At 36.6% G+C, this 140173-nt stretch overlaps 2 protein-coding genes across 3 annotated transcripts; one reads left to right on the plus strand and one right to left on the minus strand.

The window, feature by feature from the left end:
- Positions 1-41800: 41800 nt before the first annotated feature.
- LOC127960091 (gamma-aminobutyric acid receptor subunit beta-3-like) lies at positions 41801-110911 on the minus strand. 2 transcript variants are annotated; one of them, XM_052559640.1, is made up of 11 exons: positions 110428-110911; positions 91791-91838; positions 87318-87409; positions 87118-87185; positions 66244-66464; positions 63693-63775; positions 61086-61223; positions 54772-54924; positions 46484-46728; positions 45631-45711; positions 41801-43878 (listed from the first exon to the last, which is right to left on the minus strand). In XM_052559640.1, exons 1-11 carry the CDS (start codon positions 110520-110522, stop codon positions 43531-43533), a joined length of 1572 nt encoding a protein of 523 aa, XP_052415600.1. In that variant the 5' UTR covers positions 110523-110911; the 3' UTR covers positions 41801-43530. The 2 variants fall into 2 exon arrangements, with proteins under 2 accessions (XP_052415600.1, XP_052415601.1); XM_052559641.1 differs by lacking the exons at positions 91791-91838; positions 110428-110911 and adding an exon at positions 87502-88105.
- On the plus strand, positions 92721-120276 carry LOC127960092 (gamma-aminobutyric acid receptor subunit alpha-5-like). Its single transcript, XM_052559642.1, has 10 exons — positions 92721-93797; positions 94340-94424; positions 94623-94747; positions 95903-95970; positions 96243-96463; positions 102179-102261; positions 108872-109015; positions 111769-111921; positions 114547-114758; positions 118278-120276. Exons 2-10 carry the CDS (start codon positions 94342-94344, stop codon positions 118569-118571), a joined length of 1383 nt encoding a protein of 460 aa, XP_052415602.1. The 5' UTR covers positions 92721-93797; positions 94340-94341; the 3' UTR covers positions 118572-120276.
- Positions 120277-140173: the final 19897 nt, after the last annotated feature.

Raw genomic sequence — 140173 nt, forward strand, 5'->3', positions numbered from 1 at the left:
ATGCATTACAAAAAATGTATCTTGCTCAGTATTTTTGTTTCGTTTTCCAGTACTGAACACCCTAAAAATAAGATACATTTGTATTTGTGTACATTTGTACATTACATATCTTGCATCCAGTGGGGACATAATAACTGAATATAATGATTTATTGAATGTTATGATTCAATATAACGTTGCGTTACGTTGCATTGCATTGTGTAAACATAAATCCATATCTGCATTTGTGATCATAGAAACGACAAACAACAAGCTCTACTACACTGCTTAAAGCTCACGTTTGGAATCTCAATGGCAAATTCTTTTTCTATGAAAACTTACTTACGGGTTGTGAGTCAGGAGTGCCAGACTGTCCTTGCAAAGTTGGAATTACCCCACTTTATAGAAACAGCCTTTGTGTGTAGACAGTAGGCCACTTTCCCAGGTCCAGGAAACAGTCCTCTGTAAAATGTGCTGCACACATCCGAATATTTAGTTTGAACTGTTCTGGATTAGTGTTGTAAATACAGCTTGAACACTGATTTCTAGTTGTGTCCTCTTCTGGCAGGCCAAATAAAGTGGTTTCTCTTTCACATCAAAACACACAGATTCCTCACAATTTTTTTTTTAATTTGCGGTGAACTATTTCTTTAACTACAAACAATTTTAAATTCAGTCATAAAAGCTGCTGCACTATCCCTTGACCTATGGCCTTTGTGCTCTCTGTCATTAGATGTCTCTGATTTGCACTTTTCTGACTGTTCACTTTTCTCTCCTCATCTGTTCACTAGGATTTAACCATATGGTTATGTGTCAACATGACTACTACAATCTCTGACGTTCAGAACAGTGCATGGTGAATTGATTTTCTTCTTTTCCTTTTCTTTGGTAAGGAAGGCTCTTCGGAAATGAGAATGACATAAGCCCCGTACATGACATGTGCCACCCACTGGAAGGTGTTGTGTGGACACAGTGAGTGAATGTAGTGTCTATTTTAATCCAAACAGTGGGCGATCTTCATATTATTAACTGCTATAGTGGCTTCCCATCTGGTCATATGTTCTAAGCATGGAACACATTGATGTGGTTAACATGCTCAATGGCTACTGACAGATGGGTACTCAGCATTCTGCGAGTCATTTAGTAGCCATGCATTCTTTATAAAAGCAAATTGAGAATGGCTAATAGGCATGACTAGTTTTGGGAAAAAAACAACCCAGAATGTTTGACGTACAGCTAATGGAAATATATATATACATAATTTAATTCAGTGTTATTTTAGTATAATTATTATTTTAAGATTTATTTTATTTTTTATTATGATACGACAGTGTTCAGACAGGAAGTGAAGTTGGAGAGAGAGGGGGACAGGATTGGGAAAGAGTCGAAAATACTCCAATAAGCTTAGTCTTATTTATGATTTGAAAAATGTGTGAGTGAACATGCACCAGCATAACTGCCAATGTAGAACATTATACGGTAGCATCACCACCACCTCAAGAAAGTATGCACATGTGTAGACGGTAGACAGGCAGCTCACTGTTTTGGAGCAGAGCCACTGTTATATTAGAAACCAGACTGCCACAGTACAAACTACAGAATCTCAGGTAGAGTGTGAAGTGTGAGGAAGAGTCCACTGTTGCACCCTGACATATGCGAAACCACCCACGTCGACACATCTGAGCTTGCTGTCACAAAGATATGCACTCAGAGTCTGAGAGACAGAGGGGCAGAGAAAGAAGGAAATAAATAACAGGTCACAGTTTCACATTGCTTGCATGAGTAAAGCAGTTGCTGGGTCCTACCAGAAGCATAAAAAAATGACTGTGATTTTAACGGTTTTAACTTGTTAAATGGTTAACAGTAATTTCCTGTAAACTTTACAGAGAAAAAACATAAACTTAAGTTCCCAGAATTCTCTGCGTTGCATTTCAAATTTTGTTTGAATTTGATATTTTTTCTTTGAAATAACTATGTTTCAACGGAAGTTCTAAGCGGCCATGCATTATAATTTTTTTTTCCTTTTTGTTTTCTCGTTATAACGACTTAATTTTCTCGTTATCTCGACATAACAAAAGTCGTTTTCTCGATTACAACATTATAGAACAAAACTGAATTAGCCTGAAAATAGCCTATGGATTTAACATATACATCACATTTCTCACCAATATGATTAACAATAAAGATTAGTAATAAGGAAAAGAAGCACATCAGCCTACATCGTTAAATCCCGTCCTACTGTAGATAAACAGAATACAGTGATGTCAACCTTGGTTTTGATAAGCAGTTATTTTATGACACAGAACGCGTTGGTGAAACTCATGCATCTAGCAGGAACTTAATACACAAAATATTCATATTGATTCAAGCATTTAACATTTATGAATTAATTAAATGTCAGTAATGAAGACTGCACAAATTATAGCGATCACGAGGAAGGTCCGTGTACAGTAAAGTGGATAGTGTACAACACCCCATCAGTTATATTCAGGTCTATAGTGCCACCTGCTGGCGCAGTTTTGTAACTTCTTAGAGAAAATTAAGTCGTTATAACGAGAAAACGAACTTCGTTATGTCGAGAAAACGAACTTCGTTATGTCGAGAAAACGAGAAAATGAAGTCGTTATAACGAGAAAACGAACTTCGTTATGTCGAGATAACGAGAAAATTAAGTCGTTATAACGAGAAAACAAGAAGAAAAAATATTATAATGCATGGCCGCTTAGAACATCCGTATGTTTCTTAGGGTTGTATGTTACATAATGTTGTTAAATTAATGTTTATTGCATATTTCAGTTAAATGAGTCTAACCATGATGGTATTTAGTGTATGTGTGAATGACACTCTGCACCTTCTATGTATCTTATTATTTAAAAGCTGCTTGTGATGTGCTGTGTTTCATCACGTGACTTTCTCATCGGAACCTGTTGGTGGTTACCCTTTGGTGGTTACTAGTTTAATCCAAAGGTACAAAATAGATTTCAGTACTTCAATAAATTGGTATATTAAAATTATATCATTACGGTTAAATTATGGTATTAAACTGCAAATTTAAGGTAAAACCGTTAAACTAAAAACAGTGTTACCATATTTTTTACGGTATAATTCTGGCAACCACAGCTGCCTTTTTTTTGCCGTATATTTTACGGAATATTTTTTACAGTGTAGATACCATGTAGGAAATGTATGGAGCTAATATTATGACAAAATGATTTGAATTTGAATTGTGTAAATTTGAATTATTTGCAAGTGTAATCTAACAAAATTGAATTTTAGGTGGTTGTCTTATATAAATTGTCTTTATCATAATACACATGCATTTAAAAAATCATTATAATTATTTTATATTGGAAATCATTACAATAATTTCCAATATAAGCTTTTATGAAGTAACAAAAACTACTCACCCCTTATTAGAAAAAAATGACAAGTCTGTTAGGCTTGAAGACCTAAAAGAACTCTTTTAAAATTACTAAAATTACTGAGTTCACCTTTAAGAAAACAGAAGATAAACATGAGAGAGAGAGAGAGAAAGAAACCCAATCTTAGACCCCCAGAAACTGAGGAGAGTGGGCTTCAGCAGAAGATTGCATGTGAGTGGGAATCTGAGACACAGTACACCATTCAGGCTATACATTTATTTATTTATTTTTACCAGTATGTCTATTCACTGGGAATTGAACCCACAACCTTTTGCGCTGCAAATGCAGTCCTCTAGCCCTGAGCCACAGGAACTTAGCAAACAAGTTATCAAACATATTGTGAGTTTGTGACCGTGATTTATTTAACATATATTCTTATGTTATCTTTGCAGTAATAACGAGTTATAATACATTTATTACAGTTAAATGTAACCTACATATGTGCTTAAAGTACATATTAGGCCTGACAGCAGAAAAGTTTGGGGTTTTCACAGCTTTTGACCAATGAGTTTCTATAACTTGCAGCCATTCGTGACTATCTAAAAAATTATTTTACAGAGATTGCCCTTGCAAAGAGCAGTTTCTCGCTGATGAAATATCATCTGTACTTACTTTCTCAGATGTTATTACATAACTTATCTGGGCCCGAAATAACCATTTAAAAATTTTATAACACTTCCAAGCTTTCCATGACAGTGAATAATAATAATAATAATATTATTATCATTTAAATAAATAACAATAAAATAAAATAAATGCACAGTTTATGTCAAAATTAAGCTTAAGTCAGTAGTAGTTTAATTTCAGCTAAAGTATTCCCCCCACTGATGTCCCAATTAGTTACTGTAAATAATGTAAAAGCTGGACTTAAAACCAACAGCAACTATTAGGACATAATGAATAGGACACTACATATAATTCAAAGCATTAAGTGGTGTATTCAGCTGTCTTTGAGATCACAATGCCTCCACTTCAGATTAGATTGTAATATGGGAAAGGACAGCCTTACTGATGGAATTTCAGAGTCCATTAAAGTAGAACTGATGGGAGGAACGAACCAGACATTAAACGATCCGAATCCAGAATGGAGAGACCGTATCAGCCACATCTGTTAAAGAGTATTATTAGATTAGAACAATATGGTGGAAGAGGCATACCGGCAAAGAGCAGATCAATCAATACAGGTGATTTTTTTCCCCAAGCAAGTGCTCGGACATGCGGTAATACATCTGCTCTCTCTTTTCCAGTTTTCTTTCTCAGCTTCCATTCCTCTACTTGGTCTCTCAGACTGATCCATCTGTGAGAGCCTCTCAGCCAACCTCTGCACTTTCTCCAAGTGAGCAGGGCTGGATTTTATATAGAGAGAAACATGAGAAGCTATCCATGTTATCATTGCTACTGTCAGGGTAATCTAGACTGAAAAAAAAAAATATATATTTTCTCCAAGTTGCATAAACTGCCAATATTTAATTGTTGGCAGATGTATAGTAAAAAAAAAAAAAAAAGTAACAAAACATTTTTTTTTTTTTTAACCAACAGTTCCCAATTTGTTTGTTTGTTTATTTATGTTTTTTATTTTTTCAGAGTTTCTTATGTTCTCGAAGGCTACATTCATTTGGAATAAATAAAGAAATTAGACTTAATAATGGCAAAATAAAAGCACACATCAAATTGTGTACACTCTTCTGTGTTTAATTTAAAAAGGCTATTCAGTTCAACTTAAATATTTTTGCCCTTCCAACATTTTGTGAATGTGATTTTTTTTTACAGTGCATTGTTTTTAAAATAGCCCAGTATTTTTCCGGTGTGAAAATCAGCTAAATTCACAAGAAATTGATAATTTGAATCAATCTGTTTATGGTAACCCTTGAGAAGTCTTTCGAATCGAGTATACCATAAATAAAACCCTAAAACAACATTAAATGGCAAGTTTAGGAGCTGATTTATGGGAATGAAGAAGTAGGAAGCGAGAGGGGGGAGCTACAGAAAGAAAGTGAGAGGAGGTGGGTAGTAATTTGATTTTTATACCGACTAGATAAAGCCATTGTCTCCCGGCAGAGGTCAACAGCTGCAAAACTGCCCTCCATGGCCTTGTGCTTCTAACCCCTGTAAAGCAAGAGTAATGCTGAAGCTGGAAAGTTAAATTGGTATTTTATGAGAAAGCACATCGGATGATCACTTTAGTTACCAAACAGTTTATAAAGTAACCACTGGTCCACTTAATTAAAGAACTATCAGCCCACTTATATTTAGAAGAGTTGCAAAATTATCATAGGCTCTGGCTCGGAAACTGAAGTGCATTTTTCCAGGCCGTTCCAGAAAGTAGCAGTGGATGATACATCAGCATCAACCGAGAGAGAGAGAGAGAGAGAGGAGGAAGGAACAGCAAAAAAAAATGAGCAGGGAGTGTGTTTGTGTACTCTGCAGGGTGCGCTGGAGATTGTAGTGTGTTTAGGTGACATTTAGATGGTGTTGTGTATCACAGTCACGACGGTGGTACCAGGAGTCTAACAGTCTCTTCATCACTTCTGTGCACGGTAGTGTGGCTCAACATCGCTGAGATACAATCTTGTTTCTTTAATCCATTACAGGCTCACATTACCCACACAACACAAATACATCTCAGTTTGCCATGGCCTGCTGCTTGGATATAAAAGTGGCTCATTTGATCAGCTCATTATTTTCTCCTAAGACCCCCCTAGCTCACATTCTTCAGCTTCCCGTGAGCCTACTTACCCAAAACTCACACCGCGCTCTGAGGGACAATTATGCACTGAAGATATCTGTAGTTTGTTGCTTAAAATAAATAAATAAATAAAAATTAAACCTTGGATTATATACTACTTCATTAAAAAAAAAAGTCAATACGTGTTTATAAAGGTTAAAGGTGAAGTGTGTATTTTTTGCACCTCATGTAGCACCAATTGGAATTGCAAAAATAATGGCCTACAGCAGTGTTGTTTCTCATTAACTAAAGCTAAAACTATTAAAAAGGGAAGAACTAGAAACTTAGAAATGTTTCCATGAGAATTAACTGAAATAAAATGAGTAAGTACTTACAAACAAAAAAGTACTAAAACTAATATATATATATATATATATATATATATATATATATATATATATATATATATATATATATATATATATATATATATATATATATATATTAGGGGTGTAACGATACGCGTATTCGTATTGAACCGTTCGGTACGAGGCTTTCGGTTCGGTACGCGGTACGCATTATGTACCGAACGGTTCGTTGGACTAATTAATTAAATTTGGAAAATAAAAAAGGTGTGTGAAATATAATGTTATGCGTTCAACAAGGTAGCCCAATAACCCAAACGACGTAACAGGCAATGCCCCTGACACCCCCGAAGAAAAAAAAACACCAACTTATATGTTTATGTTAGGCTACTCAGCAGGCGCTCGCTCACTCAGTACGCGCTGAAGGCTCGGTACGGAGTCCCGCACGTCACCTGTAGGAGAGAAAAAACATCAATCCGTGGCGACGGTTTTGCAATCCGTCCCCTCAGTTTATAAACCGTGCTCATGAATTAATAAACTGTTCACTCGGTTTAACAAATCGTACCCAGGATTAACAAACCGTGCCCACGAATTCCCAGTCCGTGCGTTTAGATTGTGTAAACCGTACCCTCGGTTTTTGAATCCGTACCCACGAATTCATAATCCGTGCGCACGCTTTCGCAATCCGTTCCCTCGGATTTGAAAACTGACACGCATTTTACACTTAACAGTGAAACATGCATCTAACTCCGGCAGGTGGGGTGAGGTGGGTGGAGCTTAGTATAATAAAATCACAAAAATAAGTCTTCATGTTAAGAAAGAATTGTACACAAGCATTTCCAAAACTGTCCAAAGGTTATTTAAAAATAAAGCAATTCACAAATTATTTTATGACAAATATTTTTACTGTCTTGTACTCATTTATTTAGCCTACAAATTAAAATTATAAAAAATAACTTTATTTTTATTTGTATCATTATTATATATTATTAAACAGGTTATGCATAAGAATCTTTTATCCAAAATAACTTACAAAAGAGGAAAAAATTACTCCAGAGTCAGTCACAATGCCAGGTTTATTGCACAATAATAATCAAGTGCTATTATAGATTATCAGCAATTGAACAAGATTTTAATGCGCATCTTTCTTATTAAATCTTTGTATTCCACCTCGTACTACACTTGATAGAGAATCACTTAAGACACTTTGCTGTAAACCTATTCCACATAATAATATTCAATAAAACTGTATGTTAACACGTAGGAGTTTGCTGCATGAATCCGTGAGTACGGTTTACAAATCCGAGGGAACGGATTGCGAAAGCGTGCGCACGGATTATGAATTCGTGGGTACGGATTCAAAAACCGAGGGTACGGTTTACAAAATCTAAGTGCACGGATTGGAAATTCGTGGGCACGGTTTGTTAATCCGTGGGCACGATTTGTTAAATCGAGTGAACAGTTTATGAATTCGTGAGTACGGTTTATAAACTGAGGGGACGGATTGCAAAACCGTCGCCACGGATTGCTTTTTTTTCTCCTACAGGTGACGTCCCGGGCTCCGTATACAGACATCACCGCAGCGAATGGTGCATTTACGTTATAGCCGCGGATATGAGACCTTACTCTGTAGTGGAAAACGCAGGTTTTAAGAACATGCTTAATGTAATTGAGCCCCATTACAATATTCCTTCACGAGCCCATTTCAGACAGACCGTAATTCCTGCTTTGTTCCAAAAAACATAAGCCCAAATAGAGAACCAATTGAGTAAAAACACACTCAATATAAAGAGTTATAGAGTTCCATATAAAAAGAGTTACATCTTTGTATTTGTTCATAACCACTACAACAATATTACATTTAATTTTTTTTAAAAAATTTATAAGGAACTATTTTTGTTTTATACAGTATGCTGCTAAGAAAACACCATAGAAGATGGGTAAAGAATAGCTCCATCATTGTTCAATGTAAAAAAAACACATACTTTGTTAGTTTTAATAAATAAAACATTTTAAAAAAAATCAAGGAAATTTATCTGCCAATTTTTTCTTTTTGCTGTATCTAAAACGTACCGAACCGTACCGAACCGAACCGTGACATCAGTGTATTGAACCGAACCGAACCGTGAATTTTGTGAACCGTTACACCCCTAATATATATATATATATATATATATATATATATATATATATATATATATATATATATATATATATATATATATATATATATATATATTAGTTTTATTAAATTCCAAACTGAATATTTAAAAATAGCTAATTCAAAATCTGAATTAATACTATAGTATATAATACCTTAAAATAAATAAAATAGCTAATTTCAACAAAGAAATAATAATAATGACAATGAAATATGACACCTCTACATTAATAACACCAGGTTTGGCTGGAAGGATCATTAATGCAAACATTACTTAATTTTTGCATTTTCTTTTCACCAGTGCTATTTTAGTATCATTAATATATAATCATAATTTTTGTTAAATGTTATTTTTATATATTATGTTTTCATTTTAAATTTCATTTCATAAATTTTTTTTTTTACAAAACATTTGTTCAAAACAGCGTTTTAGTAATTGTGTTTTTAGTTATTAGTTAATATTTGAACTTGAACTAAAGTATAGACGACCTGAACCTGTTCCTTCATCTCATCTCCTTGTTGTTTTCCTTCCTGTTGTTAAATGCTGGCTCCTGTTCCTGTTTTAGACATAAAGTGATAACATGAAGGGTGTACATGAGTGCTGAACTGAGAGTTTGGACACTGATGTGCTTCTCTTGATGGATGGCTAAATCAAAAACAGTCTACTCCCAAAACGAGGAAGTGAGGAGCAAAGGCAATGATACAATATTGCTATATATTCTTCAAGGGATGGATTAGTCCATAATATGACATATAATTTGATATTATAATATGATTTTATAAGTGGCTAATTGTATAGTGGCACAATCTCCCTAGCAATAATCTTTTTGTAATTACATTTTTTCTCTTGCATTTATCTCACTCTAAGGTCTCATGGATGTTTTCTCTCATTACAATTAAAGCATTAACTTAATGCCGTGGAGGATTTTGTTTTTGTTTAATTAACCAAGCCACCTTTGTTCTTGCTGGAAGCAAAGAGAAAATGCATATCAAACAATAAATCACGATACAACGAATGCATGTTACAGAAGCGGATGTGGGTTGACGGTTTTGCGCCCCTCATTAAAATTGCTGTACTTGTAAATTATTCATACACTCCTGTTTTGTTATAACTGTTGATCCATAGCAATTGAAAATCACCAACCAGTCGGTGGATTCGCGCATGATCTGTTTATTAAAAAGGAGTTTGCTCGCCTTGTGTTTCTGAAGGTATAATACAATTCCGGAGTTCCCGAAGCAGAAAACTCAAATAAATCAAATTCATTAACTCTGTAATTGATTTCATTATTTTTCATGCTCATAACAGAGAGTTTTTTCTTTGTTTTTTTTTTTGGGAGCATGAGGCAAAGGTTGAGTGCATAAACAGTTTGGCCAGGGGGAAAGTTGCTCTTTAATTCCATCACAGAAGATCTGTGAGCCGTTGACAACCCCTTCATCAGATTAGCAATAGTACTGCACTGGATTAAAGAGTCAAAATGGAGAAAGAGAGACTGTCTATACTGACCTTTATCTGAACATTTGTAGCAGTGTGTATTGAGTGTACGTTTGTTTCCTGTTTCTGTAAATTCAGATTCTGGTCATTTGGGGAAGTGTGACCCCAAATTCACTGAACTTATTTGATTAAAACATGGTTAAGCCACTAATTATATATTGCATTATTAATATTGTGAAAAATTATTACAATATAAAACAGATGTGTACTATTTTATTACGTTGTAAAATGCTATTTATTCCTGTAATTGCAAAGCTGAATTTCCAGGCTTCATTATCTAAAGTCTTCAATGTCACATGGTCCTTTCAGAAATCATTCAGATATGCCGATTTGATGCTCAAGAAACGGCTGTGCTGCTTAATATTTTTGTGGAACCGATGATCATTTGGTGATCATGTGGGATTTTGACAGACAATTTGAGGGTTCTTGGTATTGAAGATTGGTTTTAAACTAAGAAAAGGATTAGAGCAGAGGCCTTTTGTTGATGTTTAATAACAGCCCTGGAGCACAATATCAAAAAGTGCAATCTGCAATAGCTGCAACTGCCTGGGCAGCAATGGTAATTCAATAACAAATGCTTTTGTTGATTTTGTCTGAATCCATTGAAAACAAGGCTTTGCTGTCATACTGCTTTACTGACTCCAGGCTGCAACTCTAAACACCGGCCTGGTGAGCGTGACTGTATCAGATAATAGTATCCACCAAGAATGGATTACACGACATAAAAGGTTTCCTTAACCGTATAAAGGGAGCATGCAATTAAATTTTATTTCAACTAGTAGTCCTGCACATCGTAATGGAGCTTTCAGTTCCCTGATATATCTTGAATGCTTCGGTTTGCATGCTGCAGAATCAACAAAAGTGGCTTCTAACAAAATATGTGTTATTCTTGCTTTAGGTGCTTCAATGCATGAACCACAGCAGAAATCCAAGGAGATCTAAAAAGTTGCTGACATAGGAAATATACTCTTAACTGCATATAGTGTACACAGAACAATGTAACCATATTCAGATTCTGCGCTGGCTCTCCAGAGCATTTATTTACCTCAGAAGCGTTGAAAAGCATGTCATTACCATATATTTGCCAGAGAGAAAAACACTAATTTAAAGTGATAGAGATGAAAATTCTGTCATCATTCACTCACCCTCAAGTTGTTTCAAATATGTATGGTTTTCTCTGTTCTGTTGAGCACAAAAGAAGATATTTTGAACTGGCAACCAGACAGTTGACGGTAGCCATTGACTTCCATTGTATAGGAGAAAAAAATACAGCGGAAGTCAATAGCTACAGGGTTGGAACAAGACAGAATTTCTATTTTCGGGTAAAGTTTACTAAATTAAAATTATTGATTTGATTAAAGAGCACAAGGAAAACAAGCAAATTAGGTAACCCAAATTAATCCGTGCAATCAGCAAGATTTTCACTGAATTTAAAAGACACCCCTGACTAATTATCTGAGCTAGGTATTAATATATACCAATTAATTAAAACAGATCAAAAAGCTCTGCAGGGAAAAAGCTTTACAATGACCTAAATGAAAACACTGAAATGAGTAGGAAGGAGTGCTGCAGAAATGAATATACATATATGATGAAAAGTAATCAACTGAACTTCTTTTCCAACAGCTGCTGATTGATTATTGATAGGGATCAACCAGAGAGGCTGCAGTGACTGAGATGTTGTTCTACCTATTGAGGGATGTTTGCTGTGATGAATTATGGGTAATATTTAGGAACACCCTTACTTTTTCACAAGTTAGGGTGTCCCTATTTCTTTCTACTCTTTTTACACTTTCTCTCTGTCTTTATACTCCTGCGCTGAATGATAAATGGTCACTTCCATGCTCCCACCTTGCATTCAGTCATGCCATTATTGATCTTTTAAAGAGCCAGTCAAATACACCATTGATAAGCTGGCTGGACTTTAAATAATGGTTCTCTTAAACTTTATATATTTTTTTGTAAGTTTTGCTTTGGACAAGTCTTCATTCTTCTGATCAAATCTACCACAGCTGAGGTAATGCCCAAATTCTGCTATTTTGTTGATTACATATAACAAGTACACAGGATTCCACTGAAACCTCAAATGTATTTATGTGCTGCATTTTCTGAAACATAAATCTTTACCTGCGCTGAGAGGATATAATGAGGATGCTCACACCTCCTACACATTAAATACTGTATATCAGGGGCGGACTGGGACCAAAAAGTGGCCCTGGGCTTTTTGGCCCACAGCAGCCCACCACATCATAAAGCATCCACCCATGTTTTAATGTAATTTATTAATTTAATATTTAAGTAAACAGTTTGGTTATTTTAACCAATAGGGCAACTGATCCTCCATTGAATAAAAAAAAACCTTGTGTGCAGCAGCTGTTCATTTAGCAAATCCTAGTGAGCATACATGCTCATCATGACACAAACATTCTCCTAAAACTCACACTTTGCATTCAGTTAACAGATCCATACGAATCATGCATGAAATAGAAGTTTATAAACTCAAACGACAGCTTTATGTGATTTACAGATGAACTTGAAGTCTTTATTCATTCGAGATGTTCAATAATAGATCATCTTTAACTCGGTAATACAAGTTTATGATCCGATTCATGAACAGATGATTCTTTTGAGTCAATCTTTTAAAATGATAATTTCTTTTGTTGAACGCAACCAGTGTGGAAACCAATGGTTCCCAAATTAGATGGACGGAAAAGTCCCGGTGCTCCAGATGGCCAGTTCGCCCCCGCTGTAAATACCAAATTTACATTCTGCCAATAAAGGTTTACTTGTTTTAATTTTCTTCAGTAAGTAGATTCAAATATACCTTTTACATGTTATTTATTTGTAAAAGTAACTTGTTATATTGTTGTGTAAACCTAACAAGTAACATGTTACTAACAGGACAAGCTCAAATCAGTGACATTTCTTGTTTTGCATTTTTTGTTGGGCTTTTTGCTAATATTGTGTGTGTTAAGTGGCTCAAAGGCATACACTGTAAGCACACTTACACAAATAAACCTACATATGAAAAACCAAGCAGGAAAGTATTGATTTCTCGCCACAGTGCCAAAGCAGCAACATGAGACTCGAGGGATAGATCCTAGGAATCCCCCAGTTTCACAGCACATACCCTTAAAGTAGTGATCGATCATCGATCTGCACATACCAATGCTTCCTCACCTAAGGTTTGACCATCATGCCTTTCACAAATGCCAAGTTCTCTCAGTCGGGACTTTAATAGGGGTTCCCTCATGACCCAGTTCAACATCCAGAAGAATGTTCAGAGGAATATGTCTCAACCTGACTTACTTTTGATGATGAGTTCCTCTTAATGTAACACTATATACTTTTAAAAATATTTATTTTATAATTTTTTTGTATTATTAAATAACATCTGAGCTGTTTATGCCTGTGTTTTGTCGTTAACCCCTGCACTTTCATGGCATTCTCAGCATCTCTGTTTTGCACACTTTTTTTTATCTCACATTTTGTCAATTACTTGTTTTGTTTTATTTTTGTACGGTCCATTATTATATCATCCATTTTTATTTTTATTTTTTGTCTCTGAGACCAATGAAGCAGTTAGTGGTAATTTACTTTGAAATATCTGTTACGGTCCAGAACATACCCTGGGTAGATATCTGTCCAAAAATACTTCAGTAATAAGATGCTGAGGTCTGAGCTAGGATATTGGTCTATTCTAGACTCAAAAACGTTCAGTCCATCACGCACCATCATGTAGAGGCTGATTCAAGGCAAGATTGGGCCTGAAACCAAACGCAGTGTTTTTCCTTCATTTCTTTGAATAGAGAAGCTGCATCAAAAGCACATTGGAGTAAAAAATCTATTCCCTGTGTCACAAAGAGAGACTTTAATGAGTTGGCCAATTGCTTGTTCTCTCTCTCTCTCTCTCTCACTCATTCACTCGCACACACATCCATTCTTGAACTGAGATAAACTGTGTCAATCTGGCACGAGAAATCACAGGGAATTTATTCTATGATGATTTTTGAAGCTGTGCATCTCTATTTCATATGCATGCCATGGATTCATTTCTGAATACCAGTGGCAGCTCTCTTAAAACTCAGAACACCATAAACCTATTCCAAAACCCAGCGACCATTCTGTCATGGAACCTCACAAGTGACCAATTTTTGTGCGGTCTATTTTTAGCAGCATCACCATGCATCACATAGCACTCTGAAATGGGAAACATGATTTACAATGAATGCAAAAACTATTTGATGTTAGCATGTAACTAATCAGGTCTTAATGAGATCATAATAGTTTAATGATAACATAATACACTGTAAAAAAGAATTTGTTGAGTCAACTAAAAATATTTTGTTACCCCGCTGCCTAAAATTTTTGTTATCTTGACAAAAAATTTCTTGTTGAAACAACTTCAAATTAGAGTGGAGTTAGTCCAGGTAACAAATTTCTTTAAGTTGACTTGACTATTATTTTCTAGTCCAGTCAACTAAATCATGTTGTCTCAACAGGGATTTTTTTTTTTTTTTTTTTTACTTCGATCAATAATCATAAACAAATGTTATCCCACTGCCTTAAATGTTTAAATAAAGATGACAAAACACTTTTTTATGTAATTTATTTAATGATAGAGACAACACTTTCATTCACATTTAAATTGAACAAGCAATTTGCTGTCAACACATCAACCTGATAATTGATAAACAAAACAAAAAATGCAAAATACAAACACACGTCTAAAGATCTGAACCGACACTTGAAAGTGTGATGCATAATAAATAACATTGGCATGGGATTGAGAAACAAATAGTTGCATTTCAATTCATCAGATCAAAACCACAGGGATTGTTTTTAATTTCATAACTCAGTATGAAAATCAGAAGGTTGAACTCTGCATATTAACCCTGCACAAGTTCACATGCACTCCCCCCACCATAATGCAAGTCATGGTCAAAATGAGAAACCAAGATATATGTATATAACATCACAATTAGTTACAAAGAATGAATGTAATGTACTTCTGTATAATAAGATATAAATGGAATGAATGCACATGGAAGCACAAATATCTAAAGTCAGATTCTAAATTTCATAGCACAACATGACCAGACAGAGGTGTTAATATCAGAAGGATCTTGAAAGTTTCCAAACTCGTCCCCCATCATAATGCTACATACTGAAAATGTGTACATACTGTTTAAGAAAATGAGAGGGGAAACAACATTTGTTTACATGAGAACATGCATATTCCAAGTCATGACATGATAAACTTTAATGTACATTCCAAAATGTAGTGAAAGGCACAAAAGAACCTAAATTTCCTTAAAAAAAAAAAACAAAAAAAACTACTTTTTAAGAAAGAGTGCTGTGGAGCCGATGGACACATCATGAACACTGAAAAGTGAAAGTGACATGAAATACATTTGTGCTCTTCATTTAACCCATCCAAAGTGCACACACACAGCAGTGAACACACACCGTGAACACACACCCAGAGCAGTGGGCAGCCATTTATGCTGCAGTACCCGGGGAGAAGTTGTGCCTTGCTCAAGGACACCTTATTTGTGGTGTTGAGGGTGGAGAGAGCGCTGGACATTCACTCCCCCACACCTACAGTTCCTGCCGCGGTAGCGAGCACATGGTTGGAGCAGCTGATCTTCAAAAGTTTTTGCAGAGCCTCGATGGTGTATTTAATGCGCTGGAGGTGGTGGATGTTCACTGCATACAGACCCATTAGGAGTCCAAATACCTTGGGGACATGGGAGATGTCAGTGATGACAGGATGTCCAAATGAGACCAATGTTGGTTATTCCTTGGGAAGCACATCACGTTGCTGTTCTTCAGTTACAATCAGAATGCCCTCTTCAATTTCTTTCTCAACATCCTTAATGTCACTGGATGGCTGGGAAAAGAAAAAAATATTACATTACTTAATACATTTATAACAAATGAACACACATATGTACATACACTATTAAAGTTGTGTGTTCTGTTAAAAGCACAGCTACCAATAAATGCAAATTGTAATTCACCTTCAAGTGTAAGATATTTTGAAACATTTAACCAAAAATGAAAGTCAACTGTAAATGCTGCTCCTCAACGGTTTCATTTAGAAACATTCAAAATAACTTCCTGTATTAAACTGTTAAAAGCCTGTACAAATTTCTTTGTTCTGCTGAACACAAAGAGTTTAAAATCCCATGGGAAGATAAGTGTAAAATACACCCCCAGAACCAACTATGCTGAAAATGGGGGGAAATTATTTTATTCACTGGTATTCTACATGATTTCTGAATGACATAAAATGTGACAAACCAATACAACATTCAGGTTTTTTTCTTAATCCAATTCTAAGTGTCTAATCTGTCACACAATTTATACAATGATCAGAAAATATATTGGTGTAAATAGGTATTCCTTTTAAATAATAGTCTGTTGCACTGCATGTTCAGAGTAAAGCATGACTCTTAAAGGGTTGGTTAACCCATGTATGTTTTACTCACCCTCATGGCATCGTAAGTGTGTATGACTTTCTTCTTTCAGACAAATCCAGTCGGATTATATAAAAAAATATTTATGGCAATTGTTGAGTGTTTTTTCAACAGTCCAAAAGTAGTCAAATAATGTGCATCAATTCATAATAAAAAGTACCTCACATGGCTCTGAGAGGTGAATAAGGTCCTCCTGTAGCGAATTCATGTGTTTTTGTAAAAAAATATACATATTTAAAATGTTATTCAAAACATATTTAAACACTTTTCTCTCACTTTCGTGAGAGCCATTCCGAAAATGGAAAAAACATCTGTCTACTGCCATTAAATAACTTTAAAGTGCCAGGACAATTTTTAATTTAACTCAGATCAGATTCGTCTGAAAGAAGAAAATCATATACAAATAGGGTGCCTTGAGAATGAGTAAAACATGGAATAATTTTAATTTTTTGGTGAAATAATCCTTTAAGCAAAGTTGCTAATGGCCAATATGCTAGCACTGAACTTTTTTCAGGATTCAAAACAGTATTCAGCAAAATAATAAAGAATGGCTATGTCCATAAACAGGGTTTCTGGTGGTTTTATGAAGATCAATTCAACACTTTATTCACGGAATAAAACTGAAGGGAAAATAATGTCAAATTATGTTCTCTAAAATTTGAAGCTGTTTTCCAATGCAAATATCTACATTTTCGTAAAGGGTTCACCCAAAAAAGAAAAAGAAAGGAAGTTGTCATTTACTAAACCTCAAGTTGTTTTGAACCTGAATTAGTTTATTTCTGTTAGTCCCAGTCCCAGTTTCTTCTTCTTCTATTACCTGGACTACATCACTGCAGACTGATGGTGCTCAGATTGGTCATCCACAAGCGTAATCCCAGCAGTCATGTCCTTGATGAATTCCTGCACAGAGCCTGTGTGCTTTAATAAAAACAAAGGGATGCATTAAACAGGGCCTTACAATCGTAAAGCATATAGACTCCAATAGATGTGCATTTATAAATAAATACATTTACTTACAACTTTGTCCAAGCTCTACAGTGTGAATGCCATTTCCATTATGTCTGCAAAGCATTTTGATGGATAACTGCAAAAGGACTCGCTGTGGTCCATCCACAGGATTATTGAATTCTGCGCTGAATCTTCAGTCATTCAAAAATATCATAAACATGAAAAATACAAAAACATGTTAAAACACTGTAAAATAATAAACATACATATATAAATAAATATTTACAGAGAAAGTCAAATGTATTGACAAGTTTGTTTTAAATGCCAAAGACAAACTATACCATCCAGATGATGCTTTTAAATGACAAAACACAGAATTATAACACAATAAAAGGAAATTTAACACATTTGTGTCGATCGTTATTGTATCTCTATTTATACAAGATATATGCTATTATTACTTTTATTCTAAAATATATAGATTTGAACGTATGCAATTTACTTATGACCGTATATTCACCATAGACTGTATAAAAACAGATATTCACGCAGCATTACACTGGGTTCTAGGTTCTAGTGAGGAACTTGAATGACTAACGTTACTTCAGAAAACTGAAAGAAGAGTTTGTAACGCTACCTTCAGAACTTCATCTGAACCGTAGACTGTAAAAAAATCATCAGAACTAAGCTTATGTCAGCGATATCAAATGTTACGTGCTCCAGAAGAACTCTGAGGGAGGTGCTCATCTATGCTGCTCATTCGTTTCCCTTATAACATGCAGAAAAGACACCGTTCGAGTAGTAATCTTCTTCTTTTCCCCTAATTTTTCATCGATGTATATTCTGACAGATGTCTTACGCTGTCAGGTTTAGAGCAGTTCCTTTTTTTTTTTATTCCCGCCGATGTGATCCGTTGAGCTCTCGCGCTCTGTTTGAACGGTCTCTAACGCAGCCCTGGGCTCAAATAATACATACAAACTGTATTTTTATCGTTCTCCACATAAGTTCAGCTCCGTTGTCCCACATGGGAGAATATCTGTTTTGATATTTATAAGGAAAATACTGTGGAACCACCTGTATTTTGAGGCTTCAGAGTGCCGCGAAAGGAACATTTACATATAGTAACTTAAGTTACATACAGAATATACGACTCTTTAAACCATACTTACTCTTCTGAGACAACAAATGTAATTTTACACATTAAGCCAGTGAATACGAATATTTTACTTACCAAAGTTGTATTCTAGTAAAATGTCCAAACTTTGAGGAGAAACTGACTAGAATGGCTGACGACCTTCTTCTGTCTTCAACAGCCTTCAGGAGAATGACGAGATCTCGCGATAAGTGATGTTGTGAACATGATATTGCTATTGAATTGAGTCAACAATTTTTTTTAAGTTATGAGGACAAATAACCTAGTTCAGTCAACTTTCAAACTAGTTGAGACACTGAAAACTTAAAATTTTTAGTTGAATGAACAAATTCAGTAACTGCAAGTTGTGTCAACATAAAAAAATTCATTGAAACAACTAAACTGCTAAATAATTTTTTACAGTGTACCTTACATTTATTTATGTTTTTAAAAATATGCTTAAGCTTAATATATCTGAAGCTTAAGCTACATTTATTTAATGAAAAAAAGAAACAAACATTATATACAATTTTAACAGTAATATTGTTTAATATTATTACAGTTTTAAGTAACTGTATCCTATTTTAATATATGTTAAAATATAATTAATTCCATGAATGGTATGCTGAATTTTGAGCAGCTATTACTCCAGTCTTCAGTGTCACATGATCCTTCAGAAATCCTTCTAAAATACCGATTTAGCGCTCAAGAAACATTTCTTCTTATTATCAATGTTGAAATCAGTCGTGCTGCTTAATATTCATTCTTTGATGAATAGAACATTATAAATATCTTCACTGTCAATTTTGATCAGTTTAATTCATCCTTGCTAAAAAAAAAGTATATGTAGAATCATCTACACCAAAGAAAGATAGGAATGTAGCATTGTTTCATGGTACACAATTGGCTGCTTATTGGCTGTTCGCAGTTATAATGAGGATGGATGGCAGTGCTGAGAGAAGCATTTTGTTCTTACTCAGTGCCTGTAACTAATGATTAAAAAATACCTTTGCTGATCTTAGGTCAGTAGATGGATGCTACAGGGTGACAAAGGCAATAAATCAGAGTCCGTCATGTATTTATCAGATTAATGGTCCATTTGATTCCTCCATCTGTAAAAACGGAGGGCTTGTTTGACTTTTAACCCTGTAACACTATTTTACCCTACATAAATACACTGGTGGCCAAAAGTTTGGAATAATATTGATTTTTGAATGTTTTTGGAAGAAGTCTCTAATGCTCACTAAAACTGCATTTACAGTATTTAATGAAAAATAGAGTAGAAACAAATATATACATATATAACTGTTTTATATTTGAATATACTATCAGATCCTTTGGAAAATGCTGACTGTGTTAATTCTTTCATTGTTGTGTTTTTCATGGAGCAGCCTATGAAGCACAGCTGAATGGACAGGGATGTGCATTACAAACAAGACTTTCTGCCTTCAGGCTCTGGGACCAAAAATCCTCTGATACAGTACATCAGTAGACAGCTTGCAATCAGAAAATCTATTGCTTCTCTATAATATGCACAAGTCATATAACTTGGGGATAAAGAGGATGGTTGTGTGTGAATGAGCAGTGGACACCAGTGAACGTTTTAACTCTGTTGACATTCCCAGCCTGTGAAGGGAATGAACGAATGAATGTTTCAGCCTTGGGGGATGCAGCTTTATTCAGGGAGTCCTTCATCTGAAGAGTGTGAGTCACAGAGCCACCACAAGTGCACACTCGAACACACACACACACACACACACAGAGTGACGGTGACCTAAAATATCAGCTTACATCTAGACTTTCTGAACAAGATTGATGTGGTAGTTACAGTCCTGGAATGTTTTGACTAGGTCTGGGATTTCTTTATCTGGCCCTGTACATCCAAAGATACATACTGTACCAGAGCAGCCAGCCACAATTTATTTTAAGGGCCATTTCTAGCTATTAACAAACCATTAACATTTACTCGTTTTCTCAATAAACTCTTAATTTGCTGCTTATTAATAGTTAGCATGTAGTTTAGGCATTGAGTAGAATTAGGGATGTAGAATATTGGTCATGCATAATATGTGCTTTATAAATACTAAGAAACAGCCAATAGGTTAATAATAGGTGTGCTAATAAGCAACTAGTTAACAACTAAAGTGTTACCGGACATATAATTTGTATTTTATACTGAAAAGATTAACCCGTTTAATCCCAAATTTTCCCTGACATGAAAATATCCAAATGACGTGTCATTAGTAACCCTAAAAAAAAAAAAAAAAACATTTTTCTCCTAGAAAGCATCAAAAGTCAGATTTTAATTGGTTTCAATATGTGTAGACGTAAATGAGATAACTGTTAAGCCTCCAAAGCAAACTTCTGAGGAATAACAATTTCCTCTGAGGTGATACCATGGTACGTTGATAACTTTTTTGTTAGTGGTTACAACAGATTGAATCTGTCTGAGCAGAGAAGACCGTCAGAACTCCCTCAATCATGTACCTCTGAACCTGTTATTCTTATACTTCTCCAACAAATCTCCTCCCGCTTTGCCTGGAAATACTTGCTGACATTCATGCTAAAATGTACAGAACACTGTTGAAGGCAGAACATACACAGCATTTGCCTCTCTCCAGTTTGAAAGTACTTTGAGTTGGCATGTGTTACGGTATAATGCTCTTGTCGTTGTTGTTTAGTGTGATTTGAATTGGACACTCAAGGTCTGTGTATAGTGTGGCGATGCACAGAAACACAATGACTGGTCATGTATAAGCATTCCCTATTATAAAGAGGGGTTTCTGGGACTCATGCCAGGCTTTCCTGGACAATAATACTATGATAAAACCCAACATTTGGAGATATTGGAGTCTACCCGTCATTATAAGAGAGGTCAGATGAATGTGGTTGGAATGGAGCTGGAAGTTTCAACATTATTTTTGCACTTTATTCATTGCTTGAAGTTGTATATGTGTTTATTGCTTCAGTATATACAGTGTGATATATACATATATATATATATATATATATATATATATATATATATATATATATATTTTTTTTTTATGTAAACACACTCAACGGCCACTTTATTAGGAACACCTGTTCAATTGCTTGGTAACACAAATTGCTAATCAGCCAATCACATGGCAGCAACTCAATGCATTTAGGTATCTAGATGTGGTGAAGACGACTTGCTAAAGTTCATACCGTGCATCAGAATGGGGAAGAAATGGGATTTAAGTGACTTTGAACGTGGTCTGGTTGTTGGTGTAACGATCGGGACACAGGAGACGAAAGATCCAAGAGCAGTGTGTATTTATTGGGTAATCCAAAATCAGAATCCAAACAAGCAGGGGGTCATAACCAAAAATCAGGCCAGAAGCAAACAGAAACAAGAAACACAAGGAACGCAAGGAAACCAGGTAATGGAAAATAAGGACTCCATCACACATAGAGAAAACAGACAGGTTTAAATAGACAGGATAATGACAATCAAAGTGAAGACAGCTGAGTGCAATTTACAGGTGTGCCATTACCGTGACAAGGCTTTGTGGGAAATGTAGTGCCTGCGGTGAGGTGCCTATGGGGAAGTGAGACCACTCGTGGACACCCAGGGAAACACAGACCAGACACCATGACAGTTGGTGCCAGACGGGCTGGTCTGACTATTTCAAAAACTGCAGATCAACTGGGATTTTCATGCGCAACCATCTCTAGGGTTTACAGAGAATGGTCCAAAAAGAGAAAATATCCAGTGAGCGGCAGTTGTGAGTGTTGATGTCAGAGGAGAATGGGCAGACTGGTTAGAGATGATAGAAAGGCAACAGTAACTCAAATAACCACTCGTTACTACCAAGGTATGCTGAATGCACAACATGTTGAACCTTGAAGCTGATAGGCTACAGAAGCAGAAGACCACACTGGATGCTGCTCCTGTCAGCTAAGAACAGGAAACACAGGCTACAAATCTACCTTCTGATGGCTACTTCCAGCAGGATAATGTACTATGTCACAAAGCTCAAATCATCACAGACTGGTTTCTTGAACATGATAATGAGTTCACTTTACTCAAATGGCCTCCATAGTCACCAGATCTCAATCCAATAGAGCACCTTTGGGATGTGGTTGAACGGGAGATTCGCATCATGGATGTGCAGCCGACAAATCTACAGTAACTGCATGATGTTATCATGTCAAAATGGACCAAAATCTCGGAGGAAGGTTTCCAACACCTTGTTGAATCTATGCCACAAATAATTAAGGCAGTTCTGAAGGCAAAAGGGGGTGTATATATATATATATATATATATATATATATATATATATATATATATATATATATATATATATATATATATTGTTAATAAATTAACTAATTTCAGGGTTTTAATTAGGTGACAGCTGTAATATAAAGTGAACAAAGTCTCCATTATTCGTATTTATAGTGTCAATGATGCATTTACTTTGTTGCATACAATTCACAATATATATTTGAAGGGTATGTATTTCCATAAATGCAGAATATCAGAGATATAATGGGTGTGCATAAAATACAAACTATTAATACATCATGTAAATTTTTTATATGAAAAATAACCATCTTGTAATGTTGACTGACGGATCAGTTTGTTTGGCAAAAAATGTTTAATTGACAGTTCAATATTCATGCTATTTGGGCATACAAACAGTTCTTGAATCTGCCTGTGTCGGTTGTTATCCTGCAGAACTTTCCTCCAGGCCACAGAGATGAGAACTGTAATCAAGGAGACTGACACCCTGAATGATGGCGCAGGTCTTGCTGTAATAGCTGCCGTAGTAGATACTCCCTCTACCCTCTGCTCTGAAAACATTGCGGTACAATGGTAAAAGTTCATTCATTTACTCTTAAATTTGCTCATGCAGCACTCAGGCCACATTGCATTAGAAACTGCAGTGTTATATACTTCCCATTTCCATAATACAGTTGTCTTGATCTCTAGACTTTGTATTGAACAGAAAATAAAAATATTCATACAAGATTTAATATAACAAAAGCTTAAAGGAATATTCTTGTTTTAATATCAACTCAGTTGACCATATTTGTAGTATAATACTGATTGCAACAAAAAATAACATCAACTCATTCATCTTTCATATATATATATATATATATATGTATGTAGTTTCCAAGGCAAAATGTCTCATTTTCCTTTAGTTTAAGCTGCACTAAAATAACTAAACCTAAAACTTCACAAAAAGTTTAAAAATATATAGATATATTTTAAATGTCCTGTTCTTCGTGATCCCATGTTTTAAACTTTAGTTAGTGTGTAATGTTGTTGTTAGAGTATAAATAATATCTGTAAAATTCTAAAGCTCAAAGTTCAATGCCAAGCGAGATATTTGATTTAACAGAATATCGCCTACAAAAAAACGACCCGTTTGGACTACATCCCTCTAGTTCCTGCAGGAATGACGTCACTAAAACAGTTTTTTGACTAACCTCCGCCCACATCAATTCACAAACAAGGGGGCATGGTCTTGTTGCACTCCGACCGAGAAGAGAAAGAGCTGCGTTTGTTTGTCACCATGTCGTCTAAACGCTGTTATTTTCATCTCTGAGTCTAATCATCTTTGTTTGGGCCTCCCAGGGACGCTGTACTTGGAGATTAATGGTTACAATTAATGTTTAACTCGGTTCTGGAAAATTATAATCCACATGTAAAACTATGTGCAGCACATTTTGCTGAGGACAGCTCGCTGAGGACAGCTTTCTCAATCTCAATCAGTTTAATGCCGGATTCGCACAAAGATTATTCTTGAAAGATGGAGCAGTTCCCTCTTTGTCTGGAGAAGGCGTTGTTTATGGACCACAACCGTTAAGTGTATTTTATTATTTAAATTGGTGCGTTTAACAGTTTCTGTAACTTATTACACAAAGGGCAATGCTGTTTAGCTTTCAGCTCATGCTCCTGCCCACTTGCTTCTCAAAAATAGTCCAATTGCGTTACCAGGAGGGCCGCGTGCTCTAAGCTGCTGTCGAATCACAACACAGGAACCGCTGGCCCAATCAGAACTCGTTACGTATTTCTGAAGGAGGGACTTTATAGAACAAGGAAGTCATCAGCCCGAAAACAGCAGTATACAGATAGGTGACTTGTGTGAAAAATACTGTTTTTTTTTTTTACACGCGAAACATGAACACATGTTTTATTGCACACTGTAAACACAATCAAAGCTTCAAAAAAAAGAGCGAAAAACGGGACCTTTAAAAACTTAAAACTGGAAAAAGACTTCACAATAAAATTAAAACTTTGAAATCAAAAAAAAAAAAAAGTGTATATGTATATATATATATATATATATATATATATATATAAAATTCAAAGTAAAGTTTAAAATAAAACTGAAAGAGACAATAGCAAATTGATATTTTTGGTAATCGTTAACGCACATATGCTGAACTTCATTTGCACTGAACTACTAATAATTTCTTAAAGGGAAAACCTTATTTGCAGTATCACATGTGAGCCCAGTCTCATGAAAATGTGTATAAACAGTACGCCAAATAAAAACAGAAAATCATGGTATTGAGATGCAAAAATTTACTTTGGCATGCATATAATACACAGTTTTCGCATGCAAATGATACTAAATTTGTTGCCGTGCATATGATATGCTGTTTTCGTGTACATCTGATATGCATCTTCCCCAAAACCCTAATCCTATCCACTGCATATCATATGCACACAAGAGTCAAATTTTGCATCAAACATAAACTTGTGCTATTGATATGCACTTTCATGAGATCGGGTTGCACATGTACAATACTGTAGATGTTTTTACTGTAAACCCTAATGTTAACTCTAAAATCTCAAATAAAATATCACTCAAAAAGTCATACTTAAAAGTTTGATTATAAGAACATTACTGTAAATGTGTTTTACTATGGGATAAGTTGAAATCATTTGCTATGATAAACAACAGCATGCCATACCATACATTCTGTCTAAAAGTGATTAAATTGTATTTAACCCAGAATGTTGCTTCCTGAAACTTGTCTCATCCCCAATTGGAAAGACACTGGTGGCAGAGAAGTGAACTGCCTTATTAGAGGGTTGGCTCTGTTGCACATCTGTTAATAAAAAGCTTGTTAGGAGCGTTTGATTGCTGCATATCAGCAATGTGGTCATTGATGGGCCCTACGACTGACAGAACTGATTTCCTGCCTTGCTTGGCTCTGATTAATTGTGCTGTCTTTTGTATGTGGGTGTGGAGGTCAGTCGTGGGAGATGGCAAATGAGAATTTACTCCACACACTCTTATTTGTTATTGGAGAAGACTAATCACATGCACTTCACCTCCTGCTACCACTTCTGAATAGAGCCCCCACACACAGAGACAATAAAGAGATCTGAGCACTCCTGCTTTTGCACATTCGCTTTTTTCTCCCTGTGTATCTTTCTTTTTAATACATAATAATGAACACTCTAGTGGGTGTAGGGAATAGGTGATGTCTTCAGAATTTTTTTAATTCGACAAAAATGTTCACAAATTGTAAAAAATGTATACTTCTTTAGATCAATTTAAAGTGTAACTTGAGATTTGGATTTCGTCAGAACGACATAAAGAAATAGTTCACCCCAAAAATTTTGCAGCACATCACTTTCTCACCAATGGATCCTCACCAGTGAATGGATGCCTTCAGAATGAAAGTCCAAACAGCTGATAAAAAGCATCACAATAATCTACAAGCAATCCACATGACTTCAGTCTATTAATTAACATATGCGAAGTGAAAAGCTTTGTTTTTAATAAACAAATCCATCATTAAAATATGAGCTATAATAAGGCTATAACATAAGTCCTCTATCCATAATATTGCTTTATCAAGTACTTTCTCAGATGTTTGGTCTGTCATTCTGACGGCACCCATTCACTGCAGAGGATCCATTGGCGAGCATGTGATGTAATGCAACATTTCACCAAATCTCCTCTGATGAAGAAACAATCTCATCTACATCTTGAATTAACTGAAGTGAGTATATTTTAAATTGGGGATTTATTTTTGTGAATTACTCCTTTGCATATTAATTCAGTGTAATATAATATATTCAACAAGGATAGTTTGTATTTTATGTAGATATGTATTTTATATGTTGTTACATATATTACAAACATTCATAGTATATGAATTTTACATGATATATATATACAATATATATATTTACACACACGCGTGCACACACGTTTGTTTTTGTGAAAAGTGGGGACATCCCATAAGCGTAATGTAGAATAGTGTAGTAACTGTATATTCTATCGCCCTTCACCAACCCTGCCCCTAACCCTAACCCTCACAGGAAACTTTGTGCATTTTTACTTTCTCAAAAAAAACCTCATTCTGTATGATTTATAAGCGTTTTGAAAAATGGGGACATGGGTTATGTCCTCATAAGTCACCCTCTCCTTGTAATACCTGTGTCATACCCATGTCATTATACAAAGTTGTGTCCTGATATGTCACAAAAACATGCCCACACACACACACACACACACACACACACATATTAAAAATCTAAACCAAAATTATGTAAATGTGAACTCTGTGTGCATGCTATCCAGATATGCAAGAAACGTGTGTATTAATGATTCTATCATTAACACTGAGTGAGGGTGTGCAGGAGGATAATGGATACAGAGGAATTCCTCAGACTGTTACTTCCAAATATAGCACATGAATGCGCAATGATATCCCTGAAGGAAAGCTAGAGGAGGAAAAACACCCACCAGTCAGACTGAGAAATAAAAAGAGATATAGCTTTATTTATATAAATACATACTGTATATCTTTTTTTTTGGTCATGCCATACAGGGATATGTACCATGGCAAATACCAGCAAGCTTTAAGAATACCCCACAGGACCAGCCTGAATTGTATAGTGCAGTTTAGCTTGTGTGGGTTGTGCATTCATAACCTGACTCATCATGACTGGGCGTTTTACAATCAGGCGTCAGATGCAATCAAAGCTTCTGAGACACCGAAGGCTTTGGCATTGAAGGCAAGCTGTGACATATACATGAACACCTACAGTAATAGATTAGCCAAAAATGTTCTATTGTTTACTTATACAGTCATACCTGACAAAGACCTAAGTCATGAGACCACTGCAGGTGCAAAGCTCACTTCCCTCTGTTTCATCATACACACTTCTATATGCATGATCAGCAAGTTCAAAGATGCTTGTCATTGGTTAGTGCCCGACGGCATGTTATTTATTTATTTTTTTTAAGTGCACTTAGTTACTTACAATGCCTCTTCTCAGACTGAGGGAAACTTTAAAAAGCACACGCAAGCCAACATTCCATGGCATTTTAAGTACTTATAAGCACAAGAGTTTACGAGAAATATTCAGACCCGTGCACGATCATTAGCCACTCCACTTCTCATTTCTCTATCTTTCTTCATTTCTGACAGGGGATATAAGCATGTTGCACTTTTCTCTCTTTCAGTGTGTATACAAACACTGAGACAAAGCAACCTAAGCAAGCATTTTATTTACCAGTATTTTTGTTTACTTCTGTAAATAATGCATTTTTCTTTTAAGGGCTTAAAGTATAAGAACATTTCAAAGGCTAAATTAGTCGAAGAAATGTCTATGAAGAAAAAAGCATGTCTGTGACCTCAGAGTGTAAAGTAAAAACCTGCACATTTGCTACTTCCTGAAATGAGGATGAAACATTTATGACTAAAAGGCAGGAGGTGCGAGTAAGTGTGTAAGAGAAAAGACAAGAAAGGTACGCGGGAAAATCTAGTTAATTATTTGTGAGCACTTTGTCTTCCACATATGCTTGTCATGTGTGGATTTATAAACCTATATAAATAAAGTATTATAAAAAAGATGTATGATTTATTTATACTAAATATGTTGTACTGTATACAATGGTAAAAGTCTTTTACTACACTAGTGCTTCCTCTCCTAACTGGTTTATGGTTTACAGTCATTTTACAGAACTGAAAATGATATAATTTTATGATCATTTTATGACCACATATCATAATATGTGACATCAAGGTAGCAAGTCATCATTGTGTTTTAACTCAATTTTACAATTTTAACTCTATGCTTTATACCAGACTTTCTAAATTTATACCAGTTTTTAAGAAATCTTTAATTAACTTAATTAAACTTTATTAATGATGTATTATTATTATTATTATTATTATTATTATTATTTGAATAATGTTAGAAATACCAACCTAATTTGAACAAGGTTCCATTGGTAGTCATTACTCAGAAGGGGAAGGACATTTTATAATATTCTGATATTTGATTTTGACATACCAACTAATATCACAAAACATCATAGGATTCATCCATGTTTGTTGTTTGACCTCAAACAGTGATGCCACTTCTATGATGATGTCATTGAGGACCTAGCTTTTCTTAGTTAGGCGGATATTGCAAAGACTTAAAGGATGTTAGGGACACACACACACACACATATAAACTGATTATAAATATATGATATATGGTAGAGACATGAAAATGTAACAGAAATGACCCAAGAAAGGTTGGGCAGATAGTATCCAATAAAAATTCTATGAAGAACCACTGGGATACATGCCAAATAATCATCTTTCCAGAAAACTCAAGGGTACTGATGACAGAGAGGGTCATGGGCAGGGGAGTGCATCCTGTTGTCCTTATAGGATTGGCAGTCCCAGTCCACCATGGCAGAAAATCATTGGTTGATCTAGTGTGCATTTATGGATTTTCAAATTCATTGCATGGCAGGAATGGAGATCAGAGAGTGAGGAAATGGATGAAATTTCTCAGAGTAAATGCTTGTTCCAGAATGTTCTGCCTGATGGATTAGAGGTAAGGCTGTCTGACCGTTTAGCCCCAAACCTCTTGTGGAGCTGATTGGTCAAGAAGGTCTCCTTTAATCCCCATAAGTCACTGATTCATTGTGGTTTGGTGAAGGTTGTGCTGTAGTCTGCCTCCACCATGACTTCATATCTAAGGGGTGGCTCTTCTTGACAGAAAACTATTTATCATTCTGGCAGTCAGACTGATCAATTGGGCAGTGATTCAGTCCTTTTGGTCAGGGGATGAATGGAGGTGGTGACTGAATGCTCGACTCCAGGCAGTTTTCAAAACCCAGGATTACTCACCCACCATCTAAGATGCTGTGTAAACATGTTGGAAGGAAAAAAAATACAATTGTGCATTCCATCCAGTTTTTGTGTTTGATGCATATTTTTTGCTTATTAGAATATTATGACTCTAGCCTTACAAGATGCTAATGTTTGAATTAACTATGAGCCTTTTGTAAGTGTGGGATTTAATTTTAATTTATTTATTTTTTTAGTGGCTGTTAATGCAGTTACTACCCCTAAAATCAGTTATTTTTTTAGTTGCTATTTTGGTTAGAATGCTTTATTTTATATTTTAATATTAAAACACATGTAATGACCACTAGTGGCAATAAAACACTAACATTTTTATTCACACAAATTAAGTGTGCAATTTATGAATGTGGGTGGGTGGGTGCACTTTTTTTGGAATGAGCGTCTAAAATAATTTTAGTCTTAGACAAATGTCAATAAACTTGCAGGTATTCATATTCATTCGTATTCGTTATGATTCTTGCACCAATTATACATCAGTAAAAACGTATTTTACTGCTGTTCCATGTTTTGACAAAAACACATTTACCATAGTGTATGATTTGTATATATTATATATTGTGATTTGCATCACATAACCAGCTCCATATGTATGGCTTTTCTGACTTAGTAAACTTGCTCTGTAGATCACCTGGTATATCTGGTACAGTTTTTTTTTTCTTTTAAAGATGAAATCAATTCAGAAGATTCCTCTTCTTAAAAGAATTATTCATTTTAAACTCGACATGGCTTCCCAGGCAACTAAAAAGTATTGGGCAAAACAGGACACATATGCAGGACTGTGCTCTGAGAACGTAAAACAAATTTGTCATGGTTTTGATATTTGAGAGCAATCATCCTTCTCCATGTTATGCCATCTGCCCGGACCCTGCTAATTGCCACTTGCTGCTAAATTTATTAGAATTATTCTTTTATATTGAGTGCTAATGATTACAAACAGAAATTACAATATTCAGTGAAGAGTGTGAATCCATTTGTATCAGCATATCAGTCATTTGTCTATGTGTTTTAAATAAAACAGGCCTGTCAATGTTGCAGCATAAGGTGTTTGAAACCTTTTGTTCTTGCTGAAAAAAATTGTCCATCCGTCAAAGCTCACACTGGTAAAAAGTAAAAGGTGTCTGAACTGTTTTCATATATTTAGTTTGGCTTTTCTCAGAGCTGCCACCAGCATTGATGACAGACAGCAGCTTGTATAGTCCTCTTGTCATTTTCCACTGATAATCTTCACCAATGCTGTGGCTCGCAAATCAAATATGGTGCCTATGGCATGTTTGATGTAATGGCACTTAGTTATGAGACACTTGAGAACCAATGATGTTTGATGTTATTGATGCCCAACCTGCAACATGAGTGCCATATATTCAAATAGAGATCAACAGTGGAAGAGTGAATATTATCAGTGAATACTTACATTTCTGTCTTATGAACTGCTTTTCAAGTTCATTAAAAAAACAACAAGAAAGCAACTTAACAACTCAAGCATGTGTTCTGTACTGTCAGTGTGTACTTTACAACCAATGCTGAGAAAAGGCTTGAGCAGTGATGGGTAAAGCTAATTGAGCACATAATACTACAATTTACATTTTCATGAATTAAACATTGGAATGACCTAGCTGTCAGCCTCCTGAAATAATTCCAGTGGCAGACCGCCTGCCACGTTTTGCATAAACAGCCATAATTTGACTCTCATTACTATTTTTTTTTTTTTTTACTATCTTGATTTATGGAGATGAGAATTTTTGTTCAATAAATATTCGTCAGTTTGGCTTCAAGGCTATATATGTTTCACTGGAAAGGCGAATACCCTATTATGCCATCCTACTGGAAGCGGACCCTGTTTTGGTATTCATTTTCTGGAATTAACTCTGCCACTAAAGTAACTGTTTTTCTTTATTATCATGGTGAGCTCAGATGTCCCCTACAGCGGTTCGTTCATCACATCATGCCCGGGTAGTCTCTGATGGAGAAGTGTTTCTGTACAGGACCCATCACAAGGCATTGAGCTCCGCTGCGGGTTAGATACAACATGGTCCTTATCGCCCCTAAACAGCCTTCTGTCCTGCCTGGTTCTATCGCCTGAGTGGCCCAGTGGTCACCATACTTGGCTTAGCTTCCTTATGACTGATTTTATTGGAGGGAAACTGTAACCTATGTGATCCTGAGAGATAAAACACCCCCTTGCTCTCTGAAGTGGTAGTCAACCTTATAAACAATCCTGTTTCTATTTAAGGAATATTTCAAAATTTTAAAAAAAATTAATATAAAACAAAATCATGGTTGTGCAATATTCAAAATTAATGAATTGGCTCCCTTTAAATTCAATCTATAACTGAATCTATCTATCTATCTATCTATCTATCTATCTATCTATCTATCTATCTATCTATCTATCTATCTATCTATCTATCTATCTATCTATCTGTCTATCTGTCTATCTATCTATCTATCTATCTATCTATCTATCTATCTATCTATCTATCTATCTATCTATCTATCTATCTATCTATCTGTCTATCTATCTATCTATCTATCTGTCTATCTATCTATCTGTCTATCTGTCTGTCTGTCTATTCTTCTCTTTAGTCATATATCTAGACATCTGCCTAAGGCAAAGACATTCATGACGTGTAAATTATAAGGATGCACAATGTATATTCATACCATATCAATTATTGTTTTTATTTTTATTTGGATTGATAATTTGTAAAAGTGTTTATTTATATATTTTGAATTAAATGTTGTTTTACATTTTGTTTTTGATAATCTCCTGAATTAATTTCTTTGTATATTTTAAAACAATTTAATTTCAAATTAAAATTAAATTGCCATTTTACTTCATTTTTGTGGCCTCAATATAAATTGAGGAATTTAGCTGGAATTTAATTGTCGTTCTCGAATTCAGTTTTAAATGGTGCTGTTACATGTTCCCAGTTTGTTTGAAATTTCATGCGGATGTTCTTTTTTTTAATCCTGTGTTATTTTTTTAGTCCTTTGTAATTCAGTTTTTGATTGGTCCCTGATATTTGTTTTTCCAGGTGTGTCTTGTTTTCCAATTACCCCATTTGCACAGATCCTACCTTCCTCTCTTGCCGTTTCACCATCATTACATGTGCACATCTCACTGCACTCTTTTTTTCTCTTAAAGGAACGGTTCCTTCAAGGATATACATTTCATCTTTATTTCATCTTTTTTTTTTTTTATGCAAGATGAAATATTATATTTACCAATTAACATTATATTTATTATATCTTTTCATAGCACATTACAGTCACTGCTGTTGGCGGCACCATTGAAATCAACATTTACAGTATTCTTTGAGAGAACAAGAGGGCACAGCTTTCTGCTTGACCCCTGTTTGTGATTAATGACCTTCTTTAATGAACTGCCTCTGTTGCGATGCGTCCATTCCCCCTCAGGCCTCATTGTAAATTCTCCACCACCAGTTCTTCCATTTCCTCTCTCTAACATCGCTAATTTAGATTAATTACACATCCCTCGGTGCAAATATTCATGCAGCGCCTGTTATTAAGTCCCAAAATCTACATTATTGGCATCCCTACAGCTCTCCTCTCATTGGCCTCCTACCTACAGGCACAGTGCAAGCAATCCGATTTAATATGGCCTTCTTTTGCTCCTCTTCTCTATTACCCAGAGGTGTGATGTCAGTGTGTGAAGGAAAACAGAAACATTTTCATATAGTTATATAATCATCTATGAAAGTGAGGCTGAAGACCTCTAGCGTGGTTTGCTCTGTCATCATTATCTAGTTGATGAGAAAGGCAAATAACAGTGTTTAACATGCAGATATTTTTAAATAAAGTGTCATAGTGCTGTGATCTCTGTTTGCATGGGCACTCCGTTACCACAGGCTTCTGTTTATTTTCCAGGAGGAAACTGCCCCACATGGCACGAAACCCCCGCGGACAGCGTTTCCCCTCACCGACGAAAATCGGATTCCTCATTTATATGCCAATTACTGAACAGATTAATACAGCAGCGTGAAAAATAAGTCCGGTGAAGACGTCAGCGACTCGTGTTTGCTTAATCATATCTGTTTTACTCCAAATAAACTAATTATAGTGCGACCTTTTAGAGTATTCTTTGCGGCTGAAGGGCTAACGATTGATAATGCTTTTTAATTAATCATGCATGCTAATTATGCTTCCCATGACATTTGCCACTACATCCACTGCAGCTGAGAGAGACATATGGAGGATATGTTTTCAGAAGGGATTCTACTGTGCTTATCGGTGCATTATGAAATTCAGAAATAAACACCAAGCAGAGATTGTTTTAAAGGGTACTGGTATTCCTCTGTTGGTTGTTGTATGGTTGATAAACATTTTGGAATAGTAATCTTTAGTTTTGACCAGGACATTTTGTTTCGGCATTATAGTACAAGCTGGCGCAGCGTTGTATTTAACAATAAGATATGAAAGGCCATGCTATATGTTGAATATTGTCATGATTAATGCAATATAATATGGCAATACAACAATTTTATAATGCAAAATAACAATATAAAGTACACCATTTTCCATCAAACCATTTAATAAATCAATAAATTATAATAATACATTTATTTCATTTAAATATTTAATATTTGTTTGTGCATGATGCACATATCCTAACTTTTGCATTTATATGAACTCTCACTTAAAGTTAATTATTCAAATCAATTAAATCCTTTGTAGAATTTAAAATGTCAGATTTTTTTGTCAGTATTTTTTTTTTTATCAATTAAGACAAAATAGTTGAAATCATTCTTTCATCTGTGAAAATGTTCATATTGGTGCTTCTCTAATAAATGATAACATCATATTATTCTATGGGTGATTTGCAGCAGCGGACAAGCAATTATTTTGTCATCAATGTTATTATATTGTGTGATTTAGCATAGTTGAAACACTATATCAACCAAAATTCAGTAATGCAAGTACTGTTTGTGACACTTTTATAGCTTCCAGATCTTTGATTTACCTGAAAACCCCAAACAGCTTAGTCAGAAATATATCATGTAAACAGGAAAAAAGTGTGCAGGGAGGGAACCGAAACTCTGAGTATCAGACTATAATAAGATTCCTGTTCAAGCATGAAACCTATTAAGCGGTTGGAAGGATTTGCTCTTATTCACAAAACCTAAGATTTAATTTTTATGTTGCACTCCATTTCTTGACTGAACGACACGAAATGGCCCCTTTAACAGATTAGACAGAGTCAGCTTGCTTTAAAGGCAATATCATGTAACAGAGAACATAGAACCACTGTATACACAGTTATACTGTATGCTGCAATACTGTGCAATTCTGAATATGCAGCTGTATTGCATTAAAGGCAACTGAGCTACAGATAAGCTTTCACAGTAATGATCTAATTATGATTATTTGTGTGCTGAACATTTCTTAAACTTTGTTTTGTATGGAGATCTAACTTGGGTCATTTTTGTCCACATAGTAGAAAAGACTAACTGACTAAATTATATTTTTATAATATCCCAATTGTTTCTTTCAGACAGCAATGTGATTAAACGCAGGACAATGGAGACTTTCGCTTATGACTCCTGCTTCTCTGATTTTTCTTCACATGTAATCTCCACAAGATTTTATCACAACTATGTTCTGATTTGCTAAGATCCCAAAGTCTTTGTGGACTCAAAAATGTTTTAGCAAATGGCACACACAAAGATCCCCTGAATTTTCTCGCCTATTTTTCTATAGTTCATGAATCATGACCTTTCATTACAAATAACGCAGCCCAGAGGTGTTTATAATAGCTAGATCTTTTGGAGGAGTGAAGAAAATGTCAAATTTCATCCCCATCTTTTTAGTCCTCTTTTTGGTCACTTTCAATATTGACATGGAATAGTTTGTCCAAAAATAAATAAAAACTATCAGTAAAGTTATATTCAGCAAGGATGTATTATACTGATCAAAATGTGAACGCTGTGATTTCGATTTCAAATAAGATCTTTTGAACTTTCATCAAAGAATCCTTAAAAAATCATCATGGTTTTCGCAAATAATATATTATTTCACATACTTTTTTCACTGTGTGTTTATTTAATGAATACAGCCTTGGCAAGAGTCTTTCAAAAAAGCTTCATCATTCCAAACTTTTGACAGATAGTGAATATAATGAACTTTGTGTGAGGGACAGAATTAAATATAATTATTATTTGTGGCTGATAGAGCTTCCCATTTCTGTGTACCTTATCAATTAGACATCAGTCTACTGTGACAGATAAACCATGACACAGATTGAGCAGTTCACAGCTGGATTTCATAGCTTCAGGTTCAGGCAGCTTCACTCACTCACAATGATCATACCTCTCCTCAAGTCTCACATTTCAAAGCCTATATGCATTACATTTTTTTTTTTTTGTCATTTATCACAAGAACGATTTCAAAAAGCTGATCATTACAGGAAGAAAAAAATTAATCAATGAGCTCGTATCTGCTGCCCAATGCTGATCCATGTTATTTTTTGATAAACATAAAATGATACGCTTTAAATATCCTGCTTTATATCCCCATTAGTTAGGTGGCAGGGGAAAGATCAGATTAAAAATCTATTAGGAACCAACTCGTGGGATTCATTAGAGGAGAACTTATTCTGCTTACAAATGCATTTTCTACTTTCATTAGTAATACCTGCTAAAATGAAGTTATCAACCCTTTTCAAATGAGTTGAGGATAATAAATCATGTGCACACATGTCGAAGTGCACTTTCAAGTCCACACAGTTACATAGTGTCTATATGTGTGTTCAGTGTAGCTAGTTTATTTTATTTATTTATTTATTTTACACTGGTTCATATAATTTGCATAATTACAAATTTGCTGTAATTTGAGAAATAAATGATGGTGACTGACCTGTCTTTGTTGTGCAGTGAGTATTGCATCCAAATCACAGCATTTCACAAGCAGAAGCTGGGAGGCTGGATATTTATTACGGTGATGAATGATCAAGCTAAAAACAAGCAAATGAAAGTGGACAAATACACAACATTATAGAAAAAAGCAAAAAAACAAGACAGTTTGAACTCAAGTGGTGTAACAAAGGAAACTGAAATATATAAAGTCTTTAAAAAATCAAAAGGGGGTTTTCGCAATCATTTTGGGTTTTCAAACAAACCATTCAATGAATAGTTCTTAAAAAAACATTCTCTTACGATCCATTCACACCTAAAATAAGAGCACAGTACAAACCACAGCTGTAAAAATAATGACAAGAAATTATATATTTTAGAAACACTTTCAGAGCAATATTTTTTTCGGATGAATGAAAGCAAGTCACCTGGCAACAGCTCTCAGTCAGCTATTAATGCAAAGTACAACTTCTGTCTCTTTAAATGGAGGAAGACTGGATTCTCAAAAGCTGTAACTAGTTACATGTAACAGAATTACGTAATTTAATTAGAAAACATATGTAAATGTAATCTGTTATAATTACTGAGAAAAATGTGTAATTAAAGTAAAGTTACTTATTAGTTACTTTTTTGTTTTTGATTGCTTCCACTGTCTTCATCTGTAAGTCGCTTTGGATAAAACCGTCTGCTTAATGAATAAATGTAAATGTAAATGTTATGAAAATGTATGATTTCAAAAGTGGATCACATCTGTAGTGAATCAGCTCAAAGGGGAAATATGAATAATCAGTCATAGTTATGATTTTCTATAAATATTTAGAGCCGCTGTAAGTATTTACTTGACATCTCAGAGTCAACTGTCTGTCAATTCTAAGAACCTTACTTTCCTGTTTAAGGAAAACAACTTTCTTACTGTACAATACTACTCAGAGCACGTAATAAAAATCTGCATGATTAGGGACAAACAATGAACAACCTCAAATGTGATACAAGTAAGACTTTATTAACTACATAAACACTTAAACTAGTCTAACACACACACACACACACACACACACACACACACACACACACACACACACACACACGAGCATACAGTACAGTGGGCATAGGAAAAAGGCTTAAAGTTTAAGCAGTGAAGAGAAGAGAAATAAAACACATGATGCTATGGCAGAATTTGATATTCAGCAGATCTACAGCCTGAAGGAAACAACAGTTTCTTAGTTCAAATACACCTTTGTAAAAGGTGCATTTGAGACTTAATGTATCAGTTAATAAGGCCAAGTTTGATACTTGAATGTCTCGCCTGTTTGAAAAAGAGTCCTGATGCACTTTGGGGCTCCAGTTGGTCACTGCTGAAGTGAGTTTATGAGAACGACCAGTTTGAATCAGGATCTTGATGAATGGAAAGTCAAGGCCGAAGACCTCGTGCAAACTTAGCGTTTTAAGGCTCTTAGGTCAGCATCTTCTCCTGGAATTCCTGAATCTAAAGAAAGCGCCCTGATCTGGTGATCAGTGATCTATATAAAGGTAGGCTGATGATGTCACGCCCTCAGGATTTGAGTGAGCCAATGAGGAATGGTACCTTTTGGAGGGAAGTTTTACAACTCTTTGTGACTAGTATGGTGTCTTGCATATGAAATTAGATTGGGAGGTTCAAGAGAAGAATCTTTAAGATTCTTATAAAAGGAATGTGTCGCATGTATCAACATATAATATTACACTCTCATTTAGATCATGAAAATACAAACTCATAGATACCAAACATCATATAGATGTAGTGATCCATCATAAGCATGTATAAAACAAAAACAGTACACAAAAGACAATATACAAGAACAGTAACAGCATACACAGTGCCCTAAAGTTTACGTGAACTAATTCAAAGTAAAGTTTTTCTATGAATTAATTAGAGAAGAGTCCCTTTTTATGTGCATTATGTTTTTGAGAGACTTGAGTCCCTGGGCACATTCCGGCTGTGCTTCAAAACTTACATTTTTTAAAATCATTTTAATTCAAGTGATGAAGGTCTTGTGAAATGTTTGAAAGTCTGACAGTGATCAGAGTTGAGTGCTATAAGGTTAACACTGCCTGCTTTAAATGTTTCAAAATGTTTAACAGATGAAAACATGCAGAAATTTCAAAAAGTAATCACATGTAATCAGATACATTAATAAAGTAATTGAAATAGTTACACTACTTACTAAATTTTAAATAGAGAAACTTGTAATCTGTAACATATGAAATTTCCAAAGTAACCTTCCCAACACTGTTCATAAGTAATATGAGTGCTGGGTCTTTGATGAAAAATAAAAACATTGACAGCCAATCAGAATCCATCCTGCTTTAAAGAGCTCAAGCATTTAAAGTGCCCGGACATTAAGTGAGCTTATAAACATAACTTTATTGTGTATTGGTATTGTATAGAGATGACACAAAGAACCTTTATTTTTCAGTGTAGGCTACATGCCACAGGTGAATGGGACAAATAATATAAACTAAAGTAAGTCCAACTTGGAACTAACTTGGATTTGAGGCTTTTGTACACAGATGAGTCATGTGAATTGCAAGTTAGCAGAGTGTACAGTAGGCTAAACAGTAAAACAATCGTGAAACATTAGTATCAACCTAGTGCTTTCCTCGTGACATACAGTGTCCTTCAGATGAATGATGGTAAACTGATGAATCACTTTTGTTCAGAGAACCTGTTCAGCTACTGTACATTGGCAAGATATTATCTGAGCAGCACAGCAGTTTCAACATGGCCACTGATTAATGCATATATTAAATGATAGCAGTCACATGTGCCAGTGACATTAGTCATGTTTATGATGTCTAACTCTTTATGTTTAACTCAGCTTGCTTTAGGAAGAAGCACTGCAGATGGGGGTGGGCTAGTCATTTTCCTTCAGAAATGCAGGTTGGAGTTTGATGGTTTTATTGGCATTAGGATATGTTCTCAAAAAACGGCCTCCTTTCAGATTTTCTAAATTTCACCCTAGTTTCTGTTATTATAGTGTCAGATATTGTATTCATTCCCAACGCTGTTCAAACTCAACAAGCTGGAGTTTGTATTGAGAGTTATTATTTCCCTCATACTGCCTGTGAATTATTATCAAATTGAATGCATAATGGAGTGTTGTGCTCAGGATTTGCAAACCTGATGCAAGTTTTTTCTTGTCTTCCCTCTCAAAACACTCGATAAAGCTGTTAAATAAATAAATAAATAGCCTTCTCACAGGCTGGGCTCATCAGGGTAACAGAAAATTTATGAAACGAAAAATAAACACAGAACACATCCTGTTTCCCATTGGTCAGTCAAACAGATGGTACGTCCACAAACTCACGCCATTGGTTGAGAGAACAGTATGTGTTGGGTGGACAGGCTGCTCAAACAACAGAAATATTTTGAAAGTGCCACAGTGTTTATTTACGTGATGCAAGAGAAATCGAGAAATCAACCTACAATTGATTTATATGTTTCTGCCACTGTGTATTAATTAGGAGAACAGGAGGAAGTAGCCTATTTTAATGATATCGATATACACTTACCTAAAGGATTATTAGGAATGCCATACTAATACTGTGTTTGACCCCCTTTCAGCTTCAGAACTGCCTTAATTCTACGTGGCATTGATTCAACAAGGTGCTGAAAGCATTCTTTAGAAATGTTGGCCCATATTGATAGGATAACATCTTGCAGTTGATGGAGATTTGTGGGATGCACATCCAGGGCACGAAGCTCTCATTCCACCACATCCCAAAGATGCTCTATTGGGTTGAGATCTGGTGACTGTGGGGGCCATTTTAGTACAGTGGACTCATTGTCATGTTCAAGAAACCAATTTGAAATTATTTGAGCTTTGTGACATGGTGCAATATCCTGCAGGAAGTAGCCATCAGAGGATGGGTACATGGTGGTCATAAAGGGATGGACATGGTCAGAAACAATGCTCAGGTAGGCCGTGGCATTTAAACAATGCCCAATTGGCACTAAGGGGCCTAAAGTGTGCCAAGAAACCACCACAAGCCTGCATGGGGTAACAAGGCATGATAGATCCATGTTCTTATTCTGTTTATGCCAAATTCTGACTCTACCATCTGAATGTCTCAACAGAAATCGAGACTCATCAGACCAGGCAACATTTTTCCAGTCTTCAACTGTCCAATTTTGGTGAGCTTGTGCAAATTGTAGCCTCTTTTTCCTATTTGTAGTGGAGATGAGTGGTACCCGGTGGGGTCTTCTGCTGTTGTAGCCCATCCGCCTCAAGGTTGTGTGTGTTGTGGCTTCACAAATGTTTTGCTGCGTACCTCAGTTGGTTATTTCAGTCAAAGTTGCTCTTCTATCAGCTTGAATCAGTCGACCCATTCTCCTCTGACCAGCCCGTCTGGCACCAACAACCATGCCATGCTCAGGATTGCTTAAATCACCTTTCTTTCCCATTCTGACATTCAGTTTGGAGTTCAGGAGATTGTCTTGACCAGGACCACACCCCTAAATGCATTGAAGCAACTGCCATGTGATTGGTTGATTAGATAATTGCATTAATGAGAAATTGAATAGGTGTTCCTAATAATCCTTCAGGTGAGTGTATAACCAAATGTAACACGGTCTATCATTTGAAATCATGAACTGTATGTCGAGAAACACGATTATAAGCTAAATAAAACAACGATAAAAATTAGATGCATCATTGGCATCAATAATTGAATGAAACAAACAATAAATGTCATTGTGGAGTGCTAAATTGCTTAATATATAACGCAGAAAGACAAAGCTTAAATGAACATTAAATGGTGTTGAAAGCTACAGTACAACTTATTTAAAATCTACATCTCTTGCCTAACCTCCCAAAACGTCAATAAAACCACTGCAAAATTTGTCCATACGTTTACCTCAGGAAAGTCCTTCCAATGTCAAAAGCTCGTCAGTTACTTTGATATTTTTATTTATTTCATTTTTAAAGCATTCCTCTTGCCAGTACTTGGACTCATAAATACATGTCCCACTTAAAATGATAGTGAGGAGGTAAGCATAATTGAATCCGTAACGATGTTGATAATGACAACAATTAAAATATATTAAAAACACCTCATCAGAATTTGAAATAAGGCAAAACCAATTACTTGAAAGAGTAAAGTTTATTCCATTTTCTCATAATGTCCTCAGGACATTCAGCCCTCATTTATCTAATCATTTACACACATTTCATAAATAGAGATCTAGTCATTTGTGGGGTTGACTGTACAGAATAAAACCTCAGAAATAAATATTGGGTGGGGGGAGGGAAGAAAGAAATGGGTCACATGAGTGGATTGTGGGTTATATATTTACAACATACAATAGAAGAGGGAAGAAAAGTAATAAAAGAATTAATGAGCATCTACTGACACAATGCTACTGCAAAGCAACCTGTTAAAATGACATTAACAGCACACACAGGATATTTTGAAGAGATTTATAATTATATTTTGATGATTTGCAAGCATGAGTATACAACATTACTCTCAACCAGACAGCAGTTTTCAGCCCCTGAAACAGAGTAAGTGCATATGACCGGTAGTAAAGAAATCTCCCAAAACAAAATCATTTATCTGTGTAGAATCTCTAAATGCAAACAATATCATGCTGTCTAAATCTATGTAATCATTGTTGCTGTACACAAGGATATAATACAAATTAATCACAATATATATGATGTGAATACTGACCATCAGAAAAAAATTGGGTCATTTTCATATTGGACGAGAACCTGAGACAAGTTTTGTTTTGAAGCCAACGTAGAATTCCCTCGAATGCATTACGAGATTTTCCATTTACCTTTGACGAAAATAACCCTCACTGGAAGGGAAGGAAATGAAAGGATGTGTTATGCATGGGCCATACGATGTTTACATAAGGCCCACAATGATATTTGAAATGACTCAGGCATTCTTTTAAAAAATGGAGGGGAATAAAACACCCAAACCTCTCACTTGAAAATCATACAGTTATGCTACACATCTACTAACAAAATGCAAAACACAATCTCAGGATTGTTTGTCTACTTATGCTTGATGTTCAGAATGGCATCGTGGAAATCCTTTGCAGGCCCTGATTTAAATACTTCACATTTGTTCTTTTTCTTCCTTTTGATATCCTTGGAATGAGATAAGTGTACAATTATTATCTTATCTTACATGTACTGAAGCACTTTACATGATTGCAAAAAGTGGTGTATAATCATATCAACCCAAGGCGGATGGAAATCATGTTCCAAAAGCATATCATAACATGATTATATACAAACTTTGTCTAAATAAGATCATAACAGCAACGTTTAGTGCAGCTGATGTTTATGTAGCAAGCTTTGAAACTGAAGACATGATTTGACCTACAACCCTTGTTATATTCCATTTTCACATCTATATAATCTTCTATCAATATTAATCTCCTGCGCTTTATTGGCATGAAACATTTGCAATTACCGTAGCATCTTTCAATCAAGAGTAACACAGCAACATGTACAAATTAAAAACAGTTCTGAGTGCATCATGCGGAAGTCCTGTGGCTTCAAAAAATTGCAACATGTATGTACAGAGATGGTTTTCAGAAAACTGATTTTGTGCATGTGTGAATGGGTATGTTTGAGTACATATGTACTGTATATAAGAATGGGTTTTGGTGTGTGTAGCATTCCTTCTGAAGCCTTCACAACATTGCAAAGGTTAAATTTTAGAAAAACCTTGATATATATATATAGCGCGCAAGTACGTCCCTTAAAAGTACGTCAGAGCGAAACAAAAAGTCTCTATTTTCCACTTGGCAACATGAAAAAATTGTGAAGGGGCAAAAAAAACCCATTGACATCTCAGGCCTAATTCACGTAATACAGCCAGTAGATCAAGTTGAAAAGAGAGAAAGCTGAGGGAAATATTATCCGTGACCATCGATCGATGGCGTTCACGTCTGTGAGGTCAGGGATTTTGATTTTGAGCTGGGAGGAACGTCTGCGTAGCCGCGGTTTCTTGGACTGTGTGTTCCTGTCCATGCCGTGGCGGCCCTCTGGCCGTGCTGCGCTCTGTTTACGATACTGGATCCCTGAGTTATCGAACACCATTGAAGTGGAGTTATGAGCCTCGCTGACGCTGGTGGTGATCTCGTTCCCGGCCACCTCATTGTGGATCTCCAGAGTGGTCAGAAGGATATTTCCCTGGGAATCCACCTGAAAGCAGAGACAATCCTGGTTACCATGTTTTCCTTTAAATCCATAAATCCTACTGTATTATATTTGGTACGCAAATTTCTAAGGCCATGATCAATACTTGTCAGGCTTTAAAGGGGTTAAATAAATTGAAAAGAACAAGCAATCACATTAAAAGGAAGTTGGTCTTTAAAGTCCTAAAAAGACATTATCAAAGCAAGCATCATTTTTTTCTAATGGAATAGGAAGCGGGTATTTGAAGAATAAAGAGTGGTTAGTTAGAAAAGTTACAATAGAGGTGTGTTCTTTGCACAAAAGTAAAAGAAAACTATTTATTTATATAGCCATATTTGATCACAGTCTTGTCATTTGAATACAGTTCATTATGTAACCACTACATGGAATCCTCACAAGGAAAAATAATAATGGTATATGTGTATGATATAAGCACTGCCATAGTCACATGCCCCAGACATGAATTACTGCTGAAGTGCTGGGCTCTAGAGTATAGCATACAGAACTGAACAACACTCATTTTACAATCAAACATCGTAACGCTAATGCATCATTCTAGAAACAATATGATAATGAGACATTCTTAACAAGCCACAATTTCAAAGTGTAATATTCAGTACAATTAGGTTGTACAATTGTAATCTCAAATCATATTTAGGTTATAAATGGCTGTTTTGTTAATGATCTGAATCGGGACTACTGAAAAAAAAAAGAGCAAGTTGTGTCAGTTGGTAACCTCACGAGGATCATATTAGAATGTAGAAGTTTTCATCCATTAGATGTAGGTTAACCCAGACAATGTAGGGGCCCTAAAAACTATTTATATTTGTCATAATCTTATGTAATCAATAAAAAATAAGTTTGTTTATTATATGGTGCGCACACAGAACACAAATAATGTGGATTAATTCAAATAACAGAATGAAACAAGGGGAAAAAATGTAATTTGTTCTATCTAGTAAGTAACTGATAGAACCATTTTACTGAAAAAGAAGTTCAGGTTATTTCACAAGAGGAGGTGCCTCTGTGAGGTTAATTGTTTATTTACTGTAACCTCAGAGTCTCTGAAGTAATAAATAATTCAGAAATACATTTTTGCAAAAATCCTATTATAGCTCAAGCACATGTTGTAATCATGAACAGTGTTTGTGATGGGGTGAATGAGAGAACAGCAAAAGAGTATAGTATATCATTGAGCTGAGATGATGTGCACTGAACCAGAATGTTCAAATAAATGAATAATACCACAAGTGGACTTCTGGTTCTTGCTGAACTTTCAACTAGAGCAGAAATTACACCATTACGTGTGAACAAGGAAGAAAAACAAAGACACAAAAGCAAGATGGCACAAAATAACTTTTGAATCAGGACCCAGAATTACACTGGATTTGAAGCAATGACCAAAAAATCTAATGTTGAAATGAAGTGGCATTACATGAACTAAAATAGCAAAATTCAAAGTAAGATAAAATCCCAAATTGATATGATAGAATAGTACAAAAATACATTTAAGTTCAAATTTAAGATTTTAGGTATAAAGTAAGAAGACAGGTCTATATTTAATCTGACTATCCTCTACCAAGTGATTCAAACCACTGAATACTCAAGTCCTGTACCAATATGGGAACTTTTAATACACCTAATTGTCCTTGCTGTGAGATCAAACACTGCTATGCAGTAAATAAGGGGAAAACTGTTGCTAGGAGGATTTCAGAAGGAAGCATTGTTGACAAAACAGTCAGCAATACACACACTCACCCCTCGCGAGTGACGGTGGCCTTGTACCTGATTGGACTGTTTAACAGATGATGGCTTGCAGTTGCCTCCCTCCTGAACAGACTGGTCAGAAAAACACAAACAAGCGTTTGTTCTTCATCTGCTTTAACCTCAAATATTTGAGTCTGGAATTTGTCATGTGATTAAAAGAAAAAATGACACATTCCGAGATGTTGTTGGTGCATAACTATTTGCATGCAAATGACAGTGGCCTTCAATTAAAAAAATGACAGTCAAAGTTATTTTTTGATACTTTTTAACATTAAATAAAGCACTTGAGATTGTCTGTATGTTGTTCTTCCAGCCTTGACATTGCAGAAATAGAAACCATTTCTAAAACAGAATCCTGTAATGCGTCACATCATGTCTGGTTAGGACATGTTTTTGGTTCATGGTTTATATTTAATTTGACCAGTTATAGAGCAGTGTTGTACAGTACTACCACAAATTGTCCAAAGCATTTTGAAGGCTTCAAATATTTATTTCTATTAATTTTTCCATTTTTTTTTTCTACTATGGAAGTCAATGGCAACCACCAACTGTGGTGAGTACATGATGACAGAATTTTCATTTTTGGGAGAACTATCACTTTAATTCTGAAGAACAGTACAGTTCCAATGTTCTTTTATTGCAACATTTTTATAAACTCCATTACTTAGAAACTTCACATTTGTGTTTTTTCCTCTTCTTCGCTCATCCTATTGTATCATATCCCCCAGAGCTATCATAAAACAAACTTTTACCAAAAAAATCTAACATGCTCAAGCTCAATTGTTTAGCACACAATAAAGTCATTCTCCAAACTGGCATTGCAATAGATAATAATGACTTTTACCTTGTTGCCGTCGTACTTGTTGCGGTCGTTATTGGCTTTCTCAGCTTTCTCAGCCAACTTTTTCTGCATCTGAGGCCCTCGTCCAAAGAAAATGTAGTTGACAAAAGCATATTCCAGCAGTGCCAAGAACACAAAGACGAAGCAGCCCATCAAATACATGTCTATGGCTTTGACATAGGGGATCTTGGGAAGTGTTTCTCTCAGGTGGGTGTTGATGGTGGTCATAGTCAGCACAGTGGTAATACCTGTATGGGGAAAAAAACATTGATTAATAATATCAAAATGAATGTAATAGTTCAGCAAAAAAAAAAAAAGATAAAAAATTTTTTTGGATAATGTTGCTGAAAAAAATAACAGCATACGAGTTAGAAACACCACAAAGTTTAGGAAGTACTGACAGAATTTTTATTTACAAGTGAGCTAACCATTGCAAACTATGGGCTATGAAGTACATGTAAACTAAGGTTTACACAGTCAGTATTCAGTACAACCAAGTGTAACTAATTTGAAAGTACAAGCTTATTGACACTAAATTTTGAAGGACTCAGCCAGGGATGAAAGCGCTCTCGTTTGACACCTCTGTTCCAACGCCTACCATGAATCTGGACTCTGAGAATGGGTGCAACAGACTGAGTGCTGTCACAATGTTTAAAATGCTAGATCCGAGCCCTGCTAAGTAAATGGAATTACACAACCACAACACTGTCAAATCTAGCTATGAATAATCCACTTATGATGGCAGAAGCCTGGTTAACTTCATAATTGATTGCAATACCAAATAAAATGCTGTTTTATCCCTTAACTGACAGTTTCCCAACCTCTAATTGCCACTACAAAGCCACAACACTGCACCCTTTTGTATATTATGCATTATGTGAGCCCTGACCTAATTAGTTGATTATATTGGATTCATTTGTACCGAGGCCAGATCTGAGAAATTGAGAGTAACATACAGGGTATAAAACAGCATGACTGATCAGCTTGGCCACAGCTGAAGAGAACAGCCCAGCACTGCTGTTGTTGTTGTTTTTTTCCTTGAGTGTCTTCTTCCCTTTTCCCAAAGCTTTCCCAAACGCTGTTCATATTTAATAGAATGTCTTATATAATAGATTATATTATATAAATAGAAAAGTCAATAGCTTTTTTCTATTTTCAATGTATTTTATCGATTCTATGCTGTGATACTCTATTCTGTTTATTGTGTGAGTCAAACCTGAGTCAGTATCACTGTGAGTTCAAAGAGGAGCAATACTCCAACTGCTCAGACACCCACTTGGATATGTACTAACACACACACACACACGTTTGTTTTTGTGAAAAGTTGGGACATCCCATAGGCGTAATGGTTTTTATACTTTACAAACTGTATATTCTATGGCCCTACACCTAACCCTCACAGGAGACTTTGTGTATTTTTACTTTATCAAAAAAAAAAAAAAAAAACGCCTTCTGTATGGTTATAAAGCGTTTTGAAAAATGGGGACATGGGTTGTGTCCTCCTTACTTAGCTATCTAAAAGGGGACATTCCATAAGCATAATGGTTTGTATACTGTACAAACTGTATTTTCTATCACCCTACACCAACCCTACACCTAGACCTACCCCTTGCAGAAAACTTTATGAATTTTTACAATAAAAAAAAAGCCTTTGTTTAGTTTATTTTTATACTAGTTTTACAAATGAGGACATCCCTAAAGGGAGGATTTTGACAGTTTTAGCTCACTTTTGGGTGCAAATTTGTGAAAATATGGTTAAGTAGGTACACACACACACACACACACACACATATAAATACTGCTTATTATTTATAAAGCCCTGAATGGTTAAGAGCCTCAGTATTTGAATGAGCTCTTGTTACATTATAATCCTCCACATCTGTTGCGTTCTCAAAACTCTGGCAATTTGATAATACCTAGAATATCAAAATCAACTGTGGCCGGCAAAGCCTTTTACTATTTGGGGCCTAAACTCTGGAATAACCTACATAACATTATTTGGGAGGCAGACACACTCTTGCAGTTTTAAATCTAGATTACAGACTCATCTCTTCAACCTGGCTTACACATAACACACTAATATGCTTCTAATATCCAAATCCATTAAAGGATTTTTAGGATGTATTAATTAGATAAACCGGAACCGGGAACACTTCCCATAACACCCAATGTACTTGCTACATCATTAGAAGAATGGCATCTACGCTAATATTAGTCTGTTTCTCTCTTATTCTGAGGTCACCGTAGCCACCAGATCCAGTACGTATCCAGACCAGATGGTGGATCAGCACCTAGAAAGGACCTCTACTGCCCTGAAAGACAGCGGAGACCAGGACAACTAGATGAGGCCCAGATACAGATCCCCTGTAAAGACCTTGTCTCAGATGACCACCGGGACAAGAGCATAAAAAACGGATGATTCTTCTGCACAATCTGACTTTGCTGCAGCCTGTAATTGAACTACTGGTTTCGTCTGTTCAGAGGAGAACTGGCCCCCATTCTGTGCCTGGTTTCTCCCAAGGTTTTTTTCTCCATTCTGTCACCAATGGAGTTTTGGTTCCTTGCCACTGTCGCCTCTGGCTTGCTTAGTTGGGGTCACTTCATCTACAGCGATCTCGTTGACTTGCTTGCAAATGAATGCTCAGATACTATTTAACTGAACAGAGATAACATCACTGAATTCAATGATGAACTGCCTTTAACTGTCATTTTGCATTACTGACACACTGTTTTATCAATGAATGTTGTTCAATTGCTTTGACGCAATGTATTTTGTTTAAAGCGCTATATAAATAAGGGTGACTTGACACACACAGTCTGGTTGACTATCCTTGTAGGGAATCTAGGGTTTGAATACTGTACAAACTGTATTTTCTATTGCCCTACACCAACCCTTCACCTAAACCTACCCCTCACAGAAAACTTTTTGCATTTATTAGCAACTAACATGACAAACTTTGGCCAATCCAGTGATTATATTATTGTCAAAAGTGCGCTGTCTTTTATCAACTGAGTGACTTGTAAATATGACTTTCATAAGGCACAATTATAAAAAAAACGACTCCCACGACTTGTGTGAAGTCGGCCAATCAGATTGGAGCTTGCCAGATTGAGAAAGTGCTTTCCAGTTTTGTGAGCAATATGCATCAGTCAGATGGTCAGCGAACAGACTGTGGGCGGTCTGAGGACGTGCCGTCTGAGAGTGAGACTAGTTGTAAAATATCTTGATGTAACTTGTCTTGATGTAACTGATTCCAATGAGATTTCCTTACTGTCATAACACAATGACAGTACGTTAGGGTAAGGGTTAGGATTAGGTGCAAACAAATATGTGCAAACAATGTCAAAAACATATTTGAGGTTACAAAAAAGTCTTTAAGTCCATGCAAATAAAGTAAGATATTTTTTGAACCCCAATGTTCACCAAAATATATTTGTTTGAGTTCTGTAAAAGAAAGTAACTCTGAGGCTGATGACAGCACTTTCATTTTTAGGTGAACTATCCCTTTAACACAACCCTATGTGTCACGTCTGCTCTGCATATTTAGTAGTTCTATACCTTTTTGCAAATCTCATTTTCAGATTAGACATAAATCTGCTTTACGAACGCCGTCTCACGGTTAATGCTGCCACTCAAATCACTGTTTGTTGCTGACTCTGCTGTAGCTGTGCTGGGACATCAGTGTGAATATGCCTGACTGGAGCAAGAAATGAAACTGTCAATATTTCTTTTGCCCTGCAAAGGACCGACCTCTTTTGCAACAAACACAGCAAGACTCCATCATAGCTGAGCTAATTTCTCAAACAAACTGCCAACTTCCAAACCACATCGCAAAACTACAAGGAAGTGATGAGTGTACATCCCGACTATGACAAGCCTGGTCTTAGCTTAGATCTCGAGGACTAAAGTTACAGACCGTTACTTTGGGTTTTTCCTCTAATTAAAGTGTAATTAGTGCAGGGCAGTGTGCTTTACAGGGGACCTTGTCTCCGTCAGATTCACACTCCCTAAGGAATGCTGTTACCTCGTTAACGAGAAAAGGGTCTTGTCGACTGACTGCAAAGCAGCCATGTCCTAGTTTCGACTCGGTGAGCAGCATCACATTAACATTTAAAGTTACATTTAGCACAATTCCTGGGATTACAATCCAGGCACTTTTCAACCGAGACTCTGACTGCCCAGAACATCTCAAACAGTGGATTTTAAAAGAATGTACATGCTTTTCTTATTTTCTCTGGTCTCCTGACTATTTAAATGGCTTTAATAATTTAGCGTTAACTCTAATGCTGCAGAGAACATTTTTCCCACTGAATAAAGTGATTTTTGTACAGAATTTTGAAGTGAACATCTTTTACGTTCACATACATTATGCATTTTCTTTAACAGTGTTTTTAATTTAAATTTTTAATTGCATTGGGTATAAATTAGCTCTATGAATCAAGTTAAGAGATCCATTAAGTTTTGTCTGCTGACTTTATATAGTCTAAATGCACATTTTCATCTTAACAATAAAAAAATAAATAAAATAAGGTTCTGCTTTCTTGCCTTACAAAGTAGGTGAATATTATAACTATAAAAAGACTGTACTTAAACAGTAATATTGTGACATAATATTGCAAATTAAAATCTGTTTTCTATTTTAATACAGTTTAAAATGCAACTTATTCATGTAATGGCAAAACTGCATTTTCATCAGCCTACAGTCTTCGTTGTCACAATCGTTTTTTTTTTTTTTTTTTTTTGTGACAAATAGAAAGTTCAGATTGACTTAAAATAAAAAATTAACGTGACAACGTAATTGAATGCAAAAAATCAAATAAAAATAAAACTACTGACCCATAACTTTATTAATAAAATGTATATTATTCTATAACACATTGATTTCATTTATAGTCGTGCAATGCTTACCCCTAGTGTTGTCGCTGATTGGTTAAGAATCACTGGTCTTTAGAATCAATTAATCATCTGTCATAAATTTATGTAATCGCAAATAATTAACTTTACATACCACCATCCAATGTTCTAGAAAAAGGTGAGATGTCACAGAACTGCACAAAATAGTCACCTAAAATTAGCATGTCTAACCTCTCAGACCTTTTATTCACAAGCTTTATTACTGGAGTTGAATATTAGAATGTAGAATACAATTTAACAACCAGAGACCAAAGATAATGGTCGGCACTTCACTCCCACAGTGCGTTCACTGTAAAGGCCTGAGTCCCCAGAGTGAGAGAGGACATGTGTGGGCAGATGGATGCCTGTCCTAGCTTACATAAACTCAAAAGCATTATTCTGGTGTGAAGAAGAGGGCTGTACGTGGAGCACACTGCATTGATTTGTGCATGACCAGGTCACAACAAGGGAGGATCAAACTCAGCTCTGCACAGAGTTCAGCTTATAGGAGTTACCTAACCAGAGCAAACATCTACCTTCACACAGACCTGTCTGCAGTGAATAATGTGTGATGTCATTCTTTTGACTTTTGAAAGTGAAATGCACAACATCGGCAAGCACTCAAGATCTATTTCGGATTGTTTTTAGGCACTTCGAACAGATGCGTTTAGTTAAAGTTCCTTTAAAGAAATAGTTCTCCCAAAAAGAAAAACTTTGTATTTATATTACTAACATTTATGTAATTCCAAACCTGTACTACTGTCCAAAACAAAAGGCACATTTTTGAAGGCCACCAATATGGTGAAAGGGAAGATGGTCAGTTTACAAAATGACAAAAAGTACAATGAATTTATTATAAAAGTGGTCCAAATTATCCGTCCCATGTTGAATTTAGTTACTTGCCTGGTTAAATAGGTGTTAATGAAGCGTTGTGTCAAGAACAGAACAAAATAATACAATATTCACTGAAAGTATTGACATCTGTCCTGGAAGAAGCAGCAACTCATTAATTAATTGTTCATTGAGTCTAATCTGTTGGAATAAATCGGTTGATCTAATGCACAAAATCTTTCTGAAAGATATTTGGCAATTGGTAATTTTAATGACACTAGGAACATGATAAAAAACATTCTATTAATTTCAGTTTCATTCTTCCAATATTTCACATGCAGTGCTGGACTACAAATACAACTTAAAAATGCTCTGCTTTAATCATTAGCCAGTCTTAAGATCGTATAATATTCTCTTCTGAAAATCTACATGACTGAGGACGTCAGCAAAACAATCGGAAGGCATCACCATCCTATACATCATTCGATATGTTTGTTTCTTGCTGAAATGAATCAAGTCCTTAAGTGTGCTGCATTAATGCAGTGCGAGATACAGGGCCGGGGCTGGGCCGGATGTGGCTGCAGAGTATAGACGGAGTCAGCGAGCAGTGGGAGGCACGAGACAGAGACATTTAAGGCAGAGATTCATCTGTGCTGCAGCATGCCTTGGGATTGAAATGGAAGTTAAATGTAATTGTTTTCTAGCTGCATTGATCCCTTTGTTTTCATTTGGCTGCCTGGCTGTGGGAGGACAGCAGAAAAAGACAAAGAAAAAGAGGAATAGAGAAAGAGTGAGAGAATAGATAGACGGGGGTTGGGGGCCTTGTAATGATGCATAAAGGCAGGTGAGATGGGTGGTATATGTGTGGGGGACCCAGGAGACTCCTTCCTCCCAGTGTAAAGTGTTCTCATTTCTTCGCTTAACGTGGTTAATGAGGACAATTTCCCTAAAGAAGGCCCATATCCAACATATCACATCCATCTCAAAGAGCCGCACCTGGGTGCATGAACAAACACACTCTCGCACACATTAAACATGTGATTAAAAAAAATATTGTACAGCGCTCTGTGATCTATCTCTGAGATTTAAAAATGCCCAGAAGATAATAATGTTCATGCACTGAAGTCTCTTCAGCAGAAGCTTGTGTAAATCTGAATTCATACGCTCGAGTTTGGTGTCCACAAAGGCAGTGATTAGGCTGGAGGCAGTGAGACTGAAATTTAGTTTAAAAGCCGCTTGCAGTAGCTCTGTTTCACAACCAAGAAAGCTACCTTGCTGTCAACTGTCTAAATAGGCAGGCGCCTCCTAGGCAGCATCCTGACTGAAATGAAACAAGCTGCTCATAATTTAAACCAGTTCAACTACACAGTAGCTTTGTGTATAAAATAAGTGAATGAAGTATTATTTTCTTAAAATTCTTAAAAAAAAATTTACTAAGCCCAATCTTTTAAATGGTGTGTACACAATTTAACATATGAAATGGGATATTACTACATTATAATAAGTATTACAATATTATTTTGTGTTTCAGTGCAAAAGTAATGTAAAAATGTCACACAAGCATTTTTAAATGGGTCAATAAAAAATTCTAAATAAACTAAAACACTGAAAGGAAACAGATTTTAAACAGTGTTCAGTTTAGGTATTTAAAAATGTAGCCAATATTAATTTTCTCAGTTCGCTTGGCAGCAAATCTGGATTTTAAAAAGTAGCTTGTTGCTGAGATGCAACACTGTTTTTGTGAACAGTCTCTCTATTGAAGAATGTATTAAGTTAGCCTTACATATGCATTGTAAAAAAATTACTTAAGCAAAATTATTTTAGCATGTTTTAAGAAAACATTTAAATTTATCTAGGAATTTCTTTGGAACTGTCAAATTTTCTAGCAATTTATGACTAAAATTGTTTTCATTGTTGCACTCCTTGTGTAAAAATACATGACACACACAAATATTACATACTATATAAATGTATATAGTATTCCCTTCCTTAGTATTTAGGCAGCATTTGGAACCCCCTTCACAATGGGAGTGTGCCTTAAAAGGCTGTTCATGCTGGGTTTATAAAACAGAGCTTTTGTATCCTGCTACTCACTGCAGCTGGAGAGGTTCTGTAGCCTTTTGGGCAAACTCATCATTCTGGAATAACAACCTCAGAGCAAAGACACACTGAGAACAGTCTCTCTCTCTGCGAGCAGTCGCTATAGTGTGTCAAAAGCAACGGGTTTGTGGCTAACTGGGTTCTACCCGGTTCCGTGGTAAATGATGCATGCGCCCCTACAATATCTGTCTGTGTATGTGTCTGAGTGTATGTGTGTGTGTTGGTGTTTGTCTGAAGGCAAGATCCAAGAAAAAGTAAACCAAAGGGAGGGTGAAGACTCTGAGGAGATCTGGCTTGCGTTCAGAAAAAGTTGCAATTCAAACAGAATACCGAATGTTGGCATTCTAGTTATTGGAACATCCAACAATGCAGTGTTAAATAAAGCATGCACTTCCACAGCGGAAACGACAGATGACATACACCCCGTCAGCTGTATACAGGACATCCTAATGAATAAATAGCATACCTAATGCCACTCTGGCTGCTGAGGCATCATAGTTGATCCAGAAGGAGACCCAGGACAGGATGGTGATCAGGATTGAGGGCATGTAGGTCTGCAGGATGAAGTAGCCGATGTTTCTTTTTAGCTTGAAGCTCAAAGACAGTCGCGGATAGGCACCTGTTAAAGAGATAAGAAAGATAGTTACAGAATATGAAAGAGAAAGAGAAGCAAAGACTGCAAGGAAAAGAAGTAAACAGGGAGACAAGAGAGAGGAAAAAGACAGGTATTTGAGGCTTTGGAGAAATTCTTTACATTTTGCATCAGTAGCACTGGCAGCATGGGTAGCTTTTGTTGCTATGGCAACTGGCAAGCGTGGACCAAAAAAAAAAAAATCTGTGATTTGTTGTAGTTTAGCCTTGAGCACAAACACCACAGTGTGAAAGGAGACAAGAAAAGCGAATAAAATAGTAAGTAAACATTAAATGTTAAAGCCCCCTATGAAATCAAAACTAGCCTTTTATTGCTTGTAGTCCATGTCTATTAGTTTTCAAACCATTTATTCGATAGAACACTTAAGAGTTTAAAAAGAATATACAAATTTAAAATGCACAGGAATTTGGACCAAAAACTTACTCAATGAGCACTACAGAGATTTTTCAATCAAATTCTACTACTGCAGATTACTATCCTCTCCAAACTTCCTCTTTGAAATAGAAATGTCAACACTGAAATTCAGAAATTCACTTTTCTATTTAAGAGAAATATTTAGCCCATGTAATTCATCCTAATTTTCAGTTTATTTTTATGAGGGCAAATTTATTGTCACTAGATTTCTAACGTACTGTCATTTTATGTCAAACACTTTTTTTTAAACATTTTTATTCATGCTTCGAATAGTGAAATGGTGAATCCTATGATAATGATTAGCCTAATTTGCATTTTTATTTTTATGAGGGTAAATTAATTCTAAGTACATGTCTAATGTACTGTCATATTATGTCAAACACTTTTATGTATCAATTTGATTCATTCTTCGAACAGTGAAATGTCAGATCGATTCATAGAAACACAAACTAACTGTTACTCAAAAAAAAAAGAAAAAAAAAGAAAAAAGAAATTACAATCAACAACAACATCAACAACAACAGAAAACTCCTTGCTCAAATTTTGAGTACTTTTGTTGCATAAGGTGACATTTTTGGCCCAGGACCCAAGACAGACTTGGAAATTGCGCTTGTCAAGAGATTTCTGGGACAGTTCACCCATAAATTCTGTCATTAATTACTCACCCTCATGTCATATAAAACCCTCATATAAAAGCTTGCAGAAAGCTGCTTTGTTTGAAAGTGACTTCTGTGTGAACTGTGATTAGAAATGTTGCTACAGTGTTGACACTATTGACAAAAGCCAATAGAAATTTCACTAATGTCACCTTTAGGGTTAGGGGTTTACGGGGTTAAAGGTAAATTTTTTAACCCTGTTCAACTCATTAATCCAAAGAACATTAATGAATATAAACACTTTATGCCTTATAATAACCTGAATAACCTGAAAAGGGGCATCAAAAAGGCCAAGTACTGCTACAAGCTGAAGGTAGAGGAACACTTTTCCAACTCTGACCCCCGACGCATGTGGCAGGGCATCCAGATCATCAGTGACTACAAGTCAAGCAACTCCACACCAACAGTCACGGACGTCTCCTTCCTTAACGAGCTAAATGACTTTTATGCTCGCTTCAACAGCGACAGCAAGGAGACGGCCACCAAAATCTCACCCTCAGCAGACCACCAACCCCTTAAACTCACCCCCTCAGATGTCCACACTGCACTGAGCCGGATCAACGCACGCAAGGCTGCTGGCCCGGATGGCATTCCTGGACGTGTGCTTAGGGCATGTGCAGAGCAGCTTGCAGGGGTCTTCACAGACATTTTCAACCTGTCCCTCACCCAAGCAACTGTGCCAACATGTTTTAAGTCCACATCCATTGTGCCAGTACCGAAACACACCTCCCAAACGTGCCTGAATGACTATCGCCCCGTAGCACTCACACCCATCATTATGAAGTGCTTCGAGCGACTGGTCCTAGCACACCTCAAAGACTGCCTCCCACCCACACTGGACCCACACCAATTTGCCTACCGCAGAAATAGGAGCACAGAGGATGCAGTATGCACAGTGCTGCACTCTTCACTCACACACCTGGACAATAACAACACGTATGTTAGGATGTTGTTTGTTGACTTCAGTTCAGCATTTAACACCGTCATTCCCTCCAAGCTGACCACAAAACTTGGAGACCTGGACATTAACACCTCCCTCTGCAACTGGATTATGGACTTTCTGACCAACAGGCCTCAGCATGTTCGGTCAGGTCACACCCACTCCACCACCATCACACTTAATACTGGCGTACCACAGGGCTGTGTGCTGAGCCCATTCCTCTACTCCCTTTACACCCACGACTGCAAGCCTGTGCATGGATCCAACTCCATCATTAAGTTTGCAGATGACACCACGGTGATTGGCCTCATCAGTGACAACGATGAGACTGCCTACAGGGAAGAGGTACAGCACCTGGCCACATGGTGCGCTGACAATAACCTGCTCCTTAACACCAATAAGACCAAGGAGCTCATTGTGGACTTCAGGAAGAAGAATGGAAGCACGCATGACCCCATCCACATTAACGGGCTGGCTGTAGAACGTGTTTCCAGCTTCAAGTTCCTGGGAACCACCATCTCGGAGGAACTGTCCTGGGCCACAAACACCTCCAGCCTGGTCAAGAAGGCTCACCAGCGCCTTTTCTTCCTCAGGACACTGAAGAAGAACCAGCTGTCTTCATCCATCCTGGTGAACTTCTACCGGTGTACGATCGAGAGCATCCTGACCAGTTGCATCACAGTCTGGTATGGGAACTGCTCAGTGGCTGACCGCAAGGCACTGCAGAGGGTGGTGAAAACTGCCCAGCGCATCACAGGGACACCACTTCCTGCTCTTGAGGACATCCAGAGGAAACGCTGTCTACGTCGAGCTCGCAGCATTCTCAAGGACTCCTCTCACCCTGACCACGGACTGTTTAACCTCCTCCCCTCCGGGAGATGTTTCAGGAGCCTCCGAACAAGGACCACAAGATTCAGGAACAGCTTTTTCCCTAAAGCTGTCTCCTTGCTGAACTCTGCCCTCTGACACCCCTCAACACCCCCCACACCACACATAGACTCCTCCCCCTCTTCAATACTCTGATTTATTTATTTATTCACAACAAGCAAAAAACAGTAACTTGTTATTACTTGCACTACTGTCTGTTCATCCAGGAACACTGTATAATCCATTTGCACATTGTAATATTTTCTATGCACTTTACTGTCCATTGCAATACTGTAAATTATGTTCATAGTTCTGCCTATAGTGTACATACACTTTTACATATCCCACCTGTATAGTATGTTCATAGTACACCTATCTGTATATCGTGCTTATAGTATTTAATATCTGTAAATTATGTCCATAATACTCACCTGTATAGTTATTGTACATATTATAGACCTTTATTCTGTACTTACTGCTTATTGCACTTCTGGTTAGATGCTAACTGCATTTCGTTGCCTTGTACCTACATGTGCAGTGACAATAAAGTTGAATCTAATCTAATCTAATAATACCAATAGGATGCAAAAGTACACAAGCGAGCTGACACTAAACCATGCAGCTCATGTGATGAGAAATCTCTGCTTAGTTATTAATGGAGGTGAAAAAAACAACAACTAACAAGCATTCAGCCTAGATATACATACACACCCAAAGATGCACGCAACCTATGAACAAAATCACACATCCTACACACATAACACAACCTACAGATACACATTATGTAACCTGTACACACATCACAGTCTATAAAAACATTCTGCGTAACTTACGTGATGAACTTAAATACCTACACATACTTAGACTAATTACTTATACCTCACAAAAACCTTTCCATACAAACCATATAAAATACATACAGACACACATCTACATAACTCTCCTCTCATCTTCTATTGGTCAGATAAACAGATAGCCCCGCCCCTAAACTCACAGCACTGGTTGAGTTAATGTTGCTGTGTTGGGCTGGTCAAGGGGTCAAGGTTTGGCTGGCTAGCCTGGGCCAGTTAGCATCTGCTGGTAGGTGATGATGAAGCTTCTACAAACAATTTGGATCCAAGTATAGATGTCCAATCTATACTGACAGCCATTAAAAATAGCAATGAATTCTGACTAAAAAAATTTCCTCTTCTAGAAAAACCTTATCATGGCATCAGCAGTACAGTCACATCCTCCTCAATAAAAACCTCACAATTCCCATAATCCTGTTCACTATGTGCAAAAGTTAGCCAGTATCTTTCTATGTGCTATTAATTCAGAATGGGGAATAATCATTACATCGCTGCCTCTATGAATTCCTTAGTTTTAGAAGAGAATAATTTATGCAGTGGGTCTTCTACCTCATGAATATGTGATGATTTGTATCAAGTGGCTGTTTTTGCTCTTCTCTGACTCCATCTCTCACTTTCTCCCTCCTTCCATCTCTGCTCTTCTCTTTAGAAGCTTGAGGAAATAGATTGGTAATTGCTCCTCCATTATTACAGGCCTGTTCTACCATGAGGAAGAAAGATATCTGAGGCACAGGCCCCAATTAGGCAGCTTTTCAAATAAGTGGTACATGAGGGTGAGGCCAGAAAACACGACGACCAGGAAAATGTTAGCAAAAAAAGGTAGAAGTCTGTAGAAATTAGTACGTTTCTGCATTGTAAATACATTTTCTGTATTTGCAAACACTGCAGCTCGATCAAAGCTTTTAAATGCTACAATGTCAGTCATGTCAGACCCAAGCTATTTACTTGGGCTACATCCACATGAAGCCAGAGCTTTCTCTATCCACCCCCCCCCCCCACAACCTTCTCAAGAAATATCAGTTTCCACACAAAACCCCAAAACCGACACAAAACGATGTAGTATACATGCCAGACCAGTATGTGGCGCTGTAATTCTGCCACAGAGATACACTAAAAACAGAGAAGAAAAGTTGGACTATGCGCATAAACACCTATACGGTACAAAATGTATGCGTATACAGCTTAATGTGTCTGTGTGGAGAGGGCCTTTATCACAGGCGTAATTACATGACTAGCAAATTACACTCTCAACACATTTTACTATTTTAGTATTTAATCAATTTTATTGTTATTGCCTCTGTAACAAGAACTGTAACAAATGATTTGGGAACCCCTTCATTGACTTTCCTGATGCAAACTATTGTGCTAAATCCTGCCTTGCACAAGTAATAAAATAAGTTTTAGAAAACAAGACTGTTTTAGGACTAAAATTCCTGTGGGGTTTTTGGACTCAGGTTACGTTGTAGACATTTTATCTAATATTTGAAGCAAAAGCAAATCAACTTACTGTATTTAATATAAAAGTACAGCTTTGTAATGCTTAAAGCCCCGTTCACACCAAGAATGATCACAATAAAGATAACTATAAAGATAACAATATTAGCATCCACACCAGCGAACAATATCGTTGTTTATTCACGTGCGTCTGCCGCTTTAAATTCTCAAGCTCTTTATAGCAGGTTGGATTCTGATTGGCTGTCAATATTTGTATCATGCATCAGCTGGAAAAAAATCTTTCTGAAAATTATTCCAAAGATATCGTTTCTCTGTGCCTTTATCGTTATAGTTGTAGTGTGGACTCTGCTATTCTTTAATATTTTAATGTAATCTTTTAATCTTTAATTATTAAAGATTTTTAGCACTATATTATTATTATTATTATTATTATTATTATTATTATTATTATTATTATTATTTTATAGTTATCATGCTTGGTGTGAACGGGCCTTAAGGTTATATTATATTATATTATATTATATTATATTATATTATATTATATTATATTATATTATATTATATTATATTATATTATATTATATTATATTATCATACTATACCAAACTTTATTTTAAGGTCCAATTATCATTACTGACAAACCATTAATTATGACATTTGCATCAATAAACTAATTTGCTGCTTATTAATAGTTAGTAAGGTAGTTGTTAAGTTTAGGTATTGGGTAGGATTATGGATGTAGAATATGGTCATACACAATATGTTCTTTATAAATACTAATAAACAGCCAGTATGTTAATAATAAGCATGCTAGTTAATAGCGAGAATTGGTTCCTATAATAAAGTATGTTATATTATATTATATTATAATTTAAATAAATGAGGCCAAATGAAGGAGTCAAACAAATTGCTTGCTTATAGTTTTAACCTGTCTTGCTATTTTACCTGTGGAAAAGACAACATTTCTGGATACAAGTTTGTAGTCCACGATGGAGAACTGTGGGAGCTCGATACGCGACACACCAGTCACTGCATTTTCTCCTCCCTTCCAGTAAAACTCGATGTCATCTGTTGTGTACCCATCTATAGGACAAAAAGAAATCAAATTAATCAAAGAGTAAACATCACATTACTGGGTAAAAGTACATTATCAGATCACAAACCATGTTTTAGAGGGAGATTTACTGAGCTCAGACAGTGCTTCATACATTAAAATGTAACTTTTCCCTTCTTTTCAATTAAATAAATGTGTTTCCTTGAAATAGCATTTTTTTTCCATAACTAGTGTGTGTAACATATGCTGAAAAGTAAAAAAAAAAGTCAGAACAAGTGCATTGTTAGCATAATCATGCATATGAGCATCTGTTTTGCACAAGCGTGGGGAGCTGTTAGGGGTCAGATTTCCCACTGTGACACAGACAGCTTTATTTCATACCGGCATTGCCATGTTTGTAAACCATAATGAGCTAGGTGGTTTATTAGTGTGCATATCAAGCACATTTAATACAATTAAAGTTGGGTTATTTAGGGGAATGATTACCATATTCTGTAAGTAAATGTTCCCACTAAAAAATTCAGGTAGTGACAACTGTATTGTCATTCAATCATTCATTCATCAACTGTCATTCATTTGTTTAATATTTACACTACTAAACTCTACAACTAGCTGTTAAAGCAGTGATGTAATTTACAGTGACAGTCCACAGCGAGTTGATTGTTTAAACACAGTTAATAAGCATAAACAAAACATGCTGCTTCTGTCTGTTTTACTACATGGTGCCATGCAAGACTTCAATATATTAAAATTTTGTTTTGTGGGTATTTGGAGTTGAAAACATTACTATATAGTTTTTTTTTTCGATGTAGCCAAATCAATAAAATGTCTTATTTTTTACACATTCAGTTAGCCTGCTATAACTGATTAGCAAGCTAAGCTAAAATTCCATTATGCATTCAGTTCAAAACAATCAGCCTGCCAAGATGACATATCCAGCAATAGGTACCTCATAATCACTATAAAAAATGGTTTAAATGTAAGTAGCATTACCAATGAATTGTTTTGGTTCAGTACGTTTTTTTTCTTGGAATTCAATTAAATTGAATTGCATTAAATTTATCAAAAGTGACAGTAAAGTAATTTAAAAATATTGGGAAGTACTAGTGTTTTCAACATTAATGATAATAACTAATGTTTCTTGAGAAGCACATCAGCATGTCAGAATGATTTCTGAAGGATCATGTGACACTGAATACTGGAATAATGGCTACTGGATTTCAGCTTTACCATCACAGGAATAGATTCCATTTCAAAATATATTAAAATGGAAAACATTTTAAATTGTAAAAATATTTCACAATATTACTGTTTTTACTGTATTTTTGCAGCTTAGGGTGCTTTCACACCTGCCTCATTTAGTTCGGTTGAATCGTACCAGAGTTCGTTTCTCCCTTTGGTGCGGTTCGATTGGGCAGGTGAGAAAGCAGCAATTGCACTCGGGTGCGGACTAAAATCAGACCATACAAGCGTACCGAGACCTGCTTGAAGAGGTGGTCTCGGTATGCTTTCAAACAAACTCTGGAGCGGTTCGTTTGTGGTGAGAATGTGATCCGACCTCGAACAGACCCAACTGCAAAAAGTACTGATCATTTTTGGACTAAACGCGTTTTGCATTATGGGATGAGGAAGTGTTTGTTGACAGTTTGCACTTTAGCATGGCAGCTCGTGGACAAACTTGGAGTAGTGAGGAGGTGCGGAGCCTCATAGAAATTTGGTCAGATGATCATGAGCATGTCAGAGTTAAGAAGAATTAATGCACGCCTCCGCTTAAAGTTACCAGCGATTCCCGCTCGCCGTTTGCACTGCATTAGAACGTTGTTTTCAAGCCGCAGCCGCGCTTCATTATAGAAATGTATTTGTTGCATATTGTGGTGTATACAAACAATGTAATAGATTATGGCCAGGGACAAAACCAGCCCACGCAGTCATGTTGTCGTGTAGTTGTGTTGTCTCTGTGTTGTTTGCTGGCTTTTCCTCTTATGTTGGAATTTTCTCGCACGTAAATTCTGACCAATCGAAAAGCAGTTTAGGAAATACGTCATGGCCAATGAGTGATGTAGATGTTGTCATGTGACTGCATTTTGGTTCGTTTCAACTGGTACGGACCAAAGCAATCAGTGTGGTGTATAATTGTTTGCCCTTGGTTCGGAACCAAATGAATCGAACTAGAGATGTGAAAGCACCCTTAGTGAGCAAAGAGACTACTTTTTTTTTTAAATCTTTATCTTACTGACCCCAAACAGTAATGTATATGCTAAATGGATATGGTAATATCATATTTAAGTTGAATTGTCAAAGCATAATAAATAATTATTAGCATTTTAAGCAGCATTTCAGAAAGATAACACATTCTATTCAGTAATACTGGACATTTTATTTTTGCTGCTTCTCCAGTGAGAAAAGCACCAAACTAGCACTGACCAGTATAAACCAGCTTGAAACAGCATGGAAATATATGCTGGTCTTCGCAGCAGGGTGAGGGAGAGAACACTTACAACTCTCTATCTCCAGAGTGCAGTTCTGCTCATCTAATGGATACCTTCTCAGATCCATCATGCAAGCGGCAGTGGTGGTGATTCTAGAAACACAGAAACACACACACAGGTCAGTCACAGAAAAATCAAAGGCACAATTCTTGCATACAGCAGGTACTGCACTTGATAAACAACACGGCAAAACTTTTGTATCTCATTGTAAACAAGATGAGCAAGATGGAGAATATTAAAATATTGCTCCCCCTGCCCTTCAAAAGGCTTTTGAACCAAATATAGCACAGAGCATGCATATGGATGTGGACATGAACAAATAGCACAGATTTGAATATATGAAAATGCAGTTTTTACCCTCAAAAGAGTGGCTACTGAGTAGTAGTATTGCAAGCGGCCAAACAAGTTCAAGGAAAGCCCACATCTCATTTCATCCCATTCATCATGTCACTTTTCTACAAGTGTGAGCTTAGTCTAAAATGTGATGACAAATGTTCTTCGTGAGTCATTATCAATGAACAATTAAAGTATGGTTTAGTTTCTCATCCAGGTAACGATACCATCCAGGTATTGATTTCTCTTCCTGGTTGAAGTAAGCTTATCGTAAGAGGAAGATCATGTTCAATCCTTCTAATCTTATCTGGATGAATGCAGGGCTGTGGCCAGACTCAGGGGTACAACCAAGTGTGGCTCACTAAAGTGCACTATGGCAGGAGTTTTCAAACAAAGGGGTATTAGTAGGTTATATTGGTTTCAAATTTCTTGCATTAATTTTTTTGTCTCAGGCTCTGTAATGTTAAACATCATTGCTTAAATGTAGTCACTTTGACTGTTTGTTCCATGAATTTTTGTAGATAGAATCCAGCCATTTCAATAGGAATCCACGTAATTTGGGAATTTTGCATGGGGGTGAAACATTTACCTACATAGATTTCGCAACTTTGGTTTTCTCATAACGATTCGCTGTATTGACCAGTCAAGTCACCTTTGTTTATATTGTACTTTTTGCAATACAGAGTGTGTCAAAGCAGTTTATTAATAATGCAAGAGGACAATTACAAACAAATTTCTCAGTTGATGTCATCATTGAGTTCAGTTCTCTTCCAATAGCGTTAGTGCAATCAAGCCGACAATTTAGTGTTTCCAACTAAGCAATCTAAAGGCGACAGTGGCAAGGAACCAAAACCCCATTGGTGACAGAAATTGAGAAAAAAAATCCTGGAGAGAAACCAGGCTCAGTCAATATCAATGGACCTGATTTTGTAGTGTGACCGCACATTAAACTGTGGTTTATGCATCGCTGTACTACTGATAATGGACAATGTCCCTTTTTACCTAGTGAAATTTCAGAGTTTCATTTATTTGATTGTGCCTTTACACATAAAAATCTGGACAGATCATTTAAGAAATAAAATATCCCTATCGTGCATTCAAATAAATTGTTAACTTTTTACCTCCAGTTATATATTCAAGTAATAACATACTAAAGCAGTCTTTTATTTATTGTTTTTGTCTTTGTCTTTGTATTACACGCTCAAACCATATAACACTGATTTGAAGTGGGTTGTACTGTGGTCCTTCCTTCCTAGAGTGGGTAAATTAAAGAGGAAACTCTGTGTCTTCATTCCATCTTCAGAGCTGCTTTAATGAGCGCACACTCACATGCCTTAACATAAATATGCAGGCTCTTCTTTCTTTAATGGTGTCCAGCTCAGGCAAACAAATAAAGGCCCTCTATCCTCACTATCGCTTAGTCAAACTACAGTGTGTGTTATATGACCAGAGGAACTCTCTAGATGAACTGTAAAATAACGTTCGATGGATTACTGATGTTCCATTCGAGCAAAAGGAGATAAATAATAAAAAGACAGAAATGGTTCAATAAACTTTATAAGCAGGACCCATACATTAGCATATGGTCGCATTAGTCCACAGGATCTCATTTGGAACAAAACGAAAGGCTAAATTAGGCTACAGTAACTGGCTCATAGAGCACTCCAGCTGATACAGAGTATGAAGGCATAACCATAGTCTTCCACGTGGGAATGAGAAAAGCAGCTCATTTAGGATCAGAGTCTGATAACATTAAAGGAGTTTAACAAGATAAAGGCACACATTAACAATTATGCAATTTAGTAGGCGAGTGCACTGACCAAAATAGGGAACGCTCTCACAATGTGCATCCACTGAAGCTGCGTACTATCAGACTCCTCCCACAGTTGAAATGTCAAATACAAACAAATTGTGTGAAAGGCAGATAAAAATAGAATCTCCATTGTAAGGAAAAATATACATGAATTTACCATTTATTAAACTGTTATTACATAATAATACATTATTAATTTATCACATAAAAAATAATAATAAAGTATATATTTAAAGTATTTTCTTGTAATTTAAGATGTTTGTATGTTTATTTGCCATAGTACTGTAGTGTTTTGATCACTAATCTATTACATCAAAAACAGGCAAAAATTTAATAAAAAATGAAACAGTTAAAAATGACAATGTAAATCAAGCAATACTGGTTGATGGCTCTAGATATGGGATCAGTTCTCACCTTAATCCATAAAGAACTGTGCCATCCGGGTGCAGACGGATCATGCGGTTTTTCACTGTGACACCATGGACAAAAGACTTCTTGTCATTTAGGAAATAGGTGTCAGGAACCCAAAGCTGGTCGGCTACCCGGTTGTCAAGAGTGAGATTGAGAGGGATCCCAGAATATGCGAGCCGCTTGTCCCTCCAGTACTGCTGGAAATACATGGTCAGTGTGTAGTCCTGTAGAAAAGAAAAATATTAGTCATTAGGCTGGTAGTTAATATGTCAGGTAAAACAACAACAACAAAAAACATCTACAGTATTTAGCCGTAATACTTACATTATACATTTTCATTATTTTTAAAGAGAAAACATTTATTTAATAAATATATATATTAAAAAAAATTAACCAATATTTGTGGTTTTTGTATTTTTATGCTTGCACATATTAATCCATCTCATTTTATTTTATTTTATTTATCCACCCTAGTGAAAAATAAATATACTACAATGTATTTGAAATATATCTATTTCATGCTTAATATACTATAAATACATTTACATATTTATGTACAATACCTAATAAAATTACCCTGCAATTGTATTTTTGGTATACTAAACTAAAACACTTAAAGTCTGCAAAATTGGAGCAACTAATTTTGTACTTGATGCACTTTAATTGTGTGTAGTGTAGTGCTACAGTCTGACTAAAGATACACTGAAGTATATTTGGTTGTGCTAAAGTGGAACAAGTATACTTCGAGCACACTTTAAATATCTTGAATTTAAAGAGGGATATTATTCAAATATCATACAATTCTCATCAGTAGTGACTACAGATTTTAGGCTCAATATTAAGAAATGTGCATTGTGCATAAGTAATAGTCTAAATAAAGTTTAATAAAAAAAATTATATCAGTAAGTATTGAGCGATATGTTAGTAAATATGCTATTTGAACCATACTTAGCATGAAATAAATGCATTTTAAATTACTTTTTTACTATGGCATTTTATTTATTTATTCAAATGTCAAATATTTGTGTTTACATATTTATTTAGATTTGTGCACTCTCTCTTCATGCATGTGGCACTGGGTAAAGCAAAAAAAAATAAAAAAATAAATGTGGACACATGTGATCCACTCAGGACCGTGTGACCATAAATGACAAGAAAACTTCCTCAAAGTGACCATCACATGTGCCCTTAGCTAACAGCCTTGTAAAAGGGCCTTTTGTGAGTATTCAGCTGTTCACTTTTGTTCTGGAAAAACCCTTCAGGTTGTGTCCCCTTCTTGTAGTGTCCTCGAAAGGACTTCAAAAATGCCGCTCAGACTCACCCTAGATTTCCTATCAGACCTCACACACGCTCTGTTTTCCCTAAAGGGTCAAAATTGTCAAGGTCAGAAACAGAAATCTAAAGACTGTGGCCTTCAGCAAATTTATTTTCCGTTGTCTGAGTGATATTTATAGAAGCGTCAAAGTTGGATTGCAAACAAGCTGCCTTCTGCCTACATTTTTCAAGCCTGTCTGCCACGAAGATGCTGTGTGGCCATCTCCACGAGGCAGTCTGAACTATAGATTTCCATTACACCGCCAGAGTCTCAGTGGTCCACTCGACATCAGCTCGTAGAGATATACTATATGACCTCAGCGATTCACAGTAAAGAAATTCAATCAAACCAAAGCATTGGTATGATAGGCCTTATATTTGGGCCATCACTGAGACTCAATGGATTTTAAAAGGGCTGAAATCTCGAAATTTATGGATCTTATTTTCCCCTGGGCCAGAGCTGAACCTGGTTGAAATCCAGATGTGTCTGCTGATCTGCTATATTTGGTACTCATGGGTAAAATGAAGACCTGAGATGCTGTCCCCTACAATGTCCACAACCTGTTGATGTAATAAGAAGTAATTCACTTACAAACATATGTTAGAACGGGCTTAGGCCCCCGAGGCTGACTTCAGAGTGTGCCAGGAGATCTGTGAAAGCAGAGGCTGTGCAAGAGAGCGTGTAAGTGGAGTTCATTAGCTAACGAGATGAGAGGGATGAAATGACAGGGACATCTACTTTATGATTACTTATGTCTGTGATTCCCCCTCTCTCAGGCTTCTATTCTTTGCACCACTGTCCTTCCTCCTGCTTCTTATTGTCCTCCCTTCTCCCCCCTTTACTTTCTGTAAGGCTTTTGTTTTATAAATGACACTGATGGATGCCACCCTTTCTCACAATACATTATACCCTACACATTAAAAGTGTAGATACTAATTAGAATTAAAAATGCTTGATATGCCAGACAGTGTTAGGTACAGTTAACACAATCCATAGCCAACTTTTAAAGGGATAGTTCGCCCAGAGATTAACATTCTGTTATCATTTACTCAACCTCATGCTGTTACAAACCTGTATGACTTTTCTTCTTTAGAAACACTTTTTTTTATTCTGTTTTATATGATATTCATCAAATAAAAATATTTACCAAAATCTATTTTTAAGTGTGTTCTACAGAAGAAAGAAAGTCGCACAAGTGTGGAACAGTGTGACTAAATGATGAAATAATAATAATAATTTTGGGTTGAAAAGTAATGCAAGATGCAGAATTAATACTTTTATTCAGAAAGGGTGCATTTAAAATTACTGTTCTTTTGAACTTTCTATTCATCAAAGAATCCTGAAAAAAATAAAATAAATAAATCATAATTGTTTTCAACACTGATTCACGAGTTCACGCTTACATATAATTAGCTGAGGTATGGTATGCGTATTTGGCGTGCTGTCCGAGGAAGGGCTCCGAGCTTGGGAATGGCCCGAACCTAGAGTACCCCCCCTTCCCTGTCTAGTTATAAAATGCACTCAAAGTGAGGAGATGGTGTGGAGGAGGGATGCTGATAAACCGTCAATGGATAGAGGTAAGTCAGCGATATTTATACTGTGGGATTGATTACTAGATTGTGGTCCACCTGTGTTGATTAGGCTAAGTATCTAACGCGCTCCTCCCGAACATTATTAACGAGAACATCAGTAGTATTAAACGTTTATTGAGCTTCAAATCAACATATTAGAATCATTTTTATAATAATAATTTTTTTTATCATCATGTTGAATAAACACTTTTCACACACTTAAAAAAAATTAAAGGTTCATAAAACTATTGGATTCAAATAAATTAATAAACAAACAACTTTTGCCAAATAGCCTATGTAACTAGGCAGAATATATTTGCTAATTATTCTATAAAGTAGCTTTTTCACAACTATACAAATATACATACTAAATCTTTATGCTTAGGATCTCCAAATCTCAAATACCTGTGGGTGGGGCCAATTGTGTTTTCCTGAGGACATAAATCATGTGCAACTATTTTCCAGACAATATCATTATCAACATCTCTGCACAGAGACATTTCCATCACAGCCACAATGTTTAGTTATGAATTAATATACAAAATTGTGTACTGTCTCATCACAGTCCATTAATCAAACATTAACTACAGCACACAGTCATCAATTCACTATTTACTGCACTAATAGATGCTTGGTTTCACAAGACAGATTTTCCAAAAATAAAGCAAACAATAAACAGTTGACCTTTACTGTGTTCATATCTGCTTTTTAAGCGCAGTTTTAAGACTGAGCAAAAAGAATCCTCTGAATGCCTGTCTGGTCCTCAGGCTACAACCTAGTGGCTACACTCTGAAGTATGTAGAGATCTAATACACCAGGATCCATCATGTACTGTATGTATAGGAAACTACTGTTCTGTACAAAGGCTAATTCATTCACATGGGACTAGGCTAATGTATCAGCATTCAGGAATGTACTAGATGACTAAATGCCAAAGTGTGACTGTTAGTCATGTATCTCATTCTCTTCATCTGTGCCTTTCTGTCTCTTTGCCTCCCATATTTTAGCATGTTCTGCAGCAAGGTCTTGAGGTCTTGAGGCTCTTGTTATGGTGAGTTCTCTGGGTCTTCAGAGTGTGAGCGCAGTGATTCAGTACTATTACCCAACCTGATCCAGACAAACCAGCGAAGCCAGAAGTGCTCTGAAAACTGTGAAAACCAGTGTCACTTTCATGTCTGTTAAATAATGGAGTAAACAGATGCCGTTGTGCCAGCTGAGCGATCTGATACTTTTGATAATCTGGGGAACTGTGCTGCAGTGGTCACAGAAAATATAAGCAAAGGCATCAATTATTCATTACTAGTCAAAATATTATAGTAGTATATTCAAGCTGCAAGAAGAAAACTCTTAAAAACAGAGGCAAAAATCTTAGGATGCGGCTTGCTACATCTGAGGGTATGACTCCTCAGTAAATCATTGTTGTTGTTCTCCACTGAGAGGTTCAAGAGAGGGATTCCCTACGATAAAATGACACCATGTTCTGACATATACACCAATTTCCCTGTCCCACAGATAAAATAACAGATGAAAGGCAAGAGAAACAAAGAGAGAGTGATTATTTCAAATCTGAAAGTGACAATCTATTAATGTAGGGATTGATATCAAACACATGGGAGCTTACAATAGAACTGTGGCATGGATTTACTCCTGCTACTTACAGATTGGTTACAGTTTACACAAGATTTATGAGAACCAGGCTTTAAAAAAAAAAGAAAATTATTATAAATTAAATGTATTTTTTATTTTACACTACTATTGCTACTATACAATTTGGAGGCAGTCATGGCATAGAAATGACACTTTTTTCCTCATATTTAAACCTACATAATACTGAATTTGAAAACATTTGAGGAGAAGGGGTAATCATATACAAGGAAAGAAAAATTCTGTCAATAAATGAGTCACCTTAAGGGTGAGGTGATACTGTCATCAGTTGGGTGAGGAGTGTGTGCTCTCATACAAAGACAAGCTTTCAGCATGCCAGTCAGAAAGCATTTACATCAACTTACCACCGCCACGTCTACTGGGAATACCAGAATAACAGCAGTGAGAGAGATTCCTCAGTGCAGTGTATATGTCAGAGAGAAAATTATCCATTTTAAAAGGTACTGAATTTGTGAGATAGACAGTAATAACAATAAATATATAAATATACACATACTACCAGTCAAAAGTTTTTGAACAGTAAGACTTTTAATGTTTTAAAGAAGTCTCGTCTGCTTACCAAGCCTGCATTTATCTGATCCAGGATACAGTAAAAGCAGTAATATTGTGAAATATTTTTACTATTTAAAATAAAAGCTTACTATTTGAATATATTTTCAAATGTAATTTATTCCTGTGATATAAGCTACATTTTTAGCATCATTATTCCAGTTTTCAATCTCTTTAGAAATCATTCTAATATGCTGATTTACTGTTCAAAAAACAGTTATTATTATTATTATTATTATTATTATTATTATTATTATTATTATTATTATTATTATTATTATTATTATTGTTATTATTATCAATATTTAAATAGTTGAGCACTTTTTTCAGGATTCTTTGATGAATAGAAAGATCTGCATTTATCTTAAATTATAAAAAGCTTTTGTAACATTATCTAAAAAGAAATTATACTTTTATTTAGCAAGGATGCTTTAAATTGATCAAAAGTGATGATAAAAGACATTTATAATGCAACAAAATATTCCTATTTCAGATAAATGTTGTTCTTCTGAACTTTCTATTCATCAATTAAACCTGTAAAAATTATACTCAGTTGTTTTCAACATATTAAAAATAAATTCTTTTGAGCAGCGAATCAGAATATTAGAATGATTTCTGAAGGATCATGGGACTGGAGTAATGATTAAAAAAATTCAGCTTTGAAATCACAGGAATAAATTACATTTTAAAATATATAAAAAAATAGAAAAGTTATTGAACTTTTTACAGAAAAACATTTCAAAATTCTACTGTTTTGATGTACTTTACAGGAGCACTCAAGACTCAAGTCATTTTTGATGTTGTGCTAGTGTGTTTTTAAGGATTTTCTGATCACTTCTGTATTTTCTATGATATATTGATCTTTGCTACCACTGAATCTAGATCTGTCAGAAAGAGATGCATTCACGAGAGACAAAAATCACCTTGGAGAAAATGTGCAGTACAGAGTATGAAAAGACATTAAATTTAAATTAATTTAATTTAAAAGACAATGCAGAAAAGCTGAGCAGATGTGACGGATAACAAAACTTGAAATTCACTATAGCATCAATAAAGACAATTTATTCAATGTGGAACTAGCAACAGATGGACAGACCTTCTTCTCAAACCTTATGAACAGTAACTTAAATACTCACTCTCTTTGCTACTGTTGAGAGACTGACAAACCCCCCAAGTCAGATTTCCAGTGAAATGCTCTCCGACAGCAAATGCAAAGAGTTTGCTTCCTTCTTTTCTGAGAAGATCAATAATATCAGAAAGGCGATTGGCACATCTTCAAGTTATGCAGAGGTCAGACAGAATCGACTGCAATTTAAAAAAGAAGTTACTATGTCTGTTTTTGAAGCAATTGATAGCAATATTTTGGAAGAAATAGTACAGCACCTTGTTTCCAGTCAAGACTTGGAGAAACTTGTTCATGCCTTTATCACCAGCCCACATAGCAATTGTTTTCTGGCCCAGCTCCGGGCCACACAATCACTTTTCCTCGGCCCAAAAGCCACAAAGAATGATAGCCCTACAGTGGCCCAGAACTGGATTAAAGACAAGGGCCACACATGGGCCATATCCGGCCTGAATCTTAGCCAGTTAATCACCCTAGTGCTGAACTGGGCCAAAACAGGTTTTATTACTGGTTCCAATTCTCAGCCTTAAAGGGGGGGTGAAATGCTATTTCATGCATACTGAGTTTTTTACACTGTTAAAGAGTTGGATTCCCATGCTAAACATGGACAAAGTTTCAAAAATTAAGTTGTACGTTTGAAGGAGTATTTTTGTTCCCAAAATACTCCTTCCGGTTTGTCACAAGTTTCGGAAAGTTTTTTTTCGAGTATGGCTCTGTGTGACGTTAGATGGAGCGGAATTTCCTTATATGGGTCCTGAGGCACTTTTGCCGGAAGAGCGCGCGCTCCCGTACAGCGAGGCTGAGCAGCACAGACATTTCACTGATCAGAGCGATTCACTGATCAGAGCGAGAGCGTCGCGAAAAGTCACAAAAGAAGTGTGTTATTGGTTGCCAGGGCAAGACAACCCTGCACAGATTAAAAAAACAGCATTAAGGGACCAGTGGATGGAGTTTATTTTTACAGAGCATCAACGGAGTTGTGCAAGTGTTTTTGTTTGTTCCCTGCATTTCCAAGATGCTTGTTCACAAGGCCCAGTTTGACGACGGATTTGCGTATCGTTTATTTCTTAAGGATGATGCAAGCCCAAGGAAAAAGGGTCACGATCGTGTGTTGGAACCACAGGCGGTGAGTAAAACTGCTTCAAATATCTCTGCCTCCTTGTTAGTGCGTCCCCTCCCATGCCGGAGACCCGGGTTCGAGCCCCGCTCGGAGCGAGTCGTTGCTGCTGCTGCTTTCGTTCAGTTTCAGCCTTGGGATCTGATTCTGGATCATAAATAAATGGCTGAATCTGACTGTAAGCCATGGTTTGTTTTGGATGATGGGTTTTCCCTCACGGTAATGTCACAGCTTCCAAACGCTCTCAACGCAAAAGCCTACTGGCGCTCGTGATTCTTTAGCTCCGCCCACACGTCACGCCTCCAGCCGGTCGTGTTTTTCCGGGAAAAATCGGTACAGACTATCTTTCTCTTATGAATATAATAAAACTAAAGACTTTTTGGATTTATGAAGGATGCAGTATTACTCTATATGTACTCAAGATTAACAGGATATCGAGTCAAAACGAGCATTTCACCCCCCCTTTAAGTAAACCAGAATCCCCAAATCTGAGCCACACCTGAACCTTATATAGCCCAGACCCAATACAGAATCTTAATATTTGATATTATTGCATTATGTATTACTATAATAGCTATTATTCATTTTGTTAAATGGTTTGGTAATGTACAGTACACACAAACTATGTCAATAAAGTACATTACTGTATTTTTCGGAATATAAGTCGCACCTAAGTATAAGTCGCATCAGTCCAAAAATACATCATACATTGCCGGGTTCAACCCGGAACGAGCACTGTATGAACAAAAGCCAGATCTAATGCCGTGTCGAAGTGATGATGCACATTATCGCGCAAATCTTTTACCGGCTGTTTTGAAGGAAGATCAACGTTCGGGATGGAAAAATGTAAAGCATCACATGGATACAGTGGATTTAAATAAAAATAAAATACTTTTATGATCATTTTATTTAATGCGTGTGCATGACAGCATACTAATAAAATGATGTGCCCCATGGTAAACCAAATAAATATTACATAATAATGGTTAAATGATCTCTCTCTCTCTCTCTCTCTCTCTATAAAAATTCTAAGATTATTTGTAATGAGAATAATAATATAAAATGTAATAAAATTACAATTAAGTGCAGTTTAATGCAGTTGACTCATTTAATTTTGAAAAGATATTTTTCTTTCTGTTATGATTTGCCATTTCAAAGTTTACATTTAAACAATACTACACTTCATTAAAATTTATGTGATCATTTAACCATAATCATGCAATATTTTATTTATCTTGTTTATCATGATTCACATAATATACTGTCTGATCACAAGCCTGATTTTGGCCACATGATTACTAGACTGATCTGGGCCACACTCCTCCCACCAGCAATCGACCCTCATATTGTTTGCCGTAATCCACACTGTGCCATCATTGCCACACATGGCCCAGATCTGGCTGAAGGGGTACATGCCATTGCCGACAGGAGGCCAGCAGTTCTAGCTTAAGGCCATATGTAGGCCAAGTCCATCTGCTATGTGGGAGTAGGGTGGACTACGGTAATGGTCTCCTCACTGGCCTTCCCAATAAGACCATTAGATAGCTGCAGCACATCCAGAATGCTGCTGCCAGGATTCTGACTCTTATGGACTGATTCTTGTTAGTGAATCAAAAGCATACAGTGCAAACAGTGTCGCCCAATTCATAAATGACAATAATGAGTCAGTTCCTTTTAGTGCATACAGCTTACATTTAACATGAGACCTAACCAGTGTAGTTACTGACTGTTCATATACCAAAATCGAGTTAAAGACATTTCAGTTAAATGTGTCCAAATAACATTGAATTTCAGTGTGTGACAAATACTAGAATTTTTCTCAAATATCTTATTTTGCTCAAACATGTAATGTGATGGTGCTTAAACTATGAAAGAATTCACATTTTTGAGTGAATGCTCTCTCACTAAAATAATTGTTAAGGGAACCACCAGGGAGCTCAAATCATTAAAAAGAAACTGGAAAAAAATCCTAATGCCTCCTCCAATTACTTTTTGACTCCAGAAGCGTCGGGCTCTTGCATCCACTGCTCAGAAATTACATCTGGCACCTCAAGGTTCAGGGAAGTCGTAGAGCCAGTTTCCTTTCATATGATATTGATTTTCCTCCTGACATCAATGTGCTTCCTCCCATGCAAACAACAACACTAAGGAAAGACAACCATTATAAAGTGCACAGAAAAAAACAACTACTTCCTAGTAACAGCGGATGAATTCCTAAGAGCGGAGAGAGGCTCTCATCCCCAGAACTCTGAAACTCAACAGGCTTTAGTTAACATGGTGTTCAAAGAGGCTGATGTCACAGCGTGATCTTGCTGCTTGCCCTCTCCATTGCCTGCTAGTGCTCTGCAGGGATAAGCCCAGGGGCTTTGCAGTGCATTCTGCGTGTGTGAACGTCCTGCGTCTGTTACACTTAAAAAGACTTTCAACAGGAGCCTGAGAGTATCCAACAGGACATTTTGGGGGGATTTAAACAGTGGGATGTCCTCTTACCACACGTTTCCATTTATAATTGAAGCGGGGAACCCCTGTATGTCACCTCATGGTCAGTGTAAACTGATTTTAGAGGGTACTTAGACCGCAACCTGCCCCATTTGCCTTCAGGTCATATGATACATACCAGTCACTGAAAGGAAATGCTTCCCAAAGCACACCTATTTATCCTAAAGTTGGAGATAATAGGCACTTACCAAAGTTCAGAGTTAACACTTCTATACACTGATATTATGCCTGATTGAACAATTACAGGCCACAAAGCCGACTATCAGGCTAAAAATAAAGGGGGCGAGAGCAAACAAAAGACTAAATATATTAATAATTCCAGTCTCCTTGACAACGCTCTCTCTCCGCAGAACGCCCACACAGGCGTTCTGAGCTCTGGGCCCATACCTTGTGCATTTCTGAGGCTTTCCGGGCATTCTTTGCTTTCTGTGCATTTTCCTTCTCTCGCTTTCCCCTTAAAAGCTCTTTGACCAAACTCAACTGTCAGGTTACGGCTGCATTACATGAAAGGAAATCACCGGCAATCATCATAGCTGGACCATCATGTTTTTGAAAGCTTCTTTGTATCATGAAGATCAACAGATTCAGTTGACAGTTTTTTTTTAATGCTTGACCAGAAAGCTGCAGGTACGATTGGAACCTTTTCTGTAGGTATAATTACACTTTCAGGGCCACATGCTTTAAAAAAAAAATAAAAAAAAGGTAATTTCAAAAAGCCACCCCCACCTCCCTCTTCACCTGGGTAAGTACCACAAACATCTTCAAATCCTGACTAAAGATGATATTGGTTTCCAGGGCAACCACATATACTTGCCACACACATTGTGCCAGAGCGATCATCTGCTGTGTATCCATGCAGTACTATCACACTGAATATGTTTCATTCGTGTTTGTGCACAGATGAGAATTTCAGTCCTATGAGTCAGTAGTACTTATAAAATGTTCCCTGACTTCAGATGTTGTCAGGAAAGCATCTAATGGCCCAGACTGCCCCTCAAAGCACATGGTGAAAGAGAAAGAGTATGTATGCATAATAGTGATCTGGGGAAGTCTTTTCTTTGTGAATCTCATGAAAGCATGTCTAAGTCACATTTCACATCAAAAAACAAAGAAAAACAATTAAATAATGAATGAAGGCTTTAAGATAAAAAAAATAAATAAAAAATCTTTTGCTGTGGTATAAAGTCCAAAATCTTGGATTTATTTGAAATCTTTGGATGCTGGATTTATACATTCATCAAAAAACCAATGACTCCAAGGCACTTTAAATTATAATAAAAAATTAAAACGCCTTTATTCACATGGTTTTACATTGAACTGTAACGTAAAATGTTATTGTTTGCATTTGGACTTATTCTTATTTTATTACTGTAGTTGAATATAGACATATTGTTTATTTATTTTTCTGTGGCAGGTTTCTTTAAAATGTCTTAAAAAAACAACAACCAACCAGCCAAGCAACCAAAAACAATAATCATATAAAATAATATATATAATGCGATCTAGGAAAACCCAACACATGGGTAAATTACCTTTTCAAGCCCTTTCCAAAACTGTTTTAATTTTGTTCCATAGCTTGAACATAACAAAAGTTATGACTATCTGAAGTAGGCTTACAGCTATAATTTTTCAGAATGGAATTTTAAGAAAAGCGGGTTTTAAAGTCAGACGGGTTACACTTTCACTTCTACTTAATGATCGCTGTCTGTCAGGAGCGCTATACTGCACCATTACACAAATAGACTAATGTTATCCTGCAGAGGACAGTTTTCCATTGTTTATCATGATGGGCATAGTCTGTGAACTTTTGAACACCCCTTGTATGTATGGATTGCACGAATAGTGTTACCTTGTGGTTAGAAAAGCGAGCGCAGCGCACCTGTGCATATAACAGACTGTCATCCAAACCTTCATCTCTGGATGTGAAATAGTCCATTATAAAAAAATGTAGGGCACTGACATCACCACGATTGAGCAAACTGAGATGAGCAAGATCGTCTAAGTGAGCAGCTTCAGACTGCATTGCTTTCTTGAGCTCAACTATCTCATGATATTAATAAATAAATAAATAAATAAAACTTTGTATTTCGTAGTTTACACAGGACTGGCTGAAAATGTGCATTGATAGATCTGTATTATATGTTACTTGATTTATTTTGATAGGTTAACTATTTTTGTGGTGTTCAGAGAAAGCACCTCTGCAGCACTCTTAACTTGAGAGAAAGTATTTTTTTTTTTTGCTTGCTGCAATAAATCGCAATTCTTCTGCACTAAACAAGTGAATTTTGCAAAGATATTTTCAAAGATGATAGACAAGATGTTATAGAATAATAATTGAATGAAACCCAAATTTTGACAACAAAATTTGTATTTTTAGAATTTCCTGAAAAAATCCCAGCGCAAGTTTTCTCAGATCGCATTACATATTTATTTTTTTATTTCTGTATTTTTCACTTAAATCAGAAATCAGCAAAAAAAAGTCAATTCCATATGGTCCTCTCACATCAAAATCTACAGACAAATTTGTTTAAAACTGTTTTCATTTGTAAACAGTGCTTCATCTCTGCATATTATTCCCCTGATTCAGACAAATTTTTCCACTGGAGAAATCAATATTATGGACTTTTATCACAAAATGTTCTTTGCTTCACATGACATTACTTACTGCACTGGAGTCATGTGGATTACTTGCAGATTACTGATGTTTTTATCAGCTGTTTGTACTCAGAGGGCACCCATTCACCACAGACGAGCCATTGGGGAGCAAGTGATGTAATGCTAAACTTCTTTAAATTTAAAAACAAAACTTAAAAACAACCTTATCTGCATCTTGAGGGTGAGTAAATTAAAAGCAAATTGTCATTTTGGGGTAATATATATGAATATTGGGACTGGGAACTTCTCTTGACAGTTTTTGTGAGATTCATCCTCCTAACTGAACACAGAACACCAGCAGTTTATTGATTATGTCTGAATGCTTTTGATTTCTGAGAAACATTCTGCTTGCAAACAGCACATTTTGACAGGGTAATTTAAAACTGCCTGTGCCGGGCCCTTCTCAGGAGAGGCTGTGTAAGCAGCACGGTCTGTTAGATGCAAATTGTATTTAATTCATTTTTATGGGATAGTGTTATATTTTTATGTATGTATTGTATTTGTGTAATTCATTTTTTTTTTTTTTTTTTTGCTTTTTCCAAGTGACCTTGCTAACAGACCTCTTGGAATGGGATACTTCATGCCATAATTCCTGCACTACAGCTTAACTCTGTGAGTGAAAATATGCCTCTGTGTGTGTAATGACATTACCATCCCCTGATTTTAAAAGAGATGAGAGAGAGAGGCGCTGGTACAGTAAAGTGTAATGTACATAAGGCAAATCCTTTTTACTCAAGGCACTGGGTTTATGACACTGATAACATGAGAGCTTTTAGTCTTTAACAGCCCTGTCACTTCTGGTCTGAAGACAGAATACAGCTGCGTGCACTGACATCAAGAGAACAACATTAAAAAGCAGACCTTATCAGACAGTGCATAGATCACATTTCAAGCTGAAGCTATTTGGTTCATAATGTGATAAATTTCCATTTACAGAATCCTGCAATATATATTTTTTTTACTCAGGCATGTAAGGAGATGGAATAGGACAATAAACCTGCTTTAAAGGAATGTTCTGGGTTCAATACAAGTTCAGCTATAAAAAATAAGAAAAATTGTCCCTCTATTGGTAAAACAAGCAAACAAAGATTGTGCTCTCAGTAATGCATTTCCACTGAAATTGAAGTTAATGCACCAAAATATTAAAAAAATACTTTAAAGGGCTAGTTCACCCAAAAATTAAAAATTTGAACTCAAACCGTTGCATTCTGTCAGTCTTATAATGGACGTGAATGGGAATCATGACTAAAACATACAATAAAAAAAAAAACAGAAAAAAAAAAAAAAAAACAGAAAAAAAAAATCAAATTAAACCCTGCGGTTGTATAAATGTCTATAAATACTGTTCAGTTATGCACAGACCGATCGTTTTGTGTCTTTACACATCATATCGTTACGAGCCACAGGGTTTAAAGTTTTTTTTTTTTTTTTAGTGTTTTAGTATAATGTTTTAGTCATTTACATTAAACAAACTCATCAACAAGAACACACAACTGTAGTTTAATTTACCTTAAACAATAACCACACCTATGATTTAGGAAACTTTTCAGCTCAAAAAATCAATTAACAAGTACAGCTTCAATTAGTAATTATTAATAATAATTATTATTAAACAAAAAAAAAAAGAAAAAAAAAGAAGAAAAATAAAAAGAAGAAATGTTGTCTTAGCAGCTAATACTATAATATTATATGAATAATATTAAAATATCTTTTTTTTTTCTGGTAATCAATATATAATTCTTATAGTCTTACTTGTACTGCACCAGAAACATTTGGTGTAGCTTTCAAGAACAAACTTCAGGGTATCATATGATTAGACCACAACTTCCAAAACTGTCACAGTAAAGAGTGATTCTTTTAGAGCTTGAGTAAAAACCAGTGAAGATGTTTAGAGGAAACCCAAGGAAAACAGCAAAAACAAGCCTCTGGGGTAAAAATCTGGAAAGCATCTCAGTGTAACAGCCTTGTCTCAGAACTTATCTCAGACTACGCGCTTGAATGCTGCGGGGAAAGCACATATTCTCCTGTAATGTCTATTCATGTCACTACAGAACCGCTGGGACTGTTACTTTTGTCATGTAAAGTGACGGCAAGACATTTGAAAAACATCCACTCCATTGATTTCCTTCTTCTTGGTTTCATTAACACATGCAGAAACTAACATTCTGATGTGTTCCATGTCCATATCTGGCACGTCAAACTAGCTAATGAGGTAGCACAATTTAACGTTCAACACACACACATGCGCACACACTGCCTGCCCACCTAACACACTGCAAGAGTCAGCCTCATTGCCATGGCAGCCAGCTATTTATACACTACGCCACACAATCAGGCCTTGTCACAGTCAACAGGGGTGTAAGAAAAGCTGTGGATATGTCAGTCAATCAGGACATGTTTTCCTGTGACTCACTGGCTAATAGCAAGAGTTAACAGGTTGGACTAATCATGGTTGGATGAGGCAGTTGTGCAATTCTGTCACTATATTAGCTCTGTCAATCTATTACACACATCACATTAGTTACACCTGCGCTTGAACAGTCTAAATGTCAATATTTGAGCATCATTTACTCCTTTCTGTTTTGTGAATTAGACAAGAGAAATACTACACCTGACTCCACTGAGGGGGGCAATATTTGGGTAATGTGGCCCTGTTAGCCTATATTTGCAGAATATACATACTGTTCTGGAAAACTATGATACTAGGGTTGTAACGGTGGCAGATTTTTACCACCGCGGTGGTAATGGACCAACAACTAGCTGAACTTTCTACTGTCCATTGCTGCAAATTAAATTAAATTACTGGTTGATATGTCAAGTTCAAGTTGAGCTTTATTGTCATTCCGCTACATGTGTGGACATACAGTGGAACGAAATCTTGTGCCTCACAGGACCATGGTGCTACATAAATACAGACATACAACAATGAACTTAAACAGTATAAACCTATACACAACTAACCTACTGGCAGATTTTGACTATAAATGTACTATATATAATGTTTACCTATGCATAAGCTAAAAAATACAGACTATACGAATGCTTCACATAATACTATACCTATACACAACTAACCTACTGACAAATTTTGAATTTAAATATACTATATATAAATAATTATCTATACATAAACTAAAAAATACAAACTATACAAACTATACACATAAACCTGTACCTATACCTTTTTTTCACCTATACATAGACTGAAAAATAAAAATATATAGCCTATACGAAAGCTTCACATAATACTGTACATGTGCAAAGAGAAACACTGTAAGTCAAGCAGCTGGCTGGGGAACAGTGCAAGATGATTTGTAGTGCATGAGGATGTAAACACACATATTCCTGAGTCTTTTGTGGGATTACGTACATAAAGCGGTGTTTGAAAAGTGTCTAGTGCCCATAGAGGAAAATTGCACAAAATAGATTTCAGGGCTGTCATAGCTTGGGGGAAAAAGCTGTTGAGCAGTCTGGCGGAGCGGGTTGTGATGTTCCGGTACCATCTTCCTGATGGTAGGAGCTGGAAGAGACTGTGGGAGCAATGGGTGGGGTCCTTCACGATACTGTTGGCTTTGCTGGAGCATTGTGTAAGGAAGATGTCCAGGATGGAGGGGAGAGGTGCACCAATGATCTTTGCAGCTGTGTTCACAATCTGCACTACAGCTCCTGTACCAGACATTGATGCAGCAGGTCAGCATGCTCTCAATGGTTCCTCTGTAGAATGTTGTGAGGATGGGAACTTGCTCTTTTCAGCCAGCTGAGAAAGTGTAGCCACTGTTGTGCCTTCTTGGAGAGTGACATGGTGTTGGTAGTCCAGGTGAGATCCTCTGTGATGTGCACACCGAGGAATTTAGTGCTGCTGACTCTCTCCACAGTCAAGCTGTCGATGGTCAGTGGTCTACTGAGTTTCTCCTGGAGTCCATCACAACCTCTTTTGTCTTCTCCACATTGAGGGACAGGTTGTTAGTGCCACTTCTTCTCTGTTGTGCATTTCATCGCTGTTGCTAATGAGACCTACCAACGTTGTGTCATCCGCAGTGAGCTGAGCACATAAAGGGACGTGACATACTCAGAATTCGTGCTCTGCATTTAACCCATCTAAAGTGCACACACACAGCAATGAACAAACACACACCCGGAGCAGTGGGTGGTATTGCCGGCCCGAGACTCGAACCCACAACCTTAGGGTTAGGAGTCAAACTCTCTAACCACTAGGCCACGACTTCCCCCCAAAGCCTTGTTTTTAGTGTGGCTGACATAGAATGGCTGAGGTCTTCCTGTTAGAAAGTCCAGAATCCAATTACGGAGGGAATTGTTAAGGACGAGCAGGTTTAGTTTTTTATTGAGCTTTTGTGGTATTATTGTGTTGAATGCTGAACTAAAGTTGATGAACAGCATTCTTTGGTACCGGTATTTTGTGTTGTGGATTTGAGACATGTGGGGATGACTAGATGGCTCAGTGAGGTGTTGAAGATATCTGTCAGCACATTCTTTCAGTACACAGCCAGGGACGTCGTCAGGACCAGCAGCCTTGCGTGGGTTAATCCTAGATATGGTCTTCCTTACATCGGCTGGAGACAGACAACCTTATCGTTGGGAATTATGGATAGTTTTTGTGAAGGTGTGTCATTCTGCAGTTGTTAATAAAATGGTTGAGTGCATCTGGGAGGGATGTGTCATTATCAAAGGCCTGAGGTGGGGGCTTGTAGTCAGTGATGGTCTGAATGGCTTGCCATAGGCTCCATGTGTCTCTGCTGTCTGTGAAGCGATTGTTGATTTTTTGAACATATGACCATTTGCATTTTTGATGCCACAGGACAGATTGGCTTTTGCTGTTTTGAGGGCTGCATTATCTACTGATCTGAATGCTTCATCTCTGGTCTTTAGCAGCCCAAAAGACCAGAACCTCTGCTGTCATCCCCGGCTTTTGGTTTGCACGTGTGGTGATGGTCTTGGTGACTGTCCCATCATCAATGCACTTTTTGATATAAGCACTCACAGTTTCAGTGTACTCCTGCAGGTCTGTGAAGTTGTTGTAGGTGGCTGCCTCTTTAAACATGTTCCAGTCTGTGCACCGAAAGCAGTCCTGTAGTGGTGAGGTAGCATCATTTGGCCAAACTGTGATGAGTTTTTGAACCGGTTTGGCGAGTTTCAGAAGTGACCCGGATCTCAGTAAATTTTACACACACTTTTGTTCTGTAGATTATATCTTGCTCGTGTTGCATGCGGTCGAGGTGTGGCCAGGACTGGTACAAAAATGTAATCACTAAGGCTGCCTTCACATATATTCACACACATGTTCAGTTCCAATCACTGCTATTTCAAGAGTGAATCCCACATAAATATAAAAAGTGTCACTCATCTTCATTCATCTTCATTGCGCGATCTCACAAAGTTCCTTCATAATCAACGAAGCTCTCTAAACTGCAAAATGAATCTCTTATTTACATTGCATCTGCACTTAGTCATGAGATCATTCACACGTGCAAAACTCTACATAGAAACTGCAGCGCTCCCCGCTTTCAGCAGTGGGTGAATTCTGACAAAATGATTCTGATTTGCCATTGCTTTCAAAAATCCAAAGATATGCCTGCAATTGGCTATATTGCTAGACACTGCAAAAACACGGTGAGGGTATTTAGAATTTGGCTAAGCACTCATAGTGGGGCTGACATAAGGGATTCCATGACTAATAATTTGGGGAACAATTACCCCCCCCAACAATGTCGCCCATGCAGTAGTGTATAATTTATTTCCCTTCTAATCTTCAACTTAGATGTATATATGAAAGCATACTAAGATACTTTTTTCTCTTTCTCCCCATTTCTGTAGTGTGCAAACTTGCACTCAATCATATCACTTGAAAGATAATCTCAAGAGAGATGAACTATTCCATACAGCCCGCATAAGCAGTCATGTATACACAGCAGAGTGGACTGTGTGTCGACGTGCACGGATGTGCCTCTGCCAGTAATGTTTCATATTACTCTCTATTCCTGTCACTCCCTGGATGCTTAACTGTCTCACAGAATAATAATCACAGTGACTGCTGTAATCCCTACTGTGCACAGAGGTTTCCCTGATATCCCCACTGTGCTGGGCTGCGTTGAGCTTTGCTGAGCTGAAACAACCCCCCCCCCCCCACCTCACACACACACACACATACACACATCCTCGTCCTGCCAGGATCTCTGCTATTAACAATACGGGCCAAGTAATCCTAACTTGTACCTCTAAAGAAAGCTAATCCATTGTACAGAAATAACTTATCTGCAAAGAGCAAACAACATTCTTAGGTGGGAAAATCCTGTTAGCGTCTGCTTGATTACCTTACCATTAGACTTCCCGTGCAAAAGCACTCTAAGTTCAGTCACATGGCTAACCTCATCAACCAGGCTAATATCTGCAGCCCTGTTGATTTCAGCTACAAATTGAGTTAATATTTCATGCTGACAGGGTCGGTTTTACTCCACAGTAGAACTAACGCTATATGTGGCTATAGTGAATAATTCACATACCTGATAAGACTACGCATTGCTGCGTTTAATTATTAATGATCTTAATATTGCATAATGCACTGATCAATGCATCTCTACAGTGAGTGGGAGAAGTGAGTGAAAGGAAAGATGTGGGCAGAACAGTTGGGCTGAGTGGCACTGCATGACAGACAGCTCCAATCTGAGCAGAACACATCTCACATGACAACAAGTACTGGATGATGCAATAACAAGTTTGGAGTTTTTTCTTACAGACTGAACTAAATCAAAAGTAATACAAGCTAAAAGCTCATTAACCTGGAAAATGAGATTTCAGAAATAATTATTAGGGAAGTTTGTTTCCGCCATGGGAATAAAAAAAGATAACTGCAACTTTATCTCTCACAATGCAACCTTTTTCCTCACAATTCTGAAAAAAATGACAAACTGAGAGAAATAAACTCTGAATTTACAGATATAAATTTGCAATTCAGAAAAAATAAAAATAAAATCTGCGAGATGTAAACTCACAATTCGGAATTAAAAAGTCTATGTAAGCCTAAATCTATGTCTAATAAATATATTTGAATTTACATCTTGCAATTCTGACTATTATCAAAATTCAAAAAAAAAAAAAAAAAACTGAATTGTGAGATGAAAGGTCAAAAATACCTTTTTTCCCTTTTTTAAATCTGTGACTACGTGGGTTATGTGTCTTTCATTGCTCTGAGAACCAATGGACATGTTTGGGGGTAATTTAGGATTAGAGCACCTTGTTCAAACTCTAACCTTTAAAGGTAAGACCACAAGTTACAGACATCAAACCTCTAGCACACATATCCTCTAATTTGAATCAATGGCAGAGTGAATCAAAGCCAGTGTATCTGAGATCAGATTAAGTCTTCATAAATAATAGCGTATGAGAACAACCTTGTCAAAAACTGAAAATAAAGTGCAAATATATCCGTTTTGAAACACAATGTGACTGACACACAGTATCGTGCTACCCAAATGTTGACAGATACTGAACAATTTCATCATGTCAGTGTCCATCAAATTTAGAACTGTATAAACACAGGTCCAGGTGACTGATGATCACTTCTTGTGTCACAGTCTTTAGCATATGTGCCCATCCCCTTGTGGGACTCTGACAGCATCCTCCACTCAGTGCCCAGGTGAGAGGGCTAATCCATCTGCATATTCATGACTGTGAAATGGACACAGTCGCCATGGAGACAACCTGGTCTCATATGATGATGTGGATAAGGACTGTCGAGGTCTTTTGATGCAATGTTTCTGACAGGTATAATCAAATCAGCACAAGTTCTACAGTCAAAATAAAGATCAACAAAGGTAACACGGTCAGCATAGACTTCATATTGTGTCAACTAATACTCCAGCTCAAACTTTTATCTATGTTGTAGATGAAACAACTGTGCTCGCTATCTATCAATGAACCATAAACAATTTAATACAGCCAGTAGTCACAAACTTTGAATGGCAAAAAAACCAAAACCAAAAACAAAACAAAAACTGATAATAGTTTCTAGTTCCAAACCAAGTAGGATATCTTTCAAGATTTTTTTCAAAGCGATCACCTGACATAGGAAGTAATTTGCTGGTGCTGATCTGCACTATGAAAGCATTAACATGATGAGAAAACACCATATCCTGCACAGTGTAGTACTGATAGGATTTTAATATTAAAAACACGTCCCTTACTAGACCTTGGCACTAAAACAGATTGAGCAAAGCTCACAAGCAAATGAAACTAAGCTATGAGATTTCAGCACCATGGACAGCGACATTAAAAGCTCTTTGTGGTACATATGGAATGACAAGATATATCTGAAAGTCTGCTACTTATTAATGGCCCAATAAATAATTAAAGATATAAACAGACGTACCATGTTGACCTCAGACACCATGTCTATGCTTGCCACATCGATGCTCATGCCAACTGCGACTGGTGCACCTTAAACGAGAAGAAAAACTTAATCCTCAAGTTAACTGAAATCATTTATTTATTTATATCAATGTTAAAAACAATATTGACATACTTATGCAACCTTAAAAGTAAGAAATAATTACGTGAACAACATCATACCTCCAAAGTCTGGTCGAAGACGGATGTCATAGCCTTTCAAAAGCTTGTCCACGGTCTCTTTGACAAAAGACATGTTTCCTGGTTCATTGGCGCTGAAAATAAATAATAAAGAAGGTTACTTCCATCACATTAGAGCCCAGGAGGTCTTTGCTCTCGTGCCATGGTCTCCACCAGCTTTTCTTACCTTTGAGCACAGCACATCACTGCCACAATTACCGGTAATGAAAGAACACCAAACAGCCTTCGTTTCTGTATTCCAAACATTCCTTATACTCTTTCAGGCAAGGAATCGAGCGACAAAACGGACGATGTAAGGTTTCCTCGCGTAGGTAACAGGTTACGTTATTCCATAAGTGAGTCTTTGCTAAAGAACTACAATTACTGTCAAATGCGCGTAAACAAATCGCTGCGATCCGGGTTTTCGCTCTCTTGCGGAGACTGCGTTATTTGGTTAGGTGCTCGGTAAATACAATGCATTTTGCCCAAGACACTACCGGAGCTTGCAGCAGGGGAGTCGGTGTTTGGGGCTCAGCCAGGTCTTCTCCATCCTTCGGTTTTGACGCCCGTAGCTGTGCTGTCCCGAATCTACACTCTCTGCTGAAGTCTCAGTCTTACGCTTCTTTTTATGTTTTAGTTACAAGCAAGGGATGGTCTGTGGAGACAGTTAACTTATTTTTCACACATTTCCAACAAAAGCGCCTGTTATTAGATGTTCACTTGGGAATAACGTGGAAATTGAAAACTGAAACTGAAAGTTCGACTATTGATTCGACAGCTGATGACCGAGACGATCGGAGTGTGATGAAATTGGTATGTGAGCACGAGGACTTCACTATTAAGTAAAGTGGTCACGTGACATTCCACAAGCTTCGGCGCGAACGGCGTTTTTTTTTTTTTTTTGGCGTGTATATTGCATATTTTATATAAATTATGATGTATAAGTCACTTCAAACGAAAAACTTAACTATAGATCGTTTAATACGCGTGGTTTCGTCAGGTTCACGATCTAGTAAAAAAAAAAAGGCGTATTCACTTGAGTAAAAGTTGAAGAGAATGACTGGGAGGGATTTCCCCTGTTCAACTCTTCGATTAATTCATAAATAGCTCCTGTATTTTGCCATTGTTGCTGGTGGGTGTACATTTTAAATCTTTGTCATGGGAAAGCAACATAATACAAATCTGCAATGAAGACTGAGTCACGACTTGTCAAATTCATTATTTTGCTGTTCAGACATCATTGGTGGTTTCTTACCGTGACATGAAAGGCGGGAAGTCAGAACCCACAGGTAAGAAGAGGGGACATAAAAGTATTGATTCGTTTCATCAGTATTTTTCAACAAAATTTCAGTGATCACAGAAGTTTGACTACAACGAGACTGTGCAAGAAACAATCCAAAATTTGCAAGTGGGTAACCACTGGTACCACTTTCTTATAGAATAACATGTCACAAATATAGCATAAAAATATAGTTTTGGTTTAATATGCATTTAGGATGTGTGATCAATCAATCAATCAATCAATCAATCAATCAATGCTGAGTTTCAATTTCTTCCATTTGAGTGTTATGGACACTAGTAATCTTTAGTAATAAAGATTTTTGTTGTTATTGCTAATTTCAACAGCAATAACTGCCACAGCAGTGCTTTCTATTTTATTAGAACATTACATTTATTAGGAGATCATCTCCTGTACTGTACCTCTGCATGTGCACACACGCATACTAATAGTGATAAACAGAACATCATGTGATAGAGTGGAAGAATAATAATTCTGCTTTATTGACACCTTCTGTGATACAATCAATCTAATATATTACTTGTTGTTCTCACTACCACTCCCCATCAATGGATATTAAGGCTCCTCCATTTAGCCTCTAGACAATTTTATTATACATAATCAGATTTTCAGTGAGGCTTGACAGTCTGCTAGAGATTAAGCACAAGTGTAATGGCTTCTACCAAGCTTTAAAAACTCATTAAACTAATCCTGTTGATTTGACCTGTGTTCAAAAAATAGGTCCGCATTGTTCTGACTGAATGGAAAGGCTGTTTACGAGAGCTGTTGGTGGATTTGACATGGTCAGTGGTTGAAGTTAGTGGCCTTCTTAAATCCCTCACACAGCATTAAAACTGTAGTGTGCAGAATGATGCCGCCCTAATGCTTTTAAAAGCAGACGCCGGATGCAGAGGGATGTGGCTGTGGTTCCTGGTACTGTTTCAGAAGCTTTATTCCAGAGAGGCGAGGGTTGAGACTCCACTAAGATGTTATTGAATGATAGTTCTTCTTTTGTCGTCCGGCACATTCTTTTAGTACAGCAATATTTAGATTTGATTCACTGCCTGAAAAAGTGTTAGGACTACATTAGTATATAATAATAAATATATTCAAACTCTCCCAATTTATTATTGATAGCAAATCTTGTTTAATCTATTGTATGACATTGGTCCTGTCTGTGCCAGGATTACCATTCATTGAATGCCTTTTAAATTACATCTTTGAGTTTGAACTGAATTTGAACTGATGTACCAAACACAACCCAGAATTGCAATTTAAATTCGAAGAGAAATAAAATTAAGTCATGTCACCTTTATTTATATAGCACTTAACAATAGATATTGTTTCAATAACAGAGAAGTTACAGCTAATTAAAATCAAATTAACTGAAATTTTAATTCATATAAGCATTCAAATTTCAGTTTAAATTTCAGTTGAAACTAATGAACTGGCAGGATATTAATTATTCTCTTTTGAATTTCGTAACAACCCCTTTCTGTACAGAACTAAAAGTCATAGAAACTTGTCAAGTGTACTTTTTTTCAACTTTTAAACTCAATGTTGGGATTATTAGAGCATAAAGTATTTAAAATCATAGCAAAAAAAAAAAAAAAAAAAAAAAAATTGGAATTGGGGGAATTTTTTTTTTAGCCATACGTATAGGAAATAGTTTCTACGTTTCTTGCAGCATAAACGTTTATGAACAGCAGCTACTATAAGGAGAGAGATGGAAAGCGAGGGTAGCTCTGAGCAGCACTTACCCACACACACCCACAACCCATCATCCAAACAAAGCACTCCACTCACACATCATCTGCAAATGCAAAGGCTCCTCAGTGTGTGGGCTGAGCAAATGGCACCAAGTCACGGTCACACACCAAGCCAAATGCTGTTAAAGCCTTTAAAGTAACACTAGTCAAACAGGCTGTGGGAGGACTGGAACCTTTTACTATGATCCCTGTCTTTGCCTTTAAAATGACTGGTGTCCTCTGACCCCTCTAATTCTAAGGTATAAGGCTGTGTCCACAAGTTCACAATGCACTTTGCTTTATTTCGCCCACTGGAGTATCAAACAGTTTTCTGATCTACTGTAGGGGTGATGTAGGATCACAAAAAGGGGGAATGAAAACATGGTTGTACTGGCTTCCATTTATAGTGCTTTTCCTTCCATTTATGTCAAATTGGAGATGCAGTAGACCTCTCTCCTCTGCACACCCCCACCACCCCCTCCAGATTAAATGGACACAGATAAATAGATCCTCTGGATGGAGGGAATATTGCACTGTGCTGAATGAATAATGTATGTACGTGGCTGACATTGCGAGTCTGATTTGTTTTAGATTGAGACAGAACTCTGCAAATTCACTCATAATACCAATTGAAGGATTCAGACTCCTGTGATACAATGAAGAGATGCATAGATGCCTCCTGAGACATTAAAGGAATAGTTCACCTAAAAATGAAAATTGGCTTAAAGTTTACTCACCCCCAGGCCATTTAAATTGTAGATGGGTTTGTTTCTTCATCCCAACAGATACAGAGAAATGAAGTAATTATCTCACTTGCTCACCAGAGATCCTCTGTGATGAATGGGTGCCGTCAGAATGAGAATTTATACAGCTAATAAAAACATTACAATATCAATAATAACGCTTACTTTAGTCCATCCCCTGTAATTCTCTAACATCAAAATTCACCATCATATTTATTTGGAATTGTTTAGGACTGTTTTTCGCTTGTTAGCTGTGTTAGGTCTGTACACATTTCTCCCCTGATACAGATTTTCCACTGTAAAAATCAATAATATGGATAGAAGAATCGTATTTTAGCTTGAAACAATGGTTTGAAGTTAAAAACTTCTTAATGATGGATTTGTTTGTTACAAACATGCAGATTTTCCCTTTACATGTTAATTGATGGATTGGAGTCAAGTTGTAGGTTATTGTTATGTTTTTATCAGCTGTTTGGCAGCACCCATTCACAGCAAAATATCCATTGGTGGGCAGTGAAGTAATGCTAATTTCTCCAAATCCGTTCATATGAAGAAACTCACCTACATCTTGGATGTCCTGAGGGTGGGTAAATTCACAATTAATTATAATGTTTGGATAAAAAAAATTTCAGTAGGCATCAAACAATAGTGAACTGTAAAATGCTACGAAATGTACTTTATTTATCATGCACAATGAGAAACTTACCTTGTGTCATAGATTGCAAACAGCTTTTTATTCCCATCCACTGCATTCCTGCAAAACAGAGGGAAGGGATGTTACTATACCCATCAGTCAATGCCCTGTTACTAATTTTAGAATAAACACATTCTGTAAACAATTGTGATGTTTCTGAATCCCAAAAGCATTTTCAAAAATATTACATTTAACATATCTTGATTTCCAATAGTGTCATCTTGTTAATCTTTGTTATTAAAGATCTGTTTATCATGAGCACATACAGAACACACACACACACACACACACACACAAAACTAGATCAGGATTATCAGATGCTCGCAGGACACAGGTGGACTATAGAAGTAACAGCTGCTCCCATATTAAAATCTCTGGAGTCCACATCAATGAAGTCGACAAAAGCACTCTGAAAATGAATCATTCCCAAAACGCAACTACAATATCATATTATACCTTCACAACAAAACTGCCTGTATAATAATCTCCAAGAATCTAGACACCCCCCCCCCCCACACACAAGCACTGTGATCATTAAAGCCAACCCAAAGCAGATGTTTAATTTACCCGCTTGAATCAAAGACTCTTCAGTTCTCTTGCTGTAAATCAATGTTACATCTTCAACATGCATTACTTTATTCTACATACCCATAAGCGTAGTGTTTTACTAGGATTCTTTAATACAAATGCATATTTTATATTTAAAGTTATAATATGAATACTTTTGGATTATGATTTTGCATTATCACTAAAACAGTGCTGTGCCACATTTTTTTTGTGATGTGTACGACGTTTAAGACATTTCCCTCATGTCCTGTCAGCCCAAATCAGCAATAGGGTGTCATTTATAAAATAAACTAGTTCAATAAGTTCTTTTCACTTATGCACAACATGAAACTGGAGCAGGTAGAGCTTTTTAAGGTTTTCATTTATCGACTGAAGCACTGCAGTGATAGTCAGCATCAGAAAAAGTGGGATTAGAGTTCCCTCTGATGGCTGTCCTCACTACTACTTGTGCCTTTTATAAAACAATGATCAACTCTACACTCGCAAACCATTTTTTGAATTTAGTCCTATCAAATCAGTGTTATTTATCTTTGATTGATACCTTAATTACTTACAGCTAGGCTTCACATATGCTTTAAATTATCCTCAGGACGATTACAACCCGTTAGTGTCAGGGTAGGCTAAAACTGTTACTTTTAAACCATAAATATCCCTAGTGGAGATATAATGGTCCGCGTGTAGAGGAAGACGGTCTTCATTAAATAGCCTGGCGCAGGGGTAAACGCTCGCGCACAAAATGCAAAGTAAGCAGAATTGTTGGAAAACCAGCTCATTTTCTATCGTCCGCGCTCGTTAACGCACACCGGCACATAAGCTTAAACAAGATAAGTTTCAAACCCCAACGGCCGCTCAAATTTCCCTCGGGGGGTAATTATGCAGCGCGCGCAGAGGTGACGGCACTATTACTTTGGTCCTAAACACGAACAAATTCCACTGGAGTGACAGTCGGGCTTTAGAGTGGGAAGATCCACGGACGTCCAAACCGGCGACCCGGTAAGCAGAGAACCCTGTTAAACTCTGTAACGCTTGAACGGTTGCGCAGACAAGCGTTGAGATGTCGTACAGTAGGCTACCTCAGAGGGAAGAAGGGGGGAAAGTAATGGTCTGTTAAAGGGGATGTGTTGACTGGAGGGGGAATAGGGGGAGACGAGAAACAAAGACTGTTTTAAAGGCTGTTGTGCTATCTGGTTACTGTCGTTCAATTGGATTTAAGAGTGATGAAGAGGTCTTTGGGATGCGGGAGAAAGAAAGGGATGCTCTGCAGCGGTTCTTCAGCCACTGAATCGAAAGAGAGGACTGAACAATGAGCCTGTTATAATAAAACTGGATATATCTGAAGAACAACGCATCACACTGATTTAAACTGAACGTAGCGGGATTTTGCTCACTGCTTTAAGAGGAATTCATTGCAGTTGTTCAACGTGGATCCGCTGCACCAATCAGGTATTTAAGGTAAGATACGAGGCTTTTACTGTACACTATCTCTGCTCAACTCTGCTTTGTAGAAGTCGCTATAAATGTTCGACAAGTTTATACGCCAGAGGCTGTTAAAACTGAATTACTGCTGCTGCAAACTCAGCGCTCCTACAGCTTTTACAAACGATCACGTTGAAGGAAATGTTGTAAACTGGCTTTTATGGGACATGCACACAACAGAGAACGGATTCTTGACATTGCAAATAACAAAATAAATAAATAATTACTTTAAATAGCAAATAATTAAATAACATTAAATTGAAAAATAAATAAAATAAGCATTGTGATTGCATCAATAAAAATTACAATGAAAAAGTATTTGGTTAACACAATTGCTTAATTGCTTTGATGATTTTTTTTTTTTAAGTTTATCCTACTGATCATCCTATTTTATGCTTTTTGTATGCATCACAAAACTTTGTCATAATGTGTGTAATTAATGTGCATAATTCAGTTTCCTGGAGATTGGCCAGATTATCATAGTGCTGGATTGAACTCCTTATGCTGGACTTTTGCAGGCATGGGATATGGACCACATTGCAGCGCTAAAATGAGAAGTCTGTGGGTCGGTGTTTTGTTCATGACTTTCACCTGTCACCTGAGGTAGATTGCACATGTAACTTTATTTTTCTTATATTTTTTTAGTTCATTGAGTCAATAAATGTTAAATATCATATATCTATAATTAATTCATACTGATTCAAATTTCGAGACCACTTTATATCATTGTGGATATGTTTGAAAGGAGAATGAGAGTTAATACTTGTAATTATTAATTGTCTTTGTGGTATTGTGCATCAGCCTTTCCCAGACTACTACAGGGATTCCTAAAGAGTCAGAGCTCAATGATAACATCACAGTTTTCACACGAATACTGGATGGATTGCTGGATGGCTACGATAACAGACTGCGACCTGGGCTTGGAGGTAAACTGCCTAGATACCATTTTGTTCTCTAAAACATGATCTGTAGCAAAGTCGTGCTGTAGTGAAAATAGTTTTTTCTTTGGATATTAATGGCATTTATGTCTGGCATTGACCTCTGTGAGTTAATCTTAAAAGTTGTGTTCAGATAAAGGAAGATTTTTTTTTTAAACAGAGAGAACGCCTGCACATTCCATCGTGACAGCAGCATGAAGGACTTTCATTAAAAAGAGAGAGAGAGATGCTGCTTCTATTCAGTCCACTAACTGGAAGGAAAAGTACATAGAAAAGAAAAAAAAAATCTGTGTTTTTATACAGCAGATGTTTGCACCAAGCAGAAGTGATTGGAATTGCCTGGTCCACTGTGAAAATCAAACGGCCACTATTTCCAGGCACTCTCAATTACAGTATTCTTGCTAGAGACAGAGGTAGAGAGAGAGGGGGGGAGAGAGGGATATGAATGTGGCTGCTGACCTTGAGAAAGCTATCGTTCTTTTCCAAAGGTGCAGGTTCATTGTTCTCAGAGGTCGAAATCATGGCAGAGAAAGAGAATAAACACAGGCTGCTCTGTTTCCATGTGAGAGAGTTCAAGGGAGCACATCTCATAACTAGCAGCAGCAACATGATGTCAGTTGACAAATGATGGCATTGAACTTGATTTAGTGCCTTTAGAAGGGAAGTGCAATCAGGCGAATGAAATTAATTGCTTTTCATTTTAAAAATGAATGCAACTAAATAATATGGCTGAATCAAAGCATACTTCAGTTAAAAAATTATATTTACACAAAATATATATACTTGTATATACAGTATAATGGAAATCCAGCATATATAAATGTATTCAATTTTTAAGTTTTAGTTTTTTTATATAAATCTATAGTTTTTATTTCTGTTTTAGTTCAGTTAAACTAAAGTAAAATGAAAAAGTTACCGTGGCACCTAGTTGAAATATATATTTTTTTATTATTATTATATTTTATTTCAGTTAATGTTGATTTTATTTTAAGTAATGTACACGTCTTGTTTAATTTTTTAAGTTTCAGTTTTAGTTCACTATAATAATTATATCTATGTATTTATGTATCTAACTATGTATGCAATGACCAAAATTAACTTGATCTTAAAAAAAAAAAAAGCAGTTTCTTTTTGATTTTACAGAGAAAGTGACAGAAATAAAAACCAACATCTTTGTGACTAGCTTTGGACCAGTGTCAGATACTGAGATGGTAAGTATTTCAACCATATCCTTGTTCATGAAGAAACACCATTCATTAACCTCTACAAATTCCTATCTTAGATATCTCTTCATCTTCATTAAATCCTGACTCCATTATTGACATTACTTTGTCTCTACAACAATCAGTTATATTCTGCATGCAGTATCTTAGGCAGGTCACAGTACGACCTGATGAATGATACTATTTTTAATTTTTATATTCAGTCATGTGGTCCTGCCTTCAGGTACACACTTATGACACTAACATTTTTCTTTCAACAGGAATACACCATTGATGTGTTTTTCCGTCAAAGCTGGAAGGATGAACGTTTGTGTTTCAAGGGGCCGATGGAGATGCTACCTCTGAATAACCTGCTGGCCAGTAATATTTGGACACCAGACACCTTTTTCCTTAATGGCAAAAAATCCATTGCTCACAACATGACAACGCCCAACAAGCTTTTGAGACTGAAGGATGATGGGACATTGCTGTACACCATGAGGTACCAGTTTAAGCCATAACGCTTACATAAGCTATAATGATTTGAGTAGTTATGGGTAGTACAGTGGTAGTACAGTTACACATTTGACCTTCATCTCATTTATGCCCTCCTCAACCCTGATTTGCACTGTTGAACCCTAAAGCTAAGATTTCTCTTAACACATTTATTTCCGAAGCTGTCTATTAAGCATTATTTTTGACTTAATATGTAAGTGAAATACAAATTTCTATTAGCCTAATTTGAAAATATCTATCAATCTAGAAAGGGGATTTAAGTGACTTTGAACGTGGAATAGTTGTTGGTGCCAGACGGCTGGTCTGAGTATTTCTAAAAACTGCTGATCTACTAGCATTTTTACACACAGCCATCTCTAGGTTTTACAGGGAAAATTGAAATTGAAAATATCCAATGAACGGCAGTTGTGAGGATTAAAATGCCTTGTTGATGTCAGAGTTCGGAGGAAAATGGGCAGACTGGTTAGAGATGATAGAAAGGCAACTGTAACTCAAATAACTACTCATTACTACCAGGGTATGCTGAAAGCACAACATGTTGAACCTTGAAGCTGATAGGCTATAGAAGCAGAAGACCACACCGGATGCTTCTCCTGTCAGCTAAGAACAGGAAACGGAGGCTACAATTCGCACAGGCACACAAAAATTGGACAATAGAAGATTGGAAAAACGTTGGCTGGTCTGATGAGTCTCGATTTCTGCTGCAACGTTCAGATGGTAGGGTCACGAAAAACATATGAAAGTATGGATCCACCCTGCCTTGTCTCAAATGTTCAGACTGGTGGGGGTGGTGTAATGGTGTGAAGGTCATTTTTATTGGCACTTTTTGGGCCCCTTAGTACCAATTGAGTATGGCTACTTCCAGCAGGATAATGCACCATGTTACAAAGCTCAAATCATTTCAGACTGGTTGCTTGAACATTAAAATGAGTTCACTTTACTCTATCTATCTATCTATCTATCTATCTATCTATCTATCTATCTATCTATCTATCTATCTATCTATCTATCTATCTATCTATCTATCTATCTATCTACCTATCTATCTATCTATCTATCTATCTATCTATCTATCTATCTATCTATCTATCTATCTATCTATATATCTATATATCTATCTATCTATCTAATCTCTTTCTCTCTGTCTGTCTGTCTCTGTTCATCTGTCTTAATCTGGCTTTCTGTCTGCTTGCCCTGCCAATATTTTCACAGGCCCCAACACAAAATATTACAAATTAATATATATTTTTTCTATTTGTTTAATTTAATTTGTATAATTATTTAAATGTAATTTGAAAAATGATGGCATGCATGGCAAAATGTTACTGATTATTTTGTAACTTTAAGTCCATTATTGCTGATGCTGCCAAGACCAATCTAATCAAGACTAATGTGTATTTTTTCCAAAGAAAAAATCATTTTATCTGCCTAGATAATTTTACCTACACTCTAAAAAAAATGCTGGATTAAATACAATCCAGTGCTATGTGAAATATGGAAAAACCCAGCAATTGTTTTTTTTTTTTTTTGACCCAGCCTTTTTTAGAGTGTAGGTTTTAAGTTTTTTATTTATCTTTTTATTTTTTTACTTTGAGCAGTGTACTGAGGTTCCAGAGGCAAATTCATTTTTTTTTTGACACTCCATGTATTCATTTATTCAGAAAATATACCTGCAGCATCTAGTGTATTTTAGTTTCTCTTTGTGCCTTGGACCAATCATCCAAGGGTGTTCCAACCTAAGGCTGTTCCAGAGAAAAAGCAAGAGGGGGTGAGACAAAGCAAGAGATAGAAACAAAGGAAGAGGAGAAAGCAGAAGAGGGCATGTGGCTGTATGTTTTATGCCCCTGTTGTTGAGTTGTTCTTCACAGACTGTCTGCTCCATTACTCGCAGTATCAGGGCAGAGGGAGAGAACAAGCACGCACACACTTACAATCACACACAAACAGTTTTTGCTCGCCATGCTATCATCAGCAACAATCTACTGCCAAGCACTGAACACTGCTGTGTTAGTGCTGTATAAAAGCAGCTATTGTTGCTCTCAAATGGCATCAATACGAAATCTTCTCTGTAGTAGAATCTGCTTGAGTAAGTGCTGAATTTTGTAAAGTGTTTAGATTATGGTTGTTTATGTATTAGTTGTTTTTATTCTCCCAGGGTAACAGTTAAGATGATCCATTATATAATAAGTTATTCATTTTTATTAACTAAAATGTAAATGCAAAGAGGGATTTGGCGAGTTTTCCATATAGGTAACAATTAGATTTCTTGTAGTGGGGCTAAAGCAATATAAAATAGATGAAAAACATGGTTCATTTCATTTACATGAAACACATTCCTTTCTTATTTGTGGAGCATCACTGTTTTTTTTTTATTGTCTGTTTTGTACATTGAATAATTTTGCAATATGCATTTGGTCTTACAATTGCTAAAGCCTTATTTAGAGCTGCTTTTTTAGATCATAGATTGACCGAGATCATCAATCAAACATTAATGACTCTGAGAGGAAATGACTCATTTAGAAATCAATGGTGGAGCTATTGTAGCTTGCCTACAATAAACTCTGTCCAGTGTTGCATTCCCTAACAGTGCAAACCATTAAAAGGGCCTTTTACCACTCATCAATGCACACATAGTTTCCAGAAAAGTGATCAGCAGTAAGGTTTTTTATTTTTCCTGCTGAGATGGAAAGGAGCACCTTAGCTGCCATGAAAAAGCAGGGCAAAACAGTTTCACCACCCACATTCTAAAAGTGGAATGCAGTCTACAGGCTTTTATTAGAGTTAAAAAGGAGGTTATGAGACCGAACAAAAGGGAGATGTTCTAGAAACTGTCAAATCTTCTGAAGGATCTGCCATGTTCTTAGCTTGAGCCCGATGTTGAGACAAATGGTGTAGTAGGAAAACATACATTGTAAAAAATGCAAATATAAAGTAAAAACATTTTAAAACAGATCCATAAACTATAAACTACTAACAAAAAAAGTTTTTTATTTTCCTGCTTTCCATTTCCAAATAATAACAAAAAAAAATACAGCTAACACAATAAAAACATTATAATGATAAAAAACATGATTTATGAAAATTAATAAAAACTGGGTCTGTTTTGGTAATAAACTCTTCATGTACAATCTGAAAGGTAAACAGTTCTAATAGTAAAAAGCATAATCTATTACAATATGACAGACAAAAGAAGGAAAGAAAGTAATAAGTTATGAGCTATAATGGGCTATAACAGACCAAATAAAGCTCACAGTCAGGATAAAGCTCTGAGAGCTCATGATTTGTCAAGGCCCCAGTGCCACATCATTTCGTCTCCACGTCCAGCAGTGCTGACCTTAGCACTAACTGTGTTCAGGAAGTACACAGTGAGTTTTTCACCTCCCATATGGCTGGTTTTGATGAAGTTGTGTGAGCTGGTCGAATGGAGGTTGAGTTTAGAGGACAGTACTTCATTTTTCCAATACAGCAATTCATCATGGAGCTGTCAGAGATGAAGGCCCTGCTCTGATTAAGTGAAGGAACAGCGCCTCACGTGTCCCGCCCCATTAATTACATTCTCACAGGATTTCCAGTCAGAAATACAACCATGGGCCCTTCAACCCCGGTCTCATCCTCAGATGCTGATGATGGAGGTTTTAAGCAGTTTTAGTAGAATGGCAATATCAAACCCTTCATTACACTGCCAGCTGAGGGTCATAGCTGACGTCTTATTGCATTGCTTACACCAAATCCTTGAAATAGGCTCCACCCAGGATGTTAAGGGGAAGGGCGTAATGGCAAGATGGTGGCATAATATAGCAGCCATCCTGTAGCCATTATGGTAATGCTAGCGATGATCAGCCTTGATCTCATAAAAATGCTTTGCTAAATGGCTTTGCTGGTGACTTTTGGTTAAGCAGCAGATTTTGAACATTGATTTAAATAAACTTAATGCAACCTGCCATTGTTAATCTAATGGACCTACTTCATTGAAACAGGAAGTGCCCAAAACATTTTGGCTGTTTAACAGAGCAACAATAATAATCTGATGCTACTTCCATTTCATATTTCTAATGTCATGTTGGATCACTTATATACTCTATAACATCCAGCAATCAATTCAGTTGCACTTTCTCAAAAAGAATGAATTGATGTTGTACTGTTGCAAAGTCCATCTCCGTCACATTTAATGTGTCTGTTTAGCCTCAGAACTTTTTTTTTTTTTTTTTACAAAATCATACGGTAATAGAATTAAAAAGCTGTGTTTCATAAGTGGTCCACTAGAAGGGGCTACATGATAGCAGATTTAGCCACTGCAGAGCCTTGCGGTGTTCTCAAGGGGGGTTTAAAGTTGTAAGTTTGAACTTTTAACATAAAGGCAACTATATGTTTTATGTTTCATTTTGAAAGGTCATAGAACCACTATGAGATCACTGTGTTGACTTCTGCTTCTGAGAACCCGCAGAAAAAAAAGAGACGAAAAGCAACAAATATAATGAGCAATAAAAACAAACAACATAATTGTATGTAGTTTTAGTTTATCAAATTTAATAACTGAAATTTCACCTAAATTTTTTTTTAAATCGAATCAGTCTTCACTAGTGTAGTCTTCACTATATGTAGTCCCTAGTGAATAACAATGTTGAAATGTATTTGAAAAGAAAAAAAAAAAAACATTTATTTCATGCTAAGTATATTAAAAATACATTTTCATACTTGCTTATTTGTGCTTAATACAAAATACCCTTCAATTGTAACTGGCATAAGTCTGGTAATTTTAAACAGCTCATTTTGTACTTAATGCACTTTAATTTAAAGTGCTGAAGACCTACTCAAGAGATAGTGAAGTATATTTGATTGATAAAGTGGAACTATAGCAATTCAGGTACACTTTAAATATCCAGCATTTAAAGACTGATATTACACAGAGGTCATACAATCCTTATTGGCAGTAATATTAAAACATATTTTAGGCATAATATTAAGAAATGTGCATTTTGCAATAAATAAATACTCCAAATACAGTGGAATTATAAATAATTGAAAGTATACTTAGTATTTAATAAATTATAGCATAGGTGTTTTTTTTTTCTTTTTTTTTCTTTTTTTTTTTTTTTTGCTGGGGTGACATGGCACAGTAACATTAATATTCTTTCTTGTAGTCCTCAAATACTCCAATGGGTGGCGATGTCAGTTCAAAATAAATTTTGATATCCTATTGTATGCAGCTTTAGCGTTTTAAAATGCATTGGTATCAAACATAAGTGAAAACCGAATATTGAATAGGAAATGGTGTTTTTATGCATGTGTTTGTAATGCTGGTGTGTGTGTGTGTGTGTGTGTGTGTGTGTGTGTGTGTGTGTGTGTAGTTGCTTCTAAGCAAATCCAGAATAAGCAGTGCTTTACTTCACCGATTTGGCAGCATTCCTACATCTGGCACACGAGGGCACCCTTGTTCTATAAATACATCTAAGAGCACTCAACACGACAGCTCAGTCTTCCTATTAATATACACAAGCTATTCAAGCCTAGCTACATTGAGAGGATTTTCAATAAGACATTGAACACTGACTGAATTAGCTACAAACAGCTACTCACTGTTCCTGTGTGACTGTCACTAAGCTGATGATGGCTGAAGATATTTATACTAAAAACTGATCTTTGAAACTGACTCAGATGTGCTGATCTAGATTTAATCATATTTTAATTTTTCTCTCTGCAGATTGACCATATCAGCGGAGTGTCCCATGCAGTTGGAGGATTTCCCTATGGATACTCATGCCTGCCCACTCAAATTTGGCAGCTGTAAGTCCATAATGTTTTATTCTGAATGAAGAACAATTCCTTTGCAACTGCCTAAAAACTCATTGTAATGTATGTTTTATGGCTATTTTAAAATCATTTTAAAATAGCAGATTCCAAGAAATCATAAAATAATCCCTCTGATAAAATATAGTCACTACTCAAAATGCGAGATTACATCCATCTTATTCAGTAAAAGTGTTTGAATAGAATCTCACATAGATGAACTAGATGCAAGTAGAACATTGCAGAATTTACCACACACACACACGCACATGCACATGCACACACACACACACACACACACACATTGCCTTAGCACAGCATGTATTCACTTATGAAATGTTAGCAGAGCAAAGATAGGAATAGGAGCAACATTGTGTATATTTTATAGGAAATTCCCGCTGCAGGAGGTGATGAGAAATTCATCTTTCTTATATTATGTACCAAGCACCTCTTTGCCTTCATCTTAATTTCTCTCTGTATTTGTTCTCAATACATGTTTGTGTACTTTTTATCAAATTATTGAGTAAATCTGTGCTAACTTGGCCTATTTTAGTCCGCTTGACGGACTGGTGTTTAAGGTATATCTGAACACATACTGAGTCCAGTTTAGTCTGATTATCATGTGGCATCCTGTCCAAGAGAGGATTAAGATTATCACCTGGTGCTATCAGAAAGAAGGGTGACTTGAGGACTGGATTAGAAGGTGTCCTGCCATCCCTCCCATGCTCACGTACGCACTGCCCACACACAAAATAAAGGCTTTTTGGTGCTAAGAAGCCAGGAATGACCTGAGATGGGCTCAGCTTTCTTTGATGTTCAGAGCATTACAGGATAGGGCTGTACATGGAGAGCCTTTGGGTTGAGATAAAGCAGAAACCATGACAGACAGCGCTTAGGAAAGGTGCCACTGATGTGTCATGATTGTGCATATCTGAATAGTTGATTGTATTTTTAAAGCTGCATAGTAAAATCCCTCATGACCTGAAGTTCATTCAGTAGATTCATAAAACGACGCATTGTCCTTACGCTCTCCATGGGTACGTCAAGATTTAATAAATAAATAAAAAATATCGGCCAGCATAAGGTGATGTTTAATCTAATCTGGCTCGTGACCTAAAATGAGTCTGATGCAGCGCTTTTGGGAATCTCATAGGCTTCCCAATGTGATTGGATGGATTGTTAAATTAGAACATCAGCGTAGTTAGAAGTACAAAATAAAAACTAATCATTCTAAAAGTCAAATTGTACGAGCCTGCCTGGTTTGACCTGAATCCAAATTGATGTTTGCAGAGAATCTTTGAGACTAATATTAAACCACACATGCTGCATCAATTTAAGACACTCCACTGTCTAAAAAAAAAAAAAAAGTATAACAATAACAGGGCTTATTATTATTTTTTTTAACCACTGTTTCATGTTTTGTTTATATTGTCTTGTTCTACTTTATGGACAATGGCGTATCCAATATTTATAGTACTTAATAGTACTTAACTTACTTTTCATTGATCTGATCATATACCATCTCTTTTATTATAGAAGCAAGAACTACCTAACCCAGATTGAATATGTAATGAAGACTGAGCATGATTTTCACAAATGAACAGTACGGTGTTAATAAACATGAACTATTGCGCACAGAAATGACTGGATTCTATTATTTAGCTATTTTGTTTAATTAGTCATTTCTCAGCATCTCTTGGGTCTTTTAATTTTACATTCTACTGAAGATTTAAAACACCCTCTGAGCTACCTCAAATGTCACAAATGGTATTAATTATTCATTATCAGGTGGTCATTTAAAATGTAGCTTTCGTTAGGACTCATACTTAGGAACGTTATGGCAAACTTAGAGTTCACAGACCTGGTTAATGCAACTTCCTCTGCGTGAGTTACTATACAGGCAGCAGAGAATTAGTGATTTAACTTGTAAATCGCACAATAAATGTGTTTACTTGAAGTATTGTGCTCTGTTATGTAAAGGGTTATATAAATTCTGTCTGCACCAGCAGCTTTTGTTTGGCTGGTTGGATAACAGTGACAGACGCCTGGTTTTAACCGTCATCTCAATCAAAATGCCTTAGAAAGGCAATGGCGTTCATGTAAACAATAAAAGTTGTGAAGCTGATGTGTGCGTTCTGTTAATGCAGAGCCGTTTTTTAAGGAACATTCTGCTCTTGAAAGACACAGACAATAATTCTCACAGTTAATCTCAACAGACACAATGTACATCTTCGGCTAAGCACATTGAGTGAATCAGGTACAAAGGCATTCATTTCACGGTTAATGTAAAGTCAGCTGGTCATTATCACAGAATGGTCTCTGATGTGAAGCTTAGGGTCTTGTATCACCCTTTTAGGGTTTATTTTACGGTAAAGATAGACTGACTGTACAGTACATTATCCCACTTATTGCATGGCTGGACATGAAATATTGATTTTGAGTTGAAATGATTTTATTATATGAGAAGAGAGAGACTGTGGAGTGTCTTGGAGCTCCAAACTCTATATATGACTGTACATTAACCCAGTTATTACATGGTTTGACAAATTAATAGAGATGAAAATTTTGGTTATCATTGAAACTATTATATTAGTTTAGATGTAGAGACTGTTGAGTGAAAATCTCTGCAGGTTTTCTAAACAATGGGTCATTTATACAGCTATTATTCAGAAATATAATGCATAAATAACAACAAAAATAGAAAGTTGCAATTTTCTTTCATTACACATTCTTAAGTCTTTGTCTTTTTTTGACATCTACTTGCTGTCATGTCCATTATGGTTTATTTGATGACGTTAGTGCAAGTATAGTGTATATTTAGCGCTCCCCATACTGCAGTACAGCCTTCAGGTTCGTGCCAGCAGATTCACCTCAGAAGATTATATAGACAAAAGATTACTGAGGGATGATTCAACCTTGTAAAGGTTCCCAATGGTGAATCATATTTTTGTTCCGATTAATCCAATATATCTATTCCCAGAGAGTTTTGAGAGAGAAATCAGACAAGGCATAGGTCAGCAATGGAGGATATACCGTATGAGGTAGGTCTACAAAAAAATGTGAGGAGATACAGGTATAGGCTTATTTAAAAGATAGGAAGTAAACCGACACTAAACAAATATGCATACTCATTCAAAATATGTCTACACACACACACACACACACACAAGAACAGCATTTCAACAACCAAGCCTTACAATCACAAACATGTTTTGCAGCTTTAAGGATACTGTCTGTGTTTGTTTCTCAACCTGCTGAGCTAATGGCTAAAGATGTCACTAGCTTGTGTGTATAGAGTATCAAGGTCACCTTAGGGCAACCAAGCCTCATAATCTGTGTAAAGAAAGACAGGCTTTATAGGGACAGGTTGAGAGGTGGGGGTGTTTGTAAAAAAGGATAGAGTGTTATTTATTTTTTTTATTTTTTTATTTATTTGTATATTTTTATATTACTTATGCTGCCATATTTTCCCATCTTGTTTATTAGTAAATGATTGAGAAAGAGTTTCTTATATTTTTTATTTATTTGTTATTTGTTTTTTTTTTGTTGTTTTTTGTGGAATTGCCTATATCAGTGCTTCAAGCCAGTAGAAAATTATCTTTCATGTAATTATGATCTTTTCTGAATATTCAACATTTTAAATGAAAAGACGATCATTTTTATAATTTAATTTTGATTAATGTACTCTTGTAATTTTTGCAGATTGTCACTATTTGGGAATGAATTGTTGCTTTAACTTGCTTCACTCACATTGTCATTGATTTGAAATTCTGAAAGGCATTCAGTATTGCATTAAACCAAGAGGGGATGCTAAATGAGATTCCCAAACAAAATGAAAACTCTGACATTGATTGATTCAGGCCTGGAATAAAATTAGCTGTAAAAAACTAACATTCCTAACCACAAATAAGCACACATGCTGGTTTCACTATATTAATGAGGGCATCTCATCAAGTGAAGGCTGCTTTGTGGGTGTTTGATGTTTCACTCTATTTGTGAGGACATTTCCCAAAACTTGCTCCTCTCGATTATAGCCAAACCTGTATATGCACGCACACATTCTGTCAAGTCATATCCACACTGAACGATTTCATTTTACTGCAAAGTGTTTCAGTCGTGTGTGAGTAAGAAGGTTATTCTACAGGCTATTCTCTCTTTGTGCTGTGGTGACCCTCTCGTAATGAAGAACTACATTTGTTTCCCTCAAGTCTCAACCCTTGACCTATGAGAAATATGTTGTCCTCTGTAAGCTAGACCTTGTCACTTCCTTTGGTTTATCAAATGCTGTTTGCTTAATGTCTACAGACTACAGTATGTCAAAAAAGTAAGAATAACATCTCCCACAGTGCTCTAGGTATAATGTAAACACACAAAATCTTCTGTAGCTTTATTATTGTACCATGATTTATATCATCACTACCACTATATACTTTAGTTTACTTTAATTCAATCCATAGTAGGCTTGACAAAGTGTATAATTTTACATTTGAACTTAAATGAGTTCAGAGCTTATTTGGATCATCTGATGTCCACTAAATTCAATCCAATTAGATCCACTTGCAATCACCATATATATTTAGCAGCAACCCTGTCTTCACACTCATTAGTTAGGGTTAGTTGTTGGCTCCTGAACTTGCACTGAGCTTCAAACACTATCCTAGGAGAACTGGTATATATCTCTTAAAAAATAGTTTCATGTTTTCTTTGGGTATCTCAAATAGTCTGAAATGTCACACACAGTCAGTAAAGGTTCATGCCATAAATCCACAATAATGATGACAGCAGTAATGTGCTCTGTTCATGTGGGTAAGAAAGGGATATAACACAGAATACAAATCAACTTAGATATCGTTGACTTTTTAATGCTTAGCAAAATGTAGGAAATAACACTATAGCCACATGCAAAAAAAAAATAACAAAAAAAAAAAAACCTACAACAGAGATTAGAGAGATTAAATCCTTTCTATAAAAAACCGTGGCCTGATTCATGGAACTCACAGCATTTTTGTGTAAATTGTATTTAAACCCATTGGTGTGTAAATCTACCTATTGATCTGAATGCACAAAATGTGAATTCTGTGCATGTTTCTTGAATAAAACCCACTGTTTCTAGAATTGTAAACATACTGTACATTTGTCCCAAAAGTTTTGCATAACAAAGCGTTGTATAAAATGTTCTAGTTACAAATATTTAACTACAGGACTTGCTAGCATTTTGAGCTAACTACGTATGCTATCTGTCCCAACAATCAGTATTAGATTTACAATCTTGGCTGGTACCCTATAGAGTCTTAACAGGTAATGTGTGGGCTTGTCCTCAAGTGGACTGTCCATTCTAAGAAGTGTCTATAAAAATCGCCTAGAAGCTACTTGCCTATGATGCCTTACATAATACATTATATTATTAAAGTATTTCAACATGCAAAAGCCTTTTCTGCAACCACCCAAGGAAATCTGGCACGTTTTTTTTTTTTAGTAAAAGCACAACATTATCTATAGGGGTACACAACACCAGAATGAGAGCTTTCACCATGAACTGTGTTTCAGTGCTTCAGTGCTTTTAATGATTTAGAGGAGCATCTGGTTATGAGTATGTTAGTTATGACTTCAGAAGTCAGAAGTTTTGTAGCTATATCAATAGCAAGTTTGATTTTGCTAGTCAGGGAAAGAGTAGAGGAGTGGGGGTGGTGAGACTGACAATTCGTGAAGTGCAAATTAGTTTCTGCTAGGGGTATCTAAGGGTACGTGCGTCTGTGTGTGTAGATTGTTGGCAGAATAATCCCTCAGTCTAGATGGTCAAAGTCAATCTTAATTGTGATGGAGAGAGAGTGGCAAGATTAATGTTTTGCTTCAAGATTGAATGTCACAATGGTGGGAGGGGGGTGAAAGGGAAAAAATGGAGTGTTAAGAAACTCTGTAAAGTTGCAGCTATTTTATGTGAAACTTGCATCTACCGAAAATGTAGTTTCACGATGTGTTGAATGTGAGTTGATTACAGTCTGTAAATAAAAATACATACAATAAAAATACAGTAAATTGTTAAAAAAAAAATGTAATTGTGGATCAGTGTATTAGAGGATTGGTGTTTTTTTTGTTTTTTGTTTTTAGCTTTTTTTAGAGCTTTTTTTGCAGGACAGCTATAGGCTAAATTTCTTTTTTAACATGTGCAAAGACATGTCATTTTATTGAAGTGTTCCTCTAGTTGTCTTCAACTGAGGTGCAGGAAAATCTCTTTTTTTCACCCCAATCGTCTGATCCTATTTTTCAACACAGGTGCAGATGATTCAATTTATTACCAAGCTATACACTCGGCAGAGTCAGAAAAACATGCTCCCTGTTGATAAAGGTAGCTGATATATAATGATTGACAGCTGTAGACACCGCACATCCTAAATCTGAGAAATGAAAGTTACTTGCATGCAGATCGTAATCCAATCAACTGACAATGACTGTACAAGCAAGAGTGGGTAACACTTATGCAACCTTATTCAAAGATGGGACTGAACAGATTAAATTTAATTTAAACTAATCTTCCAGGTAAACGCAGTGTCTGGTTAATAATCATTATCATTGCATAATAAGTGTAAACTATTGTGTGTTTTTCCAGATGCCTACCCTATCTCAGAAGTGGTGTATAAGTGGACTAAAGGCCCTGGCATGTCCGTGGTAGTGGCAGAGGAAGGGTCACGTCTTAACCAATACCATCTGATCGGCCACACTGTCGGTACTGAAGATATCAGCACAAGCAGAGGTAAATAACTTTCTCTGATCTTATCCAATTATCTGCAGTGCCAAGATCTGTGATTCTGCTTTAGCTTTATAGTCAGGACCTTGATCCGAAACATTTTGTAGTAACGCAATGCCCATTCTTGCTAGTATATCATACATTTTCTTTCATCTGGCCTTCTAACCTGTTACATCTCATGCATTATTTCTAGGAACATGATCTGTTGCATCACACCATTTGAGTTTCATTTTCCCACACCGTCTGATGTTGTCTCTCTTAAATAAAGTGATAGCCCTTCTGTGCTTATTGCTTTTTCAAATCAAGCTGGATGGCAAATGAGTGATGAGGATTTCAGTACACCTCCCACTCACGGCCAGCTGTCTCTAGGACCAGCGAGAGTACAGGAAGAGATGAAGATGAGAGAGAGGGAGGGGAGAAAACAACACTTATCCTGGGCCATTGGATCTGGAGGGTTAATCCTTGTGCTTCCCCATCAGTTGTGCTTTTACCATGTGACATCGGTCAGCCACCATTGGCTCAAGCTGGCAAGAGACACATGGGAGACGAGTAAGGGGGAGAAGGGGGCCTAGGCGGCATCTGCCTAATTCGGTTATGTAAAGATGACTGGTAATACACTCATATCATTTCTGCCTCTAGCTTTGTAATCATATGCGGGGGGTGGGGTTGGGGGGCTTCCCCTTGTTCCGTCTTTATGGATGTACATATATGGATAACCGTGCTGAGCTGGTGGACACTCATATTCAATAAGACATTATCATGCTCTGATCATGAGCTAGGCAGACACTATCAACTATGCCAACCATGTCATGTTTTAAACCCTTCTGAGCCATATCTCTTTCTCACTGCCATTGATTTACACATCAAAGTTGGCCAGCTGTCATCAAGTGGCCAGAAACACTTTTAGAAACTAGCTCTGAGGCCACAGTGTTCCTTTCTGGCAGGACTTTATAACCTGTCTTCCCCCGTCTTCCGATTTTTGCCCTGTCTGACTTGCAGGACAAAGGTCAGCTGGTCATTACTGCTGCTAATCTGAGGTGCAAACCTCTTTACAAAGTTAAAAATAGATCCACCAGGACTTCATTTCATGAGCGCAGGGCTATTAGCTCAAACCCAGCGGAGAAGAAAGAAAGAATGAAAGAAAGGGAAAAAAAGACCTTCTAGAGTCTGCCAAACAGAGGGTAAAATTATCTCTAGTGGAAATGTCAACATTCAATCACTTGGCCCACACTGTAAAGACGTCCAGATAACCTGTCACCTTTTATTAATAAGAACGCCCATCCAGAAAATAGCATCTACCCTTCCCAGCTGTTTCAAATTGATTTAGAAGCTGCCCCTTTCTCAGGTGCTCATCCGTTCCTGCCGACGTTCAACACTGTGTTATTTTTCTTTGAGTGTAAAAAAACCAGACCACTCACCAGTTGACCTGCATGGCAGCGTTGTTCTCTGCTATGAATGGGAGTTCTCCATAAACACTCCAAAAGCTTAGAAGTAAAATCCACCACAGTCGCATGTTTGTACCTCTCAAAAGAGTCCCACCCCACAGGGCACATCCAAGGTGGAATATATGAAATGGGGCACTGCCAGTTGTGCTTTCTTCCCGGTCATTGAAATAAAGGGGCAAGCCAGACAAAGGGAATGCAACGAGCCCCTCATGACGAGGACATCTTTGCCCCCAGGGCCCTCACGACGTTCAAACTTTTCCTTGACTTCCAAGACTCAACAGCTTGTCGTCCTCTTCATTTGATCCACTTGATCTGTCCCTTCTGATCTAGACTAGATTTTATGCTATTGCTCTGTTTTTACCACCTTGTTGTTTCCTCACTTTCTCTCTGCAAGCTGTGAAAGAGTATATCCCAAATGTGGATGGCCTGGCCTGACAGAATGGATGGAACTATTGAAAGAGCGAGTGACAGAAGAGTGTGTGCGTGTGTGTGTGTGTGAGAGAGAGAGAGAGAGAGAGAGAGAGAGAGAAGCCTGCTGGATGCAGATTGTGACAAGGGATTAGTGGGACACAAAAATCCGATTTTGCCAGGAGAAAGCAGCAGTCATCAGTGGATTTTCAATAGTTTATCAGACTGTGTGGCTCAAAAGGATTTTTTTAAAGCTTCAAATTCAATCTTCGCTTGGTTAACAGGATATATAATGTTTTTTTTCATTCTGTATTCTCTTTTCTATTTCAGTTAATGATTTACCTCACCATGTTCCAGTGCACAACGTGACAGCTCTTAAATGCACCATAAATGTCACTTTAGTTTAGATGATTAATAAATATGTTCCATTCTGATGATTTAGGCCATTTTTGTACCTATAAAATAATTGATGTTGTACTCTTTTACTAAAACATACTGTAGCCAGACATTATGATAACTGTCCACTATTTGGTGCTAATGAGACCACAAACTAGGAAGTCAAAGTGTTTCCCTTTACTCTGAAAGAATACTTACAGCACTTTTGGAAAATTCCATAAGTACGTCATTTCCCATTTGTTTTGATTTGCCTCATATAATTATGTCTCTATCTTCTGTTGACTTGTTTCTCACCATCTCTCTCTCTCTCTCTCTCTCTCTCTCTCTCTTTCTCATTTTCTCTTTAAACCTCTCAGCTGGTTTGCACTTATCCCCTCAAGAGTTTAATCACACTCTATCCCTCCCTCTCTTAGTCCCTTTGTTTCTTCTGTTACTTATTTTTCCATCACTGTTTTCTATTCTCACCCTCTCTCATTTCATTCTTCTTCTGTTTCGTTGTTCCCCCTGCAGGTCAATACACGGTCATGATGGCCCATTTCTACCTGAAGAGGAAGATTGGTTACTTTGTGATTCAGACCTACATGCCCTGCTTCATGACTGTCATTCTGTCCCAAGTCTCATTCTGGCTCAACCGTGAGTCTGTCCCTGCCAGGACCGTCTTTGGTTAGTACTTCCTTTTTTCCCATGGTATGCACACACAAAAAAAAGCACTATTTTTAATAAATTTACTTGTAGTAAGGCCCTTTTATCCCCTACTGGATAATAGCTGTATAGCACTTAAATCAATTAATGAATTAATAGAAAAGTTAAGAAAATGCTAATGCTAAAAGATTTCTGGAGTTATCGATTCCTTAAACTATATTGTTTAAGTAACTTAGTTTTATTTATAAAGTTTTATAACATGTGTTATTACTTTTAATCATTATTTTTATATTCTTAAGTTATAAAATTTCGATTAGTTTTCATTTTGATTTAAAATTAATTTCGTAATTTTAGTACTACAATTTTCCGTTAGTCTTTTATCAAATTTTTTATTTTCTTTTATATATGGCGAAATGTTAAGGTTAAAAAAAGGGCAATGATCTTTTTTTTTTTCAACAGATATTTTCAAAGCTTTCCATTTACTCTCATTATGAAAATAACTTTATTGTTTGTTTAACGAGCAATTTTTTTGGTCAAAACTATAAACAAAAAAAAATAATTATAAAATAAATAAATATCTTGGTGTTGATTCCAAACAAAAGGAAATTTTGAAAAAAGCATTGGCTGTAGGCCAAAATAAGAAGAAAAATATCGGCATATCGGATATCTGGAAAAATCCAGTATTGTGCATCCCTACATTTAACAAAACAATTTCAATAGTTTTAGTTAGAAAAAAAAAAATCCTGCTTGCACCTTTAAAAACTTATCAGCATCAGGTATTTACCCCTCCAGTCCTGTTTGAAAGTTAAAAAAAAATTAATTATTATATTCAGTTTTCACTCACCTAGCATATATAGATTCTTATCTGTTGACCCTTTCATTCTATCACTTAATGTTTTGCTCTGTACATCGATAATTCTCATCAAAGTGGAAATCAGAATTAACTGATGCAATCAGAAGGAACGAAGTGCTAATCTACTCGGATGACTAATTTTGAATTCACACCGCCGTTCTTATTCAATTCTGGGGCCTTGCATTGTATCTTGGCAATAATCAGCAAAGCGAGCAGACCGTCCACAAGGAATATGTGCCCACGCAAACAACATGTCTCTGACTGGCCAACAAAGGATACATCAAAAACATAATGCTTTCTCACACACATTAATATACAAATATCCATGAACAGAGGCTCAAAGACCCACTCGCTGATATCGCTCATGTGACAGTGTTGTATTTGCATAGCCTCAGGCTGAGAAATCCCATAGCCGTATGCCTGAGGGACTGTAGTACCATAGCTATTTATATCTAAAAGTCTCTGTGACCGCTGCCTGGGGCAATCTGCAGATCTCCCTCTGACAGGGACAGCACACCTCCGCTCCTCAGACACTTACCGAGAACTATTCTCTGATGCTTTGAAGAATTATAATGTTACTGTCATTCTAAGGCATGTGTGTGTATATATATATATATATATATATATATATATATATATATATATATATATATATATATATATATATATATATATTTAAACATTTATATCTGAACTGCAGTGCTGCTGTGTTTGACCTTTCATTGCTACCTTTTATATATACTTTTTCTTTGATAAAAAGTAGACTACATTTCTGGGAATGAAATGATCTTAATGTCAGTATTCCCAGCTGGTATGCTTTGTTTTGCTGTTAAGATGAGTTTATGATTCATGAAGCAATATTTTATTCATGCACAGTATTTTAAATATTACAAGAATTATGTTGAATGAAAGACAAAATTTCCCTGCTCACTGATGTCGGCATTCACAAAATAACTCTGCTTCTACTGAAACTGAATTTTTTTTTGATGGATTACTGTGATTGTTTTCAGCACATAAATCATGTTATATTATAAGCATTATATGCCTGTATATTTTGTAGAAGAAATGTGGTGTAACTCTTAAGAAATGTATTTAGTTAATAAAGCATGTTGTTTAAATTATGGTGTTTTATAAAGATATAAACAGTAAGGATTTAGACTGTAATGTCTATTATTTTTCATTTACACTGCCTGTCAAAAGTTTGGATATATTATTTGCAATATTTATGATTATGATTTTAATGTTTCTGAAAGAAGTATATTACACTCACAAAGGCTGCATCTATATAATCAAAAATAATTTTTGAATATTATAATTTACAATAACTGTGTACAATAATATTCCTTTGATGGCAAAGCTGGATTTCCAACATCTATTACTTCAGTTTTCAGTGTCTTTCAGGTTTGTTGAAACATTTATTTAGATTCTTTGATCAATAGAAAGGTAAAAAAATAAAAAAACAGCATTTATTCAAAATAGAAAACGTTTGTAACATTATCAATGTCTTTAATGTCACTTGTGATAATTTAAATGTGTTCATGCTGAATGAAAGAACTGACTAGAGGAATTTCTGCTGAAAATTCAGCTGAATAGGTTAAAATATAAAGTTATTTTAAATTGTAATAATATTTTATAATATTACTGTTTTTACTGTATTTTTATCAAATAAATGCAGCCTTGGTGAGCACAAGAGACTTTATTTTTCAAAAATCTGAATTATTCAAAATTTCTGATCAGCTTTGGAGATAACTTATTTTATAATATCCTAAATCTATGTGTTTGGTCCTCCACAGGTGTGACCACAGTTTTGACCATGACCACCCTCAGCATCAGCGCCCGCAGCTCTCTCCCCAAAGTAGCATATGCCACTGCAATGGATTGGTTCATCGCTGTTTGCTATGCCTTTGTGTTCTCTGCGCTTATTGAGTTTGCCACAGTCAACTACTTCACCAAACGCAGCTGGGCTTGGGATGGAAAGAAGGCCTTGGAGGCTCAGCAGCCTAAAGTAAGTTAGTATGTTTTCACGTGTTCCTGCATATATGCTGTTCAACTCTCTTAAAACCTCAGAATGAGTCTTTGTTGAGTGCAGTTGCATAAACATGACAGTTCAGTTATTTTTGACGCGAATGTTTCAATACATTAAGGTTATATAATATGCTTTTTCTAATTGTTTTGAGACACTTGAACAGCTTGAGAGTGCTCAGTCACAACATTTCAGATGGTGACACTAACTCAAATGTCAACTGCTTTATTAGATGAGTCGTATTTGTGTTAGCTGCTGATGGATGTCACATTTTGAAATTCTACAGGATGAATATTTAGCCTTTACCCAGAATGCCCTTCAGACCTGACACTTCATTGAGATTTCTGAGAGCTGCTTGTTTGATGTACATGTAAATGCCAGGTTTCTCCTTATGCAAGATCTATTTTCACCCAGGTGGTAATATTTCATTTGCGGTGGACAAACGGAATTCAAAGAGCAGTCAGTGCACCAGTTGAGGCAGTTACATATACTGTATATATAATGCCCCTGTTACACTTAATGTTGCCACATTTTCCTGGTTAAATAAATATTACATAAAAACAGAGAACAAATATAATTCTAGTTTGTATTTTTTATATCTTTTTTTTTACATTTTATTTAATATTTTTAATGCTAATTATACATTTAATAGTGTTTTTATATTTATTCCAAAATAAAAACTAAAGGCAGTAACAATTTGAAAGATATTTTGGAAACTATTTACTATAAAGTTTAATTAGTTAATATTAGATAACTACTTTAGTTAAAATGAACTAAGAATAAGCAATAGCCTACTTCTACAGCATTTATTAATCTTAGTTCATATTAATTTCAACATTTGCTAATGCACTATTAAAATCAAAAGTTGTGTTTGTTAACAATAGTCTATGCTCTGTGAACTAACACATGAACTAACAATGAACAACTCTATTTGTATTAACTAATGTAAACAAAGATGAATAAATACTCTAATAAATGTTCATTGTTTGTTCAAGTTAGTTAACACATCAAATGACACATTATTGTAAAATGTTACCAATATTTTTTACTGATTTTCAGCTGTTCTTTTTAATAATAAATTTATTTTTGAGTCATCATCATAAAAGCCCTGTAAACACTGGCAGAGACACAAAGATGTATCTTTCATCAGGCTGAATGCTCCAAACTAATTCAGTCATCACGTTTTCAGACTATTTCAAGTTTTATTTTGACATGACACAAAGTAGTGGTTTCTGAGTAGGAGAACTGTTTACTTACTTTATAATTAGTCAATAATGCCATAATTTTCTTCATTCAGGCAGAGAGCTCGCATGAGAACAAGAGGCGGGATTTATCTCATGAACCAATAACATTCAATCATAACCGATCATATCCAGTTATAGCGTGATGGAGACAGTTCCTCCTCTCATGTGACTTTCTCCTATTCATTCTCAATTACAACCCATAAAATTCACCACATGCTAAGGGGTCTCTGTTGTAAGTCTATGGAATCAAGGGAGGTAACTTTACCTGCGGGTGTCGCTGTTTGACAGTGTTACTTTATAAAAACAAGTGAGTTTTATACTTTTAATGCCATACAGTATAATATTTGTGATTTATGTTTGTAATATTGATTCTTTTGTCATCCAAATTTTTGAGGAGACATTGCCTCCTCGGAGGGAACGCCCCTGCAGTGCACATGTCACTGTGCTGAGTTTGTTAGTAAAGGGTCTGCAGTCAGACCTCTGAAGGTCAGATCTGGACCTCCAGCACAGCTTTCTTAAATGTCACCCTCTCTTGTTTTTTTTATCAAACACCAACTTATTCCTCCTCCCCTGCGGAGGTGTTTTTCTAAAACCCTGAGCCCCTGATGTGGTGCCCTTCTTTAAGAAAGAGCAGGAATTGATGTATACAAAATATTGTTCATTACTGGCATGACTGTATATATGTACACACACACACACACACACACACACACACACACACACATACACACTTATATTCAAAAGTTTGAGGTTGGTAAAAAAAACATTTTTTTTTTTTTTTTATGTTTTTGAAAGGTGTCTCTTTTGGTCACCAACAAAATCCAGTAAAAACAATAATATTGTGAAAATTTGTATAATTTCAAAATAAGATTTCAATAGCAACATACTTTAAAATGTAATTTATTCCTGTGATGCAAAGCTTTCATCAGCCTTTAGAGTTCAGTGCCACATGATTTTTTTTATAAATTCAAGTTCTACATAAAAATTATAATATTTGAATTCTTTAAAAAGTAGAAAGTTAAAAATAAAAATGTGTGTGTGTGTGTGTGTGTGTGTGTCTGAATTCTTTACAGCAATTACGCAATTACTCAGTTATAATCATTCTTTTCAATGATCATAAAATCTGTGAGTTCAGGAACTCCAACTCTATTTTGTTCCAAATAAGATCTTCCCAGTTATTGTGAATCGTATCAAATGGTTCAAGACTAATTTGCAAATGACCCATCACTATTTCTCACATGAACTTGACTTAAATTTGGGTGTGTCTCACTCCTTTTTTATGACTGAAGACATGTAATACAGCACACAGACTTGAATGGACTTTTTAATTGAAGCGTTTGCACCCCCTTTTAGATCTGAAAGCTCTATACTTTTAATCAAAGATGAATTGTGGAAAGATTGGGTGGCTAGAAGCAGCTCAGAACCTTTTGTCCACCACCCACACAAGGTAACCTCTGCCCACCTAAAAGTACTTGAACATAAAAGCAAAACAGCAGGAGGGGAAGTCGTGCCCTAATAGTTAGGGCTTTGGACTCTTACTCCAAAGGTTGTGAGTTCGAGTCTTGGGCCGGCAGGATTTGTCGGTGGTGGGAATGAATTTAAAGTGCTCTCTCCACCTTCAATACCACAACTGAGGTGCCCTTTAGCAAGACACTGCACCCCCAACTGTTTCCTGGGTGCTGCAGCATAAATGGCTGCCGGGTGTGTTAACTGCTGTCTGTTTGCACTTTGGATGGGTTAAATGCAGAGCATGAATTCCGAGTATGGGTCACCATACTTGGCTGCATGTCACGTCATTAGGATTTTAGAGTTATAACTGCTGCGTATTCTCTTTTCTATCTGAAGTACTTATACTGAAAGCATTATAACTTTTATAGATGAACAAGATGAGCAAGAAGATGTGTAACTGATAAATTAAATGATATTTCACTTGAAAAAAAGTGCCTCAAAGTCACTTGCATGTACCCTTTGAGTGAGTCAAGTTCAATCCACTCTTGTCTTAACCGCAGTCTCGATCGCTCCATTATTATACTGTCACCTTATTAATTAATCTCTTCTGCTGGCACTGTTTAATGTTCAGACTCAGATCTCTGTTAACCATGACTGTATTTCACCTTTAATTAGAAGGTTACGCCCTTCAAACTGGTTCATTATCTGGGCTTTCTCTGAGCAGGTAGTTGGCAACTTTGTTCTTACATTGACAACCTTATTTAAAATCTCCTGACTATAACAATGTCTTCACCTTTCTCATCCACAGAAAAAAGACCCACTGGCACTCACCAAAAAGCCCAACAATGCCTGTTCGTCTGGAGTTAACTTCACCCCTAACGTCACGAAGGATGCTGCTATCTCAACAATCTCCAACAGCACCACTGTCCAGTTGAAAAGCGCTGAGACCAAGCCTGCAATGGACCCCAAAAAGACCTACAACAGCGTCAGCAAAATTGACAAGATGTCCCGGATTGTGTTCCCTGTGCTCTTTGGGACTTTCAACTTGGTCTACTGGGCCACATACCTCAACAGGGAACCGGTTATTAAAGGAGCCGTTTAGCCACCGCAAAATCCTCAACACCACCGCAACTTTCCATGCACATTCTCTTTTTCTTCTCCACTTCAGTATTCAACGGCAAGCTGACCCTGCAAAAAACGATGTCGAGCACTTATTTACAGCAACTCTCACTTCGCTAATCTAAAGAGGAGTGCTCCTGCTGAAGTTTCCTCCTCATATCATAAATTGCATGATAGATTCAAAGCTCTATGGGAATATAATTGCCATATCTTCCTTGAATTCCTACTTTATATTTCCCTGGTTTCCACTGGTTATTGCATTCATCTTTCAATGAATTGAGTGCCACAAAAGCTACCATTTCAGTCATGGAGTTTCCAAGGGATGTGACGAAAAAAATCAATGCATTTGGCATCAACATTTATCACAGTATAAAAAATAAAACAAAGATTTTATGAAAAGAAGTACAGCAAGGCCAAATGCTATGCAAAAAAAAACATTTTCTACTATGTTGCAATGGGTAATTGCTTATAAAGAAACTCTTGCTTTGTATTTATGGACTTGAAGCTTCTCTTCTTTGTTTAATAGCTTTAGCATCAATGGTATGAGGCAGACAGATGCCTTGCTAAAAATGTTGCCTTCAGAAGGATTTCTTCATTCGAGTGTTCGGGAATGCCCTTCAATTACTGATTTCCCTTTATTTTGTCATTTTTTTCTAAGCTTTTTTGAAGTAGCTAAATAGAATTGTGCACCTTAGGCAGCTTTTCACACTTTAGACCAAGATATCCTACAAGGTGAACAAGGTCGGGTTGCAGCTAAGACTCAGATCATTTGTACATAGCTTGTGTATGCTTTGCTTTTAATGTAGATGCGGCTTAACATTAGTGAGGAAGAGCTGTAAATGGTTCTGATACGCTACTCTGATGTGCAGCCAAAGCGACATGAATGATGGCTAAAAAAACTGATTGTATTGTGATATATTGTAGGCTTTGACAGAATGTGGCATTTCTTTACAGCCAATAGTTTCTGACTTGGCTTTTCATGCTGTCAGCCGTTATCTTACTTTTCGCTGTGTTGTAAATTGGTCAGTGGGTTTTGAGGTTGGAACGAGTCAGCAAATGCCTTAAATGTTGACACCTAGTGATATTTTCTTTGCTCTACCATGTAGACTAATGTGAAATGATCAGGTAAAAAGGTCTGGGGAAAAAAAAGAAAGAAACATTTACATTGAATAACTCATACATTTTTCAGATCCTAAAAGAGAGAGAAAGAAGGTCAGGTATAGGGCAGAAAGGAGCAACCTGCTGTTGTCAAGCATGTTAAAATGGATCTTGTTGAAACTGAAATGTCACACCATAATGCAATCTCTGGCCTTCAACTGAAACGCATGGCTGCTTATTTGGGGAATGAAATGGAGAAACGAACAATGACCTTGTTAGTGCGAAAGTGCGACTCTGAAAGATTCAGGTTTTATCCTGTAATCATTCTATTCTAAACTTGTTAAATAAAAGTGACATGGCACAAAGAACTTAGTGACCCCTCGGATGATGTGTAGCTCATTAAGAGGCCAACTACGAGAGCCATTAAGCTCCTCTGTACGCCACTCAGGCCTAAAGGAGAATGAATCATTAAAAGAGTTCAGTGAGTCAGTAATGTGCCCTTTTACAAAAAGAATGTTTCCAGAAATGTACAGATGTTTCTCAAAGCATACAAGTATGAAGCAATAAATTCTGCCTGATATGTTTCTTGACCAACTTCTGTGATCACTTCCTGTTTGAGTTGCTCAAAATATGTATCTTAATTGCAAATCTTTACAACTAACCTGACCTAGAATGTGAAAGCCAGTCGAATTTGATCAACGGCCAGGAACAATGATCAACAAAGACTTCATTTACATTTAAAACAATTTTTGCTTTGGTTAATGCTGGACCATGTGCCATATTGCAGGGGTTTTATATTTATTGGGTTCATGTCTGCTCTTCACAGGATCATGGCAATAAGACATGCATATGAAGCTTAGTATGATATTTTCCTAATGGAACAGTTGCTGCAGAAGCCACTGTAACTATGGAAGAAGGATTCTTCCTGGGATTATACAAAACACACACGCATGCACCTACCAAGTCTAGAGTTCCTGGAGCAGGGAGGATACGGGATCTTTCCTCTGGTCCTGTGTGCCAGCAACATCTGGCCCACATCTGTTTGTGAAGGATTTAGCTTCACTTAAGTTGCTTTTCCAACCAGTGCTCCTATACATGGTTTTGAATTAAACTAGCACCAGTGCGATCAAGTATTTGCATTTCTGCATTAAATGTGTGGTATTATATGCTAGCATATTGCTGGAAACTGGCAGCTTTGTTCTGTTTGCGTAATAGAATATAAAAATGAGATATTTATGTATTCTGTACATTTACATACCCTGGATATGTCACCGTTCTTAAGTATGCTTTATGAAACTATGTTGTTATTTTGTTTTAGAGACACACTGACATTTATTTGACATGTTGCACTCTTGTTGTGGGTTTAGAGAAAACCTTTACTTCATATTAATACATGTAAGGCAAGTGTAAACCACTCCAATATACTAAACTCAACTCTCACACAATAATACATGGCATGCCAATGGACCTTAAACCTTTAATCCCATGAGTGGTGAAGTGAGAGCTTGGAATCCCATTCCTAGTGCCGGACCGGAATTGCAATAGTATCCAGTTGAGAAGCTGTCACTCAGATATGTCATTACAGATTTATGTTTGTATCGTAAAGAGAAACCCAGTTGTTTTCATTGTATTATTGAGAAAAAACCATAGATTGCACCTTTTAATGCTGAAAATGCATTTTGGTATTTAAAGGGGTTTTGGTTATGTAATTTATTTGATTTAATCTATAGTGCAAAGATGACTGCTAACCATTTAAAGTGATAGTGACATGCTTGTTGACAGATAATGTGTTGATCATACACAATTTAAGCACTGAGATGTCGAAATTGACAATGCTTTACAAGCATAGTATTTAAAACACTAATAATTTTGTCATTATTATTCAGAATGTCTTTGTTTTCATCCAGTTGTATTCATTTCTTCTACTTTATTTTATTCATTTAACTTTTTTGAGGTTTGAGGTTTGTGTGTGTGTGTGTGTGTTTCAACTTGATTAGCTGAAATTCAAAGTGGTCTTAAAAGACCACTTGAGGGTTTGACACCATTTTGTACATCAAAAGTTATGTTTTTAATTTTAGTGAGTTTAAATATTTGACAGTGCAGGCAGTTTTCTTGTCACATCATTTACCCTGTAGTCAGCTGCACTCTTTTTTATTCTTCTCTTGTATTTGGTTCAGTATGTACTGTGGTTGAATCTCTGCTGCACTTCCTATCTGCATTTCTGTAATCGGCCACAAGAGGATAGTCTATCATGCATTTGAACTGGCCGAGTTCGAGTTCTCACTAACCCCAAAAAAGGGAGACACCATACCGTCATAATAACTTGGAAACAAAGTGGTCCGACGTAGTTTTATGTGGTATGAAAATGTTAAGATAGCCTACTTTATCCTATATTCAAAGATAAAGAACTAATGATTTCTCCTAAAAAAATAATCACTGGTGCAATATGGGCTTATCAAACATGACAAGCACGTCGAAGATTCGCCCAATAGCTTGCGTTTGGGGCGGGACGATCTGTTTGGCTAAACAATGGTAGACGGGGAAATGCACGGGGAATCATGTTTGAAACAACACTGGTGCTGGTGCTAGCGTTTCGAAAATACACACTTTAACTAATTGGTACTCGTTATTATTATTATTATTGTTATTTATTTATTTACATAAATATGCCAAAATGACAAAGGACTCGTTTAAAATATTCAAAAGTAGATTTGCCTTTGGCATGCTAAGAGTACACAGATACTGAACCTTCTAGAGAGAAGTCTGAGGAAAAATTCTCACAACACGCAGAGCAAAGCTAGAGAGAAAGGGGCTTGTGTTTTTTCCAAAGTGCGTGGGCGACTGGGAGCTGCCTGTGGTGATAAATGTCGGCGCTGTCTCTCCAATATTATACAGCATATGTGCACCTGCTCACATACAGACACAACAACGCGAGGACAACGTATGGATAGACGTTTCTCTAGCTTTAAATGTTAAATTAGCAGCAGTAGTTATTAATATCCGTCTCAGATAGTAAAACAAAGAACTAAATAATGACGAATGACATGTCACTGGCAATAATACGGCAAATGGCAAAGTAACTTACAGAAAAATGAATTTGTCACTATATTTATGCCATCAACATCATAGTGAATAATACCCTGTAGTAATTTATTCGATTCCAAATTGGCTGATGACATTTTCTTCACCCTCAATCTTGCTCTATTATCGGGTTAATCGCGCTGCGATCAATGCACGTGCAAAGTAATTACAGCAATTACGCGCCAATTTGCATTTCGAACACAGTCCGCACGGTAATCATTTAGCTGATAGCGATACTGTAAACAGCCGCTTTTAATGTCTCTCCTCGAAGCATTCTGACGCTGTACCCGAAGAGGACCTCAAGTTTCGCCGAAGCGTCTGGGAAGACAGACTCTTTTTTTCTTTTTTTTATGACGTAACGTAATTTGGAGAAACTGGCGGATGCGTTTGGGGTTTGAAGGTGTCCACTTGGGAAGTTTGCGATCTGCCTCTGTGTGAACGTCAGTATGTGTATCTGGTGGTGCAATCGAAAGCAGCTCAACTTCAAGGAGCAGATATATTATTTGATCCCGCTAATTGCCAATGTAAGTGAACTTTAAGCACCGGACACTAGCCGAGGAGGTTTTACCATTCCCGTTGGACTATAACCTCGACTACTCACCACTGTTTTAATTGAGCCTGGAAGAAAAGACTGCAGCTGTGTCACTTTTTTCTTCTTAGAAGCGTCTCCGTGCAGTGTGCCACATTCAACACGGAGTCAATCTCACCTAAAACATGTTCACCAAATTGTTCCTCTACTTCTTACTTCTGTCAGTGTTTCGTGCATGGTAAGTGACTTTGCTACCCTCTTTGTCTTGGCATCAATTAATTGTTCATAAGAGTATTCTGTTGCTGTTTTCTTATGCACAGTCTTGCATGATGCCACATAATCACCAAACCGAAGATGTAGATGTGATGAGCGGGGTCAAGTTGGTTTTGTTTTCGATATTCGTGACACATTCAGCGGTAAACTCCAATAACTCCAAAACGAATTGCCCTAAAAAAATCTAAGCAGTGTGACCGCCAAAAGGTTAAAGCTGATCATGTTTCACATCCTTCTTTTTCTATATTTTCCCTCGATATAATAAGCACGGCCCCGTGCAAGCCGTGGCAATGTGCAAAAAGCCGGGAGAGAACGCTCTCAGCAGAGCCTTCAGTTAGGGACCGTGGGGAAAGTGCAAACTTTCTTCGTTTTTTGCTATAGCTCAGTAGGTGTTTTTGTAATAGCTTTTTAGATAAAGGGCATATAGACATGAAACCAGTGTCAATCGATAGTGGGGGACAGTGGACATTTTTAACAACCTTTCTTTTTAACACTACTGGTAGAAAAGGTAATTGCATGTCCAAAATTAACCTTCTTTTTGTAATAACTTTCTACAGCAGGGACACAGAGACATGAAACCAGTGTCAATGAATAGAGGGGCGACAGTTGTCATTTTTCACAATCTTTCATTTTACCCCTACTGGTAAAAAAAGGGAATTGCATGTCCAAAATGAACCTTCTTTTTGTAATAACTTTCTACAGCAGGGAGACAGAGACATGAAACCACTATCAATCAATAGAGGGGGACAGTGGACATTTTTCACAACCTTTTTTTTTACCCCTACTGGTAAAAAAGGGAATTACATGTCCAAAATTAACCTTTTTGTAATAACTTTCTACAGCAGGGAGACAGAGACATGAAACCAGTGTCAATCAATAGAGGGAGAGAGTGGACATTTTTCACAACCTTTCATTTTACCCCAAGTGGCTGATTAGGGAACTGCATGTCCAAAATTATCATTCTTTTTGTAATAACTTTCTACAGCAGGGAGACAGAGACATAAAACCACTGTCAATCAATAGAGGGGGAGAGTTGACATTTTTCACAACCTTTTTTTTACCCCACTGGTAAAAAAGGGAATTGCATGTCCAAAATAAACCTTCTTTTTGTAATAACTTTCTACAGCAGTGAGTCAGACACATGAAACCAGTGTCAATCAGTAGAGGGAGAGAGTGGACATTTTTCACAACCCTGAATTTTACTCCCTACTGGTAGAAAAGGGAATTGCATGTCCAAAATTAACCTTCTTTTGGTAATAACTTTCTACAGCAGGGAGACAGAGACATGAAACCACTGTCAATCAATAGAAGGGGACAGTGGACATTTTTCACAACCTTTCTTTTTACCCCTACTGGTAAAAAGGGAATTGCATGTCCAAAATAAACCTTCTTTTTGTAATAACTTTCTAAAGCAGTGAGACAGACACATAAAACCAGTGTCAATCAGTAGAGGGAGAGAGTGGACATTTTTCACAACCCTGAATTTTACCCCTACTGGTAGAAAAGGGAATTGCATGTCCAAAATTAACCTTCTTTTTGTAATAACTTTCTACAGCAGGGAGACAGAGACATGAAACCACTGTCAATCAATAGAGGGGGACAGTGGACATTTTTCACAACCTTTCTTTTTACCCCTACTGGTAGAAAAGGGAATTGCATGTCCAAAATTGACATTCTTTTTGTAATGACTTTCTACAGCAGGGAGACATAGACACGAAACCAGTGTCAATCAATAGAAGGGGAGAGTGGTCATTTTTCACAACCTTTCGTTTTTACCCCAAGTGGCTTATTAGGGAATTGCATGTCCAAAATTATCCTTATTTTTGTAATAACTTTCTACAGCAGGGAGACAGAGACATGAAACGAGTGACAATCAATAGTGGCGGACAGTGGACATTTTTCACATCCTTTAATTTTACCCCAAGTGGCTGATAAAGGAATTGCATGTCCAAATTTAACCACCTTTTTGTAATAACTTTCTACAGCAGGGACACAGAGACATGAAACCAGTGTCAATGAATAGAGGGCGACAGTTGTAATTTTTCACAACCTTTCATTTTACCCCTACTGGTAAAAAAGGTAATTGCATGTCCAAAATTAACCTTCGTTTTGTAATAACTTTCTACAGCAAAGAGACAGATACATGAAACCAGTGTCAATCAATAGTGGGAGACAGTGGACATTTTTCACAACCTTTCTTTTTACCCCTACTGGTAAAAAAAGGGAATTGCATGTCCAAAATTAACCTTCTTTTTGTAATAACTTTCTACAGCAGGGAGACAGAGACATGAAACCAGTGTCAATCCATAGAGGGGGACAGTGGACATTTTTCACAAACTTTTTTTTTACCCCAAGTGGCTGATTAGGGAACTGCATGTCCAAAATTATCATTCTTTTTGTAATGACTTTCTACAGCAGGGAGACAGAGACATAAAACCACTGTCAATCAATAGAGGGGGAGAGTTGACATTTTTCACAACCTTTTTTTTTACCCCACTGGTAAAAAAGGGAATTGCATGTCCAAAATAAACCTTCTTTTTGTAATAACTTTCTACAGCAGTGAGACAGACACATGAAACCAGTGTCAATCAGTAGAGGGAGAGAGTGGACATTTTTCACAACCCTGAATTTTACTCCCTACTGGTAGAAAAGGGAATTGCATGTCCAAAATTAACCTTCTTTTGGTAATAACTTTCTACAGCAGGGAGACAGAGACATGAAACAACTGTCAATCAATAGAAGGGGACAGTGGACATTTTTCACAACCTTTCTTTTTACCCCTACTGGTAAAAAGGGAATTGCATGTCCAAAATAAACCTTCTTTTTGTAATAACTTTCTAAAGCAGTGAGACAGACACATAAAACCAGTGTCAATCAGTAGAGGGAGAGAGTGGACATTTTTCACAACCCTGAATTTTACCCCTACTGGTAGAAAAGGGAATTGCATGTCCAAAATTAACCTTCTTTTTGTAATAACTTTCTACAGCAGGGAGACAGAGACATGAAACCACTGTCAATCAATAGAGGGGGACAGTGGACATTTTTCACAACCTTTCTTTTTACCCCTACTGGTAGAAAAGGGAATTGCATGTCCAAAATTGACATTCTTTTTGTAATGACTTTCTACAGCAGGGAGACATAGACACGAAACCAGTGTCAATCAATAGAAGGGGAGAGTGGTCATTTTTCACAACCTTTCGTTTTTACCCCAAGTGGCTTATTAGGGAATTGCATGTCCAAAATTATCCTTATTTTTGTAATAACTTTCTACAGCAGGGAGACAGAGACATGAAACGAGTGACAATCAATAGTGGCAGACAGTGGACATTTTTCACATCCTTTAATTTTACCCCAAGTGGCTGATAAAGGAATTGCATGTCCAAATTTAACCACCTTTTTGTAATAACTTTCTACAGCAGGGACACAGAGACATGAAACCAGTGTCAATGAATAGAGGGCGACAGTTGTAATTTTTCACAACCTTTCATTTTACCCCTACTGGTAAAAAAGGTAATTGCATGTCCAAAATTAACCTTCGTTTTGTAATAACTTTCTACAGCAAAGAGACAGATACATGAAACCAGTGTCAATCAATAGTGGGAGACAGTGGACATTTTTCACAACCTTTCTTTTTACCCCTACTGGTAAAAAAAGGGAATTGCATGTCCAAAATGAACCTTCTTTTTGTAATAACTTTCTACAGCAGGGAGACAGAGACATGAAACCACTGTCAATCCATAGAGGGGGACAGTGGACATTTTTCACAACCTTTCTTTTTACCCCTACTGGTAGAAAAGGGAATTGCATGTCCAAAATTGACATTCTTTTTGTAATGACTTTCTACAGCAGGGAGACATAGACACGAAACCAGTGTCAATCAATAGAGGGGGAGAGTGGTCATTTTTCACAACCTTTCGTTTTACCCCAAGTGGCTTATTAGGGAATTGCATGTCCAAAATTATCCTTATTTTTGTAATAACTTTCTACAGCAGGGAGACAGAGACATGAAACGAGTGACAATCAATAGTGGCGGACAGTGGACATTTTTCACATCCTTTAATTTTACCCCAAGTGGCTGATAAAGGAATTGCATGTCCAAATTTAACCACCTTTTTGTAATAACTTTCTACAGCAGGGACACAGAGACATGAAACCAGTGTCAATGAATAGAGGGCGACAGTTGTCATTTTTCACAACCTTTCATTTTACCCCTACTGGTAAAAAAGGTAATTGCATGTCCAAAATTAACCTTCGTTTTGTAATAACTTTCTACAGCAAAGAGACAGATACATGAAACCAGTGTCAATCAATAGTGGGAGACAGTGGACATTTTTCACAACCTTTCTTTTTACCCCTACTGGTAAAAAAAGGGAATTGCATGTCCAAAATGAACCTTCTTTTTGTAATAACTTTCTACAGCAGGGAGACAGAGACATGAAACCACTGTCAATCCATAGAGGGGGACAGTGGACATTTTTCACAAACTTTTTTTTTACCCCCTACTGGTAAAAAAGGGAATTGCATGTCCAAAATTAACCTTCTTTTTGTAATAACTTTCTACAGCAGGGAGACAGAGACATGAAACCAGTGTCAATCAATAGAGGGAGAGAGTGGACATTTTTCACAACCTTTCATTTTACCCCAAGTGGCTGATTAGGGAACTGCATGTCCAAAATTATCATTCTTTTTGTAATGACTTTCTACAGCAGGGAGACAGAGACATAAAACCACTGTCAATCAATAGAGGGGGAGAGTTGACATTTTTCACAACCTTTCTTTTTACCCCTACTGGTAAAAAAGGGAATTGCATGTCCAAAATAAACCTTCTTTTTGTAATAACTTTCTACAGCAGTGAGACAGACACATGAAACCAGTGTCAATCAGTAGAGGGAGAGAGTGGACATTTTTCACAACCCTGAATTTTACCCCTACTGGTAGAAAAGGGAATTGCATGTCCAAAATTAACCTTCTTTTTGTAATAACTTTCTACAGCAGGGAGACAGAGACATGAAACCACTGTCAATCAATAGAAGGGGACAGTGGACATTTTTAACAACCTTTCTTTTTACCCCTACTGGTAGAAAAGGGAATTGCATGTCCAAAATTGACATTCTTTTTGTAATAACTTTCTACAGCAGGGAGACATAGACACGAAACCAGTGTCAATCAATAGAGGGGGAGAGTGGACATTTTTCACAACCTTTCGTTTTACCCCAAGTGGCTTATTAGGGAATTGCATGTCCAAAATTATCCTTATTTTTGTAATAACTTTCTACAGCAGGGAGACAGAGACATGAAACGAGTGTCAATCAATAGTGGCGGACAGTGGACATTTTTCACATCCTTTAATTTTACCCCAAGTGGCTGATAAAGGAATTGCATGTCCAAATTTAACCACCTTTTTGTAATAACTTTCTACAGCAGGGACACAGAGACATGAAACCAGTGTCAATGAATAGAGGGCGACAGCTGTCATTTTTCACAACCTTTCATTTTACCCTTACTGGTAAAAAAGGTAATTGCATGTCCAAAATTAACCTTCGTTTTGTAATAACTTTCTACAGCAAAGAGACAGATACATGAAACCAGTGTCAATCAATAGTGGGAGACAGTGGACATTTTTCACAACCTTTCTTTTTACCCCTACTGGTAAAAAAAGGGAATTGCATGTCCAAAATGAACCTTCTTTTTGTAATAACTTTCTACAGCAGGGAGACAGAGACATGAAACCATTGTCAATCAATAGAGGGGGAGAGTGGACATTTTTCACAACCTTTCTTTTTACCCCTACTGGTAAAAAAGGGAATTGCATGTCCAAAATAAACCTTCTTTTTGTAATAACTTTCTACAGCAGGAAGATAGAGACATGAAACCAGTGTCAATCAATAGAGGGAGAGAGAGGACATTTTTCACAACCTTTCATTTTACCCCAAGTGGCTGATTAGGGAACTGCATGTCCAAAATTAAAATTATTTTTGTAATAACTTTCTACAGCAGGGAAACAGAGACATAAAACCACTGTCAATCAATAGAGGGGGAGAGTGGACATTTTTCACAACCTTTTTTTTTACCTCTACTGGTAAAAAAGGGAATTGCATGTCTAAAATGAACCTTCTTTTTGTAATAACTTTCTACAGCAGGGAGACAGAGACATGAAACCAGTGTCAATCAATAGAGGGAGAGAGTGGACATTTTTCACAACCTTTCATTTTACCCCAAGTGGCTGATTAGGGAACTGCATGTCCAAAATTATCATTCTTTTTGTAATAACTTTCTACAGCAGGGAGACAGAGACATGAAACCACTGTCAATCAAGAGAGGAGGACAGTGGACATTTTTCACAACCTTTCGTTTTACCCCTACTGGTAGAAAAGGGAATTGCATGTCCAAAATTAACTTTCTTTTTGTAATAACTTTCTACAGCAGGGAGACAGAGACATGAAACCAGTGTCAATCAGTAGAGAGAGAGAGTGGACATGTTTCACAACCTTTAATTTTACCCCAATTGGCTGATTAGGGAACTGCATGTCCAAAATTATCCTTCTTTTTTTAATAACTTTCTACAGCAGTGAGACAGAGACATGAAACCACTGTCAATCAATAGAGGGGGAGAGTGGACATTTTTCACAACCTTTCTTTTTACCTCTACTGGTAAAAAAGGGAATTGCATGTCCAAAATGAACCTTCTTTTTGTAATAATTTTCTACAGCAGGGAGACAAAGACATGAAACCACTGTCAATCAATAGAGGGGGACAGTGGAGATTTTTCACAACCTTTTTTTTACCCCTACTGGCAAAAAAGGGAATTGCATGTCCTAAATTAACCTTCTTTTTGTAATAATTTTCTACAGCAGGGAGACAGAGATTTGAAACCAGTGTCAATCAATAGAGGGAGAGAGTGGACATTTTTCACAACCTTTCATTTTACCCCAAGTGGCTGATTAGGGAACTGCATTTCCAAAATTATCCTTCTTTTTTTAATACCTTTCTACAGCAAGGAGACAGAGACATGAAACCACTGTCAATCAATAGAGGAGGAGAGTGGACATTTTCCACATCCTTTCGTTTTACCCCTACTGGTAAAAAAGGGACTTGCATGTCCAAAATTAACATTCTTTTTATAATAACTTTCTACAGCAGGGAGACAGAGACATGAAACCAGTGTCAATCAATAGAGGGAGAGAGTGGACATTTTTCACAACCTTTCATTTTACTCCAAGTGGCTGATTAGGGAACTGCATGTCCAAAATTATCCTTCTTTTTGTAATAACTTTCTACAGCAGGGAGACAGAGACATGAAACCAGTGTCAATCAATAGAGGGAGAGAGTGGACATTTTTCACAACCTTTCATTTTACCCCAAGTGGCTGATTAGGGAACTGCATGTCCAAAATTATCCTTCTTTTTTTAATAACTTTCTACAGCAGGGAAACAGAGACATGAAACCACTGTCAATCAATAGAGGGGGAGAGTGGACATTTTTCACAACCTTTTTTTTTACCCCTACTGGTAAAAAAGGGAATTGCATGTCCAAAATAAACCTCCTTTTTGTAATAACTTTCTACAGCAGGAAGATAGAGACATGAAACCAGTGTCAATCAATAGAGGGAGAGAGTGGACATTTTTCACAACCTTTCATTTTAACCCTAGTGGCTGATTAGAGAATTGCATGTTCAAAATAAAAATAATTTTTTTTTGCTTGTGTTCATGTGAAGAAAGAAAGTCATAAACATCTGGGATGACAGAGGTCAGTAAATGGTGATAGAATTTTCATTTATGGGTGAACTATCCCTTTGAAGATGTCAGGGCGTGGTAGAAACGGAGCTGTGGAAAAAACAGGGTCTGGGTCCAAGTGCAGGGAATAAATTACTTTTTAATAAATGAGAACAAAAAGGCCAACAAGACAAAACAAAACAGAAACAAATCACGGAGACAAGAGCAGATGCAGCCAAGATGCAAAAACACGAGTATCCAGGAACACTTACAAATCACAATTTGCATTACACAATTAATACAGCCTGTGAGTGGATGAAACAGCTGTGCGGAATGAAGGTAATGAGTCCGGGAGCAACTAAACAATAATGAGGTAACAAGGTGGGTGGGATCAGAAAAAGAGAGGAGAGAGCAGATGGCACCAAACAAACACAACACTCACAGAAGACAGTGACAGAAAGACATAAGACTGTGACAGAAGAGCAAGATGTGATGGAGAGGCTAGAAATATATTCGAAACAGAATACAAGAATGTGTTCATGAGTAGAGTCATAGAATTAATACAAACAACGTTAACGTTTTTAAAGTCCACTTTATTTGTGTTGTCTATTCAGCGTCACTGTCTAAAAGGACAATTGATCTTTTCGATTTTTATTTTGGGTATTTATAGTTTTTTCCTAGCAAATATTGATAAATTGTTATTTGTGACTAATTAGATTCATGAGAAAAAAGTCCCACAAAAATATTAATAGTATTTAAATTTTCATCACAGATTTTATTTGCACTATTTTGTGCATTCAGTTTATCATAGCTAATGGCTCTATCAAAACAACAAATAATGAATAAACTTTTTTTTGGGGAAACGCAACTTTTGCTGCCTCAAGTAAAATTACTCAAGTATTTTACACCTTTGTTAATATGTGCTTACTACTAATAAATGGCTAATATTCTATAAATATGCATACTTATAAGCAACTAGTTAATAGACTCTGAAATATAGTGTTACTAATTATTTTAATTAATTACATGTATTTAATTTGCATGAGTGAATAGTTACTTTATTTTATTGTGGTTTGGTTACTACATATTACTAATAAAGTGTTTTACTTGAAACATGGTGATGGTAATTCTTAAGATCTTAAACTTTTAAAGAACCTTATATTTTGTAGTTTCACACTGAAGCTAGGTTGTAGAAAAAGGTGCACATAGGAGAAGATTCAGAAGGTATTTATTCCACATGACATAGGAAAAGGGTATCCACAGATAGCAGTCATGAGGTCTAAAACATTACCCAACAAAGTCAAACTAAAAGGACAAGAACGTAACGTAGACAGAACAAATGAAATAATTAGCAACACCACAGGTGAACTTATGTAATCAAAATGTAAGACAAAATATAGGTCAAATGACAAAGTATGAAAGACAGACGTCCAAACTAACAAAATTGTGATAAGTAGAGTTAAGAGGTCATTATGCTTTATGCTTACAAAAACATAAAGGATAGACATAAACCATACACTGTTGACACAATGACAGGAGTAATGTGTAAATATACAAAGTATATGCCAGGTGCATGTGGATGGGATAAACTCCACAAATTCCAAGTATTTGTTATTATTATGGCATGTTTTAGGTTTTTAGGCGTTTAAATGCAGAAATGGACAAATCAAATGTAAAATAAAATGTAATTGATTTAATTAAATATAGATTAAGTCTTGTTAGAGCAAAATAATAAATAAATACGTACACACATTAAAAAAGCAGCCAAGATGAATGAGTTTAATTTTTTATATAGATTAAAATTGAAGACAGGAGTCTTTTTTTCCCGCTGACAACTGATGTAAAGCTGACGTCACCGTTACCTCACAATCGCCTTTGTTGTAATTTAAAGAGACAACTTTAATCCAGCTCACCAACATAAGAGAAAATGACAGATAATACATTCAAAAGAAGAAAACTGACAAATGAGGAAATTGAGGAAATTTTTTTTAATTCTGACGAGGAGATTTTTGACAGCGAGGCAGAGAGTGACAGTGATGAGGATCTTCCCCCAAATCTTGAAGCTCTGGACAACTTTGAAGACGAAGAGATGACACCAGTTCCTAATGAGGCAGAAGAGGTAACATTAAACTCATTGTTGTGGAAGGCAACCAACCTTTTTTATCCTCCTGGCCCAGGCAATTTTAACAACCAGCACTGTGGTGTGCAAAATCCACCAGAATCACCCAGTGAGGTAAATTGTTTTAAATTGTTTCTAACAGAAGATGTCATGGGAGAAATTGTGGAGGAAACAAACCGGTATGCCTCTGACTTGCAAGAGAAGGAAATGAAAGGGAAGCTGGTTAAATGGGTTCCAACAAATATCCCTGAAATGTACACATTTTTAGTCTCAGTTCTCTTAATGGGTGTGATCAAAAAACCATCACTTCGTGATTACTGGAGCACAGACCCCATGCTCTTGACCCCATTTTTTGGATCTTTGTTCTCACAGGATCGCTTCCTTCTGCTCCTCCGCTGTCTTCACTTTGCAAACAATGCGACAGCAGTTTCCAATGACCCACTGAAAAAAATCAGACACATATTCACTGCGCTCACCTCCTCTTTTCGTCGCATTTTTGTGCCATACAGGGATCTGTGTGTGGATGAGTCTCTGATGAAGTGGAAAGGCAGGCTGGCATTTCGTCAGTTCATTCCATCTAAACGGCACAGATTTGGGATCAAGTTTTTTGTTTTGTGTGATGTGCTAACTGGTTATGTGGAGGACATGATCATTTACACCGGATCCTCCACTGACATCCAACATTACCCAGGACTTGGGATTTCTGGGTCCGTTGTGATGACACTCTTAGCACCTTACTTAAGCAAATGTCATGTTCTATATGTTGACAACTGGTACAGTAGTCCCATACTTTTCCAGCACCTCTTGTCACTTGGCACTGGAGCTTGTGGGACCGTGCACGGACACAGAAAAGGGATGCCAAAGTTCACCTGCAAGATGAAAAAAGGTGAGGTGGAATTCAAAGAGAATGGGTCACAGTTGGCAGTAAAATGGCATGACAAGAGGGATGTTCATGTCCTTACCACAGTCCATCCAACTGGTATGGCAGCCACAGGCAAGCTGGATCACCTCACTGGGCAACCAATGATGAAGCCAGTCTGTGTGCTGGAGTACAACAAAAAGATGGGTGCAGTTGACAAAGCTGATATGATGACTGGTTTTCATGAATGCACCAGAAAGTCTACCAAGTGGTACAAGAAAGTATTTTTTCATGTACTCGACACGGTTTTACTCAACAGCCACATCGTCTACCGGCAAATTACTGGTGAGAAATGGATACAAATAAATATAAACGAGATAAAAAGTGCTAACATTTTTAATTAATGTAATTTAAAGTGTTAACAAATTCACAATAATAAACAGACCACACTGTCACATACTAATATTTTCTCCTCACTTCCTATTGATGTGCTCTACTATGAGTAGGAAAGGAAATCACCTCCCTACAATTCAGGACGAACCTGATGAGAGGGCTGCTGGAGGAGTACAGCACATTGCGAGGTCCAACCAAAGGCGGGCGTCCTGCCTTGGACACTCCTCTGCGCCTTACAGCCAGGCATTTCCCATCTGAAGTCCCTCAGACCACTTCCCAGGGCAGCAAGACCAGGCGGCACTGCAAGGTCTGCCTCTCCAGCACACGCAAGGGCAAGCAGAGGCGCCTCACCAAGCACATGTGTGTGCCATGCAACACTCCCTTGTGTGCTGTCCCGTGTTTTGAGGAGTACCACACACTGAAGCATTATTAAGCCTGTAAAAAGTCAAAGTATATTAATTCATGATGATACATTGTTAATTATTATTTATTGTAATCATATTAAGTGTGTATAATAGTTTGCTTTAAACAAAACCATTTATTAAAAGTCAGTATATTTATAGTTTTTTGTTTAATATTTATTGTACATATTTGTTTTTATATTTGTTTACAAAGCGGATATGATGACTGGTTTTCATGAAGCATTATTAAGCCTTTAAAAAGTCAGAGTAGCCTATATTAATGAATTTATGATGATACTTTATAATTTATTGTAATTATATTATTAAATATAAAAGGTACCAGTATGTATAATATAGTTTATTTTAAACAAAAACATTTACCAAAAGTCAGAGTATTTTTACAGATTTTGTGTTTGTTTATGATACTATTTTAATTGTTAGTCATTGTAAATATATTTGTTTTCTGTTTTGTAATAGTGATAATAAACGTTTTTGTTTAATACAAACTGGTATACATTCATATTTTTTCTATTTTTACATTAATAAAACATACACGAAGCCCAAAACATACATTCTTTTTGGGCTATATGCACAGCTGCACTACTTCTACAAAAAAAGTAAAATCTACATTGTATGACATCATCAAATTATATTTCCCTATACAAACATTTGAGCAAGCTGATAAGTGAGGTGTGACCATATATTAATATAATAATTGTATAGACTCACACTTCACTTATTAGCTTGCTCAAATGTTTTGTAGGCTAGGAAAATATCATTTAACAATGTCATACCATGTAGCTTTACTCTGCTTAAACATGGCATCTTTTGATTTGCTTTGCAATTGAGAGATATAAAACTCGGTGAGCAATATACTAAAACAAACAAGAAAATTGATTTAACGTCAAATATGTGCTTTGGTATATTCACGTTATGTATAACGTATCAATTCAACTGAACCCTGACTTTACCGCCTGAATGCACGGATTATGAAACATAAAATTAACAACTAAATACTAATACTTACCGATTGTCACGCGGCTGTTCTGGGGGAGATGCAAAGTACCATGTGCAAGCGAAGTTCACAGCAGTGGAGGGGAGGGGGTGGGGGCAGCAAACAGAACCATTTCAACCATAGTCGGTACACACTAACAAATTATTTGAGAGGTTTTGAATAAAAAAAATTAAATAAAGCGAAATATTCAAGCTACTCACCTGCAGACGGTTATCCATCGTGTGCGCGCCATTTTGACTGAAATGTCACATGACAAGGTTCATGCGTCTCCATTAGGGATGCTCATTTCGATTAATTTTCCCAACCGACAACCGCCGCTCGTTAATCGATTATTAACCGTTAACTGATAAGATTATAATATTGAATTGGCATTAAATACAAATAAAATTAACGCGTATCTGTGACCCTTTAAAAAAATACAAACAATTTTTTTTTCATCAAAGGGTTTATTTTAACGTGCAAAGTGCAAACAGCAGCATACAGAACAGATCAACAACAGAACCTGGATTCCGTTTAAATTTCCACGCACCTGCAGCATTTCTGACAGTGAGAGAAAAATAGAATAAAATAATACAAATTAAATACAAAATAGGCCTACACTAAATCTATATATTTTTAACTTAAATAATTAACAAATTAAGATGACAAAAAGAAAACACTGAATCCGTTTGAACGAAGCTTTCAAACCGGATTTTTTCCCGTTAGATTAAGATTTTTCGTTAAATAAAAATAGCAGCCCTACCTCAAAACCTTGTCAAATTTTTATGTAAAAAAGCAACATATCAACGTGATGTGGGGTCAGTCTGGAGCGCAACCTGTTGACAGTTAGACCCGCGGCAGAAAACACCCTCTCCGATGGGACAGATGTTTCGGGAATACACAGGTAACGTCTCGCTAGAGTGGCCAGCTTCGGGAAGCGACTTTCATTTGCTTTCCACCAGTCAAGAGGATTAATATCCAGAGAAGGAGGATCGTCTCTCATGTAGATGTCAACATCTGCTTCTGGATAATCAGTGCGTCATCTCCTGAGATCGCCGTGCATCGCATCTTCTCCCTGATAACATGGAGGGCAGAGTTTGTTGCCCTTCATCACTCGAAGCTTGTGGGTGTTTGCTTCGTAAATGTTACTGCATCGTACTTGTGCTACTGCTGTATTTTAATACGGCGCCGCATAATTTACAGGTAACTTCGTCGCCCTTTCTGTTAAAATAATCCCACAAAGTGCTTCTTTTCGCTCGCTTCATTTTGCTTCCCTTGCTCAGAAAAAAAAATCTGCAGGCATGTGTCACGGGTGTGGTTGAGCGTGCCGACACGCTCCGTGAGTTAATAAATAAGCTATATAGTAGCCTAGGCTATTTTATTTTCGAAACCATGCAGCAAACTAAACAAAAATAACCTAAAAAAAAAACGTCAAACCGTTTAACTGATAGTATTAATCGGTCAAAATTTTTACTTTCGGTTAACGGTTAAACGGTCAATATGAGCATCCCTAGTCTCCATGGAAATTAGAACGCGACTGATTGCAAAATAACGGTCGCAGAAAAAAACTCACGCCAGACTGCTGGTCTGACTATTTTAGAACTTACGTGCGAAAAGGTTAAAGACAGTAATCTACAGTATGTCTTTATCTGTAGCTGTCAGTAGAAAATTTCAGCGTACAATCCAATCACCAAACACATGGCAGTTGCTTCAATGCATTTAGGGGTGTGGTCCTGGTCAAGACAATCTCCTGAACTCCAAACTGAATGTCAGAATGGGAAAGAAAGGTGATTTAAGCAATTTTGAGCGTGGCATGGTTGTTGGTGTCAGACGGGCCAGTCTGAGTATTTCACAATCTGCTCAGTTACTGGGATTTTCACGTTCAACCATTTCTAGGGTTTACAAAGAATGGTGTGAAAAGGGAAAAACATCCAGTATGCGGCTGTCCTGTGGGCGAAAATGCCTTGTTGATGCTAGAGGTCAGAGGAGAATGGGCCGACTGATTCAAGCTGATAGAAGAGCAACTTTGACTGAAATAACCACTCGTTACAACCGAGGTATGCAGCAAAGCATTTGTGAAGCCACAACACACACAACCTTGAGGCGGATGGGCTACAACAGCAGAAGACCCCACCGGGTACCATTCATCTCCACTACAAATAGAAAAAATAGGCTACAATTTGCACGAGCTCACCAAAATTGGACAGTTGAAGACTGGAAAAATGTTGCCTGGTCTGATGAGTCTCGATTTCTGTTGAGACATTCAGATGGTAGAGTCAGAATTCGGCGTAAACAGAATGAGAACATGGATCCATCATGCCTTGTTACCACTGTGCAGGCTGGTGGTGTTGGTGTAATGGTGTGGGCGATATTTTCTTGGCACACTTTAGGCCCCTTAGTGCCAATTGGGCATCGTTTAAATGCCACTGCCTACCTGAGCATTGTTTCTGACCATGTCCATCCCTTTATTACCACCATGTGCCCATCCTCTGATGGCTACTTCCAGCAGGATAATGCACCATATCACAAAGCTTGAATCATTTCAAATTGGTTTCTTGAACATGACAATGAGTTCACTGTACTAAAATGGCCCCAGAGTCACCAGATCTCAACCCAATAGAGCATCTTTGGTATGTGGTGGAACGGGAGCTTCGTGCCCTGGATGTGCATCCCACAAATCTCTATCAACTGTAAGATACTATCCTATCCATATGGGCCAACATTTATAAAGAATGCTTTCAGCACCTTATTGAATCAATGCCACATAGAATTAAGGCAGTTCTGAAGATGGAAGGGGGTCAAACAAAGTATTAGTATGGTGTTCCTAATAATCCTTTAGGTTAGTGTCTGTCTGTCTGTCTATCTGTTTGTCGATACACTGGTCGGTCTGTCTGTCTGTCTGACCAAATGGTTAAAATAAAACTTTGATTTGTGATATTGTATTTTCAGTATTCAACCCCGAACAGCATTGCTCCCTGTGTGGAAAAGAGTGTGAGAAATTAGTAATTAGTAAAGTGACATGACATTCAGCCAAGTATGGTGACCCATACTCAGAATTTGTGATCTGCATCTAACCCATCCAAAGTGCACACACACAAACCATGAACACACACCGGAGCAGTGGGCAGCCATTTATGCTGCAGCGCCCGGGGAGCAGTTGGGACTAGGCCACAACTTCCCCATGAAGATGAGGTATTATACAATCTGTAGAGCTGAAATGTTAAATTATTTCAACTAAATAGCTAATTATTGTGCCGATAATTAGTATGCAGTTAATACAGAAATAACTTTACATCAAATATTAAGTAGTATTTTGTATTAGGTCAATACAGATCAAAAGGTTTTATTATTTTTACTGTTTGTTCAATTGTCTATATTTCAATTTGATGATTTCAAGCTGAAATTACTATTAATATCTTAATAATGGAGTAATAAAAGAATGAATTACAGTTTATTTTTAACTTAATATGTTGTCACGCTGCCTGGTCTCTGTTTCCCTGAGTCTCCACTAGTGGTCTCACTTCCCCATAGGCACCTCACCGCAGGCACTACAATTCCCACAAAGCCTTGTCCCTTCATCACAGTAATTGCACTCCTGTTAATTGCACTCAGGTGTCTTCACTTGATAGTCATTACCCTGCCTATATTAACCGGTCTGTTTCTGTTTGTTTTCATGGAGTCCTTTCTTTCCGTCACCCAGTTTCCTCGCCTTACGAGTTTCAAGTCCTGTTCCTGTTCCTGTTTGTTTATTTGGATGGATTTTTGGTTTTGACCCCTGCTTGTTGGATTCTGAATTTGGATTACACATTAAACTCACAGTGCGTTTGGATCTCTCGTCTTCTGTGTTTCCCTACATATGTTCAATATAATTAAAAATTAAGTTTACTTGTGACAATTTTTATTTCCACTAGATGCAGCAACTGTGAAAAATGGTACCACTCTGTCTGTCTCGGAATGATTAAAAAAGAGGTACAAAAATGGAAGACGAGAAAGTGATTGTGTGTTTTCTATAAGTAAAAAGTACTTTACAAGTGTAGGTGTTAAAATATATTGTTTACTCTTGAATGTTTTTTTTGTTGTTGTTTTTTGTTTTGATCAGCTCCTTATAAATGTTAAAATCAGTAAA

Source organism: Carassius gibelio, chromosome B6 (genome assembly GCF_023724105.1).
Source record: "Carassius gibelio isolate Cgi1373 ecotype wild population from Czech Republic chromosome B6, carGib1.2-hapl.c, whole genome shotgun sequence".
Taxonomy (NCBI): Eukaryota; Metazoa; Chordata; class Actinopteri; order Cypriniformes; family Cyprinidae; genus Carassius; species Carassius gibelio.

Bases quoted from the DNA above. Each gene is read 5' to 3' on its own strand.
- LOC127960091 (XM_052559640.1), bottom strand. From the start codon at position 110,522: ATGCGACTGTGGTGGATTTTACTTCTAAGCTTTTGGAGTGTTTATGGA. The intron at 91,839-110,427 runs GTGAGTGGTCTG...TCTGTTTTGCAG, and splicing joins GCTGCCATGCAGGTCAACTG to GAATGCAGTGGATGGGAATA. The intron at 45,712-46,483 runs GTAAAAGTCATT...TTTTCTGACCAG, and splicing joins ACAAGTACGACGGCAACAAG to TCTGTTCAGGAGGGAGGCAA.
- LOC127960092 (XM_052559642.1), top strand. From the start codon at position 94,342: ATGGGATATGGACCACATTGCAGCGCTAAAATGAGAAGTCTGTGGGTC. The intron at 95,971-96,242 runs GTAAGTATTTCA...TTCTTTCAACAG, and splicing joins CAGTGTCAGATACTGAGATG to GAATACACCATTGATGTGTT. The intron at 114,759-118,277 runs GTAAGTTAGTAT...TCTCATCCACAG, and splicing joins TGGAGGCTCAGCAGCCTAAA to AAAAAAGACCCACTGGCACT.